This window comes from Gymnoscopelus braueri (assembly GCF_963280865.1).
Source record: "Gymnoscopelus braueri genome assembly, chromosome: 7".
NCBI lineage: Eukaryota > Metazoa > Chordata > Actinopteri > Myctophiformes > Myctophidae > Gymnoscopelus > Gymnoscopelus braueri.
This window is the reverse complement of record NC_137608.1, coordinates 33,030,242-33,145,768: the sequence shown is the minus strand read 5'-3', so window position 1 is coordinate 33,145,768 and position 115,527 is coordinate 33,030,242. Positions and strand designations below refer to the sequence as shown.

At 43.2% G+C, this 115,527-nt stretch overlaps 3 protein-coding genes across 4 annotated transcripts; all 3 read left to right on the top strand.

The window, feature by feature from the left end:
* The first annotated feature begins 25,458 nt into the window (after positions 1-25,458).
* On the top strand, positions 25,459-74,031 carry tncb (tenascin Cb). 2 transcript variants are annotated; one of them, XM_080433890.1, is made up of 23 exons: positions 25,459-25,862; positions 40,451-41,067; positions 41,423-42,643; positions 43,862-44,125; positions 44,643-44,758; positions 45,346-45,499; positions 49,196-49,465; positions 51,374-51,559; positions 54,034-54,123; positions 54,581-54,844; positions 60,707-60,982; positions 64,754-65,026; positions 66,301-66,423; positions 67,225-67,368; positions 67,695-67,814; positions 68,201-68,344; positions 68,668-68,798; positions 68,990-69,122; positions 69,603-69,754; positions 70,008-70,104; positions 71,039-71,200; positions 71,866-72,029; positions 72,374-74,031. In XM_080433890.1, the coding sequence occupies exons 2-23, from the start codon at positions 40,560-40,562 to the stop codon at positions 72,482-72,484; spliced, it is 5,103 nt and encodes a 1,700-aa protein (XP_080290016.1). In that variant the 5' UTR covers positions 25,459-25,862; positions 40,451-40,559; the 3' UTR covers positions 72,485-74,031. The 2 variants fall into 2 exon arrangements, with proteins under 2 accessions (XP_080290016.1, XP_080290015.1); XM_080433889.1 differs by lacking the exons at positions 60,707-60,982; positions 64,754-65,026.
* Positions 74,032-75,599: 1,568 nt separating this feature from the next.
* Positions 75,600-82,551, top strand: b3galt8 (beta-1,3-galactosyltransferase 8). The gene is made up of 2 exons (XM_080433891.1): positions 75,600-77,030; positions 77,994-82,551. The coding sequence occupies exons 1-2, from the start codon at positions 76,436-76,438 to the stop codon at positions 78,380-78,382; spliced, it is 984 nt and encodes a 327-aa protein (XP_080290017.1). The 5' UTR covers positions 75,600-76,435; the 3' UTR covers positions 78,383-82,551.
* A 1,941-nt stretch (positions 82,552-84,492) lies between these two features.
* On the top strand, positions 84,493-115,141 carry LOC308088060 (dual specificity testis-specific protein kinase 1). Its single transcript, XM_080432406.1, has 10 exons — positions 84,493-84,742; positions 85,918-86,035; positions 97,832-98,028; positions 99,328-99,449; positions 100,567-100,615; positions 100,841-100,990; positions 108,560-108,733; positions 109,442-109,525; positions 110,506-110,592; positions 111,247-115,141. Exons 2-10 carry the CDS (start codon positions 86,005-86,007, stop codon positions 111,349-111,351), a joined length of 999 nt encoding a protein of 332 aa, XP_080288532.1. The 5' UTR covers positions 84,493-84,742; positions 85,918-86,004; the 3' UTR covers positions 111,352-115,141.
* Positions 115,142-115,527: the final 386 nt, after the last annotated feature.

Sequence of the window (115,527 nt, the reverse complement as noted above, 5' to 3'; positions counted from 1 at the left end):
TGATGTATTCCCTCACCAGTTTCTCGAAACACTTGCTGACGATCGGGGTGAGAGCAACAGGTCTCCAGTCGTTCAGGCATGTCACTTTGGCCTTTTTGGGAATGGGCACAATGGTTGACATTTTGAACCCTGCAGGGACCACAGCCAGGGAGAGGGAGAGGTTAAAGATGTCAGCGAAGACACCCGCCAGCTGGTCTGCACATGTCTTAAGGACCCGGCCTGGAATCCCATCAGGTCCGGCTGCCTTGTGGATGTTGACCCGTGTGAAGGCTGTACGCACTTCTCTCTCCGAGATGGTTAGAGGGTTGTCCTCTGCTGGTGCTGCTGATGGCCCCGCTTGGCTGCCGCGGTTGGAGCTGATCTCAAACCGGCCGTAGAAAGTGTTCAGTTCGTTGGGGAGGCAGGCAGGCGGGTTCACCTCGCTTCTGGTTCTTGTTTTGCAGTCTGTCAAGGTGTGTACCGCCTGCCATGTGCTCCTGATGTCGCCATTGCTGAGTTTGTCTTGCATCTTTTTTGTGTAGGCCTTTTTCGCCTTCCTGATGGCGCTGTTTAGGGCCGCGCGCGTCGTGTTGCGCGTTTCCACGTCGCCAGATTTGAAACCAGCATCCCGTTCATGCAGATGTGCACGTACTCCGCTGTCCATCCATGGTTTCTGATTGGGATAGATCCGAACTGTCTTTTTTGGGACTATGTCATCTATGCACTTACTGATAAAGCCAGTGACTGAGTCTGAGAGTTCGTTGATGTTATTCCCAGCGGCGTTCTTAAACATCCCCCAGTCAGTCTGGTAGAAGCAGGATTGTAGCATAGCGTCTGTGTCCTCAGACCAGATTCGGATTTCCTTCTCAACGACCGGCTCCCTTTTTAGCCTCTGTTTGTAGGCAGGTAGCAGCTGGATGGCGTCGTGGTCAGAGCTTCCTAGCGGTGGGCGTCGGAGGGCTTTGTATCCATCCTTGAAGGGCGTGTAGCAGTGGTCAAGAATATTGTCACCACGGGTACTGCAGGCGACATGCTGGTGGAATTTGGGAAAGACCTTTTTTAAGTCTGTCCGGTTGAAGTCGCCTAGGCAGATGACTGCGCAGTCCGGGTGGCGATTTTCTTGTGCACTGATCGCCTGGTGTAATTCCCTCATAGCTGTGTCCTTATTAGCTCCAGGATGAATGTAAACAACGGCTACAATCACAATGCTGAAGTCGCGTGGTAGGTAGAAAGGACGGCAGGCTATGATTAAAAGTTCGAGGTCTGGTGAGCAGTGACTATCTAGGATTTTAACATCTTTGCACCAGTTGTTGTTGATCAAGGCACAAACTCCCCCCCCACGTTGCTTACCGCTGGGGGTGTGTGTGTGTGTGTGTGTGTGTGTGTGTGTGTGTGTGTGTGCGTGTGCGTGTGTGTGTGTGCGTGCATGTGTGTGTGTGTGTGTGTGCGTGTGTCTGAAGTGTGTGCGTGTGTGTGTGTGTGTGTGTCTGTGGTGTGTGCGTGTGTGTGTGTGTGTGGGGGAGTGTTCAGTTCCTCCAAGAGTACAATTTACTGCTGTGGGATGCTGCAGTCAGGTGCACAGGCCAAGGATCCTGATGTATGTCCAGCTTTGTGCTGGGCTTGTAGAAATATCCCAGGGTCATGAAGGGGAAGAATGGAGGTCAGCGGTTTATCTCACACACAATGCACAAGGTCTGCTACCAAGGAATTCATTCTCTTGTTAGAAGCCGGGCAGGATCCCCAGGGTCCCTCTTATATTTGCCTTTCTTCTTCTTTCTTCTATACCAATTAGGAAAACTTTCCTTCCCATGCAGATGACGAAACTTTGCACGTAATTCAAAACTTCCTTAACTGTGGCCTATACTGATTATGTTGTAGCATCAAGCTCCATAACCGAAGTCCCTGTACGTTCTGTTCTGTTTTATTCTGCTCTCGATCCATTGATCTGTCTGTCCATCCGTGTCTGTCCGTCCATCCGTCCGTCCGTCTGTCTGGCTGGCTAGTAGAGTTCTCTATTGTCCTGTATGATGCTGTTTAGTTCCTAGCGGATATCACTGAGAATATGTGGTCTGCTTTCTTTCCCATCTGAATGAATGGAGCCTTTTGTGTGTGTGTGTGTGTGTGTGTGTGTGTGTGTGTGTGTGTGTGTGTGTGTGTGTGTGTGTGTGTGTGTGTGTGTGTGTGTGTGTGTGTGTGTGTGTGTGTGTTATGTTTTCTGTTGCTGTTGGTAGTCATAGCTGCCATTTCCCACCTGTCATGTGGGAGTCCTGACTGCTCCAAACCAAATAACTGCTAGCTTGCATAACGTCTTCAGACTAGGGTATAAATCTAAGATGAGTCGACACTATCTCCCACCATGCAACAACAATCCTGGACAAACGTCAATGAAGGAAAACATTAATAACAAAACACTTGCATCATGTGGATCTTGGATCCACATGGGAACAGTGAGGCTTTAATGTGGATCTCAGACTTCATGTGACAGCCTGTGACATCAGTCATCTATGACATATTATGACTCCAGATTTGGGCAAGGTTTCAGCATGATTAGAGCCCCATTGGCTTCCATTACAAAATTCAAGTAAAAGATTTCAAAAAGTATATAACGTTTATGTGCAAAGAAAGAATTAGTGGACGTATACTGGCAGTGTGCACAAGCGCTGATTGGTCCATTGTTTTGTAAGATTAACTATGGACACACAGCCACACACACAGGCAGATAGACCCTCTTATAGACGGATTTTACAGACACGCCATAAATGTTTAGATTTTGATGTGCTTTTGTGTTCGTTATAGTTTGTCTGTCTCTGCATTTTTGTGTGTGCAATAATGAGTGTGTGTGTGTGTGTGTGTGTGTGTGTGTGTGTGTGTGTGTGCGTGTGCGTGTGCGTGACGTATGCGTGTGTGTGGGGCAAAACATGTATCAACACCTTTTGGCTTGCAATATGTACATATGTTGCAGGGAACATAACATGTACAGTACCCTAATGGGAATACATACCAAGACCTCATCTATTTACGGCTGCATATTTTCTATCTATTTTCTATTTTAATAGTTGCCATACCAAGAGATAAGATAAAGTATGTTTGCATAGGGGCTAGTCCCAAAGAGGCCTTTACAAGCTACTCTACTTCCAAGCTGACCCAATTCAGGTAATACTGGTTGGCTATAATGTTCTGGTAGTTGTTCTATTGCAGTGGTTCAGTGGGGTCCAGGGAGCCTCATGGTTCCTTGAGGGTGTTCCAAATGTACCCTTACAGGTCTGTAACTTTGAAAGTTATGGGGTCCTTGAAATTAAAAAGTTTAAGAACCACTGTTCTATTATATTGTAATAAATGCTTGTGTATGTCTGACAGCTGTGTATAACAGCCTCCTTGGCATTTCCATGCCAAGGGCTAATTCTAATAGGCCCTCCTATTGCGAAATGGCTTAAAAAACCCATCACACTACGGCGCATTGTGTGCATGTAGATCTGCTAATAATTTTGTCCCCTTACTAGTTGACCTCCCTGGCGCCCAGGGGGGCTACGGCCCCCACTTTGAAAACCAATGTGCTTTACAATTGTTATTATTATGATTATTGTTTGCAGCTGTAGGACAAAATGCTTTATATATTCTGTTATTGCTACTAAAACATGCATCTCAATGGAAGTGGAGCTGACCTTACCCACCAGGATGTTTCACATCAAATGGAAACATGACATCATGCTCCATAAAAACATAGATAAGGAACACATTGCAGATAGTTCTCTTGTTGTATTTTATGACCAGTGGTGTTCCTAGGGGCCGAGACATTAGTCCCAATGAACTCTCGGTGGTCAGGGGTGGCTGTATATTTTTGAGAGAGCAGCTTTAACCTGCAATAAATTGTCAGCTTTCTCAGACAAGGTTGTGACCCCTTGGCAACCGCTCCGTTCCTAGGGGATGTCTCAGGTTTTATTGGTGTGTGTGCGTGGCCGTGCGGGCGTCTGCTCTGTGTGTGTGTGTGTGTGTGTGTGTGTGTGTGTGTGTGTGTGTGTGTGTGTGTGTGTGTGTGTGTGTGTGTGTGTGTGTGTGTGTGTGTGTGTGTGTGTGTGTGTGTGTGTGTGTGTGTGTGTGTGTGCGCGCGTGTGCGTGTGCGTGCGTACGTGTCCATGTGTTCCTTTGTGTTTATCGTCATGTACAACACTTCACTGTGCAACATGCTTTAAAGGGGCCAAACCAAAGACGAGTCAATCAACTTTGTGAGCTTGGACGTTGACAGTTGAAAACCACCCCTGTCTGCAATGTACCAGCCGACGCCTAGTTCAGATCAAAGATTTGTGACGAGACTAAACCGTTAGAACGTTGCAGACAGAAAATGTCATAATAAATAATAATAACCAGTCACATATTCTCACTACAGCATCCCAGCTAAGACTCCTTGGTATAAATTGGTATAGTAGATGCCCATGGACCATGCAGATCATGATTATGGGCATTGATAATTCAAGAGACAGCTAAATATGTACAGTAGCAACGGACTTGTATTTATTCATTTAAAAGGATCCCCATTATGTACCAACCAATCTGAAATCCATCACATCATACGACATCACATTTGTGTTATGTTATGTTATGTTTTATCACATAGGCAACTTTAATTGCGTTACAACATTTCTCAAATATATTTCTCAATAATTCTGCCGTACATTAATTTCTGACTCTGCTTATCCTTTGAGGGGAAGGCTGGGTAAGGATGAATTCATTTCAGAATAAGTCTTAGAACTAGAAAGGGAAACTCTGTGGAGCGCAAATTTCCGCCTTGAGGCGCGCCATGAGGCACGCCATGAGGCACGCCATGAGGCACGCCATCGTCGTGTCTGTGTGGTGCATGTGATGACACTGTTTTGGCATTTTGCATGTGTATGAAAAGGCACAGGGCAACGGGGGAAAGGCTATTATAACGGATGCTGATCGTCAATGCCTTGTGTCAATTATGTTTGTACAGGGCCAGTCAGGGTGGGAATGTAAATGTTATCATTCACTACTTGATTATTTTTATTTCAGTTTGGAGAGACACGGGGGCTGCTATATAGCAGCCCCCATGCCAAACTGACATAAAAAATAATCAAGTGGTTAGAGCAGCCAACCAAAGTGTGGCATCCTGCTGATCAGTCAGTGTAAGTAATACAAACTAGACCATTTTCAGAAAAAGTTACCACGACGCAAGTCGTGGGTTGCACCCACCGCGACCCAAAGAAGCCATGAGCCAAAATAAGCCAAATTTGGGCCTGATTGGCTGCATTCATGATATATATATATATATCCTATAAGCCAATTATAGTCAAAAGGTATGGAATATAAAAAAGCAGTTTGACACTCAGCCTGGCAGATACAGCAATTAGTCTCATGAATGAGTCTCAGGGACCCTCACCAGGGAACAAGAACAAATTTATACATGCCCAACACTGGACCGTTTAAGCAATGCATTCTTAAATGGCATTTGAAGGAGGATTTGCTATTAGATTGACGTAATTGGGACATCATATCATCATCATACTTTGGTAGGATACCATTTTGGTCTAGCATCAAATCCTTCCTGTGGACAGTCCAGAGGCCTGTGCACTATGAAGACAACATTTCAGCGTTCAACAAACACAAAATAGATGTATATATATAGTTCAGCAACTATATAAAAACACACAAGATTTTTATAATGTGTTTTAGGGCATTCACGAATAGTGATTTTTAGCATTCGACTTATTCGACCTATAAGTATTCGAAAATTCGATTAATCGATTTGATTATTAAAATTTTAAAACATTAAAATGGCATTGACGACTCGACTCAAGGAATGCGAGTCGACGTCAGGCTCCTCGCCCGACGTGTCAACTTTTAGGGGACAGCCCTAGGCACAACCTCACATACAGTATGAAATGATTTGACAAAAATCAACCATGAATGGATTAGGAAAACTACCAACACCAGAGCTCACAGCTGCGTGTCTGCTGTAGAAAAGCCACTGAAAAAAAATATATATATTTTTTTTATAATCGACTCTTTGATGTACAGTGGTCGAATAGTGGTTTGATAGTCGAATATTCGAATATTCGATTATTCTGTTAATGCCCTAATGCGTTTTGCTTCACCGCATCCTTTCTCATCTATGGAACCCATTTCTCACTGTCTGTTGTCAGGGGAGTAGCACTTCTTTACACAGTACATGTTTCCTCCGACAAGTACACATCCTTTGTAAGAGCTTTAGGATCGTAGTGGTAGAGTTGTCCCTGTCTTGCTTCCACTTAGATGCAATCAGCCTAGGGCTGGCAGGGGAATGAGTTTTTTCGGCCTACTCGTTCTCAGGAATGGCTGGAGTTGATCCATTTCAATAAGTGCTGGAGGCTAAAGGAGCCATGCTTCCTCCGGTGCTCTTAGAGGAAATTACCCAGTAGGCTCTGCGCTCTCACACATAAGCTGCCGCTGTAATTACAGGCTTCTGCTGCTGTGGCTGTATGTGCTACAGCTGCTGGGGTCATAGCCTTGCGTCTCTGCAGAGCCAGGTTGTGTAAGCGTAAAGGACGTGCGTACATGTGCACATGCAGTTACATACACTGGCACACAAATGGCTACTTGGACAAATAGACACACTGCTTGCAAGTGTCGATGGATGCAGGCATTTAATGTAGGTGTACATGGATGAACACACACGTGCACACGCATGCACGCCCACGCACACACACACACACACACACACACACACACACACACACACACACACACACACACACACACACACACACACACACACACACACACACACACACTGATAAACATATCAAGCAGTGAGTGGAAATGTTTACCCAGGACATACATGCATGCCTTTGTCTGACTGATGACTCCTTCGTATGTTCAGACATCTGCCACACACTTAAAACACACACATGGAAACCATTACATTCCTGCTACTGTTCCAGCCAAAGAGCCCATTCAAGAGCCTGTGATTATTATCATAGCAGTATATGTAGCACTCTTAAGAGTTCCTTATCATGTTTTTTTTTCTGTTTCTCCAAACATATCTGAGCCACGTTGGTGGTATACAGATGGACAGGATTTGCTAGGTTCCAAGTCTAGTAAGTAAAGTAAATTGTGACTGGAATAATAACAAGAGAGAGTCTAAATAACAGCATGGTTTTATGTGGATCTAAAGGCGGTTACACACCGGCGAATATGCAAATATACGCAAAATTCGGACTCGTTCCGAATAATTAAAAGACGCTTTTTTCGCTCTGTGAAACTGGTGTGGAAGCTTGCATTGACTTTATAAGGTTTTTTTAAAAAACGTATTATTCGCATGAAAAAAATCGCCCCGGTGTGTAAGGACCTTTAGACTTCATGTGCCCAGTCTGTGACGTCAGTCGTCTATGACGTATCTACTGTATTTACTGTATTTACCGTATCTACTGTATGGCGTTATATGTCTCCATGTTTGGGCAAAGCTCAGTCGGTAGATCACTTGCCTTTTGGACCGCAAGGTCCTGGGATCGATTCCAGGCACCGGCAACTCAGTGTATGAGTGGCGCAACTAAGTTGTGCGATAATTACTGGGAGCTGATGGCACTGTAGGTGTTGCGCTCCAGCTCAGCAATCCATCACCCAGGGCTCTAGTGCATTGAAAATGGGATAGACATCGTTGTTCTCTGGCGATAGCGACAATAAGCCACTCCGACTTACCGTACTTACTTAACTTAATTTTATAATAGAAGTCAGTGGGGGTCGGATCGGGCTGAAGCCACACTGTTAATAGACCCGCTGTCTTTTTTGTCAGTTGTTGATTTAACTGTGTGTGTGTGTGTGTGTGTGTGTGTGTGTGTGTGTGTGTGTGTGTGTGTGTGTGTGTGTGTGTGTGTGTGTGTGTGTGTGTGTGTGTGTGTGTTAAAAAGCCAACAAGTTTCGACCAGCCACTGGTCTTCATCAGGGCAAGTATACATTTTGTTACCTGTGGCAATAAAGCTGTCTTGAATCTTTAAATCTTGAAGGCTGTTAATGTGCGAGTTAATTTGGTAGTGATCAAAGTCAAGGTTAAGTGTATACAGTATGTCCCAAGATGGGTCATTTGTGTTACAGCAAGTATAAAAACACAGAAACATAAAAACTAATAACACAGCACAACACAACACAACACAACACAACACAACACAACACAACACACAAGATCAGTATCCACAGCTTGTTGTATTTTAGCTACCTCCTCCTGCTAATAGTATTGATGTCACGGATGGAAGCAGGAATGAAGGAGAATTTATACCTGTTGTTTTAGTCGCAAGGGCACTTAACCATCAGCCAGATGATAATAGCTTGTATTCGGAGTTCAGAGGATGGGAGCTTTCTGAACGGATGGTCGCACCTGAATATCAAATATGTGGTTCAAACTAATACTCCCACAATCTTGCTTTCCCCTTCACAATGCTATCAAGGGCATTCTTCTCTCTAATACCAAGATTACCGTACCAACAGATAAGAGAAAATTAGATTACAGACTCTTGATGATCTGGAATTCAGCAAGCTTCCTTAGACAGAAGATGTGCTGCTGGTCTTTCTATTGAATGAACCCGATAGCTATACTTGTTTAGTTAGTTAGTCAGTTAGTTCTCCCAAGTGAATTTAATTTGATGTGCTAAATCTGTGTATAATCCAGGAATCAAGGAGCACCATGGAGTATGTTTATTTGTCTTGACAGTCAGTCAGCCAGCCAGCCAGCCAACCAGCCAGCTACACTGTAAAATCCTCAGTGTTAATTTAACTCTGAGGGAGTAATTAGAAGCAAATGGACCCTTGTGGGTCAAATTGACCCATAATTTGTACACTCTCAGAGTTAAATTAAAAGTGATGATTTTACTGTGTAGTTAGTGAGTTTGTTAACCACTAGAACCCTAGCATCCCTATTCTCGGGGGAACATAGCCGAAGATAACCGATCTACAAGCTCACAACGCGTCGCGTTGTGGCACGTTGTTAGCTTGTAGATCGGCAATTTTTGGCAAAGGGAAAAAGAGGGAAAAAGAGCGCTAACCCAAGTACAATGCCAACTCAGGTCCGTTTTACAAATTATAGAGGGTCTAAGTGGGTAACTAGTCATTCAGTAAGTTGGTCAGTTAATTAGTGAATCAGCTAGTCAGTTCATTGGTCACTTAGCCTGCATGTCAGTTTAGCTAGCTGATATTGTGCTAATTTAATTTGAATTACATTCTGATAACTGATAATAGTTAGGGGTTACTAACTGTGGTTTATGATTAAAAAAAAAGAAAGTTGATCCCAAAAGAGAAATCTGAAAACATAAAAAGAAAATCTGCATACAACTTAGTTTTTTGTATTCTGTGTTTGTGTCAGCAATATGCTTAAATATACATAACATTTACAATGTGCTTTGAGCCTGGAACATTGTACTATCTCGTAACTTTTGATTGCAAAGATTATCACTTTTCTTCTGAGGTTGGCCTGTTGCTTATTACAGCGGCATGTGTTTATTGTTATGCCGTCTGAAAATAAATGTATTCCTGCTGTCTTCATCAAGTCTCCTTTGGAAAAGGGATTAACCTGATTAAATACAGGCTAAATGGTGGCTATTGGAAGGAGATGGTTGGCCCAGAACGCTGTATACACATACTGGTTTGCTACTGAGAGGCTTTGTATACAGAAAGGTTTAATAACGATTCTTCTATGGATTATATTAAAGTAATAAATACAGCATAAGCGTTTAAATCTCAACCTTTGGTTCTCAACCTTTTTAGGGCGCGACCCCCCAAAATAATCATATTTGAACTGACAAGCATTTGGAGTTGAATTTTCACAATTCTTGCCTCTTTCTAAGGTAATATTTGACAATTTGGCACATGACCATTGTTATATCTATATAGTATAGCTTGGTGGTTACGTTAAATTGTAATTTTAGAAATGTGCAAATACCCTGTATTTACACTGTATGTTGGTTTGTTTACTGTTGAGTGAGAAAACAATGTTGCACATTAAGCTAATCATCTGGGGACCCGTCAAAATAATTTGGGGACCCCCCTGGGGGTCCCGGCCCACAGGTTGAGAACCACTGGTTTAATGGTAAATTATTTCAACATATGTTGTGTATATATATACACTATACAATGTGTGTATGTGTGTGTTTAGTTTAGTTTTGTTTTCTTTATTTCCCCCCTTTTTTCTGAAGCATATATAATATTTTGTTATGTCATCAAATGGCCATATGGATATTTGCAGCAAACTGGCCTCTATTTAAAGACATCTGATAAAGACAAAATAAAGTGGAGTGAACTGCCACTTCTACTTTTGTATTAATGTATTCTTAAATAAAGTAATCAGCTTAAATAAACAAACACACACTATTCACCTATAGCTGGAAACTAGCAGCCAATAGAGATCTGTCTTGGAATGTTGAGTGAGAGGTGGTTATATTATATGGTATGTTTGTAACATACCACCACGTTGTCAGAGTTACAACAAAGAGAACCATGTCATTAACCCCTCCACAATCTTGCTCCTTTCTCTCCTTTTTGTTGTCACTTCTGTCCAACATGGTGGCATTTCCCTTGCACCCTTTGGCAACCGCGCCGTAAACTTCCCTTCATTCGTCAGAATATCCATATGGTTTCACGCAGCATCTCAACCTCTCATTAGATTCCATTAGAATCCATTTAAGCCTGACATTCTGTCATTACTGGAAAGCTTTGAGGTGAATTTAATTAGAATGTGTAACTCATGTTCCCATTTGTGGTTCATAAACCGACACCACAGGGCTCCAGATCAGTTTCTCTTTTTTTCTAAGGTTTTTTTTTTTTTCAGTTTTGAGAAATAAATAAAACAGACAGAACACCTCAGGAGATTCTCAGGGTGGTCTCTGGATCCTAACGGCTACTTTATCATTAATAAACACTTATTGAGTTGCAGTTTTCCTCCTCATTTCTTCCCTCCCTCTATACCTGCTATACCCTTCTTCCACCCCCTCCATCCCTCCCTCCCTCCGTCCTTACCCGATCTCTCATCTTACCCCTCCTTCCTGCACTCCAACCCTCCTCAGGCAGAGATGAATCATTAGCAGTTTAGTTTTTTCCACTGAGACTGCTGAACAGTAGGGAGCCCAGTGTCTCGAGCCATAAGTGGAAGTTACCAATTCAACCTGTAGCACTGTGCTTTCAGGGGATCCTTCATCCTGGTAAAGCAAGCCAATTCACCACTCCATTGCGAGCGCGGCGGCTTATACAATTGCCATCTGTGTCGCTGGCCCCACATCCTGGTTTCCATGTGTCTCTGGCCCCACACAGCCTGGTCTCCAGTGGCCAACCAAGGCAGGGTCGGATTAAATCAATTGGCTAGTAATAGCTGTGTGGGTTGACACCTGGGGGGTTGTTTTGTCCAGGCCCACAGGGGGGTTCATGTTCCAACTGTAGTTGGAACAATTGGACCAGAACCTTTGGTGATGATTCAGTATTTACGCGTTTAGCTGAAGTTCTTAATTTGGGCCTATACCAGACGTCCTGGTTTGGCCGGAATTGTGCCGGTTTCAAACCGGCTGTCCCGAGTCCCGACAAATCCTTAATTCACAAAATCTCTGTCTGTCTGTCTGTCTGTCTGTCTGTCTGTCTGTTTGTCACAGGCGCAACTTAGAAAGTGTTTGTATTACCTTACAGAGCAAGGAATACAATTTTGATGACAGAGTGGAGTGGAGGACACTGTGACTTTGTCTCTATCAGTCAGAAACCTTATCCATATTTCAACTTTTAATGTTTTTTCGTCACTTCGTCGTTTCACTATTTTCACTATTATGTAATAATATTCGAATAGAATTACAGTACAGTGGTAGATGGCTATTGAAGAAATAAATAAAGGGTTTTGTTGTAGAGATAAGCATAAAATGTAAAATGTCAAAATAAGCGATCAGTGTATTGTAGATAATTATTCTAGCATTATGGAACAAAAACGGAGACACACAGTGTTCAAGCTTCACCACACCAGTTACAATATTTGTGCGTGATTCAATAATAAAGGGACTAAGCATTATAGCATATAGTATACAAAATGTGTGCCACACAGCATTGAAGTACTTGCTATGTGTTTCAGCATGGTTTCCATTCACTCCAAGGTCAAATAACGGCTTGACAATTATACACCAACCTGGAGGTTAGCCTATACTTCTCAGCCATCAGGATCTCTCCATATGGCGCAGGGATGAGATGTCGCCAGGGGATAATTACCTCCCATCATTAGTAAACATTACCACACGGTCAAATCCTCAGTGCTTTATTTACCTCTGACAGAGAACAAATGGATCCCAATTGACCATTTGTACTCACTCAGAGTTCATTTAACATTAATTACTGTGTGGTCACACGACTCCCATAGTAGGCTACACCAAGATGCTGAAACGTCTAAATGTATATATATAGAACGATGTACTGTATAAGCTTACATAAACTTACATTCTATTGTGTACAGGGGTTCAGACTGTTCACTTGAGTACAGGGTGGGGTCCACACAGTGCACTTGTGTCCAGGGGTCCAGAAAGTGTACCTCAGACTGTGTACTTGAAGTAGTAATGCAATGGGATTTTAGTTTAATAACTAGAAAAAGTGCTCCTCGGAGCACAGGTCTCCGCCAGGTCAGGTAAGTTATTGTGGCCTCCTGGTGGCGCTATAATAGGCCAATGTGAAAAGGGTGGCATTTCTTCCTCGGCCTAGTGGGAATGTGCGTGCAAATTTTCACGGAAATCGCACGCCGCGTTCATGATTTCAGACATTTTGTTCAAAATGGACCAATCCTGCAAACTTTGGAAGTCAACCTTAGCCAATCAGGATGGAATATGAAATATCGGACAGATGCGTCTTGATCACATGACTATAGAGATACTGTGTACCGATTTGTGTGATGTTTGGATAAAATCTGAAGGATTAATATCCAAAAATGTATTTAACATAAGTCGGCCTCCTGGTGGCGCTGTAAAAAGCAGATGTGAAAAATGCAGTGCAGATGTTTTTTCTTGGCCTCTAGGGAGTAGGCGTGCAAAGTTTCACGCAGATCGGTGCAGTTATAGTTAAAAATGCAAATCGGCCTGTTATAGCGCCACCATGAGGCTGATGTGAAAAGTTTTAAGTGCCATTTCTTCCTCGGCCTAGTGGGAATGTGCGTGTGCAATTGTATGCAAATGGCAAGCTGCGTTCATGATTTGAGGCAGTTTGTTCAAAACGGACCAATCCTGCAAACTTTGGATGGTAACCTTAGCCAATGAGGATGGAATATGGGAAATCGGACAGATCAGGGTTGATCACATGACTATAGAGATACTGTGTACCGATTTGTATGAGGTTTGGTTAAAAACTGTAGGAATAATGGGAAAAAATGGGTTTTGCACAAATCGGCCTCCTGGTGGCGCTATAACAGGCCCATGTGAAAAATTTGAGGCAGAGGTTCTGAATTGGCATCCAGGGAGTGTGTGTGCACAGTTTCGCAGCGACCGGGCCAACGGTGCCGGAGATTTGGTGGTAACACACAGACAGGACACACGGACGGACGGACACACACACGGACGGACGGACACACACACGGACGGACGGACGGACAGGGGCGAAAACATACTCTCTCGCCATGCCTTTCGGTCTGGCGGAGACAATAATGGGCATTTCACTAGTAAGAGTCCACACCTCTAATGAGACGAGTGTGAATCGGGATGAGGAACCCAGAGGTGAGACTCAGGGTGGGAGCATAGTCTCAGGAGCTGACGGCCTTCGGTTGCTCTGCTCGGGAGTGGTTGGTCATCATGGCTCCATCACTTCCCCCATGGGTGCACATAAGATACCTTCATATGTGTTTCCGGTTCCAATCTGCTGCCGAGCCAATCAAACAAAGCTATGGGACACTGAACCTTCTAAACCCGGGACTATACTCGGTTATACACAGAGCCATAGAGACAGTGGGAGGAAAGATGGAGGAGGTTGGAGGGGAGGAGGATGTGATGCAGAACAAATTGAGAAGCAATATATATATATATATATATATATATATATATATATATATATATATATATATATATATATATATATATATATAAATGTATCATTAACCACTCGCACAACAGTGTTATGCATCGCAACATATTGTGAGCTTGTAGATCTGCTATTTTCAGCTGACTTTTTACATTTTTTTGGAAACATTTTGTCTATAACGATATGCCCAAAATAGGGATTCATTATTAATGGATTATTTCATTATAATATAATCGACTCTATTTGGTCGACCATTGTGTCCACATGCTCCCGGGGGGTGACCACAGCCTTCTGACCCTTGACCCTCCTCTGTCCATCACAACAGGCATGCTGTTTTATTGTTATGACACATGTTTGTTTTGTGTTTGTTTCAGAGGGTTGCAGGCTCTTAGCTTTGGCTTACGGGTGATTTACTGGACTCAGACACTGCCATCCCAACTGTTGGGATTCCTAAATGCTGACACTGGTTTCACCTTAATCCAGTTCTGTGTGTGTGTGTGTGTGTGTGTGTGTGTGTGTGTGTGTGTGTGTGTGTGTGTGTGTGTGTGTGTGCGTGTGCGTGTGCACGTGCACGTGCGCGTGCGTGTATTTACATGCCAGGTTGGCGTTGTGCATGTAAGTGACTTTTAGCAGAAGACATTTGTGTACGTGGATTTCGGTAGGCTACGTGTGTTTGAGTACAGATGACTGTATTATCTGTCTTAATTTATTTCTTATCTGTCAGTATTATCCTATTCCTGTCAGGCAGAATGTTTCTGATGGGATAGTAAAGGTTACTTTGAGCCTTCGTCACCAGAGTAATAGCAATGAAGAGGAGGGAAAGAGTGAAGCAGTGAGAGAGAGGTACAGCACAACGGAACAGAGAAAGTGGCAAGAGAAGAATTGAGTAGCGGGTAAAGAAATTAATTCATTTATACTCCGTCATACGACGGTGTGGCATGCCGAAAATAGCAGATCTACAGGCCCACAACATGTCACCTTGCGATGCGTTGTGCGCTTGTAGATCGGCGAACAATGAAGTACTATATCCGAAGAGATGAAGCGGAAAGGGAGAAGAGTGGAGGAGAGGGAGAATTAGAGAAAGGAGCGAGTACATCACTCTCTCCTGGATTCCCTACCGTCATCTCCACTGCTGTGCTGGCAGTGTAGATAAGCCATAAAAGTTAACATCCCCATACTTCAATTTCCATTCAAAAGCACCCCTTTCATTGTATTTCTAAGAGAATGGCCCTCATTAAAATTCATTGCCACCGCGGTTACTTTACAAGATGTCCTCCAGAAGCCTCAATAGATTTGCAAGAACATTTTTCTACGCCACCAGCAAATGAAGATGTCTAAACCAGTGGTTGTCAAACATTTACACGTCAAGGACCCCCCAAATTGATATGCATTTGGCCATGCATGCACGCCCATTTTAAAAAGGGTTTGTGCCAGAGATCCGCATAAGAGAAGATTTGTCAACATTTGAAAATAGCCAAAAAAAATATATACTGTTCCTCATTTAGCTGGGGACCCCCTGAGAAAGAACCAGTGATCCAAACCGTCTGACAATGTAAATTTACCCAGCTATGGCTTCAACATGTACTTTGAAAGCTTTTATGTTAAGGTGGAACGGTGGCAGCATTGTGACACGGCTGAAAACAAGAACTACATTTCACGTTGAGGGGACCACCAACAACACCACCGCTGTCAACCTGCCCCCACGGTAAGCATCAATCACTGGGGGGTGCTGGGGCAGCTGTTGCCATGTATTCATGGTGGCAGGAGCAGGCTCTTCCATGGGAGAGCAAGGAGACAGGTTTGACAAGGGCCCCATTATTCAACAGCTCATCTCCTGTCACTTCGCACGTCGGCCTGTCAGATTGTCGGAACCGCCTCATGGTCCCCGGGTCACCGGCGGTCATCAGTCAGATCGTCGCGTGTGTTTGTGTGTGTGTGTGTGTGTGTGTGTGTGTGTGTGTGTGTGTGTGTGTGTGTGTGTGTGAGTGTGTCATTTGCAAGCAAGCCAGCCAGGCATAGAATGTATTTTTATCTGTTTATAACATGGTGCTATATAATGTCACTCACTGAGGCTAGATGGTGACTAAGGACAGATTAGAATGGACAGACAGGGAATTGCCTTTTTTCGGGTCTCTTGGACTTGGGCTTGTTTGGTGCGTGCGTGTGCGCGTGCGTGTGTGCATGCATGCGTGCGGGTGCTTATGTATGTGTGTCTTTTTTGCATGCACATATATTTTAGTCTGTGAGCGTGTTTGCATGTGTGTTGAAAGTGCATTTACTGTATGTTGATAAGGATACAAATGCATGCATAATCTGTGCTTACATTTGTTTCTTTGATATAAGCAATAAATGTAGGCATTTGGTTGGTACCTCTGTCTAGCACAACTCGCCCCCTCTTTGAGATTATTGACACTGGAGAACACGGTCACACCGCTGACAGGGAAGTGGTGATAAGGAGTTGACAAGGAAGGGTGAGAGTGAGGGGCGGGGGGGCGGGGGAGTGGGGTGAACTGAGGCTGTACAAAGAAATGGCTTTAGATGCTAAAACTAAATATCAGGTCTGAGGAAGGCAGGTGAGAGGTGGAGTAGCTTGAGGCAAAGCGTTCGAATGGCATTTCTGTGACATTTGGAGGGTATCATGAAACCATCTCATTTGAGTGGATTTTTTTTTTTTTAATATGTTTCCCCATAAAAGGGACCGTCAAAATATTTTCCAAAAATAAACGTGATATGTGGACAAAAAAATGAAAAAGAAAACATAAGCTTGTGGTGTGAGCATGCTGTCACTACTCATACTGACAGCTTAATTTTGAACGTTGTCATTGCTGACACTTTCGGAATGAGAGATGTTTGATGCATACTGTAGTTTGTTTCCATGGTAGAACATGCAGTAAGCAGAGTGCCCTGAAAACTCATCTAGATGCAAGTCCCACGAAGTCAAGATGACCTGTGTAAGTTCAAATCTGAATCATCCACCCTCAATTTCCTGTCCAAAGTGAGTAGAAATGCCAGCAATATGCCAGCAAATTAAAAAAACAAAGAAAGCACAACAATGTACTAAAGCTAAAGACCTTCTCCCTTTGAAACCACATAGACTCTTCTGCTCTCTAGCAGCCCCTTTCTCCATGTGCAACATGGATGGACTCTCCTGTTGTTTCAGTTGTTTCTGTTGCAGTGATGGATAGGTAGGAATGTGGGAAGATGGAGCTCAGCTGTTGGTCCCAAAGGTCTCTTCTCCCTCCTTCTCATTCCAGACTCAGAGTGAGCCTCCATGCTCCTCGGACCTCTCTTTTCCCTTTGCCTCCCATTACCCAAACTAAGCTCATTTGTCCCCCCCATAGACCCACGATCTGCCCTTTGTTTGGGCCCCAACTTTCGCATTCATGTCCCCAGGATCGCAGACAATGGAGGGAAAGACGGGCCTGAACCCTTTGCCCAGACAGACTGTGGTAAAAGCGGCCATAAAGGGATACTAGGGGTTGAATAGGGCCGTGTCATGATGGAGTTTGGGGTCTAGCTTTGACTATAGGCTCTGTCTCTATAAGACGTCTTCCCCCATTCCCCATCCAAGGTATCTGCCAATGTCTGTCTGAAGCAGAATGCTTCGATTGTGACAGAATACATCTCTCTTTTTCTAGGTCTTTGACATAAGAGAAGATAGCGCATTGTCTGTAAGCCCTCCCCCCCCCCCACCCCCACCCACACCCCTTTTAAGAATGCGGAAGAAGCACAACTCAAAAGCAAGGCGATGTTCTGTCTAGCTTTTGATGGTGAAATATCAATATGGGATCCATGTTGTCAGATTGAATCCCAGGCTTATTTTCCCTTTGTGCATTTTTGACGATGTGCAAATTGCTTCACTTTCTTAAAAACCGTAAGCTAATATTACAGTCACTTATGGATCACAGCCTATTGAGAAGAGACTTTGAATGCAGAATGCTCTGTAAATCTACAAAGGAAAACTGTCTGACAAAAAAAGTGCTGACAAAAAAGTGCTGACAAAAAAAAGTGCTCTCACCAGTGTAATGTTAGTAATGATCAGGCACACGGTGCAAGCAGTTGTTCTGTTGTTCTGTATAGGTTGTGCTTAAAACCATTATGCAATAAGGAGAAGGATGTGACAGGCATATCCTTAATTGTACTCCTGTATTGTACAGGCTCTGTATCTCTGTGAGTTTTAAATTTGAGTGTCTGGGTTTTAAGATATTCTTGTCTGATTCCTTGCCTAATGAAATCCTATAGAAGAATGGACAGGTTTGGTGTAGTATAACCTGGTGTCACCGGTGTGTTTGTGTGACTCTGGGGTGAAGCTTGGTGAAATGGGCAGGTCTCAGAGGTCAGATCTCCCTTGGAGGTCCCCAACGCTTAGTTACCACCATCAGACACATTCCATGTTCTGCACTCAGGGAACTGTAGTAGGACAAGCTGTAATGTTGTGCTAGATTTTATAGCTGTACTTTTTGTTTCCAAAATGGAGACACATTCTTTGCATTCCATTTGCTTTCCATGCACCAGAAACAGATTCGATCTTTTTTTTGCTCCCAAATCACACAGATCTTCTCTTCTGGAGGTCCCTGGCACAAAATCATTTCAGATGGGGGTCCGCAGCCTATACCTATCAATTTGGGGGTCCTTCACAAGAAAATGTTTGAGAACCACTGGATTAGACCATGATTAGAGTATGAGAGTGTACTGTTTGGAGGAGCCACCGTGGATGGGTTCAGCAGAGGGCCATCAACATAATGACTAGGTTCAAGGGCATCCCTTTTCATCTTCCTGATCTACAGACATGAAGGCAAATGCAGGTTAGGCCGCTCCACTACCTCCTAACCATCCGCTCCACTACCTCCTAGTAAAGAGACATGCACCATCCTCTCAACAACCTCCTAGTAACGAGACATGCACCATCCTAACCATCCTCTCAACAACCTCCTCTCTCTTAGCAAGGGAGAAAGGATAAAAAAAAACAATCAGCTGTCACTGTTAAAAACATGAACAAATAGACTGAGGAAACACCATCTCATGTGGCATCAGGCTTCTTAATAACCAGTAATTTTGATATTTTTTCTGTATTGATAGGATTGCATTTCTAAACATTTCTGATATAGCCAATAGTCAAATATTTTTGTTTGTTGTCTTTTATCTTAAACTACATTCTGCATGTTATTCAATCAAGTAAAATGATTGAAATCAAACAATCATATATTCACGTTCACATTAATGGGAGCATCAATGCCATTTCCCCCTCAGCTGCATACCGCGGAAGCCATGGCTTGATGCTTTAAAGACAAAACATGATAAGAGTCTTAATCCTCTTCTTGCTGGCTTTAGGGGAGAGTTACTTTCCATGTCCACTGATATAATAACTTATCCTGTGCCAGACCATATGGCACAGGATAAGTGCCCCCCTACCTCCCAGACTCTGCCACCATTTCAGTGTCCCCTATCTTCTCATATTAAAGCTGGCAACTCAAATAACTGCCATCTTTCCTCCCTGAATGTCATTTATTGCAGAGTATTTTCTGGACAGCTGGTATGGACGAAATAGCTTTCGTGACTTGACATGTTCTTTTAGACGTGTGTCTGTTTACAGAAGGTGGTGCCGCTCACTGCGTAGTGGTTACAAACCAATATATACAGAGCTGGGATAGAATGGATGAGGGGGTGGTGTTTCTTTCTTTACATGAGACTTTTAAATTAACCTGTCATATCAATGCTTTGATGACATGCTGTTTTACCTGGCTATGCGCACAGTAACATTGTCAGTGTTAATTTAACTCTGAGAATGTTACTGCGCGCATAGCACAGTTGTCCCAAATAGATAGATTCTGAATTCACCTGTTGGAAATTAGTTTTGAACCCTACAGCCATTAGGGACACATAACACAAACAACACAGCAATACATGTAATTTAAGAGACATGTTAACTACATCTAACACTTTTAACCTACACAGTACACATCTAATCATACAGACACAGCATAGCATTTACACCTATAACTGCAAAGGTATTGTGGAAAAGCAGTTTTCCCAAAAGTGCTATGCTTGACAGTATACACTGTCCTAATGGCAATTATGGCATGATATGTATTGATTGTATGGCTGGTGTGTTGCATCATTGGTAATAGCTTTGAACCCCAGCTATCTTTATGGAAAAAAATGATTATTCTTTGGATTTTGATTACTCACAGTTAATGAAGTGTAACAAAAAAAAGTTAAGACACTTTCTTTGTAGAAAAGTACCATTACACTTTTGACCACTGTCTGTGCATACAATTTAGCCTCTGCTGTCTTATAAAGTCATCAGTTTTGGAGTTCCATGACAACCTAGAATAAATCATTGTGGCCAAGTACTCCTATTCCTTAACAATGTAAAGATCATCACAGTGTGTGTGTGTGTGTGGGTGTGTGTGTGTGTGTGTGTGTGTGTGTGTGTGTGTGTGTGTGTGTGTGTGTGTGTGTGTGTGTGTGTGTGTGTGTGTGTGTGTGTGTGTGTGTGTGTGTGTGTGTGTGTGTGTGTGTGTGTGTGTGTGTGTGTGTGTGTGTGCGCGCGCGCGTGCGTGTGCGTGTCATACATGCACTATCACGTCTCTGGTGGTCGGAACTTGGTAGCAGTGGTAACAGTGAACAGTGTATCAACTGTACAGTAGCAACAGTGAAGAAGTGGTGTAGACTCAGTAGAATTGCACATACTAGGGGTAGGGGGTCCTTTGACATTTTGGGGACATTCCTTACTTTCACTGTTGAATTCAATCAGAGATACATTCACATTCAGCTCCGAGATGGTTGGAAGCAGTCGTTCTGTAATGCATGAGATAGACATGGTGAACTGGGCACCAACTGTAGCAACACAAACGCTGGCTGGAGAATGGTAATGGGGGTCAGAGGTCAGGGACTAAGCCCTGGACAGTGCTTGGGGACATTTACTGGCTTTTTGTACAGATGGAGGCAGCACTTGTGTCTGTGTGTGGTCCAAGATAACCCCCCCCCCCCCCCTCGCCTCTCTTCCTCATGTCATTACAAGGCTTTCTTCAGGTGAGAATAACACATGAAATGACTTGAGCATATAGCATCCGTAGTAGTTAAATCTTAGTGCTAGCAGCTGGTCATATGCTGAGACAATACAACCCTTTGCCAAATCCTTTTAAAGATAACTTGATGTAAAGCGTTTCAGAACAGAAATCACTTAGAAAGAAATGGAGTTTCAGGTCTGTCTACAGTTGCATATCATTCTTATTCGAACAGGCAACTGCTCAGTCTCAAGCCCTCTTGTCTGACCTCAAGGCCGCCACTGCCCCCTTTGTTAATCATCTTGGATTACTGACTAAATTTCACACCCAAATATCCTAATAGTCTATGCAGACAGCCGTGGAGCGCCAGGCAAAAGGCTTTGTTCCCCCAGCTCTCTTCATCCAACCCACCTCATCTCTTGTGGAGCCTATTCCCTGTTTATGAATTATGGATCACTGCTAATAGGATGCTTTTTCTCCCTTGTTTAACCTGCAGTAGCCACAGGCTTATTGCTCACGGACAGTTAAGGGCTTGATATACAACTTATGCGTTAGCGGGTGCAACTCGTGGTGAGCTTAATACTGTAGATCTGCTTTTTTTGGTGCGTGTTACTGCCGCACAAGTAACTATAAATCCGGCTTGCCCTCTCTCTGCCCTGCGTACTCTCTCTCTCTCCGCTTACAAATCACCTGTGTTATTGTCTCACTGCAGTGGAACGGCCTGAGGTCTTTGGCGACTGTAGAATAGGGGTGTGTGGGGGAGACAGCCTCATGGATCTCGGTCCAAGTGACCCCTCCCCTGAGAATTTAACCCGCATTGTCCCGCCTCCACCGTTGCATAATGGATGAAGGACAGACATGGGGGGGGGGGGGGGGGCAAGAGAGATAGAGGGAGAGAAGGGGATCATGGCTCCTTATTACCTTGCAATTCATTTTTAATGAGGTAAACAGGTCTTTCCAGGTCACCTGTGAGCTCACAAGCGCACACACACACACACACACACACACACACACACACACACACACACACACACACACACACACACACACACACACACACACACACACACACACACACACACACACACACACACAGACGGTATACCTATCGCGGGAAGGCAGCAGTGGTTCAGTATAAGAATCTGTAGTGTTCATTTAGCTCTGAGTTAAATGGACCACCATTTTACTGTGTGGTGATGCGTCCTCTCCTCAGTCAGCTGCCTTATTGCCGCCCAACTTGACATCCAGCATGGCTGCAGGGGCTCTGTAGTATAATTAGGTCTCACTGTCATTGGCAGGACGTATCTCACTTCCCACAGAGTCTCACCTCATATCTTTTTTTCTTCAAGTTGGGTGCCACCAATTATAGGGTGGCAAGGAGACCTTATTAAATGTGCTCCAGGCAACCTTTACCTCCGTTTTCCCTCTCTCATCGCCACAACCGCCAGCCGATTAAATTTCCCCCTGGCGAGTTATAATAACTGAGAAAGGCACCGACCCCCATTAGATTACTATATGGTGTTCCATAATTGATTTAATGGCAATTTGCGGCTGAAAAATGGATAGTTAAATCAGGGTTGTGTACAGTAGGTGATGCATTCTTAAACGTGGGCTGTTCCTCTTGCAGTCCCCCAGAGGTGTTTTTCCAACCTTATGCAACATGCTATCAATAGTTGCACTCTGTAACTCTGTGACATGTTGTTCTAGCCCTTAGTTCTATCCAGGCGAGTGCATGTTAAATGACAGTCGATAAAGCCGAACATGGCTGTACGTTAATGGAAAAACGGAACCGTTTCTCCCCGAAGCGAGCAGGCGAAGCAGCCTGAGTTTTTGAACAGCGGAAATTGGATGACAGGGAGAAGGATGCGTGCACTTGGCGTCAGCTGGGAAATCAACCCAGCTTGCCGAGTCGGTTCTGAAAAGTCAGTGAACAGGTATGCTTTCACAAACAGGGAGGGGAGTGAACTCCCACAGCAATTTCCCTGTGATGTTGTGAAGGGGAAAGAGAGAGAGAAAGCTAAAGAGAGAGAGAGACAGAGACGGAGCAACAGGAAGGTGAGAACAGGAACAGATGGAGATGCGCAGTGCGTGTTCCCACCAAGGCGGGGACTCTGCCTTCACCCCCCCCCCCCCCCCTCTCTCTGCATTCGCAGAGGCATGCTCATTTAAAACTGGTTTCTATACATAGCAAGTGCCTTCGAGTATCATCTCTTAAATGATATCATTACAGCCAGAAGTCATTAAAAAGGATCTTTTTCATTCAGTAGACTACAGATTTCCTCCATCCCGCTTTCCCCCCGACCCTCCATCCCCCGGGGAAGCTGGAATGGAAATGAATTTAGGGGCCCTTGAGTCATTGAATATGCTTTTTATCACCCGATAGCTATGCTACATATGTGCCATTGTGCTTTATATAGGATTAGAGGAGATCTTTTCTGCCTGACTGGCCACTGGCACTCGGGAACAAGGCAAGGATCATTTTCCCTGCAGAGAAAAGCCTCCTCTTTCACACACAGAACCCCCTCACTCACTGCACACGGCGAGGTTCAGCAGGAGCGCTGCTCGCCACACACTCGCTGATGCTTATCAGCATGTGTGTGGCTCTGGGGCTTTGGATCCGAGCTGCATATTTCTTCCATAGCTGCAGGCATCATTTGTCCACCGCAGATTTTTTTGTAGTTTTCTTTGTAAACAACAGAATGAAACGTTTACTTCATGCCACCTTTACAATGCCTCAAAGTTTGGTAAATAGTATTCATGAGTCCCCTAGTGACTCAACTATACATACTGTAGTCTCATGCGGGTTTCAATTAAGCGTGTCATCACCTTTCTGAGCCATATCTCTCCACTGTGCTCTCTAATAATGCAGACAAGGATTACCCACTTACTTTAGCCCTGCTGTTTTATACTTTGTCGTACGATGGTGTCGCAGTGCGCACAGTGAAAGTAGCCGGTGCCACTGCACGCTGTGAGCATGTAGATGTGCTATAAATAAGGATTTTTTTCCTAATTATTGTTAGAACATTTTCATGCCAAAAATACGAGTGCAAAGTTGAAAGTGGTTAAACATACTGTAATCTTGATAACAATAATTCGGCCTAATTATCCTGCAAGGCATGTCATCTTCTATTTCATGATCCATCAGGCAGGGCTGGTGGAGAAGGAGGGCATTTATTTGTCAATGGCTGCTTGAACATCACCCATGGGAATATCAGCACCACCATCATCTGCACCACTAGCACCAGCGTTGCCTTTGCAGCCCAATGACCAGCTTGCCTGGGTCACATTTTGATTTGCTAATGAGTGCGGCTGCATCCTCTGTGCATGGCTCGCTCCTGGAACATTTGTGATGTTCATCTTTCTTTGGCCTTTGAAATCCATGCAAGCCTTTCCCCCTGAGAACAAAAAAGCATGGAGGGATGGAAGCCAGGCAGCATGTCATGGATTTCTCCTGAGATCTTGGATCTCTTCCTGTGTTTATTTTAGGTGCAGCTCTCCTGGCCTGTTTACTTGAAATGCCGCGGCACAGAATGGCTGGTGGTAATTGCAGCATCCGTCGTCGTCGTCGTCCTACTCTCTGTGTTCCGCTCTACCTGGGAGCTAGGAGACAGTGTGGAGAGAGTCTCACAGGGCCATGCGGAGCTGATCTCTAAACACGCTCCAATCAAGAGCTGTGTATACTGACAGGAAGATTGCTCCATGGAGAGGGCTGAGGTCTGCTTGATGCACAGCATCAAGTTTCAGGCTGAGCAGCGGCTGTTAGCAACAACAACAGCTAAACCATCACTGAAGCGGGATCATGTCATCACAGTCCCAACCAGTAATTGGGTAGTGATCTCTGTCCTTGTCCCTCAAGTGAATGGGAAGCGACTGTGGAAGGCAGACACCATTAACGCTTCCTTCCTTTCACGCTTTTAAAACTGCTCAGGGTTCTGCAACGCCATGTTAATGCAGCTCCCATATTCACTCAAAGTATACCCCCCATTGGCTGTTCCACTTTGTGGTTAATGCCCCCCCTCTCCCCCGCCTCCCCTCCCCTCCTCCCCCACCTTCTTCCTCTTTCTCTCCATCAGACAGTCAGTCATTCATCCACTCTCCCTCTCTTTCTCTCTGTCTCTGTCTATCTGTCTGTCTGCCGGTCTCCCTGCCTCACCCCTATCTCTCTCTCTCTCTCTCTCTGTCTGTCTGTCTGTCTCTCTCTCTCTCTCTCTCTCTCTCTCTCTCTCTCTCTCTCTCCCTCCCACTCTGTCTCCCTTCTTTCTCTGAGAGCCAGCCTTGAGGCATCCCATTTCAGCTCCTTAGCTTCCAGTCAGTGGGGAGGGAGGAATTGAGGGGTGGGGGGGGGGGGGGGTATTTAAGAGACGGGTTGGTGGGGGAGTGGAGTCTGACCGCAGAGAGGACTACTGTTTAAGAGAAAGGGAATTCTCCCTCCCCCTCCTTTCACACACTCTCCCTCACTCAGTGAGTCAGTCAGTCAGTCCCTCTGTCTCTCTCCCGACTGCTCTCTCTCCCTGTCTGTCTGTCTCTCTCTCTTCCTCTCCCCGTCTCCTTACTGGGTGCATGAGCATCAGCCAGTTTTCTCTCTCTCTGCTTTTCCTCTCTCTCTATCCCCCCCTCTCTCCCTCTGTCTCCCTCTCTCTCTCTCTCTCTCTCTCTCCCTAGGTGGACTGGGATAAACGCTGGAGAACAGAAGGGAAAGATGACAGAGCTGTCAGTGCTCTGAGAGATACAGATAGACAATCTCCACAACATTTTTTAGGCTGAGGCTGGCTGATATAAAAAAAAAGATTTTATTCCCCCTCCCTCCAACATTGATTCATCTTGGTAGCAAAGTAGATTTCATCACTGGAGCGGCTGTGAATACTGAGCAAGGTAAGCGGCTCTCTTTACCTGCGTGCGGACGCTGCTCAATGATGCCATCGCTGAAGGGCTGATGCATTGGGTGCTGAGATGATTGTGATTTTGACAACTTTTACAGAACACTATAAGGAAAGATTTTTATTTTATTTTTATTTTATCTTTATTTATATATCTTGATAGAATAATAATTTTGTTCTTTTGAAAATGTAACTTTTGTGTGAATTAGCTGACATCCTGTTCATATTTTAGGTCATTGTCTTACTCACAGTATAGATTGTAGACTGTAGTAGTAGTAGTAGTAGTAGTAGTAGAAGCAGTAGTAGTAGTAGTAGTAGTATAGTAGTAATGAGATTAATTCCACTCTTCAATGCTGAGTCTGCTGTCTGCGCCTGTATGTTTTACAGGCGCAAGCTTCTGAAGCTGACTTAATTCTATAGTCTTTATTGCATGCACCTGGGCTCCTATTATGTTTTACTGTGAAAGTTTTGTGCTTCCGTCGGCTGTTTGCTCATTACTGTATTACTGGGGCAGAGGGGAAGAGCAGGTTTGACTCCTCAGGGATCTATAGTCACACATATTCCTTCTGAATTATTCTCTCTATATGCAGTTGGTCCCTCTGTGCATGATGAGTAGGAGAAGAGAGGGCAAACATATATGTGTGTGTGTGTGTGTGTGTGTGTGTGTGTGTGTGTGTGTGTGTGTGTGTGTGTGTGTGTGTGTGTGTGTGTGTGTGTGTGTGTGTGTGTGCGTGTGTGCGCATGCTGTTTCCCGGAGTACGTCCAGCTCCCACTGCTTTATGTGCCAGCAGACATCAGGCTGCTGTAGCCTGGGAGACAGACAGCTGCTCTGCATTAGATGCTGCTGGTCTCCAGTCAGTCAGTCAGTCAGTCAGTCAGTCAGTCAGTCAGTCAGTCAGTCAGTCAGTACTGACTGACTGACTGACTGACTGACTGACTGGCTTGGTGGCTGGATCATTGACTTGCTGCCTGGCTGGCCGACTAGCCGATATGGCTGTCTGAGTGGTTGGAAGACTAACTGTCTGCCTAAGTGGCTGGCTGGCTGGCTGGATGGTTGGCTATGGTCGGCCAGCCCTACTGACACACGTATTCATTAGCTGGTAGAACCATCGCTGATTTGGTCTCCATGGTCAGCTCCTCAGCATCAGAGTTGCTCGGAGCGATGTAAGGAGCTTACCGGAAGACTCAATGGAGCCCTCATTGGAGAGATTACATCCCTGATAGTCAGAGAGAAACGACTGACAGAATGAGATAGTGATAGCCAGATAGAAAAGATAGATAGGCAGACAGAAATATGGTTTAGGTAGATAGAAACACAGCCAGAGAGTGAAAGTGAAAGACCAAGTGACAGAGGGACAAACTGAAGCTTGGATTGATAGAGGGAGAGAAAAAAGAGAGAAGACAGAGAGATGGAGAAGTGGGTGTGCGTGGAGCTGTGAGTTGGGGTGAAGGGGAGGAGACCCATAGGATACCAGGGCAACATCTATTGGATGGTGATTGCGCATCAGGATGAGACAGGATCCCAGCGAAACAAGCCATCCATATTTTAGAATGTGTGTACTGATCCACTTCTGTCCGATTCAGTTACTTCTCTTGGGAGGCATTTTTGTTTTATTGATGAATTCTCTCGCGAACTTAGTGTGGCGCATGAACGTTTGCTCTTTGAAATGTGACACCACGCTAGGTTTCCACTTTCACGACAGCTGACTCCTAACCATAGTTTGACACACTTTCGACTAATAGGCGGCTGCCGGAGGCTCGGCGTGTAAATGTTTTGTAACGCTATGATTCTGTGTATGGTAGCCAGGCATGCACTGACGGTAACACATTAGCGTGAGGATGAGTGAGAAGCACGCCTTTGTTTGGACAGCTGCTGTCCCCCAATGCCCCACATGCCCTACAATGCTCCATGAGAGGGTGACTGTATTTAACCCCACTTAGCTCCTCGGCTGGTGATCGAGAGGAAACAATAATTGTGGGTATTCATGGTGACCCGTGCCGGGCGAGGCTCAGGAGGAGCAGGAGGTGATTGAATTTTGGCTGGACAAAATGAATGTCATCTCCTTTTCAACCTATTCAAACACACACACACACTCGCGCACACACACACACACACACGCACACGCACGCACGCACACACACACACACACACACACACACACACACACACACACACACACACACACACACACACACACACACACACACACACACACACACACACACACACACACACACACACACACTCCTCTTTGTCTCTTTATGTTAACATTGCTATTGGCTGCTGCTGAAGTGTCTTGCTCTGGGCCTTTTATCGCATTCATATTGGGTTTCATATAGGTTTTTCTTCTACCAGTGGCGTGTGATAATTTATGGATATATTTGTGGACCATTTCACCTGAACTCTTTCTGCCCGGTGGACACGACCGCCTGTGAGCCAGATGGTCCAACAAAGGGATTTCTCAGTACCTGAAGAGAAGTAACCCATAACATATACAAAGCAGCGCTGCTGATGATAGATGAGAGTTCTGCATTTGTAGGACTTTGGCATAAGTTGTTATTTTGTAAGACACAGACGATTCAGCTTGTGAAATTGCCTTACACCCACTCACCTTTACAAAACTAAACAAATTATGCCATACGGCTGCAAGTATGAGATCAGATTTTGTCCCCTTTTTTGTCGGGGGCTGGGGATTGTCACATATTATAATTGATACTGACATTCCTGTCTCTTTCATTCTCTGGTTTCGACCAAAGACAATTGGCTTTCAGAAAGTCCCCATCAGACTCATCATTGGCACGAAACAAAGACATCCCCGTCTTTCTCAGCCAAATCCAATGATTCAAAGTGATTCACAGTTTCCAGATGGGTTATAATGTCCTGTATGATGCTAATGCCTTGGGGAGAGAGGTGGGGGGGGTGCAACTCTTGGGTTGGCTGCCTGTGGGTTCCGGAATCTCATTGTGTCAGTCCGGCCCCTCTGACGGTGGTGGCCAAGAGAAGAGCACATGTGGCAGACACTGGCTCCGACACTGGCTCCTTCGCTTCCACCATGTGACCCCGCGCATTGGAATGCATGAGCCATAATGTTGCTGGAACAACATGGGGGGGGAGGGGGTAGTAGGGGGTACCTTCATTGAAAGAGGCAGACGCAATTGAAATTGGGGCAAAATGCTAAAACGGGAGATGTTGTAGTAAAGTGCCGACCTCAGGGGCCGGGGTCAGCGGGGTCCTACAAGTGTCTCAATGGATGGTACTCTCAATTTGGACTCCCAACACGCTTTAGGCTTTCAATGCAGACATGGACAAACAGATGTCCTCATAACGCAGCCAATACACTCGCGTCTCGCCTCCATTTCCAGAGTAGCAAGAGAGAAAAAAAGATTTCTCCTTCCTGCTGTGATGGGTTAGAGCAATAAATCTAGTAAAATATGTGGGAAATAAGCACATACTCTAAATGGTCTCTTTCACTGGCCTTTAAAAAAGTCTGGGACAAGCCTTGAATAACCCCTTCTAAAATTCCAGAGGTTTCCTCTCAAATGTCCAGATTCCCTCGCTGAACTCTGCTGCCACTTCCTTGCTTCACTAACGCAGTAGCCAATAATACAAGAAATGGATTTTAGCTGCAGTGCAATATGAGGAAAAGAAACTAGTACCACGGACAGAGAAAGACATAGCTTCCTGTGTGTGAATTTATCACTCCAGTCAGGGATGGCTCAGCATGCAGCCCTCTACAACACACACTTCTGAGGCGTTCCCTAGACAAAAGGGGCTTTCTCTGGTGTGAATTGATAGTTTGCGCTGCTCCAAAAACAACAACAAAATCAAGCTCGTCCCTGGCTGCTCCACTAAAGGAAATGGACAGTCATTTAGTCATAAAGCCACCAAAACATACCTTTTATTGCACACATTCTATATATCCCCATATTCTGCACAATCCCCATTGCTGCTGAAGAGTTTTACGCGTACCTGTCTTTCATTAGCTGTACTCTTGTCAACTTTATTGTATCTTATTTTTTTTATTAGATCCGGTATCATCATTATTATTACATTGTTATATTTTAAGAGTTGTTGTTAGCACAGTCTGCTGAGCATGACACATCAACATTTCACTGCTTGTACCTTGTACCTTGTAACTGTATAAGTGAGTGACAAATATACCCTCTTGAATCTTAAATGATGTACAGACGCACGTACGCACACACACGCACGCACGTGTGCGCACGCACGCGCGCACACACACACACACACACACACACACACACACACACACACACACACACACACACACACACACACACACACACACACACACACACACACACACACACACACACTCACACACACTGATGTATTGTTTCAGCATCTGGTCAGCTGTGATTCTGAGAAATTTACAACCGTGTTGTGTCTACTGTTAATGCCACTTTAGAAAATGTACGGGTAGCAATTACATGCACAAAAGGTCACTTCTGGCAACAATTGTGAAAAATGATCCAGCCCAAGGCTCTTTTAAACCCGCAGAGCTCTCACCTTGCAGCTGATTACCTGAGAGGCAAGGTGTTAGTTTCTATGTAAGTTTAGCCGTCTCTCCGAAGTTGACCTCAATACCGCTGAGTAACATTGAGTAACAGTGCCAGACAGACAGTTCTTTTTTTTTTTTTTTAAGTATATAGCCTACTAATTGCAAAACAAATGCTGAAGAGAGGAAGACGGAAGAGTGACGAGCAAAATAGTTAACCACTTAAACCCTGTATACTTCATTGACCCTAGTCCCCCAGGGCTCTGTACTATTCCCCCTACTTTTTTCCCTCTACACCAAATATCTCCACCGAAAACTGCCGATTTACAAGCTCACAACGCATTGTGTCAGCAGTTGTAAAGGAAGCAAAGGAGAGCAACCAGCCAGCCGCCAACACCACACCAGAAGTTAGGCTAATAAACAGTGGGTCACCAGCAACTCAGCATGATAAAAAGCCTCATGAACAATGACTAGCATCCGTGCCCTCCATCTGGACAGAGCAAGAACAGCAGTGTGAGACACAGGCACGACAGGGGCAGAGCCATAAAGAATATTGATGGGTTTCATGGCCCAAGCATGACTCAAATCGCAATGCAGTAAAAATTAAATTGAAATTGAACTGTGCTCCACGATTCCCCCCGCCATGTACAACAAGACGGCCTGCCTCATTCATTTCCCTTGTATCTTGTGAAGGAAATTGTTTTTTTTGTTAGAAAAAGGATAAAGAGCTTCTTTTGGTTGGGGGGTAGGGGGCAACTGATATCAATCAGATATGTTGCCGCCAGGCTCCAATAATTCTGCCTGAGGTGTTAGTGGGATAGCACTCAGTGTTGGCAAAATGATCTCTTGGAGCCATCCGTGATAGCTGTTTCTGCTGGTGTCACAGACCTCTTCCACCTCCCCCCTCCCCCCCCTCTCACCGGTGCCCCTTATCAGACATGAACACGCTAACCCCTGCCACTCCCCTGCTATCTGTATCATCAGAGCCCTGGGGTCACAGTAGAGGGGCCCACGAAATAGAGCGCTTTATGGTTTGATGAAACTGGTCTTTTCAACTGACAAAACACAATATTCCTCTAATTTAATTTCAATTTCGAATTGTGTTTTCATCGTGTGTGTGTGTGTGTGTGTGTGTGTGTGTGTGTGTGTGTGTGTGTGTGTGTGTGTGTGTGTGTGTGTGTGTGTGTGTGTGTGTGTGTGTGTGTGTGTGTGCGCGTGTGCGTGCATGTGGATGGGGGATTATATACATGGTGCCAAGAGTGTTTTTCTTTTTTGTCCCTAACGTTAAGTGTAACCAATTATTTTTATTAAACAAATTGAGTGCCAATTAACCCTCGCCACACATGTCTGTGTTGCCACTACTATTGTACTCTACTGGCTCACCTGCCAGTAAGGATCCCCCACAGAGAGGACGTAGCACCTCTGTTCTACTCCTCCCTTTCGACACCCCCGCTGACAGGTGCCACTCCTTGCCTGGCATCCCTCCCCCGATTATAATATGCCAAATGTGTTCATATAGACACTGAGCCAAGCTGGATGCACCACGCTGGTGGATTCAAACCCCTAGACTCCGCTGTGGTACTTTACTCCTGCACCACCCATGCGTCCTTCCAAGAGTGTGTTCTATTAAAAACAGTGATACACTTAAAGGGCAAGACCACTTTGGTAGAGGTTTGGGTTGTGTAGTTACCTTGCCATGATGTAACTCCAAAGGTGGGCAAGAAATACAAAATAATTGCTCCATTGATTAGAAATAGATAATTCAAAATATGCTCCCCATTGACTTACATTGTATGGTAAAACAGCTCTCAAAGTCACTATTTTAGCACGTAAACGAACGCAAACAAAGTCGATTCAGACAATATAGAACATCACCAAACCCAGTACTGTTTTTTTTTTAATAAAAATGTCAACTTCCTGTTGATTTTGCCATTTTTAATAAGTGGAAAACCTGGACTGGATCCGCGGATCCGGATCCAGATCTTCAAATAGTAAAATCAACAAGAAGTTGACATTTTTATTAAAAAAACAAATAGTACTGGGTTTGGTGATGCTCTATATTGTCTGAATCAGCTTTGTTTGTGTTCATTTATGTGCTAAAAGAGTGACTTTGAGAGCTGTTTTAACATACAATGTAAGTCAATGAGGAGCATATTTTTTAATTATCAATTTCTAATCAATGGAGCAATTATTTTTGATTTCTTGCCCACCTTTGGAGTTACATCATGGCAAGGTAACTACACAACCCAAACCTCTACCAAAGTGGTCTTACCCTTTAATGTATTGAATGCTAGCGCCTTTAGTCTTTCATGGAATTGGAAAAGTTTGGTTTGGTTTGCACCATATTTTAAGTGAGTTACTTGAAGTGGAATTATATTACAAATCCTCTTTTTTTTTTTTTTTTACTGATTCATGCGTTATATTGAAACTATGATGAACACACATGCCTAGTTATATAAAAGTGTCATGATAACCACAAAGCAGATGAGTCTCTGATTTAATGGTGTCTTTAAGGATTTTATCATCAGTTTGCTGTACCTCTACGGTAGATCTGGAACAATTTGTTAATTGTCAAATGGAAGCCCATGGTCTAAGCCTGGTCCAATTTCTGCTCAGAGGAACATTATAAAATGGACACATTAGGCCATGTTTCGTGTGTACATGTGCTGATTTGTGTGGGGTTCAGACAGGGTGCACTGACCTGTCTCGGTTAACTGGCCTTTGAAGTGTGTCCAGGCCATACAAAATAAATGGGAGCAGGTCTTCCAGTGGGGGGTACTGAGAGGGGGGCTTGTCCTGGGGCAATGGGCTGTGTCCCAATGTCAAGGCACAGCTAGTTCACGACCATATTTTACCACCGTTTCAGCAATAGCTTTTTTCTGACTCCTTCAAAGAGATTTTCCTGTCATAAAACAAGGGATGATATTGATCGCTTTGGCTTCTTATTTTCCAAGGTCAAATCTCTGTGGCTATAACTGATCTCCTCCTTTATATCACTGTGTCAGGTTCAGAATGGCTTAGCTCTAGACTATACCAGCAGTGTGCACATTGGTCATAAAAGGCAGCTAGAGAAATACTGTCAGAGTGAGGTGATAAAAATTGAAGGGAAATAAACCCATGCAGAGAACCAGCAACAACTGTATCATTGATCGTGCGTCGAGCAGTCGATTCACGTTATGCCCCTTCCTGGAAATCCATTTCTATGTTTGATGATAATAACTTGCGGCCGCCGTAGTGCTGTCCTCAGCAACTTTGCTATCTCTCTGATTATGACCTTGGAGAAGATGTAGGTCCAAATCAATACTCACCTGCTCCAGGACATATGTTGAATGCTTCTTTCACCTTTAGGCACACTGATCACGATTTATGGGCGTGTGAACTAAATTAAATACAAGTTATTGGTGTTATTATGGTGCCATGAGGTATGAAGATTCATCTTTAAAATGTAATTAGAGAGTACGCTTTAAAAATATATATATATATAATGTTGGGCATAGTAGTGAGTGGCTCTGATTGAGGCCCATTTTCTGGTTACCCCTTGGCACAGTTCTGGGGAGACTGTAAGCAGCGTGACATTAATATTGTGCACCTCAAGGTGAAAAGAGCCCCAGACAATACCCCTTCATTCAGTCTCTTACCAGCGACCCAGATTTAGACTCTGTGCCAAAGGAGGCAAGCAGATTTTTTTTTGTCATGGATGACCTACAAAACTAGGCATGCTTGATAAATTCCAACGAAATGAAAAGAAAAGTGCATGCATCCTATCAGACCTGTTTAACATCGAGTCGAGGGACCGGGGTTGTAGTTGTAGTCATTGAATATTTACAACTTTTACACATCAAGTGGGGCATGCTGCTTCATTATTCAGTTTGTTTATTTGCAGAGATATCCTCATGTTTGCTTCATGTCTCTTTTGACATGGTCCCTATTATCCAATGTCAGTAGATCTTACTGAATATCTCATGCTGCGCTCCATATCTTTTTTTTTTTGAACGCATGTAACACATGTTGCTATATTGATAATACCTGCTTTCTGGATGTTGTAGCGGGTTTACATTATCCTTCTCATGCTGTATATCTGCAGTGCGTCGCCTGGCAAGCAGTTGACTTCTGCTCTGACTTATCCTGAGCCCACCATATGGTGGAGTCTTAGTAAAGGTAGTCTATGCTGACGTTCATGTTTTTGCAGCATGCTGGTCTGGGCCGGGTTTGAAAGCAAATCCTGACTTCTGCGTCAGATGTCTGCAATCTTCCGCAGACACACACAGCCCCTCATCAATCACTATGCACTTCACTAAAACCAATTTAAAAGTTTTGAAAAAAGAAAAAAGAAAACACAGACGGGAAGGATGAGCGGCTGGAAAAGTAATCATCCAGCAAACAGTTGTGAGTTTATTTGTATTATTTCCTTTGAAACAGCAAATGATTGAGACAGCAGTCCACTGTATATAGACAATTGATAACCGCTGATCTTTGAATGCTTGAACACTTACACCGAAACACAGAAACAGAAGTGCTAAATAGTGAAACACTTCGTCCCAACCAGTGGTACACAACCCAAAAGCTGGCCGTGAGATGTTTATGGCATTAATAGGAATACTGTGTTTTTTATATAGTGAGCTATGATGTGGTCAACGCATTTGAGAACCACTGGATCGACTGTCCTGGTTTTACTCTTGTCCTGATCCTCTTGGTTCTTCTTTGTGTTAAATTGATTCCTTTGATTTATTCCAGGATTAAGATCCATTCACTTCCGCAATATGGTGGTGAAAAATAAGACAAAGTATGTGCTGAGGGACACGCCAGAGAATGCTTGTTGCTACTGTAAGGGAAAAAGTTATTGATGGTGGAGCTAGCTGAAGGCACTGTGGTTTTTGCATTACACTAATGGGAAAATCAGAGGGATATGACATGGATGCTTATGTAAAGAGACACCTATGGGAATTGCATAGAGTTCCATGGATTCTGTTTCTTCTGCACGGCCGTTAACTTTACTTGTGGTAAGGTCATTCTTTGGATTGAAGTGATTTTTTTCAGGAGCATGTCAGATATATGCAGTAAATGGAGTCTATAATGTGAAATGCATTCATGTTTTTCATCCATGCTTTATGATTTTCACCAAGATCCCACTGGTTTGCGCTGGTTTCCCCATTTGTTATTCTGTGTATACAAATCTCTTAGTTGGATTAGAGGCAGACAGTTTGGCATAGCCCTTTACTTTCGTACTAGAGCAATGATACCATACCATAAAGTTAGGCTGTTTGCAAAAACGAGGAAAATCACCTTTGAAATGGACTCCGATGGGACCTATGAAGCATTTCCAGCTCTCCAGTGTGTAAAGTGTAAAACTTCGAGTGTTGCCTTAGTACTCATTCAATACAAGGGCTAATTTAGATTGACCACACTGGATCCGCGTGCCAGCAGGTTTCCCTTGGCTAAATTCTGCTCACATTGGACCACATGGCGGCTAACAAGCTTAACGTCCGTCTGAAAAGCTAACAACAGAGCGAAAAAAACAAGTGACAAAATTACAAAAGCAGCAGCAGTTAAATTGTGTCAAGTCCGTCTCCACAAGTGCCAGGAACCGGCTGCATTAGCATAGAGCTCTGGCCACGGGGGGAACTGAAGAAAGTCTAAATAAAAATAAAAAAGGGGGTGGGGTGGTGCCGGCGTCTGGTTCTCTCAGGGCCTAAAATTATCCAAATGGCACAAACTTGATTCTTGATGTTATCGGTATCTCGCTGCATATTAAACAGGGCCGATTTGTAGCCATGGGGGAAGAGTAGTGAAACTGAAAGATCTCTTTATGATTTGGTGTGTGGTTTCTTCTCTCCGTCTATTTCTGAATAATGCCATGAGTTTTGCCAGAGCCACAGATTTTCTGCACAAAGCCTGTTTTGGTCTCTCAGGGGTTCGCCTCCCTCTGAGGGCCATGTGGAGAGCAGCCAGCTTCTAAAGTGAGAAAGCCAACCATCAGCCCAGAACTAAAACCCTAACAGCAAACTCAAAGCAATTTTCTGGCTATTTTGTTGATTTAATCCCTGGTTTGTGATGCTCAGACTCAGCAGTGAGACTCACCGTGCGTGAGTGCGTGTGCGTGCGTTTGTGTGTGTGTGTGTGCGCGCACGCGTTTGTGGTTAGTGAGTGTGAGTATGACTGACTCAACTGGGAAAGAGAGTGAGATGGGGAGGTGTAGCTCTCTCCCTCACTCCCTCACTCACTCCCTCACTCACTCACTCACTCACTCACTCACTCACTCACTCACTCCCTCACTCACTCCCTCACTCACTCCCTCCCTCACTCACTCAGCACTCACTCACTCACTCACTCACTCACTCACTCACTCACTCACTCACTCACTCACTCACTCAGGTCTTAGCACTTCCATCAGCGAGCCACATTAGCACTGTCACAGTGCGTCCATCTCGGATGCCTTCATCCTTGTCTGTCTAATCAGGGACAATGGGGGTGCAGGAGTACAGCTAAAGCCGTGCGATCCCTCCAAATACAGCTCATCTGTCAGGCGTTCTAATCGTGCATCTGCTGTGTGGGACTGCCTCCACCTCGCAGAGATATTACCTGTCCTGGCTCACACTGGGTCTTATGGTCTCCATACAGTATGTGTGTATGCACACACACACCCTATCACATAACCGCACCCCCCCCCCCCCCCCGCCCTTTGTGATCCTCCCTTTGTGAATTTATTTCATTTTCCACAATGTTTGCAGGTCTACATCAACAATGAAAGTGTCAATAGCATAACATGCAGGCATACAGCCATAATATTATGGCTAAGACAGTAAAAGATACACAAAAACAACAGAAATGATACACCTCCAACCCCTTCCCTGTGGGCCGTTCTCTAAAGTCCACTAATACTAGCACGATATTTCATAACAGAGACCAGGTCTTCCAGGTCTCTTTTAAACGTTTTTTTTATTAACCACAAACCCTAGCATCCCTATTCTGAGGGGAACATATGATGCCTAAAATAGACAATCTACAAGCTACATGACACGTTGTGAGCTGATAGATCGGCTATTTCCATTGAAGAGATTTGGTGTAGAGGGAAATCGAGCGTATCAAGAACAAAGCCAACCCTGGTCAACTAAGTATTAGTTTAATAAGTAAGTCTATGTATACTTTAATAAGTATAAATAGAGGGTTTAAAGTGGTTAAACTAACCCCAATCCAAGAGTATAAGTCTGGTCGAAACACTCACAGAGTCTGACTGCACCTGGCTATTGAGATTGTTGCTTTGGATTTGCATTTCACTGTGTTTATTCAGACTGACATGGTGCCTTTCCTACAGTAGTTATTACCTTCCAGATCTGCCAAACTACACTCTGGTTGTGCTATGGCTGGGAAATCCTTAGTGTCAGCATCTTTGACAAGGTGTGGAAAAACCGCTGCTCGGTTAGGCGAGCTAAGCACACATACCATCCAGACTTCTTGAAGGAAAGGAAGTCTGTTGTTAAAACTTGATTCATACACTTGCTGCCTGTTATACGCAAGGCAAGAAGTCATTTCAGCATGTGCATGTCTGTGGTATAACATAGGGTAGCACAAACTAGTGCTGCTTTTCAGCATTTGTCTTACTTTTGCTAAATATTATGTTAACATTTTGAAGCCATCAGAATTGTCTGCTGTCTAAAGTCATCTGCTGTCTGAATGAAGTATGCTCTGCAGCAGCCTGTTGCATGTAAAATATTCTGTGTCCTTGCAAAATATCAGCTTTCCTGATGTGTCATTGTAAATCAATTTCATGAACCACATAATACATTACATTACAGTCATTTAGCAGACGCTTTTATCCAAAGCGACTTACAATAAGTGCATTCAACATAGGTACAGAACGAAACTACTAATCGCCAGAAGTCCTACAGTATGTGCATTTTCTGCTAAAACAAGCAGCCAAGAGTATACCTAGCGCTAAGGTAAAAGTGCAATATATCAGCTACCTACTTTCTTAAACAGATGAGACAAATAGCTAAATCGAATGAGCAAGAGCTAAAACAAATAAGTGTATCGACTAAACAAGATCCAATTAAACAATACAATAATAAAACAAGAGTTCGTACAACTAGTTAACAACAAGTAGGCAAGGCGAAGAGGAAAGGTAGTGTTTCCTATAATATAATAAATGGATGAGTGGCAAATAATACAACCTTTTTAGAAGGCTGTATGGTTCCTTTAATGAGCATTCTTCCAGCAGCATGTTAAATCGGATTTATGATTCAGCAAAAAAAAAGTGTAAAGCGAAAATAAGGTATTTTCAAAAAGTGTTGATGTGTCTCGAATCGTTAGGTTGCTCTTTTCCCCCCTTTTATTTTATTTTAGGAGCACAACAAAGGGAATGCAATCAACTCTCCTCATGGCACAGAACATCAAACGTCAAAGTGTAATTTCCACAAGTTGTTGGCCATGCTTTTAACTAACCTGTATAGTGTATATCTCATGTAACATCAAAGGGTAAAGAAAAAACATAAAAACTTTTACAGCGGATTCCATACCACAATTCGGCTTCAGCACATTTTTCCTGCAGACCATTACTTTAAAAGGAAACAGCATGTCTCATGGAACAGGAAAATGGCCATGTACCAACCTCAGGTGTAGGGGAGACTTGAGCTGTACTCATATAAATCCCACACCGCTTGCTGGAAGTGCGGTCCGAGAATGCTGATCTGCCAGTTTGTGAATAGCAGGGAGGAAGTTATTGGACTCACTGTGCTCACAGGAACCCCTGCAGATGGCCACACTGTTCACCAGTATTAATCTGTCAGCTCAGGATGTGGTCTGGTGTGGAAGAGAGAGAGGTGTGTGTGTGTGTGTGTGTGTGTGTGTGTGTGTGTGTGTGTGTGTGTGTGTGTGTGTGTGCGTGTGCGTGCACTTTTGTGTGTGGCAGTGGCGTGCACGCGCAAGCACGAGTGCATGAGTATGTGACGTGTGTCTGTGCATGCATGAGCGCACGTGTGTGTGTGTGTGTGTGTTTGTGTCAACACACCACACCATGCAGGTGTTGCCTGCTGTTCGTAGCAGCCTGTCATGTGAAAAAAAAACCTGGTCAAGAGGAATAAGCTACATAGCTTCAAGGTTAACCCTCTCCCCCCCTCCCAACCACCCTCCCGCCCGTAATTGTCACTGTCGGTCCTGAGAGGAATGGTCAAAAGAATGGCCTCCAATGTCATCCACAGAGTGTCTGCCTCCTCCAGTCTGAGAGAAAGAGGGAGGGGGGAATACAATGGGTTGCAGGCAGGCAGGTAGGCAGCAACAGGGTTATATATTGGAGGTGGTCTTTTGTTTGGGGCAACAGTGGAAGGTTAATTGCTTTTAGTGGGATACTATGACATTTCAATGCAGCAGAGGTCCCTGGTGTGTGTGTGTGAGTGTGTGCGCGTGCATGTGTGCGTGCGTGTGTATGTGTGTGTGTGTGTGTGTGTGTGTGTGTGTGTGTGTGTGTGTGTGTGTGTGTGTGTGTGTGTGTGTGTGTGGGGGTGTGTGTGCGTGTGTGTGTGTGAACGTGTGTGTGCACACGCACATAATCTGTTCTGAACGGCAAGGGCAAACCAGAGAAGTCAGCTGCAGTAATAATGGGTGTTCTTTATTCAGCATGGATTCATTTGTGTTGAATTTGCTGATGTCATACATTGAGTACAGAATACAATTCTGTGTTAATTAATTTGACACTGAAAGTGTACAAATGCAACCAAATTAATCTGTAAGGGTCTATTTGATACACTGGGTACATTTGTACACTCTGAATTACAAATGGATAAATGGTCACTGAGGATTTTACTGTGTATGTGCACACAGAGTACTAGCATCATATCGAAACACTGGTGGTATAAAGGGATAAACGGTCTGTTTGATGATTAGGGAGACTGCCCCGTGCACCAATAGCCACAGGTTTGATTCGTGCAACAGCGTTTAGAGGTGTCCTTGAGAAATGCACCAAACTATTTCAATAAAGAACAAACAAATCGGAGCCCACTCTCCATTTATTAATAGAATTGCTGAAGTGCTGTTCTCATTGTTTTTCCATTTCTTTTTCGTTTCATTGCAGGGCTCAAGGACAAGGACTTCGTCCCGCAGAGGGTTAGTTATCTACGGTAGACTCCCTTCTCCTACCAGCTGCTGCTTCACTATAGTCCCCCCAGTATCAGGGTCCCACCATGGGGATTAAAGCTCTCCTCCTAGGCTGCATGACCGCAGCCCTGCTGTTCCAGCTCTCCTCCGCTGGCCTGGTCAAACGGATCATCCGCCACCGCAGGGAGACACTGGCACCATCCAAGACCCTGCAGGAAAACGTGACATTGCCCCATCCGGGCGAGCCTGTGGTGTTCAACCACGTCTACAACATAAACGTCCCCGCCAGCTCGCTCTGCTCCGTCGACCTGGACGCGCCAGACGCCCCCGGCCCCAACCCTGAGCTGAAGCACAGGAGCCCCTCGTCGGACATGCAGAACACGGACCCGCACCTAGAGCACACCATGGACGGCGAGAATCAGATCGTGTTCACCCACCGCATCAACATCCCCAAGCAGGCCTGTGCCTGTGACAACAGCCATTTGCCCGACATCAAGGACATCCTGAACCGTCTGGAGATGCTGGAGTCAGAGCTGTCCGGCCTGAGGGAGCAGTGTAGCAGTGGGACAGCATGCTGCGGAGCGCAAGTCACAGGTTAGCATGACTTGATGTGCGTGGGCACAGTTTTGTTCCTGCACTGCCCTATGATCCTATGACTGACCTATGCACTTAATCAAAAGCTGTTGCCTGATGTTCATTGTGTAAGTTGCATTTTGAGCAAAGGCATTTGGTTGCTGAATAACCTTCGTTCCATAATGATGTCTATTTTCATGCCAGCAATTATCTGGTGTAAGGAATATTTTGATTCTGGAATATTTCTATTCTGGTTATTGTTAACTATGAATTAATTAATTCAGCGATGACATTCAATTAATGTTATTCTATAGTGACTGATTTGCGATCACAGTGTGCTTGCTTTAATAACGCATAGTTCCTTGCCTTCCCTCAGGTGAAGTGGCCACCAAGCCCTACTGTAACGGCCGAGGGAACTGGAGTGCTGAGACCTGCAGCTGTGTGTGTGAGCCTGGCTGGAAGGGCCCCAACTGCACAGAGCCCGAGTGCCCCAACGACTGCCAGGATCAGGGCCGCTGTGTGGATGGAAAGTGTGTTTGCTTCGAGGGTTTCGCCGGGGACGACTGTGGCATTGAGCTGTGCATGCTAAACTGCGGCGATTACGGCCATTGCTCAGATGGGAGTTGCCTCTGTGAAGAGGGCTTCATCGGCGAGGACTGCTCCCAGACCAACTGCCTAAACAACTGCTTGGGCCGCGGTCGGTGTGTGGACGATGACTGCATATGCGACGAGCCCTGGACCGGCTTCGACTGCTCCGAACTAATCTGCCCTAATGACTGTTACGATCGAGGCCGCTGCGACAACGGAACCTGCTACTGCGAGGAGGGTTTCACAGGGGAGGACTGTGGTGAGCTGACCTGCCCCAACAACTGCAACAATCGCGGCATGTGTGTGAATGGGCAGTGCGTGTGCCATGCCGGCTACAGCGGCGAAGACTGCTCCAAGATCACCTGTCCTAGCAACTGTAATGAGAGGGGCCACTGCTTCAACGGGAGGTGCATCTGTGATCCGGGGTATGAGGGCGAGGACTGCTCCATCCTGTCTTGCCCCGATAACTGCAATGACAGGGGCCAGTGTGTCAATGGCCAGTGTGTGTGCGATGCGGGCTTCCAGGGCGATGACTGTGGAGAGCTCTCCTGCCCCAACAACTGCCTAAACCGCGGACGATGCGTCAACGGGAGATGCATCTGCGACAAGGGCTACGCCGGACAGGACTGCAGCATCAAGACCTGCCCCAAAGACTGCATGGGACGCGGGGAGTGCGTAGACGGCAAGTGCGTGTGCTTCGTTGGCTTCACGGGCAAGGACTGCGGAGAGCTCACCTGTCCCAATGACTGTCTGGACCGCGGGCGCTGCGTGAACGGACTGTGTGTGTGCGAAAAAGGTTTCGCCGGAGAAGACTGCAGCGAGAAGACGTGTCCCAACAATTGTCTGGAGAGGGGCTACTGTGTGGACGGGAAGTGCGTGTGCTTCGAAGGGTTCAGCGGAACAGATTGCTCCCTGCTGACCTGCCCAGGAGACTGCCTGAACCAAGGGCGTTGCGAGAATGGAGCGTGTGTGTGTGACGAGGGCTTCATTGGAGAGGATTGCTCAGAGGGTAAGATGTGATGAGCTGAAATAATCAAGAAATAATAAATAAATCTAAATCATGAATTGTTATTCTTATAAAAGAAGAATTACAAATAAAAACTCTTACATGGCAAACAGCATGACAGCATAATATAAAAACAAATTACAGTAGGTATGGATTACACATTATACATATATGTCCTATGAATGAGTATCTACAATTGGAGAGGAATTTGAGAAAAAAATGTGTTCTGCTTCACTGTGTAAAGTGAAGGCAATATGTAATATCACTTGTACTGTGCACAGTGTACTGTACACTGGCAAACACAATCCTGGAGCATGTTCAGTTGATAGCACGTTTTACTTGACTGCACACTGCACAGCATTTCAATGAATGCATAATGTCGCAGTCTAATGCAGATTTCAAAAAAAGACATATGGGTTTTGATTCAACAGTGGATTGATGAGTTGGTTCATATTATGTAACAAGTTTCCTGCTAAATCACTTAGCTAAATGTTCAAATATGTTCCGGAAACTACTGCTTTGGAAACCTGCCATGCTCTGAGTTGTGGAGGAATATTCTAAACACACACACACACACACACAAACACGCGCACGTACACGCACAATAGAGCTTTTCAGTTCTTTATCACTTAGATTAAGAGGCTGATGGTGAGGAAACCATGCCAATGGAAATTATTTTAAGTTTTTCAGTTTTTTCATATAGTAATTTGGTATCTGTAATGCCAAATAGTCTTAGTGAAATAATATCAACAGGAACTCGCTCATCCTCTTTATTATGCCATATTTCATTTGATCTGAAATCTGTCTAGTTGAGACGAGCCCAGAGGCTGCTGGAGAACCATCCTTCCCTTCTATTACTGCCAAGCTATTCCCTTCATGCCTAAACCACATGATATTTCTGGGCTCTCACTGATGCCAAGGAATTTCACACACAAACATATCTAACTATTGGGTACTTGAAGACTACAAAATATAGGAATATCATATGAGGAAGAATGATGATTTGCCAAAAGCACCAGTCTTTTCCTGTGATCAAAATAAAAGGTGCCACACATATGTATAATTGTATTACATTATTAGTCAATCATCGTATTAGTTCATATTTTGTTACAAGTTAAAGACATATTTTTTTATTTGTTGACTCATTAAGATTGACTTTTTTTTTAATAGTTTGACATTCTCTTCCATACATATCCCCTAATGTCCAACCTTCTCCAACAGTCTCACCACCCAAGGACCTGACAGTAGTGGAGGTCACCTCAGAGTCCGTGGACCTGTCCTGGGCGAATGAGATGACAGTGACAGAGTACCTAATCACCTACGCGCCCACGGCCCTTGGAGGGCTGGAGCTGGACATGCGTGTGCCTGGGGACCAGAAGTTAGCCACTATTCGGGAGCTGGAGCCTGGCATTGAGTACCTGATAAGTGTCTTTGCCGTCCTCAACAATAAGAAGAGTGTTCCTGTTAGTGCCAGAGTGGCAACACGTAAGTCACAACTTTCGTGTGAATGTTGGCCATGTCAATGTTTACCTTCTGGCAATCTGGGAACCAATTCGGTACCACCTCCTTTTTTGTCTAGAAACAGGAACTGGAATGTTTAGGGGCAGTTGGTGCAGATTCTGCTGTTAGCCGAATCTGTCTTGAGAGATTAACCTTCTGGTAGAGCTGGATAACAGTGCCTTCTTAGAAAGTCTTTGTGTTTTTCTTGGCTTTACGTGTCCAGCATTTCAAATACAAAAGCAGTCTTTCTTCTCATGTACTCTTAAGCCTCTGGCAGCATAATAAAATATTAACTCATTAAAACATTACTGGTATTAGACCTAGATCAGAGTGGCAAGGGACATTTTAAAAAAATAACAGACATTACGTTCCCGTCCCCATATAAGAAAAATTTGGATGAAAAATCTGTTAGGGTCCTGTAATTTTTTTGGCCCCATCAATAAATGTTTTACCCCAAAGAAAACAATCAGACACAAGCTAATTTTGTCCCTGTCCCTCTCAGATCTACCTGAACCAGAGGGTCTGAAGTTCAAGTCAGTGAGGGAGACCTCCGTGCAGGTGCAGTGGGACCCGCTGGACATTCCCTTTGATAGCTGGAACCTCATCTTCAGAAACACGGTGAGTCCAATCTATCCCATGATTCCTTGCGGGCTGCTAATGGCTCCTTTTTACCCGAACTCGGTGGAGGTAGCAGAATTGACTCACAGCCTATACCCACAGTCTATCATTAACCACATTTTCCTTTAGTAGAAACCTTACACGGCCCACTGCATACCCCACCACCCCCACCCAGCCTTGATAATTGCCTAATGTGCATATGCGTGGATTGGGGGGGGGGCGGTATCCTGTGGAAAAAAGCTTAGCTCAGCCAGCACGCAAAAGCAAAGCAATTGAAAAGCATTAAAGTAAAATGTTCTGTCTCTGTTGACAGTCTCGGTGGCCATATGGTACCAAATGATTATTGTTTTGTGAATTGTTTCCTTTTTTTTGGAGTTCTTGTATAACCCTTTGAGAAATGGCTCTTGTGGGACATAAAAGCACAAGCGACTTCCCCTGTCAGCGTGAAAGTCCAAACACCACCACTAAGGCTATTAAGTATGATTTGGCCGTCTCGTTCCCACACACCGCATATTCTGCAAGGACTGGCCTTTGTAGTGCACAATGACTGGCAGTGTTTTTCTTCTTTCTTGTTTTGGTATTGGTAGAAAGAGGAGAATGGAGAGATTCTGAACTCGCTAGGCCGTCCAGAGACCACCTTTGAGCAGTCTGGACTGGGACCGGGCCAGGAGTACGAGGTCAAACTGGAGGTAGTGAAGAACAAGAACCGAGGGCCCCCAGCCTCCAAGAACGTTGTCACGAGTGAGTTCTTTCATATTTAAAGTGACTCTTGAGGTGCAATTATGCTGTCTGAGAGTTTCTCCAAGTTCATTGCAAATCCAGACTGATCTTCATCAGCATGCAGGTTTAAGGACTAAAACAACCCCTCTCTTCGTAATCCATTACTGGATTAGCCTTGTTTTTTGTCCACAAAGTAATAGAAGCACATTACCCTTCGTACCAGTAAACATAATAAGTGATATACAGGTATAGTGATAGAGAGAGAGAGAATTGAAATATATATTTATACATTAAAAAAAGTAATTGAAAAAACAAGGCGCCCTCACACCTTAGAAGGACAATATCAGTCACCAGAACCAAGGACTTGTATTTTCTGTGAAGCTTACATGGTTAAAATGTTGTTTTAAGTTACAATGGGTTTATCTAGGACATGTCTGATAAAATGAGTATCAAATATCTAAATATTTAATCAAGCAACTTAAAAACTGTCTTGCACACAAAAGCCTGAGTAGACATGAAAATTACACCAGTGTTTTGAAGTGAAATATCCCAACTACAGTACTTGTAAATGTAACTGTAGTTAGTTACTTCAGTTACTTTACACCCCTGCTGATGCTGTAGGATTTGCAGAATCGTAACTGTATAGTAGCCTATAATTCCATGGGTATGAATGACAGATCCTGGAAAAGCGAATTAAGCTTTCATAATTCAATCAGCATTAGAAATAAACCATTTCATATTTGTCATCCTTTCCAATGATGTCTTTGCACAATGAAACCGTTAAATACATGCTAAGTCTCACAAAATGTAAGCTTAACATAGGGGATCCATCAGTCCCCTACAACTCTAATTTGCATATTCATGGCACATTTGCAGTGGAATAAGCCTCAAAACCCCTCTAACGTCGTTCTGACATTATTCTGACCACTGGAGCTTGAGAGGATGTGATTCCCAGAAAATACATGCAGACTCTTCTGGAGCAAATGGTAGCTTAGAGTTTCTTGTTAAATGTGAAAAACAGACATCATACCATGCAAAGCTTCATTGAACTCAGCATCCTTCTCAGCGCAATCCAATCTGAACATCACCGCCCCAATATTTTCTCTCTCTCTCGCACGCACGCACGCACGCACGCACGCACGCACGCACGCACGCACGCACGCACGCACGCACGCACGCACGCACGCACGCACGCACGCACGCACGCACGCACGCACGCACGCACGTAATTGAACAGTGGTGCTGGTGGCATAAAAAAAGCATATACTGTAGATTCCTAACCCTACTGGTCATTTATGAGCAAAAGCATATCTCTGTCAATATGTCACTATAAAGCCTAATGGTGTGTAACAGTTAGGACGACTCCAGGCTGGGGATCAATATTTTTGAAAGGAGAAACGAGGGGTTGAAACTATACTTCAGCTGGCAACAATGGCCACCAGCTGCCAGCAGCCAGACTATTTTTAGGTTGCTCTGGGGCAGGTTACAAAACTGCTCCAGCTTGAGTTCGAGCTGCTGAGGCATGTGTTTTCTTTATGAAATACTGTAAGGCTATGTAGAACATTCCATAATGACCGAAACCTGAACTGGAAACAGTGTTATCTTTCTCCCCTACGAGAGTTTCAACAAATCGGAGTAATTTGATTCCAATATGTAGTGGGGAAATTTTGCCGTGCTCAGCACTAACTTTAGGAGATGGCTCCCAATCCAGTGCTTGGTCAAGCTCTCTCCTAGCTTATTTATGGTTTGAGTGTGCCCTACAACGTGCCAGAATAAACAGAAATATGCAAGGGAAAGCCATTATCGACCTGTCACAACCCTCGCTTATGAAACCCCTCGCTTATGAAACCCCTCTTCCTCTGCACAATTGGATGGTAAATTATTGTAATGCCGGAGGCCGGTAACACAACCTTTTAGAGGTTGGGGTCTAAGTAGTCTCTCATGCCAGACAACTATTCCACAATCTTCAAATGGTAAAAACCTCCTTAAAGCCACGCACAGGAAGCTGTCATGTTTGTCATATTTTAAAATGTAAACTGTAAAATATAATTTTGTATTTCCATTTCTGCTAAACAGCAAGCTGTATATGCTTCAACTAATGTGATTTACGCAACTGCAAAGACGAAACGGAAGTAAGGGGGAGGCGGACAGCCACTTTATAATCTGCACATTTTCCGTGCTTGCGTTGCACAGACTGGAGGCATTTGTAAATTACGTGAACCAAAGCAGTCTTGAGAGACTAAGTTCTGTTGAACAACCTAAGCGTCATACTGTGTTGGTGACTTGTGTGTACTGTATTTGCATCCACTAAATGGTTCTAGTGCCAAGAAACAGAAACATAATATAGAAACACATATTGTTGCTGTCTGAGAAACACATCTCCATATTTCATTGCTTTGTATCTCGATGTCTCGATGTCGCTTTAAAAACTAGTGAAAGTGGTTACGTCAATAACAATAAAAAGTATTCGACACGAGCTTATGACTAAAACTACGGATCCATTAGGTTATTTCTTCCATTTCCTGAAAAGTTCCCAACAACAGCGATGATATAGCCTTCATGTACATGCATGTCAGCAAACTTTGGGTTGCGAGATTCATTATTCTCCATCTCACTCAGTCTGCCATCACTCAGACTTGTACCGTTAATGTTATACTATAGGATTTCCATGCTGAGGGACTGTGTGAAGTAAGATCCTCTCTTGCCCCCTCTCACCTCCCATCCTCTATGCCCTCCACCTCGAGTGGGGGAGACGCCTTACAACCAACCAGGCAGTCATGCAATCAGCACTCAGGGAAAGCCATCCTCCCAGGAGAATGGTATCGCTACCCAAGAGTGACACACACAGTGGCAGCTTCCTTGGAAGACAAATCTGTGTTAAGCTCGAATGCAGATTTGTCCTTTTATCAGCCTCGTGCAGAAGGTTGACTTTTCAAAAGTTGCTTGCATGTGACAAATCAATTTCACTGCCAGAAAACATGAGAGCCCTTCATGGCGCAGGGATTTGATCTGCAAATAGTTGGAATAACCTGCCGAAATACACGAGGGCTTTGGCATTTTTCAGCTCACAGTAGCACTGTGTTCCCAATTGACTATATATTGTAATATATTCATGCAGATTATTCAAAGGCCCAATCCTGAAGGGCTCCATTCCCACAGGGAATGAACCCTGTGAGATATTTATACTATAATAACATCATACCCCAAATGGCACATTACATTTTTTGGAAAGGTTGCTGCTGCCCTTACAATAACTTGAGTGAGAATGAGTCAACAGGTGATTTAATTAATTACCAGACCTGCAACAAGAAAAGGGGGAACCAATTAGTGGTGTAGTTTGGTTGAAATGAATACCTACAGTACAAACAGCTTGGCCCCCGGCACAGGACGCTATATTGTTTTGGAGAACATGGATGACTGGGGAAGTGTCCAATGTTCTACAACAAATGCAGGACCTCACTGAGGCTTGTGTGGCGTGCCTGAGTGAGTCGCTAGGCAAGCGAGTGTCCACACGAAACAGCGGATAGCCCCACATTAAATGCGGCAAGCCGTAGTGTACATAATAGGTTATGACGTGAAGCAAAATAAACACTTCCTTCCCCCGTCTCAGCCAAACACAGGCTGTCTCAAGCTAAAGTCTTCACAAGCCATCCTGGGAAAAACAATATTGTGCATAGAACTCTACTGTGCTAACAGCATGTTCTCCCAAATCTCCAGTGATTGACGCTCCCAGCCAGGTGGAGGTGCGGGACGTGACTGACAACACAGCTCTGGTGAACTGGTTCCAGCCTGTGGCACGGGTCGACGGGGTCCAGGTGTCCTACGGGCCCAGCTCGGACCCGGCCGACCGCAAATTGGTGGAGCTACCCTCCACAGACACCCAGCATCACCTTGGAGGACTCAGCCCCGACACCGAGTACCAGGTGTCCCTGATGGCCACGCGGGGAGAACAGACCAGCATCCCTGTATCTGAGACCTTCCTCACAGGTGAGGCCAATAGAAAATGTATTTAGAATGTGGATTGGCCTTTTTCGTGGCAGCCATATTGACATAAATAGTTGTGTAATGTTACTTCCTTCACAACAGAGTGGCGACAACACAAGTAAAAAATACATGATCCTCACATCACTCAGTCAGCTCCTGGAAGTCCTCTGGAGGGCCATTTGAATGCATTATACAGAGAGACAGAACTTGTGTTTAGTAGTTAATAAATGCATCGATTTACAATATTTATATAACACACCAACATTATGTATGTGGTTACATCAGTATGTCTTTAAGATACTGTATAATGAGTCAATATTTGAGTGTGAACAGCTAATGTTACCTGCCTTGTTGACGTATTTTAAGCCAACATTACCGTGTCAACTTGGTTAATGAGCACATTGCTGTTGTTTATTGCTTAACGTCTTACTTTTTAAAAGTGCCCATCAAGCGGTCTGTTCTGCTGCAACTCTACTGCGCTGCTAGTGTTTACTGCTAACTTCCTGGAACTGAACAGAAGCTCCATGATCCGGAAATTGCGGAGAAGAAATTACTCCTTTTGATTCGCAGGTATCAAGGAAACTAATTAAGGTTGTGTTCCATTCAGGTCAAACAATCCAAAATAAATTAAAACAATTCTGAAAATAACAGATCTGCAGCCAGCAATGCTTGTAGATGAGTTATTTTCACTATTTGTATCTGAAGAAGTAGGCTATATAGGGCTTAAGTGATTAAGTATCATTGTATATGTAAAAAAATGTTTAGCCTTCTGAACCTTTATTCCTATGGTATAAAGGTAAGTAAAGAGAGACAGGAAACACGGCAAGAGAGTAACGGAGTGATGCAACAAATGGTCCGGCTGGCCGGGTACCGAACTGGTGACTATGTTAGGCATTTGAGCCCATGTGGTACACGCCCTAACCACTCAGCTGTCGGTTCACCCTAAGTTTCATTGTCAACACCTGTGAAGGAAGTAACATTAAAAAAGCTATTTATGTCAATAATGGCTGCTGTGAAAAAGGTCTAATGTGTGAAGATGGGCCGAGAGAACTCTTCATTGTTTGACAACGTGACATTCAAGACAGACAGCGGTTGGCTTGAGTGAGCTGAGGAGACTGTAATGAATGAGTGGATCTGATCACTAGAGGGAATAGGGGAACAAGGTTTATTTTTTCATGTCCAGCAATAACAACAACTGCATCATTTGTCTTACATGAAAATGTTTGCCACAGTCGTTAACTCTTAATTGTTGACATAAAAGCAAACTCACACGCTGTGCGGTGTCTTAAGTGTGGTCTGTGTGTTGATTGGGGGTCTGGGCCACACATACTTTACTGACGGCATGTGTGTTTATGGAGGAAGGTCCCCCGCTGTGTGTGTTTGTGTGTGTTCGCATCTGTCTGCCTTTATTTATCGACTGATGATTGACTGAGCACACTGGCTTTTTCCATACTGTGCTTCACTGCAACACATTATGTACAGTCAGCTTAAAATCCTCACTGTACATTTATCTAAGAGTGTACAAATGGGGCCCGGATGGCTGGCGTAACGGTCCGGGCGCCTCGCGGGTTCAAATTCCGATCCCGACAACCTTTGCTGCGTGTCACTCCCCGTCTCTCTCTCCCCATTTCCTGTCAGTCTACTGTATTCTATCTATAAAAAAGGCAGAAGAAGCCAAAAAATACACAAGGACAAATGGAACAGAGTGTACAAGTGGAACCAGAAGAACGGTCCATTTAGTTACACTCTCTGAGTTAAAAATGAAGATTAGCGAAGTTTTAACCTGTAGAGCGTGTGTGTGTGTGCGTGTGCGTGTGCATGTGTGTGTGTGTGTGTGTGTGTGTGTGTGTGTGTGTGTGTGTGTGTGTGTGTGTGCGCGTGTGCGTGTGTGTGCGTGTGCGTGTGTTGTAGACCTGGATGCCCCCAGGGACCTGCAGACGGTGGACGTAACGGATGAGAGCATCACATTAGAGTGGAGGAACAGCCAGGCTCAGGTGGACAACTATCGCATCAAGTATGGACCCCTGTCTGGAGGGGACCATGGAGAGCTGCTGTTCCCCCCCGGAGCAGGGGACACCACCCAGGCCAAGATTTCTGGTAAAGCACGCACACACACACACACACACACACACACACACACACACACACACACACACACACACACACACACACACACACACACACACACACACACACACACACACACACACACACACACACACACACACACACACACACACACACACTTAAGACGTAAGACCGTTGAAGACCCCTGTCTTAAACCATTGACTGGGGGGTTTATCCATGGCCTACTTTTCCCCCTCAAAATCTCTACACCCAAAATAGCAGATTTACAAGCTCACAACGTGTCGCAAAGCGTAGATGTGCTATTTTTGCAGAATTTTTGCTTATTATGACATGCCAAGAATACGGATGAGTAGCAGAGTGCCTCTCAACCTCAGCCTGATGGCCTGAAAGTCTAATATCTCCCCCAAGCTAAGGGGAATTCCCTTTGGCCTAGTGGTTAAGATGTTGGCTTTCCACGCGGGAGTCCCGAGTTCGAATCCCGGGCGTTACATTGGTGCCGTGACCCGCATCGGGTTTCCCCGTGGGAGGAGGTCAAAAGGGGGGTGAGTGTAGCAGAGTGCCTCTCAACCTCAGCCTGATGGCCTGAAACTCTAATATCTCCCCCAAGTTAAGGGGAATTCCCTCTGGCTTAGTGGTTATGATGTTGGCTTTCCACGCGGGAGACCCGAGTTCGAATCCCGGCCGTTACAGATGCAAGGGTTCAAATGGTTAACAGTGTGTACATTCTATTGTAACAAGACTATGAATTTTGCTCCAAAGCTCTCAACATTTTTATGTTTTTTCATAAATTAAAACCCTATTTCATACTTTGTCGTATGACGGCAAAAGTAGCAAAAATACCAGATCTACAAGCTCATAACACTCGCAACAAGCTCACAATGCACGGATGGGAACATGTTTTAATAATTTTTTTTTTACGTTTGAACGTTTCCGCCTACATGCCGTAAATAGTGAGGTCAGGTTGAAAGTGGTTCTGTCTGTCTGTCTGTCTGTCTGTCTGTCTGTCTGTCTGTCTGTCTGTCTGTCTGTCTGTCTGTCTGTCTGTCTGTCTGTCTGTCTGTCTGTCTGTGGGTTTTATAAATATTCAACCAATGTAAAGTGTTAACAAGAGTTTGTGACTAAATAATAACTACATTCCAGATCTGGGGGGGTCACACACAACCCCCCCCCCCCCCCCCCAGATCTTAGCCAAACAAGAACAGGGAGCTCAATTTCATCTCCCTGTGCTCCTACTATTATTAAGTTTGTGCATTGAGATGGACGTGTTCTTTTTTGTGGTTTTCTTTTCTTTTCATACCATGTGTCATGTGGTAGGATTAATCCCTCTGGAAAAAAAGAAGAAAAAAAAAGGCAACAGTGCCTTTGTTTAGGCCCCCATTCTTTGTCCTTGGGAGGCCTGTCCCATGCAAATAAAATGTTTTTCCCATTCAGCTGACCCCCTCCCCCCCCCCCTCTGCTCGGTACACACCTCAGCGGTTCTTTCACACAGTTATTATCTGTAATTGCCTTCACGCTCATGATTTTATTGATAATGAGTTTCCTGGGCATTAAGGTGTAATTTCATGCTACAGGATTCGCTGCGTGGCGACCTCTGGGGGGACTTAATAAACAAATTGGTGCATTCAGGCTAAGAAAGGCTTTAATTGTTTAGGCTAAGAGGACCCCGCCAAAAGCCTGTTGTATCATAGCAAAGCATGGTCTCTGGTCCGTGCCAAAGGGTACGGCTCAGCGAATCCCAACCTGTCGGCCGGGGCCCCACTGTTGGGCCCTGTGAGGATAGACACTAAGATTTGAATGATAATATAACATTAATATTTAACCTCTTGAACCCCATATGGGTAACCGGAGTCCCTGAAGGCTCGATACTAGTGCCTTTTCTGTTTTCTGTTATCGTAGAGAAAGCTTTCGCTGAAAATAGCCGATTGACAAGCTCACAACGCGACGCAAGGCGTCACGTTGTGAGCTTGTCGATCTGCTATTTTCAGAGAATGCTTTCCCCACAATATGGATGCTGGGGTTTAAGTGGTTAAACATTATGTACAAAATGTGTCATAGTGTTTTTTCTTTGTAACCTTCAAAAATTAGTTTCCGTACTGTACTGTGTTAGTTCCATTGATCCAAGCCGTAACACGAATCGATTGATTGATCATTAAAATGAAACATTCTCTGCAAATGCACGGGCCCACCCATTTTCAAGAGGAGCCCCGATCCACAAAAGGTTGGGGAACCACTGCTATAGATCTATGAATGCAAATGCAAGACTGGTGGTGCTCAGCAGCAGACAGGATGAACGTAGTGCGTAATTAGCAACGGCAAAGGGCCTTGAGTAATCAAGGCATTTGAGTGCATGAGACAGAGCTATTAGCTGAAAGCAGCTGGCTGGTTTTGTGTTCCGCCCCTGACGTGTCATTCTGAGTAATGTCCTCTGACTTCAAATGTTGCATTCATTTCCGACCCTCTAATGTATTATTTTCCTTCCACAGGTCTGAGACCAGGTACAGAATATGGAATGGGTGTGACGGCGGTGAAAGATGAACGCGAGAGCCTGCCCGCCACCACCAACGCGGTGACCGGTGAGAACACTATCACTCACTGAACCCTGTCTGCAGCAGTGAAAACGAGACACACTTTGTATTCAAGTCAGAGAAGTCCTCTGTGTCAGTGGCTCTCAACTGGTTTCACAATGCGACACAAGTGTTTCATTTGTCCCCAAAGTTAAATAACAAACTTATCAAAGTGACTCTTGGTCTGTGACCCTCTCAGGACATTTCACAACTCACTAGCCCACTGAAAAACACTGCCCTCTGCAAAGTCTGCACATAAGTCAATTTAGTTTGACAAGACCTTCCATAATGGATGTGTAGCCAGGGTAGGATTACATTAATGTATGTTCTTGATAGTTTTACTCTATATTATGATGACGTTATCAATTTATCTTGATGTTTTGGGCAATCAATACTGTTTCACATCAACTATACAGTAATGCAGTGACCATTGACATTAAGTTGTGTACTCCTCTCCTCTCCTCAGCCCTGGATGCTCCCAGGGACCTGACCGTGGCAGAGGTGACAGAGACCACCATGCTGTTGGAGTGGAAGCGCCCGCTGGCAAAGATCGATATGTACAGACTGGTCTACGTGTCCGCCGATGGCCGCAAAGCAGAGGCCGTGGTCCCCGGTAGTTCTGAGAGTCACACCCTGAGGACCCTGCTGCCGGGCATGCTTTACACCATCACCATCACTGCCGAGAGGGGGAAGAGAACCAGTGCCCCCGCCACCATCTCTGCACCTACAGGTCAGTGTTGTTGTGGGGGGGGGGGGTCGCTAGAATTACACAGCAATGCTTGTGATCAGGTGCCATGTTAAGCCCGATTTATCTGTGTTGTAATGAAGGCGTCATGGACCGAAAATAGCCCATCTATAAGCTCAATGCCACGCGGATGCGACGTGTTGTGAGCTTATAGATCTGCTATTTTGGTCCACAACGCCATTGCATGACGATGACGGAGCATACCTTAGGCATTTAAGAAATGAAACTTTCAGCAGGCTGGTTCAGTCATCATCTCAGCAATGGGAAAAATGTCTTTCCACTTAGCGAGCTTCAAAGCAATATTTGTGTTAACCTCATGTGGTAATGTTAGACGTTTTTTCATTTTTATTGACCACATTTTGCTTCCATCTTCACTTATAGAGGCAATGGAGAAAAACGAAATCAATGTCCTTTTCTTCAAAGCGAGAACACATTGCTTCAAAACAGTGCTTGTATTAACGATGCAGCAAAGATAAGCCTCCGTGTTTCATGTAGTATGAACTAAATGGGGTTTTTGGCAGGATATACTTTGTCCTCATAATGGTTATTTGTTGATATTCCATACAGGGTGCTGTAAAATGTGCGTGCGTTTCCGAAACACAGGGTCTTTTCAGAAAGAGCGTTGTGACCCCACTGTTTTCCATCAGCTTTTCAGATGGTGGTGGAGGGCTTCGGGACAAGTCCTCATTAACTAGGCCTATAGGTTCATATTTTCTGTCTTGCAGTATGGCAGCCAAACCAAGGCTATGAATTGAATTCATTGTTCGCTTCTCTCTGTCAGTCTCTCTGTCCGCGTTTTCTCCCCCGCTGAAGATTTTCATTTGAAGCATGTGGGTTTATTTTACTTTTTCTTTCCGTCTTTTAACTGAAACAAGGAAAGACAAATAAGATGATTGTGAATTTTTTTTCGTGCTGCGGTCAGAGTGCCTCCAAGCCAAACATCTCCGAAGTAAATCTTCCAGTTATACAGTGGGTGCCCATTAACTGCTTGGCTGAGGGCAAAAATCGATACAGCATGAGGGAAAAGTTGGTGAGTTTCAGAATAACTGTCTTGAAACACTGTGTGTGTGTGTGTGTGTGTGTGTGTGTGTGTGTGTGTGTGTGTGTGTGTGTGTGTGTGTGTGTGTGTGTGTGTGTGTGTGTGTGTGTGTGTGTGTGTGTGTGTGTGTGTGTGTGTGTGTGTGCGTGTGTGTGTGTGTGTGCACACACGCACACATGCATATATGTGTGATGTTCATGTGTGTGTGACCTGCAATAAAGGGAGTCTGCGAGATTGAGCGAGAGAGAGAGAGAGAGAGAGAGAGAGAGAGAGAGAGAGAGAGAGAGAGAGAGAGAGAGAGAGAGGAACATCATGAATGAAAGAGACAGAGAATGAGAGAACATAGTGTGTGCATGTATGTGGGTTGTCCATGAGGACATGTGTGCGCTCTGCACAATGCTCATTCATGTGATAATTGTTGGCGTGAGCCTGTTCCCCTCTGGCTTTGTGCGATTTGACCACGATGAACTGTGGGGCCCTTCAGATAAAGGGCCACATGCGGAGACCCCTGTTAAAACATTGTCTCAAAAAAAAATCACTGAGCCTCTAATCCGCAGCCCCACCAATCTGCATCCTTTATCGTCTCCAGACATGTAGCGCAAACACAGTGAATGCTGCACACGTTCGAGGAGGGATAGAGAGAGGATTGAAGAACCGAGGGTGGGGATGGGTGAGGTGAGATGGGGACAGGGGCGACGGGAGATGGGTGAGGGGGGGAAGGGTTGCCCCTCTGCATCCTCACCCGTAAGCCCACCCCCTCCCTTATCCCCTCAGGTCGTGGCACACTACTTGGGTTTGCCAACCATCGTTCGTCAAAAGGATTAGAGCTTGAGTTTGAGTTTTTCTGAAGGCTCTGCTGTAGTAAACCGCTCAGGAGAAAATCGGCAGTCATTTCAGTCACAGAGCAGAGATTTGCTGATAAACAATTGTTGTTTATACAGGGAAATCGTAAGACAAAGGCTAGGATTATCATAATTTAAGCTAATCGGCTGAGTCAGGGGCTGGGAGGTTTGCAGGGGGAGCCTTTGTGCAAATCGGAAGGCTCAGAGAAGAATGAGAATGGACATTTGGAATGATAATGGCTCAAGCAAAGATTCAATAATAACACATTTGAATAACACAAATAATTGAACAAACATGTTCAATTGCATCATTTGTTGTGCAGCAACCCACAACCAGGAGTGATTCAGCCTCTACGGCTCTTAGGGTCATTGTTGCCACAAAAAGACCCACTGACTTAAGAAAGGCTCACTTTATCATAATTTGTCATTTCTCATTCTAAGTGGTTCGGTACAACTGAAATGAAACATGTAATTTAACAATTTGATTGTTTTCTGGGATAGTATTTTGTTCTGAAAAAATTGCATGACCAGCGGGTTCTCCAATGAGGAGAATGAGACACGGAGTGCATGATGAGTGGACTGCATGTTTTGAGCTCCTGTGTAGCTCAACGGAAGCACATGGCACTAACTTTGAAAGGGTTGAGGATTGCATCATCTGTACACACGGTAAAATCCTGAGAGTGACATTTTGTACTCAGGATTTTGCAGTGGAGGTCAATGGGCAGATGTCTCAGCTGTCAGCTTGCCATGTCAGGTCTTTCCATCACACATATCCATGTCCATCTGCATGTGCGGGGGGGCCAGAAGTGAGACCAAGCTGTCCATCATGCTTAACATGGGCAGGAGAAGTGATGATGCATGCTTCTATATGAATATTGAATGGATATTGAGGGATTACCTTGACGTTTCAAATTTGAATTGATTATTTTTCCACATCAGACATTTATTACAGTAAAGAAATGAGGTTCTGCACCACGCGGCAGAGCTAGCAGTGCATGCAATGGGAAGTGAAGGACATACTGTAAATTTAAAAGCTGCAGTGAAGAAGAATTTTCCCTAAATGTTAAAGTATAACAAGCTGTAGAAAAGTAACTATCTTGAATGTAAAAAGACATTCTATCAAGTATCAAAACAGGCTTGTAACATGTAATTTATTAATCAGATTCAGGAGATCTCTTGCATTTGTCAACAGCAACAAGATTGAACAAATGACTTGGTTTTAGTGTGGGGGGTGTTATCCACGCCCTGATGTTATAAATGTCTAATGAAGATAAATAATAACAAAAGCATTTCTTTATTTCTTTTTACTTTAGTTATTATGTATTAAAGACAATCCCAAAGTATTTATTCAAGCATAAAAAATGACTAGTTTTTTTATGCGGTAATATTCAAGAGACATTGCTGATAACACAATGATAAAAAGTGAATGAAAGAGAGATTTGAACTTGCAACCTTTCAAGTTGCAAACATCAGTGAATAGCTTTTTTTCTTGCCATAGTCCAATGTCTCATTTCTTATCAGCACTGCTACAGTCCACAAAAGGCTGACTCAGTAGCTCTCAGCTGATGCTATGTATAGTGGCCAGAATGCCATTATACTCATTATAGATACATTCTCTCCATTCTCCCATGTGAGCAGCACTGATGAGCAGCGATCAGCTGCTTCAGACAAAGCCCTTCCATCCCATCTCATCTCACTCCGTCCTCATCGTCACATTTTCTTCCATCCCATTTGCTCTCCTCTCTGCCCACCACTCCACCGCCGCGGGGCTGAAAAGGGGATAATGGTAGCCTTGACACTTTACCTGCTCTCTCCTCTCTGAATGTTGACACTCATAATGGCCTTGACATACTGTATTCTCTCTCTCTCTCTCTCTCTCTCTCTCTCTCTCTCTCTCTCTCTCTCTCTCTCTCTCTCTCTCTCTCTCTCTCTCTCTCTGAATGCTGACACATACAATAGACTCCAATTATGGGGGTGTGGTACGGCTGTCGGCATGGCTTCTTCATCGCGTTTTGAAGTGAACGGTGTACTCCCGCTACACGGTGGGCTACGCCGAACCTTCAAGAATTAATGGCTCGTTCAACGGCCATTAATATGCGCAAGATGCATCAGCATGTCTTCTTCTGTCTTTCGTTCCCATTCTCTTGCTCCCTTTCTAATTCCTTTTAGTCAGATATGCATCAGTGTCTCTCTCCCCTCTTATATGGTGAAATGGAGGCAATGGCTGTGGGCAGCCATCGATAATGAGGCCGCTTCTTCGCCTCAGCTCTTTTTGTAGTGTTAATCGGGGAATAATTCCACTCCAGACAAAGTGATGGTCTTCTCTTTCAGCGGTAAAGAGGAATGATTGAAATACAAATGAGCAATGATCAATGTCAACCGATTCACTTTTCATCTCGTCTTTTTTATTCCAGCTAGGAAATATCACCTTGGTCTAATCTCTATGGAATTGTTTTATTTATTGTGGGGGGTGGTTGCTGTTCTTATGCTCAGCTCAGTCTTGTGCTTGTTTCTGGGTCTTTTCATTGAACAATTGTGTCAGCAATGGAGGCTCATACAGATTGTTCCAATCCAATTGGAAGTATCTACCAATATGTGACAGGGTCTGAATGTGCCTGTGTGTATCTGGTCACTTAAAGACTGTGTGTTCACATTTTCTGCATATCTGTGGTCTCTATGTCAAAGTCTTGTGCTGAAACGTTATGTTTGTTTGTTGTTGTTTGTGTGTCACCAGAGATGAGATAATCTCGATGTCGATCATTGTTGTCTTCACAACTGCCCTACTGTACTTGTCCACATAATGCTATACCTATAGTGCTACCTTAAAGGAGTAGTTCACCCAAAAACAGACTTATTTTCTATCAATTACACACCCCTTGAAGCCTTGACATAATGGAGATTTTTTAGTTTTTGTCGCATTCCTGAGCCAATAATTTGATGAACGGCGGAGTCTCCTAGTGTCCGATTGACCGATGACCCGGTCATCAAATTATTGGCCTAGGAATGTGAGAAAAACTAAAAAAATCTCCATTAATTCAAGGCCTCATGGGGTGTGTAATTGATAGAAAATAAGTCATTTTCTGAGTGAACTACACCTTTAATGCACAGTGAGTCAGCACGAGGGTGAATGTCTCCTTTGTATCCCTTCATGTGGTGTCAAGTTGTGTTGTCCCGTGATATCCTATATGTTTGTCTGAGTCTTGCACTTTAGTGTCATGTTGTTGAGGTATTTGTCATCACTTGCAAGGTTTGTTCCTGTGTCTATACTGTGTTTGGTGCAAGTTGCTGTGACCTGCATGGACAAAGGTCTATACGGGAGTGTCGAGGCGTGTCCCCGTAGCAGGGTTTGTGCAGGTGCTGCTGGAAATGCTTCAATTGCAATGTGACTTTTGACCTGTGTCCGTCCCACACGTGTACTGTTCCACTCGGGTTTGTGCGTTATACTGCAGTGGTTCTCAAACTTTTTCAGGTCAAGTACCCCTAAATGAATATGTAATTGGCCGCGGATCCCCATCTGAAAAGATTTTCAGATGTGGTGTTAAAAATATAAAAAATATTCAAACATTTTCAAAGAATATCAAGATTTTTTGAAAATAGCTGATTTATGTAGGGCCCTGGGGTCCCCGGACCGCACTTTGAGAACCCCTGCATTAGACCACGGACCACCATAACTCTGAGAGTGTACAAATGGAACCAAATGGACCCATAAGGGTCCATTTGGTTCCATTTGTTCACTCTCAGAGTTACAGCAACATAAGGGTCCATTTGGTCCCTAACTATCCAACATTTATCTGGGTACCCCCTGGAACCCGCTCAAGGACCCCTGGGGGTCCCCGGACCCCACTTTGAGAACCATGGATATACTGTATAGTCAGGAGTGTAAAAAAAATGGACCCTGACGTTAAATTAACACTCCGGATTTTTTTACTGTGTGCCATGTTGTCAAACATCCTTGTCATCACCTAGAGGAGGAGAAGCCCGTGGTCTCCGATGTCACGCTCAGCGACGTGTCGTGGGACAGCTTCCTCCTGTCCTGGCAGGCTGAGGAGGGGGCGTTTGAGGGCTTTCTGGTGGAGGTTATGGATGCCGAGTCCGGTGCAGAGTGGCAGAACCACACTGTGGCCGCCGACGCTCGCAGCCTGCCGGTCACGGCCTTGTCCCCGTCCACCTGGTACCGGGCCAACCTGTACGGGGTGTACAGGGGGTCACTCTTAGAGCCTGTCTATGCAGACACCATCACAGGTATTGGGAGTGACGCTGCACAATAGTGGTGGGGACGGCCCGACTCTTATAACTTCTATCTGACCTCTGCAACGCTTGGGAAAATGTCCAACTTAACGAGTCATTGTGTTAACACATAGCATGGAAGGCCTTGCCTCGAATGAGTGACAAGAAAACTGATTTTGGGGTCAATTTATCATTTATAAGAGGGAAAGATTCACTGACTTGTTAAGACTGACATGTTTTGCATTTAAAGATTCCCCTTCTTTCCGTCCCCACGCCCGAGCCATGCATTTCTCCTCAAGACTATTTGACTTCAATGGCATATTAACAGGTGAAACTCTCTTAAAAATGGATCAATGGATTCTTAAGACTCCGCCACAGGGATATTGATGAAACAAGTGTTGTTGTTGTTTTAAATGGGGGAGGCTACTCCCCACATTTTTAATAGCATGATAAAAATGATCTGTTTTAAGAGACCCAGCCAGGTCTTACATACTAACACCTCTGTTTCTGTCTATGCACCAAATCTTTCCTCGATCATTCAAAGTCAAGCTACCTTTCAGCCACTGTGGTAGAAGTTATCCTTCCCTTCCATTCAGGCAAATCCTTCCTATACAGCACTTTTTCTTTCATCAGCCATACATCCTTTACATGTGCACAGTAAAATCCTCAGGACCCAAAAAGAGTTAAATTAACACTGATGATTTTTGCTGTGTGCATATCCCTTCCTTTGATTCCACGGGATTGTGAGAAAAGCTAACACCGCCCACACAAAACCCATTCAGTGTATATTAGCCCCGCCGCAGATCCGCTTTGATCCGCCTTAAGCTGTCAGTCTGCCTGTTGGTACATGTCCAACCTGAAGCGGCACCTGGTCTATTTTGGAAGCAGAGAGGCCCACATGTTGTAATGAAACCACTGTGGACCCAACAGGTGCATCGATTTACTACCATCCCACCCCCCCCGTGTCCCCACCTCCACCCCCGCCCCGATCACAGTCATTATTGAAGATTAACATGCTGAGAATTGCAATGTGCCCAATGAATGGGCTGCAAACAACAAGCTTTAAAATGTGGCTCAATAGACATTCTAAGGGGCTCTTTATTGAAACTATTTTCAGTGCAGTGGACTGGAGATGAGCCATAAGTAGTAGTAAAGACCTCTCACTTTGATCATCCTAGTGACAGCATGGGATTTCACCCCATATATTTAACATATTATACACATCATGGGTCTGTTTACTCTGTCACAACGTTTTGTCTTCGCTACAATGTTGTTTTTGGAGATTCCTGTGCCACCTGTTTCGGACTGGGGGCGTCTCAGCGTGCGTCAAGCCGTTTAAGAGACAATAATACCTGTAATTTAAGGTGAACTTTCATCTGGGAATGACCCACGGTCCCTCAGTTCTTGCCCAAGAGAGATGGCAAAGAAACCACCTCTTTTTCTGAGGACTGACATCTTCAGCGTGACCTCGAGGAAAGCCATTTCTTTAACGTGAGGTGTAAAATTATGTATTTTTTGGAAGGTTTTAATAACTGTACACCAGTTGTCAGGTGTACAGTATCAAGGTGAAAGAAATTACCCTTACAGGTCCATTTCTGCACCCAAATGAACACTCCAGTTTTGTGTGTGTATCATTGAGGATTTCCCCCCAATGCATGATGGGGATTAGTCCAGAGGATGAAAGATAGAAGGATTGACAGAGGAGGAAGAAAAAGGCCCGAGGCGCTTTTGTCACTTTGTGTGAGGGCTCTCTTCTGTATGCGTCCCCTGTTCCCCCATGGACTAGACGGCTCTTCATTCTCATGCTGCCATGGCCCCTGGGCTCTGGTGTTGGGGTGCCAGAGGGCCGCTGGGGTCCATGCTGAATATGGCATCCTCTCAAGCCGGCCCCATTGTCTGCATGCTAATGGCGGGTGAAAACCATCTTAACATTTACATTGGCATCACTCGGGTCCATGAAGCAACGCAAATTGCCGACACAACAACAAGCACAATTATTTTTGTTTGAATTGCATTTTGGGGGGCTGGTGCGAGTCACGGCTATGATGACAAAAAATGAAGTATGCCACGGTGGAAGACAAAAGAGAAATGTAGTGGAACTTGCGATAACTGGGAAGACAGCAGTGTGAAAGTAATGACTGATGGAGTCCCAGAGAGACACATAAAAGCCGCCCCCAACATGCTCTGCTCTGTTGTGATTTACATTAACACAAGCAGGATCCTGTAAAAGTTATTGAAGAGCTTGTTGGGCAAGGACGGGAACTGGGACTTGGCGGAGGGGGTGCAGGTTAGCTGGCGCCTTGTACCTCCGCCACTAACAGGCTCCCCTTTGTGAGCAAGGACTGTGTTCCCTAAGGTCTAGGGGGTGTGGAGGGACGGGGGGTGTAGGCGGAGGGAAGTGGGGAGGAGGGGGATGGATGGTGGTGGTAGTGATGATGTGTGTGGGTGGAGGAGGGGGGGGGCATCAGTAGCTTTTGCACATGTTAGATTTCTTGATGGATGTGGCCCTCCCTCTCTCAGTGACCAGCTAAAGCCTCCTGGCGGCTAATGAAGAGTGACAGCTCTGCAGGATTTGTCTGCCCCCTCTTCTCATTTCCACCCAGTTCTTCTCACAGCGAATGCCTGTTTCCTTCCTCAAAAAATGAAAAAGAAGAGAAGAGAGGGGGGAAAAAAAGATACAGACTGGGTTCAGGCTAGTTCAGGGACCTTGGAAACCCTCACATTTGATGTATGGTGGTTTAATGAGCGCTGGGGTTTGCAGAAGGAGATGGTGCTATACTGAGCTGGCTCATATAGCTTGCACTCGGGGTCCATCTACTCATCAAAGTTACTGCTGCCGTCGCAGTTCTTTCCGGAAGTTTCTCCGTGCTAATTATCTGTGGAGCAGGAGGGCCACAGCATAGCAGACACTTCCACAGCTCTCCTGCTTTTCCTCTCAGCAGCTGTGACCTCCTCCTGTCTCGTTGCACAGTAAAATCCTCAGTGTTTAACTGTGAACCCTTACTGGTCCATTTTTACACTCTCGCAGTTAAAGTGATACGAGAATTTTTGCTGTGTAGCATCCCTTCCCTCCCTTCTGCCGTTATTACTCACTGTTAACAACTGGTTAGCTGCCAGATTTTCACATCACTATGCACACACATATGCACTCCCTTCTGAACAGACATAGATTTACATTGTTGTAATTAAACTGTTTTAGATAGCATCAGTCTGTGCTGTTATTTGGCAATGAGCATGAGCATTACATACTTCTTCAAAGAAAAAACTTTTTTTGACCACAGTGGTTCTGACAGGTGCATTATTCAATTTTGCTATCAATGTGCTGTATCAGGATTAACTATCTCCAGACGTACCTGACAAATCTCTGCTGGGAAAAAACAACAACAAAATCTATGCTCCCTACTCTTGAATCGCTATCTGTCTTTGTCAGTCTGACTTCCTCAATCTGATTTTGTCCTCATATCATGCTGGGGTAAAACTCATCTATCCCCCCACGTGCGCGCGCACACACACACACACACACACACGCACACGCACACGCACACGCACACACACACTCTCTCTCTCTCTGCTCTCTCTCTTTCTTGCTTGACTACTACTGGGGACAATACATCCTAAAAATGGCATCTGGTCTGGACACCGATGCCATTACGCTTGCAGTTATCACTGGCCTTTCTTTGTCTGTGCTTTCTTTTCATCTCAAATGTCAACGTGCTCTCGAGCTCCAGAGAGGTGTAAACCTTTATTAACACTTTGTTTTAAACCTTGAACCTTCTTGTTGCTCAGAGACTGAACCAGAAGTGGAGGCTCTCTTTGTCTCTGACATCACCCCGGCGAGCTTTAGGTTGGCCTGGTCAGCTGAAGAGGACATCTTTGACACCTTTGTTCTAATGGTCAGCGAAGATAGCGGGCTCAGCCAGCCGGAAGAGCTGGTCCTGGGCAGTGAGGAAAGGAGCACGATTATCACCGATCTCACCGAAGACACAGAGTACAAAATTGAGATCTTTGGCCTTGTTTCCGGACGACGCTCCAAGTCTGTTGTGGAGGTGGCAAGAACAGGTACACGGTATCACACCACACCGGCAGCCATGGCCTAACGTTGGTGAATTCACTGCCATGAACTGGTGCTTTTAATTGTTTTATTGCCCAACACTGAATGTGTCATGTCAGTGTGGTGTATTTTTTCTTCATATCATTATTTTTTTTGTCAGATTCTGCTCTGACGATAACAGCATGACAAGAGGTGAAAATGTCAATGTTCTAACATGTGTCCTGTGTATCTCTGTCATTGCAGCTGTTTTTGTTTACTAACCTGATATAACCAAGTGTACTGGTATTTGTCCAAGGCACTTAAAGCAGCAATCTGGTCTAATGAAAACACTTATCTCGAGAAATTAAGGTTATTATTGCCATTTAATGGGAGGCTCCCTGGAAAGCCATGAATTTTTGATGAGGGCCAGCCTCGTCTGCCTTGTGTCAGTGACTGTGTGTGCGTGTGTGTGTGCGTCGTTTTATCTGTCTCAGTATCCTGTCGGTCAGGGCTCCTGAGTGGTTCCAGTGAGCAGCGCCAACAGGCCCAGTATCTGTGAACACACACTCTGTCCACACTTGATTGCCTGCCATTTTGTGGAGAACTGCTCAGGAGACTCTTCCATTATTTCTTGTAACAGTTCTGTCTCATCCATGCAGTTTTGTGTCCGTCCAGTTGTCTAGTCCTACCACAATGTTATGTTTGGCTGCTCAGGTCCATGTGTTGGTCTCTGTCTCTGTCTCTGTCTCTCTCTATAAGGGGAAAGTTGTCTTTGTCCAGTGTCTATGTCCCCTGTGCTCCCTGGGGGTATGGCTTTACTCTTGGGTGCATGTTTTACTTTTGTGTTTTCCTTGCAACGGGGGCAAGTAATCTCCCTTGGTCTGTCACACAAGATGCTGTGACTCAGGGACGGTCGCCATGAGCCTTGTGCTCCTCGGGTCCCTTTGTCCGTCTACCTCACTGTCTTGCTCTCTCTCTCTCTCTCTCTCTCTCTCTCTCTCTCTCTCTCTCTCTCTCTCTCTCTCTCTCTCTCGCTCTGTCTCGCTCTCTCTCTCTCCTCTCTGTAACAAAATACATGTGTCTGTTCTTGTCTCGTTGCTTAATGATGTGAAGAAAAGTGTTTTCCAAAGGCAGGAATATTCTCACTAGAACGGGTTGAGGCATGGGCATGTACTGATGTCCAGTTTCTTACATTGTACGTTCTGCATTCCAGTCTGCTCATTTCAGAAGCCGGTACACAATTGCTAACTGTAGATTTCTATTTGGTCTCTTCTCCTCCTGTCTCTATGTTGTTATTTTCCAGACCTGGGCACCCCTAAGGGCATTCGATTCTCTGATGTCACCGATACGTCTGCTACTGTTCACTGGACGGTGCCCAGGGCACGTGTGGACAGCTACCGTGTCATCTATGTAGACACTCATGGCGGTGAGTATACGCTGTGAAATCCTCAGTGTTCATTTAACTCTGAGTTTGTACAAATATAACCATACACAAATTAAAATCCATTGTCTCAAACCTTCTAAAATTTGATTCTAACAACTACATTTAAGACATTGACTTACGATTGCTAAATGCTGACTAAATACCTGTTGTGTACATTTGAATCATCATTTGATTGAACGTTTCATCATGATGAATCCTTAAGGTTCCTATAAGGTAAAAAAGAAACATTGAGAAAACTCACAATTTATTGTTTTAAGTCAGCCTCAAAATCTTATGTAAAACTAAAAACAAAACTTTTTTTTTTTTGCTGACCTAAAGTATGTTTTTTGTTGACAAAATTTACTTTTTTTTAGAAAACCTTTAAACTCAGAATTTTAGAAACAGCAAATTGTTTATTTTTATATATACATTTTAATAAATATTTTGTATTTCTTTCTAAAGAAAAGATTCCAGATTTCTAAACAAGGCATTTTAATGAGCTCAAACCTTGTATAATAGTGCAATTCTGCCCTCTGGTGGCTGGTGTTTTACTTTTTGAGTTACGGATAATTACACATACTGTACCTCTTCATAGCTGAACCATGAAGGAAAGGTAATTCCATTGAAGAATGGAATTCAATTTGCATTACATCCTGTTGAAATTAGATGATGCTAATGAAATGAGTTCCTATTTGGCAAGTTTAAAGACAACCTGACTAAATGTCATCAATGCTTTTGCAGTGATGTGATGGTACAGTTCCATGATGGCATGGTGATTCTCATGTCTTTTCCTTTGATATTCAGGAAGTCCAAAGACAGTGACGGTGGATGGCTCTGTGTCTCAGACGGAGCTGCCCAACTTGACCCCTGGGGTCACCTACCAGATCACTGTCATCGCTGTCAAAGCTCAGAGGGAGAGTGAGCCCGGCTCCGATAATGTCACCACAGGTAAGATGCACTGTACATCCACATGATTACGATTAGATTCATTGGGGTTAGGTCATTTTAGTTACGTTTATTTTAGTTATTTTCACAATGACAAAAAAGTGATATAAACAGCGACAAGACGATAAAACCTGTTCAGCTAGAAAAGTGGAGGGGGATAGACAACAACAGAAAGTATATCACAAAAACATCTCACTTGACACTTGTCTACATTGTGTGTGTGTGTGTGTGTGTGTGTGTGTGTGTGTGTGTGTGTGTGTGTGTGTGTGTGTGTGTGTGTGTGTGTGTGTGTGTGTGTGTGTGTGTGTGTGTGTGTGTGTGTGCTTCAGCTCTGGACAAGCCTCGTGGTCTGACTGCAGTCAACATCACAGACACTGAGGCCTTACTGTTGTGGCAGCCTGCCATTGCCACAGTAGATGGATACGTCATTACCTACAGCGCAGACACAGGTAGGTGGAACATACACAGAAATACCTCTCACACATGACATGCAATCCTAAAGGTAAGATAAGGACAGCATGCAGATTGACATTGCAGGGGATTACTGCAGTTAAACCACAAATATTTCATGTTCCAGTGTCAGTGTCCTTTGGTTTGGTTTCATGTTGCAAAGTTGCTGTTGGTTTTGATTATCCTGAGGGAGCAGATCTTTGCCTAAAAAGAAATTTGACTTTCTTTCACATGATGCCATGTAAAACATGAAACACTACACTTGAACAAAAATACTGCACAGTAATACAAAACTAATACAAGTTTGTGTGTGTGTGTGTGTGTGTGTGCGCGCGTGCGTGTACGTTTGTGTGTGCGCGTGTGTGTCTGCGTGTGTTCTCTCCAGTGGCCCCAGTGATGGAGCGTGTGTCAGGGAACATTGTGGAGTTCGAGATGACTTCCCTGGCCCCGGCCACGCACTACACCGTCAAGGTCTATGCAGTGAGGGACACCGCTAAGAGTGCAGCCACCACTACTGATTTTACCACCGGTAAGTGAGTGATCTACATGACAGACATCTCTGATATTGTTCATAAGCTCTAATGTAATCGGCATAATCAGTGTTCTGGCCACTGGTGGACACTGTGTTTAGTACTGTACATCTCTGCTGGCTAAAAACTACAAACCTTCTGTTACTCAACACCGCATGGCCTGAATATGTAGTTTGGCTATAATTTCTAATCCAGCAGTTGTCTGAAAACATGGGCGTAATGGAAGTATTTTGCCTAATAGTCTTTGATTTAGGTGGTGTGAGAACCAGTGGTTTTATCTAGACTGAATGTCCAACTGCAACTCTTCTGTGTCCCCCCCCAGATGTTGACGCCCCACAGGACTTGGCAGCCAGTAACATACAGACAGAGAGCTCCATGCTCACATGGAGGCCCCCTCGTGCTGACATCACTGGTTACATCCTCAGCTTTGAGTCCACTGACGGAACAGTCAGGGTGGGTAGATGGGACAAAACCTAAATACAGACAGATGGTGTTCAACAGATCCCAGAATTCAAAAGATACACTACATACACTCACTTTTTTTACAAACTACTTTACACCCAATAGAAATGAGTCTAAAAATGGATGGACGGTTACCTGCCAAGCCACTAACACGCTGTTCTCTGTTTGGCTTATTCCTACAGGAAGTGGTTCTAAGCCCCACTGCTACCTCCTACAACATGGCCCAGCTGAGTGCCTCCACTGAGTACTCTGTTAAACTGCAGGCTATCGCTGGCCCCAAGAGGAGCAGGCTCGTCACTACAGTCTTTACCACCAGTGAGTACAATATGCATGGTGGTTAGAGTCATCGTCCTATAATAGGAAAGTGCTGCTGCCTTGTGTCTACTCTGAAGGCTTCAGTGTGTCTGATCTAAACACTTAATGGCCGCCACGTTTTTGTAAACCCCAGTAACTTGGAGCTTTTATTTTGCGCTCGCCTGTTCACGTGGCATTTTCATCTGCTTGCTGAGAGCTGAAATATTTTCAACTCGGGCGTTTGGAGACGTTTTTAGGCGAGCACCTTGCCGTCTTCAGCCGGTGGATACGGCCCCTTATAGTAAGCTGGTGTGTTGTTCTGAATAAGAGCTGTAATGCCTTAAATGTAAACTACGTGTGTGTGTGTGTGTGTGTGTGTGTGTGTGTGTGTGTGTGTGTGTGTGTGTGTGTGTGTGTGTGTGTGTGTGTGTGTGTGTGTGTGTGTGTGTGTGTGTGTGTGTGTGTGTGTGTGTGTGTGTGTGTGTGTGTGTGTGTGTGTAGCTGGGGTGCTGTACAGATTCCCTAAAGACTGCTCTCAGGCCCTGCTGAATGGAGACACCACCTCAGGCCTGTACACCATCTACGTGGGTGGAGATGATAGCCAGCCCCTGCAGGTCTACTGTGACATGACAACTGATGGAGGTGGATGGATTGTAAGTCACTCAACCCATAATACTGTACCATTTGATCTAATATGGAAAAATAAAAAAGCCAACGTGAAATTATAATGTGGTTATTTATAAAATATGACATTTTACTTCTAAACCATATCAACTAAGTCCTTTACAGCAGGTACTTTCCTGCTTGTGTGGCAAAATAGCTGAAGCTGATATGCAAGATTGTGACCTACAGTGAGTGAATGTGTATGTATTTTTTTTTTGTTTGATTGTTTGTTTATTGCTGTAGGTGTTCATCAGACGTCAGAGTGGGAAACTGGAGTTCTTCCGTAACTGGAAGAACTACACTGCTGGCTTTGGAGACATGAACGATGAATTCTGGTTGGGTGAGTACTAGCAGACAGTAATTAGAGTTTAAATAAATCAGTTAAGTGGTACAAAATAACTACGATAACAGGTAAACACACAAACAACATTATATCTTAAAGGAGTAGTTCACCCAAAAAAGTACTTATTTTCTATAAATTGCACACGCCATGAAGCCTTGAATTCATGATTTCGTTTTAGTTTTTGTCGCATTACTAAGCCAATAATTTGATGACCGGGTGTATTTCCGGTAGGAGACACAAAGAATTTACTTTGTGTCTCCTACCGGATGCATTAGCCGGTAGGAGACGGGAATCAAATTAGTGGCATAGGAATGCAACAAAAACAAAACAAAATCCATGAATTCAAGGCTTCATGGGGTGTGCAATTGATAGAAAATAAGTCATTTTGTGGGTGAACTACTCCTTTAAATAAACTACTTAGCATTTGAGGACACCACAGGACATGACAGAGATTGATTGTAACGTTAGATGTTACAATCAATGGGTTATTTATAAACCATGCAAGTTGGGAATTATACAAGTTGGGAATGCATGCCCCACCTGTTTATGAAATACCAGTTGTACTTGTTATACAAGTGTTGATGACGTACATGGGCATAAGTGAATGGATTCCCAATGTACACGCTACCACTTTGATTGGAATGGCTTGGGTTGGCCAATCAGAGATGCCAAACTGAAACTACACACCAAGTTTGAAGTCAAACACTCGGACGGTGTCCGAGTTATGCCTGGGACAGACACACACAGAGACAAAGGATTGGTGAATAGATAGATGTACAATATTCATGCTACATACAAACTGTACCTAAATGGATACATTCAAGAAGAGACAGAAGTGTCTTATAATAATGTTGATGCCTATACAGTATGCACCTATTCAATATTTAGTATGTGCATTTTAATTGTGTGGGCGTTTCCACTCTCCTTGTAGGTCTATCTAATCTCCATAAGATCACATCAGGAGGCCAGTACGAGCTGCGTGTGGACCTGAGAGACAAGGGAGAGACAGCCTATGCTCAGTATGACAAGTTCTCCATCTCAGAACCACGTTCCCGCTACAAGGTCCATGTAGGAGGGTACAGTGGCACTGCAGGTGAGTCTGTCTGTCTGTCTTCTACACAACAGCAATGAAAGCCCTAAGTGTTCTTCAGCTTGATTGTGGATGTAAAGATGATGGCAGTTGGCACACAGTCAAATCCAGACTGTTCGTTTAAGTCTCCAGATTTACAGTGTATTACATGCAGCCAAAGTACTGTTAGCAGCACCGAAGTAAGTGCCTGCAATATATGTGAGTGGATTTTATTACTCATTATCATCTAGCCACCAAGTAAAGACCTTTTATTATTATTATATTAGAAGAGCTAACTTGATTCATGTTTTTAAAATAGTACGGTAAGACTTTATTGTTCTAGAAGGGATATTCGTTAACACAGCCCGTTCAACATGGAACACATAAGAAACATTAGCAAACAACATAACATACAATAAAGACGATACATACCGAGTGTAGAATCTCCACAATATACTGTATCCATACTTCCTACTGTAAGTTAACACACAACAACATGTCAGTGAGGCAGTTTGTATGGCTGCAATGGTCGAGAGGAAGAAACTCCTACTAAAGCCACGTTTTCCCCATCTCTGTCCAAATGGCATATTGTGACGATTTCCCCCTTTATTTAAATTGCACAACAATTCATACCACAAATCATACAGCAGCTCAATTGTTGAACTATTTTTCTCGTTTGCCCCCTGCAGGTGATTCTATGACATACCACCACGGTCGTCCATTTTCAACGTATGATCACGACAATGACATTGCCGTCACCAACTGTGCCCTGTCGTACAAGGGTGCCTTCTGGTATAAGAACTGCCACCGTGTCAACCTCATGGGAAGATATGGGGACAATAGTCACAGCAAGGTACAGTGAAAAAGACAAGACCAATTTCTAAGTGTTTTAGTGATAGTCCTTCCAAAGACAGGAACTGATGTAGTTGCTGCATTAAGCATGTAAGCTTCTTATTTCCTCTTTATATATTGTCACTCTCCATCGTTCTCTCTGCCCTTATGCTCTCTGCAAATCATGTTGAGCTCGTTCTAAACCCAGCTATCCAGATTAAATTATTATTATCATTAAGGGATGCCTTTATATGAATAGCCATATACTGTCAATTGTTCTTGGTTCGCATTACTCACTTCTTGTCACTGACCTATTTCTCCTCCGGCATACACTGATGATAACCTTCACCTGTTGATCTCTCTCAGGGGGTTAACTGGTTCCACTGGAAGGGCCATGAGCACTCCATTGAGTTTGCTGAGATGAAAATGAGGCCGTCCAACTTCAGAAATTTGGAGGGAAGGAGGAAACGCTCATAGACCAACCAACTGCTGCTACTCTGGACCACCACCTCCTCCCTTCCCCCCCAATCCATGCCCCCACCTCTTCTGTCCTCTGTGCCAGCTGATATTCCAGTCCACACATCCCACCGCAGCTACCAAAGCCACTGCCAGGAGCCCCTGCCGCCTCCACTCACTCAAACAGATGGCCCCTCCTACCCATTCATTCATAGACAGACACAAGCACATGCACAGATCAACTTCCCACTCTAAATCAACTCCAAATCCCACAATCCATTGCTGGATGATATGGTTGTGTGCAGTTGTAATACTGTCAATGCCAAAATTGATGTGATATATAACAGAAACAAAAGGACTTATATGAAGTTCAAATCAAAACCCATGCAGATTCTATTCATGCACCAAAGAGAGCAAACTCTATCACACCCAAGCATTTTCTTTCTTTCTGACTCATCTTACCATGCAGCAGCACTTGATTGCAGCCAGGGGGCGTTATGTTGTGTACAGATAAGAACACACCCAGAGTATTTTCTTTCACATTTTGGGGTTCACAGAGAGGACAGGCTGTTTACAAGTCTTGATTAGTGTCAGGACATCTTCACTAATACTGATAAAAAATGTTTAAACTGGATTATCATAGAAGTCAGATGCTGACAGTGCTTTGTACAGAATTTCCATTCATCCTAATCCAGATGTTTTATCATAAAAGGTTGAAAGGGATTTTACCTCAAGTGCACCACTCTGTCAGATGTCTTCACTTTCCAAGGAGTTGTCCCTCTCTAACATGTCATTTGTTTGTCTTTGTGCAACTTATTTGTCTTGATGTCACTTTATCCTCCTTACCCGTCCCTCGCCCCTTTACCCCTCATTCGATACAAGTCGCCATCTGAAGTGATACATAGGCATGAAATGAAAAATGTCATAGAAAACATAAATTAACACATATTCATGTGGATGATGTTCATTTTCTGTTGATTGTGTGAGACCTGAAGGCGTAATGCAATCGCCTCCGTGGACTTCTCCACAGTTACAGTACCATATCATGCAATTTTAAAACTTAAAAGAACAGAGGAAGACAAATTTAAGCTGACACGTTTCGATTTGCTTTGTTTCTCTTTTATGAATCCGAGGCAGGACCTATTATTCAGTATATAAATAAAATGGGTGATTATGTTTTTTGTTTTGTTTTTGCAAAATGTGAATACAGTACATATATCGTGGAACAAGAGAATGTCATGTGTTTGTTGAATACAAAAGATATGCTCTAAACAAACAAAAAAGGGACCATTTACAATTGATGTTAAAAGGTCACTATGCTATGTTGAGGGGGGGAAACAGTGAAAATTGATAAATCTAGTAACCCCCACCCCCCTTCTGTCTATCCCTCAATCCCTGCTAGTGCAGGTTACTAAACCACTGACCCCCTAAGTAAGGAATGCCTGTGTAAATTAAGTTTTTTTATTTTATTTTTTGTTTTCCATTTTTTTGTTTTGTTTATAACTGGGTGAACAACAGGTGTTTCTCTGTACCGTATTACAATAAAACAAAGTTTGTTTAAAAGTAAAGTGTGTTTTCTTTTTTCAGCGTCATCATAGATGAAAATGATGACACTACACTTGTGGGGAGCCATAATAATGCTGATAAGCCTATACTTTGCCGAAATTACTTGATATTGCACTTTTTCTTTCTTAATTACATTTTATTATGGTTTCATGATTAATAACAAAACATTCTGGAAAACATCTCAAAGTATTAGAAGTGGTTGTGGGCTCATTATAATAGCTCAGTCAGTGTAATCAGCACCACTGTGCTGGACAGCGCCATCCAGGGTGGGGCACCATGAAAGAGGTGATAACCAGTATGATTATGGTCCGAGGTGGGAAGTAGGATACAAAGTACAAAGTTTGTACTTTTGTAACGACCTGCGAAGTCTAAACCAGATATGCCACAGTAGTCTGGCTAGATTTGGTAGCTTCGTCAAAGACTTAACCCTTCCCAAAGCATAATGGGACTATGCCTAAACAGAAATACCCCAGGTCGATCGCTCCAATCAACCTCGTTGCAGTCTGGTCACCAAGACAATCTGAAAGGATAGAGGCCAATAGAATATTGGGGGGGAGGAATATGGGAGAAGCTCCATATGGTGCTTTCTTTCTAACAGTTAAAACATTTCAGCTGTTGCCATAGCAATTTGGTCATGTGAGCGAAAAGTATAGTTTGTCTAGCAAGTCATTGCGTAAAAGGAAGTTGTGGTGGTTGGTAGCATCAGGTAGCAGAGATGGTGTCAACGGAAGCAGGGGGTTGATTTGCCTTCCAATGTCTATGTTGTCGCCCGCCACGCTTGTTCCTCCTCTTCAGCAGAGTGCGTTGCCCGGCAAGGTCACCCAGCTGCTGCGGGGCCATCAAAGGCTGGGGAATGACTAGGCCATATCTTAGCCTAACCACGTCACTTTGTACTACAAACTAAACTAGTATTATCCAGTGGTTCTCAACCTGTGAATCGGGACCCCCACATGATTTTGGGGGGGTTCCCAGATGACAGTGAAGTGACAATTTAAGGACTTTTAAAAAAAGAAAGAAAATAAAAAAGACCATTACTGCATCAAAAGTAATCAACAAACTATACTATAAAAACTGATCAAACATTGGCCAAATTGTCAAATAATATAAGAGACTATATAAGAAGAAAAATAGCCTATCTACAAGCTCACAATGCCTTACAGCGCCGAGGCGTGTGAGCTTGTAGATCGGCTATTTTCACAATATTTAACTGTGGAACCGAAAATGTAATGCCTCAACTCTTACATTCCAAGTACTTATCAGGGTTGGGGGTCCCCAGTTCAAATATGATTATTTTGGGGGGTCAAGGCCTGAAAAAGTTGAGAACCACTGAACTAAACTAGTCTACTCTACAAGTGTGTATACTAGTATACCCAAATCCCAACGTCCCTCTGGTATCACTGTTAAAACGCTCTTTGAATAATGCACCATGGATTTAAATTTTAGACATCTGCACCAGTGTGACTGGATAGGCCTGTCTGTACACGCTCCAGAGCTAAAATTAGCGCACTGTGGCACCAGTCTGGCTGGTTTGACGTGCTTCCTTCTTTACGGGAAGCTCCAAAAAAGAAAAGACAACACTCGAGTCCAGCGGGGCAGCAGACCAGACACAGCCGTGAGTCACTGATCAACTGGAACATTGTAGTTCTGGTTGTAGCCTCGCTACTTCGGAAGTGGAGCGATATTATACATACTGGGGATGAATAAAAATCAGTCAGTGAAAGTGCAGTCGTTTCTTGACTTGGCTCCTGAGGGACTTCGCACCAGAAGATGGTGTAATTCAGACTCGAGTGAATCAGTAACGAGTTGTGTCGACTCGAGTCGACGCAGCATTTCCCATCAGCACTGAGTCAGTGATGTCGGTCCTCGCTCTCTCTGCCAGAAGGTAATTAAATTTAAAGGGAGTGTTTGTTGTTCCTCGGGGTAACCGGAAGACTCGCCCCAAAACACGCTCGCCCCCATTTCTTTCCCGGACCGCTCGCAAACCAGCAATTCTTGTAATTTGTTTTACTGGGGATAAGGTTAAGCATAGTTTTACTGAGGTTAAGTTTAGTAATAAGGTTAGGTTTTGGCACAGTTTTACTGAGGTTACGTTTAGGAATAAGGTTTAGGCATAGTTTACTGAGGTAGGTTACGTTTAGCAGTCCCCAGGTTGCCGGATTTGCCCAGGGGTGACTGTGTTTAGGGGCGAGAGTTTTGGTATTCGTTGCTCGGGGGTCGTTTTCCCACCGGAACGCAATAAGTAAACAAGGCCTGGCGGGGCGGTGGCTTCTGTGTGGACAGTGGGACAGTGGGACTTAAGTTTGCAGGATAAGCAAGAAGAAACCAACGAGAAATGAACAACAGGGGGCTGATTTATTCCCGAGAATCAGCGCCAAACATTGCCACCTACTGCTTTTCAAGTTTGCTATGAGGATAACATGGAGGTGGGTGAAGTTTCTTGCCGTTTTGGCGGCGCTAGCGCTGTCTGCGCACATCCTGCTGGTGGTCACATCCAAGTCTCACCACGTGCCAACAACGCCAACACCTGTTTCTGCACAAGCCCACAGAGTCATATCTCCAGCAACCTACAAGTATGTCCTCAACCAGCCTGCTGTTTGTGACGGCAGAAGCCCCTTCCTGGTCTTAATGATCCCAGTCGCTCCGGCAGATGTTGAGTCAAGGACTGCTGTTAGAAAAACATGGGGGGCGACCGGTTTGTTGTTACCCCAGGGTCGGGACACGCTCACCATGTTCTTTATGGGCATTCCTCCCGTGGAGGACTTTCAGGAACACATGCAACATGACCTGGAAGAGGAGAGCAGGGAGCATGGTGACATGGTCCAAATGGACTTTCTGGACAGCTACCAAAACTTGACAATCAAGACCATGATGATGATGCACTGGCTCTCCACGCACTGTCAGACTGGTTCCTATGCAATGAAGGTGGATGCAGATATCTTCGTCAACGTTTTCTACCTCGTCAAACTTCTCGACGGATCCCCCAGCCAGGGCTATATCACAGGTTTGCAGTGGTGTAAAGTAACTTAAGTACATTTACCTAAGTAGCACTTAAGTAGCCGCAAGCAACTCTTAGATTCTAGTTTTAATATCTGGAATCTAGAGTTGCAATACCAACCCTTGAAAGCCCATACAAAACAACATACTACACAGAAGAGTCATATCTGAATCTATCTGATTGTATTAAACAACATTAAACTCACCAACATTGCAGCTGTACGGAAAGCTTGAATGATCCTCTTTCTATCTGCAAAGCCATTGAGTGATTTCCAAAGAGCGCTTCCAAACTCCCAACACTTAACAAAATAATCACCTGCACAGAATGTATTGACAAAAAGTAACGCATCAACAACATGTCTACGGTGGATTTTTATGAAACAAAAACTTTGCAGATAATTCAAGCTTTCCCTTCAGCTGCAATGTTGGTGAGTTTAATGTCGTTTAATAAAATCAGATAGGACTTTGGTTGGTATTGCAACTCTAGATTACAGATATTCAAAATAGGATCTTAAGAGTTGCTTGCAGCAAGTACTTCAGTACAATTTTGAGGTATTTTTTACTTTACTGTAGTATTTCCAATATTCAGGACCTTTACTCCTCTACTTCTCAGAGTCAAATATTATACGAAGATTTTGATTATTATTACAAAACGTACATTAACCACTTTAGCCCTATATACTTTTGGCCATTTGAAAATAGCCGATATACAAGCTCACAATGTGTCGCCATGCGAAGCATTGTGAGCTTGAAGATCTGCTACTTTCAAAAGATTTGTATACATTTTGTATACTTGTGAAATGGGACATTCTGCATAATGTGTACTTTACTACTTTTGATACTTAAAGTACATTTTGATACCAATACTTTTGTACTTTTACTCAAGTAAATTTTTAATTCCGGACTTCCGGAATTATTTCCACATTGCAGTATTGAAACAAAAATGTGAGCACTTTTTCCACCACTGCAGGTTCGGTCATTCGAGATGGACGTCCGCGACGGGGCAGGAACAGTAAATGGTATCTCTCGGAGGATGTTTACGCCGAGGACAGTTTCCCACCGTATGTGTCCGGGGCGGGGTACGTATTCTCCGTGGACCTGGCGGCGAAGATCTCCTGGGCGTCCCGGTTCGTCAGAGTCATCCCCCTTGAGGACGTTTACGTCGGCTTATGTTTACGCGTGCTGGGTGTCACTCCTGCCTATGCGCAAAGTTTCCTAACGCTAAGGAACCTGTTTGAAGTGAAGCGGCTGGAGTATGACAGGTGCACATACGCCAAACGTGTCATCGTCAACGGGTTTAAACCATCAGAGATGCTGGACATGTGGAGCGACTTCCGCCGAGGTCATCTCAGCTGCTGAAATGACCCCAGTAGCTGTTTCCTCAAACGAGAAGAGATCAAACAAGCTGTGGTGGTGCCGAAAATGGACCTTCTTTTTCTTTCGGCAGAATCCCACCGGGGTCGCCACATCGGATCAACAGTTTGCATCTGGTTCTGTTTTTTGCCTTCTACCTTTGCTGCCTGCTGATCATTTGCTCTTTTCTGAAAAGAAAGTTGAACCAGCCAAGTTTCCCACTACAAGTGCCCTCATTTTACATGCAAAATTGTTTACCAGTGTATCTATGCAGACTTTTTGTTTTGTTTTAAATTTAGATGATTCGTCAGGCCATTTCTATTGGTAGAAATGGCCCAGTGTTTCCCAACCTTTGGACCGGGCCCCCCTTGGGGAAGGGCACCAAAAGGGTAGGGCATGAGGCTTTGACTGTTTGTAGATAGTCCAACATTGTTGCACAAAATCATAACTTGCTTTCATCCACTGTCAGTGTGCAAGTTCTCAATTTGATATCAGTCCAACCTGTCATACAGAAAACGCTTTTCAAAAGCTTTGAAAATGGCAGATCTATAAGCTCACAACGTGTCAACACGTAGATCAGCGCTTGAGTGGTGAACATGTCTGAAAAACATGCGTGCGTGCACGTGTGGTCTGAGCTATTGTCAGATGTAAGAAGGGGGGCGCCAAGGAAAAAAGATTGGAAACCACTGGTATGAATGTTTGGTTTCACACTGGGACCTGAATTTGGTTGAGAAACAGCTTTAGTAAGTAGGGGTCAAAGTGTAATTCTCTCACGTCTTTCAACAGAATTGTTGCAATCAGGATCTTTGCAATCCTTAGGTGGTAGTGCAAGAGTTGTGAAGTCGGATATTGTTGCTGTCGGGTGGAAAGTTTGACCAAAACAGTTACTTTTCAGGAAATTGAAAAAGAACCCATTTTGTTCCAATAGATCCAATGTAGTTATTATTTAGTCATAAGCTCTTGTTAATACTTTTCATTGGTTACATTTTTATGAAAAACCCATTGACAAACATTTTCAGCAAGGAGTCCCTATTTTGGGCATTTCATTATCGGCAGATTATTTATTTTTTAAATTACAAAAATAGCAGACAGTGCATCAGAAAACAAAAAGGATGAAATATGGAATTACAAGGTTTCTGCCTGACAGCAATATGGCCTTGTAAAAAATCCATCTACCTCTCTCCTTAGCCTCCTTTTTGTTTCAGATATCTCTCTGTTGTATTGTGAGGAACACTGTAATGTTGTCAGGAAAATATGCCTCTGATGCTGGCACTGCTTACAGTTGTGTGATTTTTATGTTGGCGATGAGGAATGTTGCAACCCACTCAGGATAATTGTCCTCCAAGTGCCTAAAATATAGTAAGGGCCCGTACAGACTGCAGGAGATTGGGTCCGATATTGCTGTCGCCGACATTTTTTGGCGCTCGCCGACAAAACCTCCCGATCTGACGCAGATCGGCCTTTGATCTGCGAGATAATGCTCGCTGTGTGTGAAAGGCACCGCGAGACGATATGGCCGCGATTATCCGCTCTGCGACGGCTTTCCGACCGTTTTCAGATAACTACCATGTTAGATATTCAGCTCTGTCTGGGACAGGACAGCAGACAATATCATACAATATGAACGGGGCTGCGACCACCTTGCGAGGAGATGCACGCTACAGCCAATGAGAGCACATTACAGCCACCGTGGCTAGGGGGGCGTCGCTGGATCTGACCACAACAAACAGTCCCTACCGCAATATTATCGTCCAGTCCTGTATTAAGTTAACATTATAAAACAAAATGAGAGAGTGAGCGAGCCTGGTGGGCTGTTTATTTTAGAGGAATTGTACAGAGAGAGAGAAAGAGAGAGAGAGAGAGAGAGAGAGAGAGACAGAGAGTGAGAGCGAGAGCGAGCTCTGTGTGTGTGTGTGTGTGTGTGTGTGTGCAGCATGTGCACGTTGTGTCAGAACAGCGTTGCCAGATGTTGCGAGAGAAATAAGCAACCAGGTCTATGAAAACAAGCCCAAGAAAAGGCCACTTGAGCACTTTAAACCTATTTACAAATACATTGGATATTTGAAAATAGCCGATCTACAAGCTCACAACGTGTCGCAGCTATTTTCAAATAAAAATCTTAAGAAAATTGTGGAATATTTTCCAAATCCACACAAATCTTGTATGGGGGTCTGATGGCACAACATATTTACAGAAGGGGGGTCTGCGGACAAATACATATTATGTGTTGTTTAAACCACTGGTTTAAACAACATTAGGAAACAAGGCCAAATAAGCAACTACACAAATAAGCCCAAAAAATGCACCCCGCAACAACCAATATTTACAAGCAACTCTACAGAAAAACAAGCCCAAAGTCGCTTATAATAAGCGGACATGGCAACGCTGTCACTGACCGCTTCTGCGCACTTGACGAGAGAGAGGGAGAGAGAGAGAGAGAGAGAGAGAAAGAGCGAGAGAGGGGGGAGAGGGAGAGGGAGAGAGGCATATCACGGGATACGTCGATTAAAATGAATTGGAATAAACTCAAATGTATGTATTGGGTCTGACTCTGGAGATAGCATTCTAGTGAACTATCCTACAGTGTGTCAGCCCTTGTCGGGGATCAATCCTGTTGTGAAGACCACAACGATATTATGACAGCCGATTTCAAGAAATAAACTCCTGCAGTGTGTAATGCTTAACGATCAGATAACCCCCCGAGCACTTTAAGGTCCTGCAATGTGTACCTGCCTTAAAGTGCTCCCTCTCAGCAACTACCTTCCAGGTGCCCTTGGGCAATTAATGCACTCGCCCTAATCTAATCTATATTGAGCTTTAAGAGAACAAATAGTATGTTTGCAGACTTGCAGTGCCTTTTTGCGGTCTGGATTGCTATAACAGTGCCATGCTGAAACACAGCATTCATGCTCGGTAAAACACTTCCCCTAGCCATTAAAAAGAGAGAGAGAGCTTCATGAAAATATACTTTGCATTCAAACATAGCAGGGAGCAATATGACAGGAACAATGTGAAACCAAATTGATTCACTTGCATTCATTTCAAGTCACCTAGATGCCTTAATGTAGTTTGATAAAGTCTTTAAGTTGAAGGCTTTGCATGGTCTGGGCACCTCCCGGGTGTGAATAGTGTAAAAATGTGTACAGGAACACATTCAGCAAAACCTGTCACGGCGAGAAAATGTTTTAGTGGCACTGGCTGTTAACCTTTAAGCCCATCATTAGCATGAACAGCACTTCCTCATTTGGGATAATTAAGGGTTAAACATTAAAAGAGAATGTGGTTGATGATTTAAAGATACTTCAACCTGCACTAGCTATACTACTATACTGTACAGATATGACGTTAATAGCATAAAACCAAAGATTTACTGTTGCACTCATTCTAAGCTGCTCTGGAAATGAGCTTCAGCTCTAAATGTCACATGAATGACTGTAGATTTAATGTAAATATGTGAAAGTAGATTTAACCACAAAAACCTTAGCGAAAATATGCGACCATTTTTGGTGAAAATAGAAGATTTCCAAGCTCACAATGCGTCACATTACGAGGTGTTGTGAGCTTGTAGATCAGCTATTATCGGCGAAGAGATAGAGGAGGGCGTCAAGGATAGACTCTTGGGGGACCCCGGTCAATGAATTATATAGTGTTTGTGTGCTTGTGTAATGTACATATCACTGCCTGTGTCGTGTTTACACATAGTAACCAGATGGTGGCATCATAACTCCACAGTAAGAAACAGAAGGAGTCATGTAGGCCTACAGTTACAGCCATTGACACTGTCTTGTATTTCTTCTACATATATGCTGCATTAAGTAATTCATAATATATAATTAAAAAAATCTACTCAAATAAATACATTTGAGTAGTAGAGTCAAATAAGCTTATTTTAAACAATTTCCAAACTTGTGGGTCGGCTATTTTTGTTCAAGAGATTGGAATAGATGGAAAAAAGCCATCCAAGTACAGTCCTTTTCTGTAAGACTAGAGGGTTTAAGTGGTTAATCAGGGAATCACATTAGTCAATTCAACGTTTACTATTCATTGAGTTTTGTCGGTGTAATGACAAATGTATATGCTGGCTTTACTATTTCATGAATGGCACATATCCTGTAGATGCATTTCTCTGCATTCCTTTGCACTTTTTAAACAATAAATCAGAAAAATAAAATGTTTATTGCTTACTCACATCATTAAATTACGGGATAATCTATAAACCAAATGGATGAGATGGTAAAAAATGTCTTGTTTGCAAGAGTCTCAGTAAGTGGGCCCAGAAATAGCCTCTTGGTGATTCATGAACCTGCAGAGTCGGCCCAAGCCTTGCCAGTTGGCTGCCTGACATCTAGTCTGCAGCTCCATAAAACACATGAACTAGTGTATTGCAAAACATTTTTGAGTTGTAGAGACTTTCCATCGACAACTTCTGTTCCCAATGCCAAGAGCCATGGTCCTGGACAGTCAGCTGTCCTTCAAGGCATATATTGCAGTGATCACTCGATCCTGTAGGTTTACACTGTACAACATCCAAAGGATAAGACCCTTCCTCACCCAAGTGTGCCCTATCCAGGCCTCAGTCATCTTCAAACTTGAATATTGAAACTCCCTCTTTATTGGCCTCCCAATATGCTCACTGAAGCCCCTCCAAATGATCCAGAATGCTACAGCACGCCTGGTCTTCAATGTCCCAAAAATATTCACGTCTTCCCCCATTTTCTGTCTGTTTCTGCCTGCAGTGCAGCTAGTACAAGACACAGGTGCTGGCCTACAAGGCAACCAAAGGCATGGCACCCCCATACCCTAAAGACATAATCAAACCCAACAAATTGCTACAACCCTTTCTGCTCACTTAATAGCTAACAGGAAGGCTGTGTTTGAGCCTTCCCTAAAACACCCATGACAATGCTCCACACATCCTAGACATATATACTTTATGTTGGTTACTTTGCTTTCTTGACCATAAATGTTAAGAATGTAATTTAGATAGCATGTTGTTTGTACAGATGCAAGTTTCATTGTTTACCTGGTATCCTAGTTTCTTTGAGGCACTACATTCTCTTTGCACTGTACGTGTGTGACTGTTTACCCTGTTGTTTGTTGACTAGAGTTCATGCTTTTATTACTCTGCTTATTCCGATCTCACACTTTCGCTCTGGATAAGAGTCTTTCATGAGAATTCATGATCCAAGTGAAGTTAAGGCTTATGTGAGTGTTTAAATGTCTCGTTGTTTGCTAACCTCATCCACCTCTTTCAGCATACAACCCCCCCCCCCCCCCCTAAGTTTTCTTGTTTTGCCCACTGGGCTATCAATAATTGCTTTGTCTTCTGTTTATGTGCATTGCATTCACTTCCCACTGTTTGAGTGGGAGTTTATGCTCTGGGCTCAAGCACGTTTGAAACTACTGCACACATACACTGTTCAAAATAGCTATAACTAAGCCATCTTGTCTCTTCTCCAATGCCCATATATTACAGTGCATACAGTATCATTATAAATACATTTGGCGATTTAAATAGTTAATGTTAAAGTTAAAAGTGAAAGTTGTTCTTGATCTAGATTCCACAAATTATAGATACAAAAATACAGGAAAGAAATAATAGATATGCCTACACAAATACCAAGAACAGCAGACTCTGGAGTTGCCTGGATATAGTCTATTAAATCAATCAGGATTAGGCTACCGGTATGTGGCAACTTCTGAATTTCATAGTTTGGCAGGCTAAAGTTGGCCATTTACAAAAGTAGAAAGAAAGTCGAGAACAAAGTCGAGCACAGAACTAGTGAGGATTAGGAAGTAGCCTATGTATTTGTTGCAAATGGTGAGAGCAGTGGGGATCGATCTGAGATTTTATGAAGCACAACATGAAGTATCTTAATCCTTTTTGTAGTTTGTTTTGTTTATCATGGTTCTACTTATATAGAGTGAACTAAAAAAATATAAAGTAGTTCGTATTTTATATTTATTTATTTCTCCTTTCCTCTCAAACGTAGGCTGCTATACGCTATATTTTCTGTGGGCGGAGTTACTACCAACGTAATGAGGTTGGTTGCTTGACGACCCATCATCAAACATGCATTAACGAGGTGTTTTTCTCTCGCTAAGTGTGTGGGAGCCTCAGCCTGCAGGCACGCAACCAGAGCATTGATGTTGCAGCCTGCACAGTGCACAGTGCACGGAAATTGTTGCTCCCTGTTGCGAAACATTAGGAGAGGAGAGGACTAGAGAGGTAAAGAACATCACTGCTGCGATGCTGAGACAACATCACAATACATTATTATAGATAGAGAGCAATGCAGTAGCTCAGCCTACGCGCCTTATTTCCTCTTTAAACGCAAAGGACTTTATACTACTAGCCTACAAAATGTAAGTATTCGAATTGTTTACGTCCATTTAGTCTATGCTATTTTTTTTCTCTTATTAAGTAATAACGTGTAGCCTATAGTGGTTCCCAAACTTTTTAGCTCAAGACCCAGAAGAGTGGTGAAAATAGCAGATGTACAATCTCACAATTGCGACGCATTGTGAGCTTGTAGATTGGCTATTTACACTACTTCTTAAACATTTGTTTTCGAATTTATAGCATTTCTTACATTTTTGGCATTTATTTATGAAATTATTTTTGGAAAATGTCAGAATTTGTTTAAAATTCATGAAAAATATTTAACAATAAAAAAAATTTAATAATGAAAAAAATAAAGGGGATATTTACTCACGACCCATAAAAATGGGCCTGCTACCCACAAATGGGTCCCGACCCACTGCGTGGGAACCACTGACGTAGCCTACTCAATATAGTCTTTTAACAACATTTTCTACTCATGTGTTTACTTTACTTATCTTTATTTGATTACAAAAAGGGAGTGGGCAAACTTGGTCAAATGCAACAGGTGAAATGACTATGTAATTTTGTCAGAACTCAGAAGGAACGCAATTTAGTTTTCTTCAACCTGTAGCATGCCAGCTATATCTTTGGTGAATAATGGTGGAATGATTCCTGTTTTAAGTGTTGCCTGCTAGTGGTGGAAAGTAACTAAGTACATTTACAATTTTGAGGTACTTTTACTTTACTGGAGTATTTCCAATACTTCTACTCTCCTTCATCTCAGAGACAAATATTGTACTTTTACTCTACTTTAAACTTTAGTTACTAGTTACATAGTAGATTTTATTTATTGTTACAAAACATACATTAATCACTGCAGCCCTAATTAAACTTTGGCTATTTTCAAAAGATTTTTATACATTTTATAAATGTTCACATGATAACCTGTGAAACAGGACATTCTGCATAATGAGTACTTTAAGTATATTTTGATGCCAATACTTTTGTACTTTTACTCAAGTACAGTACATTTTGATTACCGGACTTTTACTTGTAACAGAGTGTTTCTACATTGCAGTATTGATACTTTTACTTAAGTTAAATCAAATTAGTACTTTCTCCACCACTGTTGCCTGCATGAAAGCAAATGTGTGTTTTGTGATGTATTGTGTCTGTGCTTGCTCATTGTTTGTTGCATGTGTGTGGTTCTCCCCAGTGTCTGGACTTGTACTGCTGCTGGTCTGATCACCAGATCTTGTGATCATTGTCAGCGGACAGCAGATTTTGCCAACCCTTCCCCAAGATGCATATGAATAGCATGTTAAATCAATGGAGTAAGTATTGTGTTTTTGTTGCTGCAAACAAAGTTTTTATACACAAACAGAGTGACAACAGAAGCAATGCAACATCATCAGATCACTGCAGGAAGTTCAGCGACAAAAATGCAAGATCATCACTGTTTGTTCAGCTATACTTTCACAGAAGAGCACAGATAATGAGTGGAATTGTGCAGCGTTCAAAAAGGTAGATTAAAGGGTAACAGGATAGGTGGGCACCAAGGAAGAGTGGGCACCTCGGTGTTAAATTGGATATTTGGAAAATGTATATGTGATTAGAACATGCTTAAACATTTGACAATTAAGGTCTACAATTGCTACAAATTGCTACAAAACCTGTATATCCAGTCATTTTGGGGCAGAAACAAGAAGTTGAAGGATAAAATTAAGTCTTATAATGATGTATACTTTACATTACTCAAGACCATTTTTCTAATATATATTTTTCTTTAACATTTTGGACAAAATAGACAATTTTACACCGAGGTGTCCCTAGTGCCCACCTCTCCTGCATCCCATTAAAGCTACAATCTAACTTTCATGTCCTACTGTGGCGAGGATTCTCCTGCATGAGAGACAGGACTCAAGACAGAGGCAGTCCCCAGACTCCCCACTTGTACCCTACAGGGAAACTGTTAGAGCTAAAGGTAGAGTTCTTGTAGTCAGCCAACAATGACGGTCAAAAAATTTCAATGGAAGAGTGAGACCACCTCTAACCACCACTGCAGATGTGCTATTACATGTAGATTAGCCTCGCCTTCACTCATCTGCGAAGAGAAAAGCCTGGTCAAGACCTAATGCAGAGAGTGTCTATATGGGCCGGACTTCAGTCGGACGTATTTCCCCCGGAAACGATCTTTTTCGACCAATCACAACACTTGTTTCATTCGTGGAGAATGTAAACAGATTTGTAAAGCGTCAACGACATTTCCTTAGGCGGTACTTCCGCCAAATTCCGGTACTTCCGTTTAGACACTCAACCGGCTAGGTCTTGCCCAGCGTGCATGTAGATTATTACACCATAGGCTACTCTACCACACAGATTGGTTAAAATCTTTAATTCATTAAAACAAGTTGCATCTTAAGCAGAAACCTTTCCAGCAATACCAAAGCCATATTTTTTTTGCAAAATTGCGGTCTAAAATCATATGGCATTTATTGCGGTCATAGACCGCCGAAGTCTGACGTCATTTACACATCCTTTGTTTGTCTACCTGGTTCGCAGTTTTCCACCCCCGTTCTGAATCCCACAGACGTATTTAATATCGCGTCAAATAAGAACTGTGTTCCAAAAATAAACAAATGACCCCGGCGGGTTGACTCTTATGGATATGAAGCATCAACTGACGGTGAGAAAACGCTAATGTTACTTCCGCCGAATTAGTTACATTTTCGCCAGAAACAGACTGTATCAAATATAAGTGACTGACTATCATAAACGATACAGAACCTCCTCCCTGACAATAACGCCGACACGCGGTGTTTATTTTTGGACCACAATTCTTATATGAGACGATTCTAAGATGACCCAATGTTATTCTCCATAGAGAAATTACTTCCGCAAACCTGGGGATGAACGAGTGACGTCAGGACTTCGGTGCTCTATTGTTTCTCATGTCAGATGTGCATGTCTTTTTTTTCTTTTATAAGCCTAACGCAGATGCTGTAGGCTAGCTAACCGGGCAGTATGTGTGTAGAATTGTAGCTGGGCATTGTCCTGATTTAGAAAACCCTGAGCTCAGCGTCCTGGCTGACTGTGCAACCTTGTTGTGTCAGGAAAGTGTCCTGTTACTCATCCATCCTCCATCATCTAAGACTGGATGTTATGATGTAATGCAGTTCTTCCCACTGGCACCCATGTATTGACCTTTAAAGTTAGGAGGAGCAAGGGACCAAATAAGTGTTATTACAGTACACTGTACAATACGTTGATTGTGAAATGCAATTATTATAGGCTAAATTGTTGACTAAACGTGTCTTCTTTTCAAAATGAGAACCCTCAGCTGTTGATGAACTACATTTATTTATTGTGATACAAATTATCCCACCCCCCACAACAAATGTCTTCTTCTTACTTACTTACTAATTTTACAATTTAGGTATTTAGCAGACAGTCTTATCTAGAGCGACTTGCAAGTGCGAGATCGTAAGCATGAACTCTAGTCAATAAACAACAAGGATAGTCACATAAGTAGAGTGAACAATGTGGTGCCTCAAACAACCTAGGATGGTAAACAATGAACCTTGCATCTGTCTAAACAATATGCCAAAGTAACATTTCCTGCTGTATGATCAAGAGATGCACTGAGACTAGTATTGGATATTGGGCCAATACCAAGCTAGAATAGCCTAGTGGGGAAAATCGAACCAAAATAATAAACTGATAATTTAAAAAAGCATTATTTGTGTAACAGGTTTAAAGAATACAGTTCACAATGTGCACAACAACCCTAGCCTAATAATTAATTAAAATGTAAATCAAAAGTAAAAAAGTACTATCAGTGGCATGATGATAATGGCTTGATAAATGAAAGGTGGAATACTTTTATGTACAGTACAATAGAAAGACGGGAACGTTTACATGAAAACAATTGTTATATCTTAGTGATTTGTTCTAAAAGCTTTTCTTTCTCTGTATGTTCTCCTCTGTTACTTTTTATCCTTAAAAAGCACTGCTCAAAACCATTTTTGGTTTGTGGCAGTATTGTTGTGTCCCCTTGTTGTGTCCCCTTCGTGAGTAGCCGCTTAGTTACAAGGCAGCTGTTTGCAGTAGCTGTGTAGATTGTGCGAAACCTTTGTAAATTGTTCATCTGTCATCTGTGTTTGCTGCCTCTGTCTCTCCAAGGAAAGCAGCCTCATAGGCTATACAGAGGCAAATGGGCTGAGCATGTGCTGTAACCTTCAGTATAATGGATGGAAGAGTGGATTAATGGATGGAGGGATGAAGGGATAGAGGAATAGTTAGATATGCTTTAGACTGGAAATCCTAACGAGTGGAAATCCCCAATCTGGTAGCATAGCTGCAGGATGGGATTTGAGTAGAGGGGATTCCTCGCATTCTGGGATCATGTTGATCATCGTGTGTACTGTTCGCTTCTAAGCTCTCACCTCGCAGATGGTCTTGTGTACTGTCTGAAACAGCTGAACTCTGTTAACTTCACGTCTCCTCATTGTTGTGTTCGAGTTGAGAAACAACTGTTACTGACGTACGAGTGGTGAATTCAAACACTCCAGCTATTTCTGTGAGGGGTTTGGGTGTAACCCACAACTCCACCCTGCCCTTCAATGATTTACAGCGTGCTGCTGTACAGTAGCTGTTATTATGCAGACAATGCCAACAAAAAGCACGCTGTTGTCCCTTCGAACAATCCAGCTCCATTGACTCTCTTTTTATGTCAAATAATTCCCACAGTTCTTTAATTTTTTTAATCAGATATATTTGCTTGGCAGGGCTATGTGCTCTGTCCCTGAGAGCTTCATTTAGGAATGCTGATGTTGGTGGGGCCTTGAGTTTAGTGTTAGCACCAACGTTAGCAGGATAACAAGAACTTGACCTGAACAAACACTGTGGTTGCCTGAATGGTTGAACCAACGGATGAGGTCAATGGGAGAAACTGCAGAGAGAAGGACAGAGACGCATTGTGAGCTAACCATATTTTCTTCATCTCTGACCTCTTCAACACTTTATCACACCCACCCACCCTCCCCTCCATCCCAGACAGTGGGCAAGCAAGAATGCCTTGGTCACTGGATGTTTTTACTGAATATTTAATAACTGTGTAGTCTGTATGGCTTTCAAGGGATAATTGCTTGGAACAAACACATTTTTTTTATTAAGCAAATTGGGCTGAAGATGTCGATTGTTGATGGTGGTGATTCCTACGAGTTTAGAGACATATGTCATATGAACATCAGATCCATGCCTGCCTGGTTTAAAAATCAGATGTTGTGTTCCTACGTAAATGTAGCCCTACTTCTGTATTTGGAGAGTCAATGGTGTTTTAACCCATTAAGCCTATATGTTGTTATACCTTTAAAACCAGGACAGCATCTGTGTCATTTTAGATGTTGCTATGTATATAGCAACAAGATTTGTTTCTTTTTTTTCTGAAAACTTAGGTTAGGATTTAGAAGGCGTTATAAAATCGGCCTCAGGTCTAAATGGGTTAACGTAAACTGAGCTGACCTACAGTACACAGCAGGAGGTGAAATAAGGTAACCCATCCCCAACACTATCGTGTCTCAGAATCCCTGTAAGAGGAGTGCTCCAGTGATGATGAATCCTTTGCAATGTTGAAAGTCGATGATGATTTGTTGGCAGATTGTGAGCTACTGTGCATGGCACCTGATCACAACAAGGACAAAGGAGAGTGACATTCCTATTGTAGGTCAGTCCTAGTTTATACTGTATAAGCAGTTTTTTGTTGTGGAGGAAAAAAAAGAAATCCCCCGCAGGATTAATAAGGTCTAACAATCCAAACAAATTGGACATGGCTATTTGGGCTTAATCCGGCCGCATGCCCTTGAACTTTATATACGGGCAAGCTATGGATCATATGGCTCATAGTTTTGGACATACAGTACGTGTATATATGCAGTGGTGGAAAAAGTACTCAAATTATTTACTTAAGTAAAAGTACCAATACTGCAATATAAAAGTACTCTGTTACAAGTAAAAGTCCAGAATTCAAAATTTACTTGAGTAAAAGTACAAAAGTATTGGCATCAAAATGTACTTAAAGTACCAAAAGTAAAAGTACTAAATATTTGAAAATAGCAGATCTACAAGCTCACAACGCGTCGCGATGCGACGCGTTGTAGATCTTGTAGATCGGCTATTTTCAAATAGCCTAGGTATAAAATAGGGTTAAAGTGGTTAATGTATGTGTCATTATATCATAATTTACATCTGAAAAGTAACTAGTAACTAAAGTTTTCAAATAATTGTAGTGGAGTAAAAGTACAATATTTGCCTCTGAGATGTAGTGGAGTAGAAGTAAAAGTATTGGAAATTGGAAATACTCAAGTAAAGTACAAATACCTCAAAATTGTACTTAAGTACAGTACTTAAGTAAATGTACTTAGTTACTTTCCACCAAATATGCCCAATGATGTTTTCTGACGTCACCCACAACAGAAACGCTACATTGGCTTACTGTTGAACCGTTCCGACCAAAACACAAGAAGATAGAAGAACAATTTACATTTCTCGTCTCCTTGAACAACAGAACTCTGTATCCCCAGGCCAGTCAATCGATCAAAGCTTGTGAGACTGACACGATGTGAGTCACTAGAAATGTCAGGAGGTACAGTATGAGCCAAGTGGCTCACAGCCACGAAATCTGGCTTAAAGGGGTTGTCTTACACAGCATAAATTAGGCTTAAGCTGTTCTAGGGTTACCGTCTTTTACAAAGAGGGTGCTAAGATGTGTGATCTAATCTAATGCACATTCAATTATTCATGGGAGTCGGTGAGTGGAGAATGGTTCATTTCTGCCAGGTCGGAGACTATGTTTCCACTCCTGTCTGTCCGTGTGTCTGTCCGTCAGTGTGCCTGTGAGCAACTAATCTTTTGCATTGTTGGACTGATCGGCGAAACTTTGCACGCACACTCCCAGTAGGCCAAGGAAGAACCTGTAACCCAAAACTTTTCTAATCGGCCTCATGGTGGTGCTATAACGGGGCCCTTCATGTTTTGGCCTATGACTCTTGAACCGTAGGTCAAGAGTCAAACTTTTCTCCCCCTGGATTCCTTGGATCATGATGCAACTCCCTGGCCATTTGTGCCAGACTAGATTTTCTACCATTTTGTATTTTTGATACTGTTCCTACAATTTTACCTAAAACTCACACAACAATTTTACCTAAAACTCACACAAATCGGTACGCATTATCTCTGGAGCCATGTAATCAAGATATCAGTCAGATTTTCAGATTCTATTTCAATTGGATTATGACTGGCCTCCAAATTTTGCGGGCCCTGGGTAGGCACTTTTCTAGTTAGTTCCTGTTTCTACCTCTACAGTTTCCCACACAAAGACCAACCTCTGCCCCAAGTGACTGATTTATGCTTTCTCAGTCCTTAATATGTGAACTTTAAATTAAATGTGGAAGTACAGTACATAATATAATAATATAATATAATAAACTTTATTTTTATAGCACTTTTCAAAAACAGGTTTACACAGTGCTTAACAATACAAATACAATACATACACAGGAAATATAAAGGCAATTCAATGATGGAAAATTTAAAAACAAAGGAACCATACAAAGAAATAGGACCAAAAATAAGAGTGAAAGCAGAGAACTAGCTGACTATTCCTTCTAGCTAAAGACCATTCTAAAGTAATGAGTTTTTAAAAGTGGACACCGAAGTGGCCTGTCTAATTTGCAGGGGGAGTTGGTTCCACAGAAATGGAGCCCTAGCAGCGAATGCCCTGTCACCTTCCGTCACAAGGTTTGTCTGGGGGGGATTCAAGTAAAAGTTTGTGTGCTGATCTAAGATTACGGGTGGGTTTGTGGGGAGACAGGGGGTCAAAAATATAAATAGGAGCAAGTCCGTTCAGTGCTTTAAAAACAAACAATGTAAATTTAAAATCAATTCTGAACGCCACTGGTAGCCATACAGTATAATGTCTGTATACTGACCCCTGTGCTCATACATTGCTTTCAAATATGCTCCCATCGTCATTGCCATTCCTTGTGTACAGTCTAGAACAGTGGTTCTCAAACCTTTTGAAGTGAAGGACCCCCAAATTGATCTATTATTTGGCCGCGAACCCCCATCTGAAAAGATTTTGTGCCAGGAACCAGAAAGATTTATATATATAAAAAAAAAAAAACGTTTTTGATATTTAAAAGAAATTGCAGATGTACAAGCTTGTAGATCTGATAGATCTGATGTGCAATACATCAGATTGTAGATCTGATGTATTACAGATGTACATGCTTGTAGGCCCCCCCCTCCCCGGACCCCACTTTGAGAACCACTGGTCTAGAAAACAGTGGGTTAGTTTGAAATTGATTCAGGCTGATTGACTGATGACCCTGTCCTCATGGCTTCTGACTATAGGGCTGGTCAGTGCCTCAGGGCTAGACCCGTCAAATGCACTGTGGATGATGTGGGGTTAATGTTTGAATCATCTGCTGTTAGTCAATGGTCCCAACCACTGGTCATGTCAGAAGTGCAAGGGACGTAGATTTGTAGTTGTGAAATTACATCAGCATTATGTTTTAGTTACAGGAACAGTATGCAGCATTTAGATTTGTACTAGTCAATTTGTTATTTCCCACTATTGTGTGCAGATCTGCCCCTCTTTTGTGATCCTCCCCAAGGTTAGTTCCTTTTCTTTTCCCATCAAGGGTTTTTTCTTGCCCGATTAGATACAGTAGATGCCGGACTGATCGGTGAATGAATGATAGATTTTCAGATCGAAAGACAAGCACTGTAAGTAAAATAATAGCCAGCACTCCAAAGTCCTTCTGGTACTTTTAATTCATGGATGCACGGACAGCATACACGGACGCATTTCGGCGTCAAGCCTACCTCAGCCTGTATCCATTCAAGTACATACAGACAGACAGACAGACAGACAGACAGAGACACATACAGTACAGTACACATACAATACTAAAGTGCTTCAATATATAAAAAGACATGTTTTTCTTCAGCTATTTCTCCCACTGCCGCTCTTCAGCCTGTACTGTATATAATTAGGTTACGTCTGGATTTAGGCTCCCACACCACAAACTACAGGCTGTTGGAAATCCGAATCGCAGCCATGTCACTCCACAGCATATGCTACAGGGTACAGCCGGAATACCATATAACCGCAAAACTTTTCTGCTCTCGTCCCCCTCCCCCAAAGTGAAATTTATGTGGCCCTTGAAACCTGTTAAAACTAAACTTAATAATACAAATGCTGAATCAGCATGAAGCTAGCAAAGCAAAAAAACAAAAACGTAATTCCAGATTTGTTTTTATCATGTTCATCACATGTCATCACAAACTGTAGGTATGTGATGCTTTATTTGTCAATGGGTAGTACTTCAATGGTGCAGTCCAGAGGTCCAGTATGCTCTGTGATGTCATTCCACACAGAGGTACAGTCATTTCATTCCACAGAGAGATACAGTGTGTTCTGTAATGTCATTGTCATTCCACTGTGGCTGTGGCAAAACGAGGACAGGAGCCACAGCTATGCGTGTGGTCAGGCTCGGTTTGGCTCAGCCTTATCGATTTCACTCTGACCCACAAAAAAAACATGATCTCTGCCTGCTGTCCCTGCTCTGCAACACACACACACACACACACACACACACACACACACACACACACACACACACACACACACACACACACACACACACACACACACACACACACACACACACACACACACACACACACACACACATCAGACTACAGTGGCCCCCATGGTCCTGAAGCCCCCATGGGCCTGAAGCTAACTCCAGTTAGACAGTATCCATTAGCCTATCACTGTATTGGCACTTGACAGGCAATTTAAGTGCAGGGGCTCTGTTGCACAAGGTTTGCTGAGCCAGAGCTGTCCCGACATAGATGGCTGTTTAAGGGAGATTAATGATATACTGAAAGCATAGCTGCATCATTGTACTGTAAGCCTGAGCCTGCTGGAGCACAGAGAAGGCAATTTACAGTGATCTATTCATATCCGTCTTCTAGCTGGAGTGAGTCAGAATAACCTGGAATAGCTACACAGTGAAATCCACAGTGTTAATTTGAACCCTGAGAATGTAAAAATTTTTATTGATCATGTATGATCTATTCACAACCAAAGAGTTTCTAGAGTCGGCATACTGTGTTCCATGTGTGCAGAAAGCATAGTTGAGACAGGGAGATGGTCTGTGCGCGCGCATTGTGTTTGCTTGTAGGCTATATGCACACATTTTGGGAAAATCTTTGTAAACGTGTACACTTGGAGTATGTGGTTAAGACCAAGTGTGATGTATCATTTATACAAATTCACATTGCAGTACGTAAATCACAAGCTTTGACTCACAATATGATTTGCTATGTCTACTGACGTTAACAAAGTGAACCAAGCCAACCGCCTAAATAGACAAGGTTCAACGTAAAAAGCATCCAAAAAAACTTTTTATCAGCTATGGTTTCAGAGCAAAGTTTTTTGTTTATTTAACCACTTGACCCTAGCGTGCCTATCCTGGGCATGTCATAATAGACGAACATTCTGTTAAAATAGCAGATCTATAAGCTTAGCTTCGAGCTTGTAGATCAGCTATTTCCGGTGAAAAAAAGAAGTGGGCCATAATAGACCCCTGGGGGACCTTGGTCAATGAAGTTTTTAGTGTTTAAAAAGACATGCTATTAAAATGAAAGTGAAAGTATACATTTGCATACTAATTCTGTGAATTATTTAGATGTCTGTGTGAGTTATTCTCATGATGTAGGCTGCGGCCAACTTGTTCAGGAAATGACTCTGGTCTTGGTGCAACTTCTCACTTCTCACTCGGAAGTCAAGTAAAGGGCCTGTAAACACACTGGCAGACTGGCTGATGTGCTCATCTGTCTGTCTACAGTACACACATGCACACAAATACAGATATGCATACACATCCCAGCCTCCTCTTTTGAATGTTTCTCAGGAAGAGGGCTTCTACTGACAAATACCCAAACTCTGGGGGAAAATCTCACTTAGTTGCAACCTTGACTTTGCTATCTCTTGCATTCCTTTTCAGCTGTGCAGATGTCAGCCTGCTGATGACTAGCTGTGACATTTCCACAGGAAGTGCAATTCTTTCACCTTGCTTTGCCGTAACTTGTAAAACGTTGCAGTGTAAAGTCACGTTAATAACTCTTGGTGCACACTTGTGGCGGATATATGTAGACCAAAAGGGCCGGAAACAACAAGTCAAATTCTGTTGGTTAACAGAGCCTATAAGATAACAGGTTGATTAGTTGCTGGACAGAGAGCAAGACAGAGTAAGAGGAGTGGAAAAGAAAAAAGATGGGAAGAAGAGAAGAAAGAAAGGATGAGCCAGACAGAGGGAAAAACAGAAACAGGTAGAGGGAGAGGATGTGGAAGACAAAGATGGTAGAGGAGGAGTGAGAGAAAGACATGCAATGCAATAGAGTGAGAGAGACAGAAAGAGAGAGAAAGAGAAGCAAAGAGAGAAACAGAGAGATGAGAAGGCTGCGCTGTAAGCGTTTCTCTCTGACAGTATGGCGTAGCTGCGCGCAAAGTGAAGTGATTGTTCTTGTGCAGGGAAAACAAAGGCTGTGTGTGTATGTGTGTGTGTATGTGTGTGTGTCTGTGTGTGCGCGAGTGTGTGTGTGTCTGTGTGTGTGTGTGTGTGTGTGTGTGTATGCTCTCTCCCACGATGAATAGCCAGGGTTGATTCCCACTCGATTGTCAAAGCCCTGCCAATTGTGTCAGCGTGCCAGCGTGTGCTTTACACTGGCATTATTGTCAGACCAGAGGGCAGTTGTCCTGGCAAAAACAAAGTGACTTTAGATGTCAGAGAACAGTCTTCTGTGGTGTAAATATAGGTCAGGATTACCCAGCTTTTTTTCTGCAGGCTAATCTGAGAAATAACATTGTTTTTGTAGCCCAAAGTGCCTATAAGCAGCACTAGAACAGACACATAAAAAGATCACCTTTTTCTGGTGATGAGGCTCAATGGTTTGAGGGGTTGTCCTCTAACAGGAGGGTCAATGGAAGGATCCCTGGAGTCTTCTGTAATGGAATTGAGGTCAGGACTGCCTACTTTTGATGAAAACATGGACTTTGACTTGGCTAAACATAGTTGTAGTAGTGATGTAAAGGTTTTCTGACCATCCTGTGACCAATCAGTCATAGGGTTGAGCCCTACATTCATGTGTGAACTTGGGAAAGTTGCCGACATTATGCTCAATCAGTAGTAATGTAATTTAACGATTAAATAAATACGTTGCCCGGTCTGATGTTCAGACCACTTTGTTACAGTTTTTTTAATCTGTTTTGGTGGAAAAAGTCACAGTTGTGATGATTCCCCAGCCATTGTGATCCGCAGCAAATACTGTGCCGTCCATCATAGTTACCATGGATACGCGCATTAGCTGAAAGTTAAATGTACGCAACTAGAAGCTTCATCTACTTATGCTATAATGTTAGTAGTTTTGTTTGAGTGTTTGTGCAAATTAACATGCACCGTCAAGGTACATTGAACTTTTACATATTTTTGTTTTGCTTTCATCTACCATGCAGGGCATGTACTATATTTGTCAGAAATCAGATTAGCCTTTCAATATACATTTTCTGGGAGAAAAGTGGCTCTCATAAACACTCTGGACTGGACACTCTCCCCAGCAGAGTGACCAGCTCCGGCTCTCCATATTCACTGTCTCTATTTTAGGCAACACATTATTCACGATTCATTATCTTCATCCCATAAAACGGAGATGCTTTGTTAATCTCATCTAGTGAAAGGTGAAGGAGATGGTGATGAGTGGGTGATTTGAAACGAGTTCTTTTGTTAGCTTCTCTTTCATCTAACCAACGCTTTTTACTGTCTCTCTTCAAATGCATAAAGTGCCTCTCTCTATTGTGTTTTGTGCTGCAGGTAATTAGCCGGTCAGCATGGTATGATGCAATTATCAAAAATTACAATGTTTTAATGATGTTTTGTGTGTGTGTGTGTGTGTGTGTGTGTGTGTGTGTGTGTGTGTGTGTGTGTGTGTGTGTGTGTGTGTGTGTGTGTGTGTGTGTGTGTGTGTGTGTGTGTGTGTGTGTGTGTGTGTGTGTGTTCCAGCGGACATCCCCACCAGGATGTGTGACGTGGATGTGTCCTCCGAACCGGCCAGTCCAACGTCTTATGGCGAGAGCTCTGACCGCTACTACCAAGTGGACCGGTGGCAGAAGCTCCGCACCGCCGTACGCAAGCTCGAGTTCTGGGAGAACTTCAGTGCCGAGCTCATCGGCACTGGCTTCTTCTCCAAAGTCTATAAGGTAGCATCATCATGCATGCTTTGTTTATCGTTGCGTTACATACTCTCAGAATTACAAATGACAGTTTGACAGTATACAAATATACTGTCAATAAAGACTTACTTAATATTGTGACCTTCACTTCGAGACCCACTGTCCACCTCTTAAAGGGGGATTTTGGACCACGGTTTTCTTACCTTTTCTATGATGTTATGATATCTTAGGATGAATGGTACAGTACAAAAATGTCATAACTCCATCCCGGGTCCGCCACAGCTTAAAACGTGCGCGTTAGATCACGTATTTTAATAGCTTTTTTTGTTGTTTTTTTGGTGAGATCTGACGTTCATAGTGACAGAACACTATGCAAGACGAGATTAAAATCTCGAGATTGAAATCTCTTTGAATATCGTCAAACATAACGATAAAGTAACATTAAACAACAGTACAGTAACAGTAAACATTTTAAAGTATCAAATGTGATTAAAACACTTATACCGTATCACAATATTACCATATGCAAAACCCTAGATGATCGAGTCTCATGTCACGCTATCGATGTATTGTTGATATATTGCCCAACCCTAACCTTCACCTTTGTCTGGCCTCCTCTCAAGCAAAGCTGCCTCCGTGCCAGGCAGCCTACGTATGGGCGCTGACACCAAAGTTTGCTTTGTTTGAGGACTTTAATTGGGACATGTTTCTCATTCCACTGTCCCCCTCTAGCCAGCAGCAGCAGTGGAGGCCTGAGCCTGTTGGACACATTATGCAGCCGTGTCCCACTCAGGTCTTACTTACATAACTCACATAGCCCCCCCATCTCAAATATTTCGTTATTCCGTCACTTTCAGGCTTTGTGCCTGGTGGAACGTGCTAGAAAGAGATTAGTGAGTACAATGACTGGATCGGGATTGTTAGGGTTAGTTACACGAGGGAATGGGGAATGAGGGGGGATCATTTTAGACTTTTAATGTGTTATATTTCACTGTCTGAAACAGTCAGATAGGAGGGATTGAGACATAGCTGATGGATGGTGGATGTGAAGAGTCCATCCAGTCATTGTCCAGTACAATTACACATTTTCAACTGAAGAAAGTGCTGCTCAACACAAAAAAAAGACACATTTCACACTACATAATTTTTCATCTGCAGTGAACTGAGGAATAGGAATAGACAAGAGCAGCTGTCTTCGTGGGTGCTCTGTGAAGTAACACACTGTGTCACTGGGGTGACCGAGTACACCTGGCTCTCCCCCAATTCATTCTGACAATCTCCACTGCTGTTACCGGTAATGATGAACTTTTGATGTCTGTCTGTCAGGTGGTGCACAATACCAGTCATAAGGTGATGGTGGTGAAAATCTATAAAAATGATGTGGACCAGGACAGCATTGTACGAGAGATCAGTCTGCTACAGAAGCTCTCCCACCCTAACATTGTCAGGTACAGTAGTGTGTGTGTGCGTGTGCGTGTGTGTGTGTGTGTGTGTGTGTGTGTGTGTGATATATAGAATAGAAGTAGAACAGTAGACCTATAACCTTAGAATAGGCCAGAGATGTCATTGTATTATTATTTATGCGTGTGCTTGTGTGGGCATGTCCACTACACGGAGCCACGGCACGCTCCTCAAATAAAGGTAGGCCTACTACTCACCTACTAGAAGCTGCGACCATGTCACCGCCTCTTTCTCTCTTGCCCTTCTTCTCTCTGTTACTCACGTTAAAAACTCTAAGCAAGAGGTCATAGCCGGCCGTTGATCCACCATGTTGACTGTAGTTCAGACATTGTACCTCTCTCCGTGTGGAGGGGGGAGAACGGGCATAGAATGTACAGATTGCAGTTTTAAGATGAGTTTGTAGTCAGTTCTCCGCTTATGGACTCGACTGGAATATTCACCACAGAATAAAAACTGGATGTACCATATTACATTACATATCTTGTTTGTAATTTTGAATGCCGGAGAAGTGCAGCTTTTTTGTACTTGAAAGTGAGTGGTAGAGTCAATGACAGTACAAATGAAACAGGAACTTGGTGTTGCAATTTAACACCTACCACTGTCTACAGTGGTTACATAAGATAAGAAGTGAGAAAGGCAGAATGTTTACCTAAGCGATCTTATTTTAGCCATTTAGCAAGGTCATTGCTAAATGGCTCTCTACGCAGAGCTGCCTGCGTAGAGAGGTGATTGTGTAAGCCTGAGGTGTCCAGAGGTACCTGGCACCCAGCATCCTGCCTCCACAGTAATCAAATAATGAGGGAGTAATATCCGTGTGTAAAAAATTGTGTTTGTAGAAGCCAGCGTTGCCAGGCTTCAACGTCACTGTCACACTTCAAGTGCCATTGAATTGTTCTATAATGGTAGCTTGAATAACAGCCTCCAGGTTAATTGTTATTTGTTTTTAAATCGTCCATGAAAACCAGAGATAGGTGAAATATATCATGATGTCAAGGACTTTTGATCCAATCTGAAAAAAGAAATGTGATACAAATGACATTCTGCTAATGAAGAGGAAAGTCTATATAGAAAATATTCAAAATAGCTTTCCCATTCCTTGTTTAGATATCTCGGGATCTGTGTGAAGGAGGACAAACTTTACCCCATACTAGAGGTGAGTGCTGTGAGTCATTTCTGTGCACGTTCGTAAGCAGGCTCTGTCCACTGTGTTGACAGCAACAGATTGCTCTCCATGTTAATGTGTTAGATATGGTATGTAAATATAGATTGTTTGATTTATTTACTTTACAGTATCCAGCATGAGGTTGGACTGTTCCATTACATTGGAGTGGGGGGTGTGATACTGTACTGTATAACAGATGTGTTGAACCATTTCCAGTATGTGAATGGGGGCTGTCTGGAAGAGCTGCTGGCCAGGAAAGACACACCCCTCAGCTGGAGAGAAAAGGTTGATCTGGCCTGTGACATCATCAGGGGAATGATCTACCTGCACTACAAGAACATCTACCACAGAGACCTCAACTCCAAGGTACTGCATCTCACCTGCCATCTTTGGAGCATCTATATTTCACTATGATTTAGTATGTAATATCTGTATGATATTGTACATTATATACTTATACAGAGGTATGCCTATCTCACATTCTAACTGCATAATTGGATCACCTATCACCTCAATACATATTTGGCACATTGCTTGTCTGATGAAGACCATGAGGATCTAAGAACTTGTTACTTACAAAAATCTGGCCTCCTGGGCCAAATACAAAATATAAGAAATCCAAGAAAAATAAAACAAAACGTTTATTGACAAGGGGATGTATGGGAGATGCAAAGATGTTTCATCCTATCTACACATTTGTCAATAAATCAATATAGTTACTTATTGCAACTCTAATTGTATGATCGCAACCTGTGCCATCTAACATGCTATCTTTATAGGTAGATGGACACTTGACTGAAACCCCTGGCGTGATACATAATTAAAAGGTCACTAAAATAGAGCACACAGCCCCACAACCTTTCCACAAGTCTGTCTGTCTGTCTGTCTGTCTGTCTGTCTGTCTAAGGAACCTTTTATAATAAGGCCCGGTTGCCAGGTAATTGAGTAAAGGGAAAACAAGAGCAGCCTATTGTCATGTTAATATGGTAACACTGTCACTGGACACAGAACCCCTCACTCTCTCTGCACTTAGCCGCATGAGCACACACATGTACACACTACACACCGTCTCATTTTCACTTTGCATGACAAAGTAGAGGCCCCTTCCAAAACAGCAGTGACGTTGAACCGTTTTCAATGTAACAAGTTCTGGGACCCACGGGTGCTCATTCAAGTGGGTCTCGAGGAAATTGAATGGGTCTAAAATCTCTCTCTCTCTCACTCTCACTCTCACTCTCTCACTCTCAAATTGTATGTTGTTGAACTACCGGTAATCTGACCATGTTCAAATTTCACCATCATCTAAAATTCAAAGAAAAATCTATTTAGAACATTAAGTATACCAGTAATGGTACAGAACATAGTGTACAGTATCTATTTACAGCATAATAATAATAACTTGGATTTATTTAGCACCTTTCAAGAAACCCAACAAATTACAGAAGTATAAGCAGAGGTAGTTGTGCATCAGAGGCACATTTGGTAGCAACAAGAGGTTTCAACTTCTTTGGTAGCATTAAGGCTTTGTATCTATGTATCTATATATAACCATATTACATCATGAATTATTATAAATTATTACCTAGCGATTGATTTCAGTGATTGTGCACTTGTAATATCATGGCATGGAGCGGACGATCACGCTTCACGTCGCTGTTACATTGAAACCTGTGCCCTGTCATCAACCGGGTTTTATGTTGATGTTTTACTTGCTGTGTTCAACATCACTGAATATAGTACATCCTCTTTCTTTTTAGTTTTACTCAGTCTCTCTCTCTCTGTCTTGTCTTGTCTTGTCTTGTCTCTCTCCTCTTTCTTCCCCCTCTCCTTCTCTTTCACTCTCCCTTTTCATTATATTTTCACCTGTGTGTAATTGGCCTCATGGTGTCACTATAACAGGCCACTTCACGTTTTGGCCTATAACTCTTTAACCGTAGGTCGTCCAAAAAAAATCCCTGGATTCTTTGGATCATGACGCAACTGACCATATAGGCGCGTCCATTACCACCTAGCAAGATGTTCAGGCATTTTGCATTTTCTTCAAAATACACTTTTTGGCACCACTCTTACAGATTTTGTCCAAAGCTCACACAAATCGGACACATTATCTCTGGAGTCATGTGATCAGGATGTATCAGTCATATTTGTTATATTCCATTCCGATTGGTTTCCAAATGTCTGGTTTTGCAAAAAACGTGACAAATGAGCCTCGTGTCCTGGCGGCTGCACCCTATGACTGACACAGCCCTGGGTCGGCAACCAGGCCTGGTGGAGATCTGCGCTCCGAGGATGCACTTTTCAATTTTTTGTTTCTGCTGCCTTTCTGTCCCTCTCATCCTTTCGCTCCCTATCTCACTCTCTTTAACTCTCCCTCATGGGCTCTCTTTCCTCCTCTTGTCTCTTTCACTTGCTTTCTTTCTCGCTCTCTCTCTCTCTCTCTCTCTCTCTCTCTCTCTCTCTCTCTCTCTCTCTCTCTCTCTCTCTCTCTCTCTCTCTCTCTCTCTCTCTCTCTCTCTCTCTCTCTCTCTCTCTCTCTCTCTCTCTCTCAATCTATTCCTCCGTAAACAACCAGTGAATATTACGTTGTCCTCGGTTACTGACATTCACCACGTCAGCGAAGGGTAGGGCTGACATTTGATTTGGCCCTACTCTCAACTGTGGCATTGTAACTTGCCCCCCCCCCCCCTTTCTTCGTGACAGTGTTCCCCAAGTCTTGTTTCTGTCTCCCCCAGATCCAGATCCCTACTGAAACCATTATGCTTGGCACCGTCAAGCAGCCATTTATCTTCGCACTTACAAACAATTGCTTCGCTCACAGGGTCTGGGTATAGTCCAAAAACGCAGAAACATGGTGGGGATTAATTGCTGAAGGATTAACATAAATTCTCAAGTTCTCATGTTTTCAATGTTAGAAAGAAAGTGGTTGAGTTAACTGGGAGCCAGCATGTCTATGACATCTATGGCCTCCCATAATATCACATACAGAAGAACTGTTGTTGAATTTGTCATGTGTTACCATAGCCATGGGTTTGGGACTCAAAAGCTTTGAAGCTGGAGTTCAGTGAAAACATTATTTTAAGGAACATGGCACATTTTATTTGAAGGTAGTTACGGATCAACACAAGCCTTCTGATTATTCTGTGATTGCCAGCATGCATCTCAGGCCAAAATGGAAGGGTTCTGGTATTAAGTCTAAACTCTGCATATATTTTAATATTGTATCAGATATGCTTTACGCACTTAGGGCCGCCCTAGTGTAGCGGTAAGCCTTTCATGCAGAAGGTTGTGTGTTCGAACCCTGCCTGGGGTCGACGTCAGCTCAGGCATGCAGTCGAAACGGGCGACTTTCCTATCGCCCAAATCAAATGGGTTCAGATCTGAGCCCTCCTGCAGGAGGCACATCTGTCTCCAGACGTAAAAACAAATGATAATGATATACTGTACATCAAATGAGTGCTGTTCTGGATGATTCATGACAGATTTATTTATGCAGACTTATCTAGGAATACTTATCTAGAATCTAGGCAGTGATATTCAATTATGGGCCATGGGCGTGTAAATACCTAAGTACAGTCAGATGTCCATCTGACATAATTGAATATCATACACAGTAGATTCAATCAAAACAAACTGTAAATAGGGTTAGGATTGATTGTAAAACTTTAAATACCAGTTTAAGCATCAGTTTGGATGCTTCCTTATTGATTTGAGCTTTTCTCAATTCATTCTCAAGCAGTCCCTGAGGACCAGCTCCAGTGCCTTGGTCACAGGCACTGGCAGAAGTATGTCCCTAACATGGGAAGAAACCCACATAATCTTGGAAAAGAACTGGCAAGCCACATAGAAAGGCTCCAGTATGGTTCTAACCCAGAGCATTCTTGTTGTGAGGCAACAGTCCTAACCATTGAGCCACTGTGCCACACTAATAATCATTATCTCCCTCAGACTATTCCTGAATCTGTTGGTGCAGGACCAAATGCTATTTCAATTTCAATTTTGCTATTCCTTGTTAGTTCCCAGAAACTTGTTGCTTTCCTTGGCGGCGAGTCGAGAGGCCAGAGCTAAATTTAGTGGTCAGGCTTGGGGGACTGGAACTGCTCCAGCAGAGCTGCGTAATGACAGGCTACTGAATGGAAAATACTACTGAAAAGAGAAACCAACAGTGACATACTAGAGAGAGAGAGAGAGAGAGAGAGAAACCTTTAGTGGCTGTAATAGAAGCCAGATGTTGTGACGTCAGAACCAGCCGTGTCCCCGTCAGCCTGCTCTCACTTATAAGCACGCCTTGTTTGGAGACCCACATGCAACGCACGCACGCACGCACGCACGCACGCACGCACGCACACTCATACAAGCACACCCGCCGAGCTTCGGCAAAAAACAACAACACCTGGTGTACCTCCATCTGTCACTCAATCCTTCCCTCTGTACATCTCACTATCTCTCCTGCTGTCTCTCCATCCATCTCTTCCACTGTCCTTTTCCTCTCTGCCCTGCATTCCAGCCCTCAGCCTCTCAGTCTGCTACTCAAACCTCTTGATATGCAGCATCCAGCCCCCTCTGACCACAGTGCTGCAATTTGTGACTATTGGCCATACATTTGGTACTCCTGGCTGGGAGTATGGTCAGTAATGTAAGGGGAAGTCAGAGGAACTTTGATACATGGATCAACTCAGCATTTTGTATTGGCTGATTACTTACACACAGTTAAAAAAAAAAGATGGAGAAATAAATGGTACCAGTCTGAGACTAGATCTCAATTCTCGGGTTGGGGGAACTTTGTCTTTGGGATACTGCCTGGTACAGTTCAGTACTACATAATAAGGCTAGGTAAAGTATGATAAGGTAAGCTTTAGACTTTATTCATCTCTCGAGGGCAGATCTCTTTTTCTAAATTTAGAGTAGGCAATACGTTTTTACCCCCTTTTTAGTCGTCATGCCAATGAATTCCTCCCCACACACATTTCTGTGTTGTCACTGCTGTTGTACCCTACTGACTCACAGTGAGGAGCCCCCACCAGGAGGACATAGAGCCTTCATCGTACTCCTCCCACCCAACACTCCCTGCTGACAGGTGCCGCCCCACCCCCCGGCGAATTGTGTTCGCATAGACGCCCGACAAAGCCGGATGCACCACGGCGGATTTGAACCCACAACCTCCATGGCGGTGGGCTAGGGACTTTACCACTGCGCCACCCAAGCGCATCTCGAGGGTAGATTTACTTTATTTGGTCATCTTGTAGGTACCACCAGCAGTAGAGAGTAAGTGCACAAGATGGGAATAGCAGTGAGTAAACACAGTTGTCCATAGTAAACCTTGACCATACTGTAGTGGAGTTGAGTCATCTGCCATGGAGGGCTATGTGCATGTAGGTTTCCATTACAGCCTGACGCTAATCAGCTGGAGTAGTGTTTAGTAGGATGCTATTAAGACATTCTGTCATGTGACTGTCCATTAGCCAGGTCAGGGCTGAATTATTTAGTGTGGTGAGAAGGTGTTGACTGATGGCAGACCCTACTGAGCTTCCTGTCTGCCTACTCTGTGGGCTTCAAGCTGAATGGCGGCCATTTTATCGACTGATTGTAAAGATTGGCCCCAGGGATAAAGCCTTTAAAGGGATACTTCACTTTAGGGCCGGGGACACATTTAAAAAAAATATTAAAAATAAATGAAAAAGTTATGGAAAATTCATGGCCCCCTCACGCATTAGAGTGTCCTACTAATGTGTGAGGGGGCCATGAATTTTCCATAACTTTTTTCATTTACTTTTAATATTTTTTTTAAATGTGTCCCCGGCCCGAAAGTGAAGTATCCCTTTAACTCATACATGGGCAACTGGCGGCCCGGGGGCAACTGGCGGCCCTGGGGCCACATGCGGCCCCCACCTTCACTTAATGCGGCCACAGGTTAATATCGGAATACTGATATATTATTGATTTCAGCTGTTCCAATTCCAAACATGCAAACATGACCCACTTTAATTACTTCAGTCTATATAAGTAGCTTAATGACTAGTATTAAAATGCTATTTATATGTATTTTTTATGTATTTGTATTTAAGTAAGTGATATTTTTTGGTTAAAACAAAAAGTATTTTGTAAAAAGGTTAAAGCACTATATTCTGATAGTAATCATTGCTATAGAGTGTTTGTTCAGTAACAGGAGTCTCCCCGTCTCTCCAGCTCTTTAATAAACAAAAAATACATTTTCCGGTAGGTGTCAAAATCTCAGCCAATCAGGAGAAAGTACCAATTTTAAGCTTCATTTTTATAGTGTTCCAGTTCCAATTTTGCCTGCTCATTTCTTAGTGTCACCACTTCCAATTTCACTTGTTTAATCTACATCCTGATTGAGTTCTCTATCCTGATTGGATAAAATTGGAACTGAAACTGAAACGAAAATGCGTTTTCTGTTTTATAAAGAGCTGGAGAGACAAGGAGACTCCTTTTACTGAACAAGCACTCTATAGCAATGAGTACTATCAGAATATAGAGCTATTTAACACTTATTTTAACCAAAGAAAATCACTTACCCTACCTTTGACATAAGTATAACTAAATGCATTTGAAATTAAATAAAAATGTAACTTTTCAGGATTCCAATTCAAAAATAGCAAAAAGAAATCTGGATTCTAATTCAAAAATAGCAGATCTACAAGCTGAAAACGCGTCGCAGTGCGACGCGTTTGTCGCTTGTAGAACGGCTATCTTTGCTCCTTTTGTGTGACATAGAATGGCGAAGTACGGCATTAATTTACAAAAAAAGTTAAAATACGGAGATAAGAGGAGTCTGCCCGACAGTATAAGCAATGTGGCCCTCTGGAGTGAGTGTGGAAATATAGTGGCCCTCTCCATCATCAAAGTTGCCCACCCCTGCTTTAACTGATATGTGCAAATGGACACGAGTTGTCTTACATTTACAGTTTTAGTTAATTGGTCAATATTGTAGAGATCAAAATCACCACATCATACATCCTGCCACACTAAGGGGGGGGGGGGGGGATTTCTGAATTCTGTATCCTTTTTCAAGACACAACTTAAATGTTTTTAAACTTGCATTTGAATGCTGACTCATAGCAAACCATGATTTGTCGACAATCCTTCTCATCCTGGTATTTTTCATCTCAAGAGTACTCTTCTGACTATAATGTAGAAACATACAAATACCATGTTAAAGAACTCACCTCCTCATTTCAAATCAATTTCCACAGTCGTATGTTGCCCTCTGCTGGCAAGAAATAGCCACTGTAATAATCACTGTTGTAAAGTGAGGACAGGACTTTGTTGATATGAGGGGTTCCCAAACTTTATGCACATCAACTTGCACGTTCGGTGCGCATTTGTAATGTATTAAAATGGTAACATGTACTTTTTGTAATCATTTTTAGATTGTATTTCATCCATTGAATTTAAAAAATACATACATTTATTTTATTTTTTATGACCCAAAATAATTTTGCGACCCCATCGTCAGTGTGCGGTCGCGACCCCAACTTTGGGAACCCCTGTCCTAGATAAACATGTAAGAGTCAAATATGTAGACGATCTATCTGTCTGTACTTGGATGTTGTTGTCACCGTACGTTAGAAGAACACATGTGAAATTCATCCTCTGCATTTACTTATGTCTGTATATCTTGTTCGTCTATCTCTTGTCAATTATTTCCTTTTTTCCATTAATAATAATAGTAATAATTTTGGTGTGGGTGATGGCTGGTTTATCCTGTGTGCACCGATTAGATCAATGCACAACAGGTAAGCAGTCACACCTGGCTTGAGTCCAAACTAATTGGACTGAGCTGAGTGTGACTGCACACAGGAGAAACCTAAAAAATAAAATAAAATAAAAGTAAAAGAATATACATTTTATTTGTATAGCATTTTTCACAATACTCAAAGACCCTGATCATATCTTCTTCTTGTCTCTGTCCTCCAGAACTGTCTGATCAGCGTGACATCACGGGGCAGAGAGGCCCTGGTGACAGACTTCGGCCTGGCCAGGGAGGTAGTGGAACCGCTAGTCAAAGATCCTGGCAGAAAGCTGTCCCTCGTAGGCTCTGCCTTCTGGATGGCCCCTGAGATGCTCCGTGGAGAGCCATATGACCGCAAGGTACTGAACAAAACTCCTTGGACTCACTAGTGTAACTTACTAAAACTGTGCTACACTGCAAAGTTTGGCTTAATATTTTTTTTGTTGCTGTTTTATCCTGATGCGGCTGTATGTAATGGCTAGATACGATAAGCTTAAAGGACCACGTCACCCATTTTCAACCTGTCTTCATATAATTGGTCCTCACTAATCCTCGTTATAAGATGGTACCATTTCTGTGTACTCTCTCTGTGTCCCAGAGGGCTGTGGACAGTTCAGAAACCAGAGTGAGTAAACAGAAATTGTGCCATCTAATAATGAGCATTAGTAAGGACCAATTATATGAAGATAAGGAAATGGGTGAAGTGCACCTTTAAGATAAAATAATGCATGGATCAATGCATGCTGACTGTACGTATTTTAACCTACATACTGTATAAACATATCTTGAAAATGACATATCGTCGCTGTCGGGTGGAAACCTTGTATGTCCAAAAGTGTTCCTTTTTTTATTATTACAAATAAAATAAAATAGTGAAAATAGCCAATCTACAAGCTCAAAACGTTGTAAGCTTGTACATCTGCTATTTTCACTACTTTTGTCTGACACTCTTTGTATATCGAAGTACCGTATAAAAAGTAGAAACATGGAGTTACACAAGGTTTGTGCCTGACAGCAGCGATATCCTTGCGTATTAATGATTGTGTGTTGCATGGTTTGACTGGCAGGTTGATGTGTTTTCCTTTGGGATTGTACTTTGTGAGATACTGGCCAGAATCCCCGCTGACCCAGAGATACTGCCCAGAACACAGGTGGAGTTTTTAACCCGTATTTACTTTGGAGAAAGTATTTTTGCCTAATTTTCACTTTACATTTAATGGTATGGTATTCAAACCCAGGAGCTGGATGCATAGTTGTAGCTGACTCGCCACAACACATTCTTTCAGTTGAAAATGTCATTTTTTAAATTAAATTAGGCTTAAGACTCACTAATAAATCATTAAACTTAAAAAAGTATTTAATATATAGATCACTTTGATGAACACCAAACTCATACCATCACTGTAGCATTTTGGAAAGACTTAAGTTTTGATAATTTTAAGGCTTTTGTAAGTCTCTGCTTTGTTTACAAGTGTATACATGGACTGGCTCCTCCTCCAGTGTGAGATTTTATCCACAGGAAGAGAGTCACTGGATGGCACTAGGTCAGACACCAGAGGGGACTGTGACGACAACTTTTGGACAGAATGACCTGTCCATCAAGGGAAGCTTATGATGGAATAGCCTCCCTCCCAGTCAATCTAAGGGAAAGCCCCACCCTGTGTACCTTTAAAACACAACTACAGCAATGGCTAAAAATATCCCAAACATGTGAACACTGATAAACTTTAAATCTTAGATATGCTGCTGTTTTAGGTATTAGTAGGTATGCATTTTTTTTTGTTGTTAGGCTTAAACTAGGTATATTATTCTTAAAAACAATATTGTAGTTAGTTGTATGTTCTCTTCTGTATTTGTTATCTTGTTATGTATTATAGTTTTTTTTTGTGGAGTGGGGACTGTGGATGGAAATGAGCTTCTAGCTAAATCAGGCATGTTTACATGACATCATGTTCAGTTGATTGAGCATTGTCCCTTCTGAATAAACGAATAAAGTAAAAGTAAAGTAACAACATTTTGATCAGATTAACAGATGAGACCGATCCTATCTTCTGCTAATTTCTTCCATTTTGCATTGTATGTATTAGTTACACTAAATAGTTGTTCCACCCCTTGCTTTCATGTGCTTTAGGACTATGGCTTGGATGTGAAGGCCTTCAGGGAGCTTGTGAGTGGCTGTCCTCAGCGTGTACTGGAACTGGCTTCCAGCTGCTGTCTGGTAGGTAGACAGACTGGATGGATGGATGGATGGATGGATGGATGGATGGATAGTCTCAGCGTGTGTTGGAGAAGCATTGGTAGTCCGGGTGTGTGTTGGAGATGTGTGTAGATGAACTACAGAGAAATGCTTCTGTAACACCTAGCACACACCCTGAAATAGAAGGTGACACTCAATCACTTTATTACAGTAACTGTAAGTGAATAGCTAATAGAGTTTTTTTTACACAAAAGAATGCCTGAGATGTTTTGTTTTTAAAAGTCCAATTTTGCTTCCATTTCATTAAGGACAAATCTCTAAGAATGATCTGAAAATGTGTAATTTGATAGATCTGAGTTGTGTGTTTTACAACATTTGAGAGAGAACAGGTTGTAGACTAGAGGCTGTTGTAGTAGGATGCTAATGGAGAATCATTGAAGATCTTAATACTGCTCTAGTGGGGTCACTGAGATTCTATCTAATGTTATTGCTTAAATGTTTTTAATATTTCAATTAGTTCAATAGACAGCACCACAACTGTTGAGCTTGTGCAGCACAAACATTGGAACTTGAAACTCTTTTTCTGTGTGACTGATAATGGAAAAACCACAGCAAACAAATATTCACTTTGTATTACTTTAAACTGGTTGTAATACAAGTGTCTTTGTAACTCAGGTGGAATCCTTCCGACGACCTGCCTTCACAGAATTACTCGATGAGTTGGGGGAGATCGCTGAGACACTGGAACCGCCTCCGAAGTCAGATTTGGCCACTAGCTGAAGCCTGACAAATAAGGAGGGGATTTTGGCAGCTCCCATTGGCTGTCAGGCTCTGTACATACACAGTAAGCTGGACAGTACTAGTGGAAAATAAACAGAACATTGGTTCTGTTTATTTGGTGTCCCCAAAGTATATTTTGATGCTAAAACGTTTGTACACTGCAAGCTCCGACACCCCCCCCCCCCCCCACACACACACACACACACACACACACACACACACACACCCCCCATACTCCACTGCCTTGCACTTCTAATACAAAATAAATAAAATGCATCTAAGGCTAAAGTTTGGCCAAAGTGGTTGAGTTACAGGGTGATTAACATTAGAAAGAAACAGTAGAAAATCAGTACAAAGCATATTGTAAGTGTACTCAGTGTTACTGTGAAACTGGGCCAGAGTGGGCCTGGCCGAGTTTGTGAGGGGCAGAAACGCGCGCAATTTTTTAAAATTAATTAATTATATGCGCGTGCGGGAGGAACTAGGGGGGGAATAGTTATAGTATACCCTCCCAAAAAATCTAGAACACACCACTGGTCTACACCCACACACAAAGCAAAGACAGAGATACAGAGTCAAACTGAATTTGTACTTTTTATAACTACATTTTTTGGTCTTTAAAGCGAGCCCACATTGTTTCTTTATAGGAACAATATTTTCTAGTTTTAACTGCTTTTCATATAATTCAAAATGGTGGGAGATCTAAAGGTCAGAGGTCAAAAGTCAGAGTGTGAAAGTTGTTAGGCATGAGGAGACGCATGTGTATCGAAGTTTCATGGCTGTAGGTCAAACAGGGCATGAGTTGTACCTGTTCAAAGTTGGCATTTTCAATTGAGTGCACAGGTTAAGGTTTTAATCACTGATTTGTTAAGCAATGATTAAAATTAACTCAAAATAAAACCTAGATCAACAAATCCTTGACTAGCCCTAATTTAGTTAAATGTGTTGGTGCAACCTGCTTTCACTTTTATAACATCCTGATCCTGTTGTATGTGCACAACATTATATTTTAGGTAATCTGATTTAGATAATCTACCTGACTCTTATTCAGCAGAGTTTTCAAACAAATGACCTACAACAGCAGAATAATCTTCAGTTTCCACCATAACAAGTAATCTATAGCTGGGAGCCGCTCAACTGGAAGCACACACCCCTGCTGGCCAAGGGTCAAATCCCACCAGAGCCTACCTTACAGAATGGTGCCTCCTAGTGATGAGCGGGTCGACCCGTAACCCGCGGGTCAACCCGCGGCGCGGGTAGGTCGAGTCAGGATTTCAGAGAAAATTATGCGGGCTGAGGGTGAGCGGGTCAGCCGCTCTCCACGAAAAAAAAAAAAAAAAACCCTATTTTGACCAACATGCTTGTTTATTCAGCCCATGACAATGTTGTGCTACTGTAGACATTTAAAGGGACTTTGGGTACTTAAAAGAGCGCTATATAATATATATATTCCCACCGCGGGTCGCGGGGCGGGTTGAGCCATAGATTTATATATGGGTTCGCGGGGCGGGTTGAGGCGGGTCGCGTTCCGTCGCGGGTTGGGGCGGGGCGGGTCATGAAAAAACCCGACCCGCACATCACTCCCTATCTCAATAAATACAAAACAATTAACGATTTAGATCTAAGCAATGTTAATGCTTTAGCCATGTCACTTTCATGTCTCGTTACCTGGCAACATACTGTATTAGTTCCTCATTGGGAGCTCTCAGGCATGCTAATCCATGTCTTTGAAGCTTAGCAGCTTGGTACGTTCAGTATATAAAAGTAATCAGGATGTTACAGTGAATGCATCAATGTATAGCTTTCCTTTGAGCCACTCTGGGTCTTCAACAGGCGGTCCGGGACCCCTAGGGGTACAATAGCAGATATGACGAAGAGGTTGATGTAGAAGGACAAAGGAGCAGACCAAATACAGAGCCAAAGGTCAAGTTACCGTTACTTAGTCGAAGTATTGAGTGTTTAAGTGGTAAAAAAAACCTATATGACTACAACTCGTAGACATTTCTCAGAACTTAGATATATTTCATCTAACAAATACCTTCATATGTCTGTTCATTTTTTTCAATGGAAACCAGGTGAGAAGGTCATAGTCTATCACTGGTAAACATATAATATAATAACATTTTACTGTTCCAAATTGGAGAAATCTCACTTTAAAAACTCCTATATGACTCAACTCATAGGCATTTCTCAGAACGTTGAACTTTTATCTAACAAATACCTTCATATGTCTGTTCACTTTGTCAGTGGAAACCATGTGGTACTTTATTGTCATCAGCCCAAAGCCTCACACCAACAACGTTTGACAGTGTCAGTCCAGTCCACTGCTTCTCATCATGTGTTGGTGTTTGTTAAGGCTGCAGCTCACTGGTATTTTAAGAAAGACAATTACTCACTTAGACAGGACCCATCTCTACAGGGAACAGGGTGTGTGATGAATTATTGTTTTTGTTTGTTACACCACTGGCCTGGATTGCAAAACACAACCACGTTTCACAAAACCAACTGGAAACTAACTAGCAAAATGGAAAACACAACCTACAGTGGTGGGAAAGTACTCAAATGTTTTACTTAAGTAAACGTATCAATACTGCAATGTAGAAGTACTCTGTTACAAGTAAAAGTCTGGTGTTCAAAATTGACTCGAGTAAAAGTACAAAAGTATTGGTAACAAAATGTACTTAAAGTACCGAAAGTAAAATGTTTTAAAATGCAGATCTACAAGCTCTAGATCGCGATGCGACGCGTTGTGAGCTTGTAGATCGGCTATTTTCAAATAGCCTAGGTATAAAATAGGACTAAAGTGGTTAATGTCTGTTTTATAATGTAATCATTTATATCTGCAAAGTAACTAGTAACTAAAGTTTTCAAATAATTGTAGTGGAGTAAAAGTACAATATTTCCCTCTGAGATGTAGTGGAGTAGAAGTAAAAGTATTGGAAATTGGAAATACTCAAGTAAAGTACAAATACCTCAAAATTGGACTTAAGTACTGTACTTGAGTACATGTACTTAGTAACTTTCCACCAATGCCTATATAACATAAATAAATAAATACATTCCTTGTTGTTCAGTAACATCTCTCCTGCTCTCTTTAGTAAACAGAAAGCACATGTTCAGGTCGGGATACAAATGTCATTCAATCAGGAGACAGAACTCATACAGGATAGAGGCTAAACAAGTGAAATTGGAAGTGATGATGACACAAAGAAATGACCAGACAAAATGGAACTAGAACACTGTAAAATTGAAGCTGATAAATGGGTACTCTCTCCTGTTTGGCTGAAATTGGCAACGACCTGAAAATGTGTTTTCTGTTTATTAAAGAGCTGGAGAGAGAAGGGAGACCATTGTTCTGAACACTTTAACACACAGCTTATTACTAAGCTGCGTGTAATAAGCTAAAATATTACTCACCATACCGTTAATGCCACAAATATGGCATAATATTTTTGTCAAAAACAACAGCAACGGGATAGCCTAAGTATACTATGTCGTCCATAAAGTTGTATTATACTGACTGTACTTTTGTCAAACATTTTCATATACGGTATGTCCTACCTACTGTTTTTTCCCCCTATCACTATATGCTGTCATAAAAAAATCACACATGTCATCGAACAAATCCTCCAATTTCCTCAATGTACAGGCCGGCTGCAGTGACTCATTATGTCCACAGGGTGGCAGTGCTTCATTAACAATAATAATGAAATACATCAAATAAATAGTGCCTATATTTCAACACTTTACCTTCCTGATTCTCAACTGGTGTCAAGTGGTTCTGCTGACATTTGTGTGATGCTACTCCAATATAGGAGCATAAATTCAGGACGTACATTAAATGTAAAACATTCCTCTCTGTGTTAAAGTTTTTCAGACACTGCCTTACATCACACTGAATGCATATAAGCTGGTGGTGAAACTAGCATGCTTGTGCGTGTGCGTGCGTGCGTGCGTGCATGCGTGTGTGTGTGTGTGTGAGTGAGTGAGTGAGTGAGTGAGTGAGTGAGACAGAGAGAGAGAGAGAGAGAGCGAGAGCGAGAGTGCATGTGTATGTACATGCATGAGTCTGTGTGTTAATGTTCATCTTAGAGGCCTGGAAATTGAAGATGGTTGGTCATATAAAACATAACATTGGCATTTTATGAGGCGCTCACTCTGGGGCACATCTCCAAT

Coding starts and splice junctions, on each gene's coding strand:
- tncb (XM_080433890.1), top strand. CDS start 40,560: ATGGGGATTAAAGCTCTCCTCCTAGGCTGCATGACCGCAGCCCTGCTG. Junction 51,560..54,033: donor CACCCAGGCCAAGATTTCTG/GTAAAGCACGCA, acceptor TTCCTTCCACAG/GTCTGAGACCAGGTACAGAA. Junction 60,983..64,753: donor CTATGCAGACACCATCACAG/GTATTGGGAGTG, acceptor CTTGTTGCTCAG/AGACTGAACCAGAAGTGGAG.
- b3galt8 (XM_080433891.1), top strand. CDS start 76,436: ATGAGGATAACATGGAGGTGGGTGAAGTTTCTTGCCGTTTTGGCGGCG. Junction 77,031..77,993: donor CAGCCAGGGCTATATCACAG/GTTTGCAGTGGT, acceptor CCACCACTGCAG/GTTCGGTCATTCGAGATGGA.
- LOC308088060 (XM_080432406.1), top strand. CDS start 86,005: ATGCATATGAATAGCATGTTAAATCAATGGA. Junction 86,036..97,831: donor TAGCATGTTAAATCAATGGA/GTAAGTATTGTG, acceptor TGTGTGTTCCAG/CGGACATCCCCACCAGGATG. Junction 100,991..108,559: donor ACAGAGACCTCAACTCCAAG/GTACTGCATCTC, acceptor TCTGTCCTCCAG/AACTGTCTGATCAGCGTGAC.